General features: G+C 41.0%; 2 protein-coding genes and 1 pseudogene across 3 annotated transcripts; 2 read left to right on the top strand and 1 right to left on the bottom strand.

The window, feature by feature from the left end:
* Positions 1 to 55,547: 55,547 nt before the first annotated feature.
* On the bottom strand, positions 55,548 to 95,817 carry COX16 (cytochrome c oxidase assembly factor COX16). 2 transcript variants are annotated; one of them, XM_005212044.5, is made up of 5 exons: positions 95,734 to 95,817; positions 77,997 to 78,171; positions 63,608 to 63,679; positions 59,039 to 59,101; positions 55,548 to 55,931 (listed from the first exon to the last, which is right to left on the bottom strand). In XM_005212044.5, the coding sequence occupies exons 2-5, from the start codon at positions 78,102 to 78,104 to the stop codon at positions 55,812 to 55,814; spliced, it is 363 nt and encodes a 120-aa protein (XP_005212101.1). In that variant the 5' UTR covers positions 78,105 to 78,171; positions 95,734 to 95,817; the 3' UTR covers positions 55,548 to 55,811. The 2 variants fall into 2 exon arrangements, with proteins under 2 accessions (XP_005212101.1, NP_001040033.1); NM_001046568.1 differs by lacking the exons at positions 77,997 to 78,171; positions 95,734 to 95,817 and adding an exon at positions 69,406 to 69,601.
* On the top strand, positions 79,593 to 80,083 carry LOC107132879 (large ribosomal subunit protein eL43-like; annotated as a pseudogene).
* Positions 95,818 to 95,858: 41 nt separating the features above from the next.
* Positions 95,859 to 135,291, top strand: SYNJ2BP (synaptojanin 2 binding protein). Its single transcript, NM_001035355.2, is given in 4 exon segments — positions 95,859 to 96,014; positions 122,404 to 122,540; positions 131,843 to 131,938; positions 134,535 to 135,291. Coding segments are annotated over 4 exon segments (438 nt in total). The 5' UTR covers positions 95,859 to 95,950; the 3' UTR covers positions 134,676 to 135,291.
* Positions 135,292 to 144,179: the final 8,888 nt, after the last annotated feature.

The following is a 144,179-nucleotide window of genomic DNA, read 5'->3' as shown; positions in this document are numbered from 1 at the left end:
CACCTTGTTAGAACTGGTATGCACGTGTTTAGTAGTTTATTAGCGTTTTGCTTAGTTGATTAGGTACTAGGTTTTTGTTACCAGTTCATGTTTTTGCTAGCGTTAAATAAACCTAACTTGACGATAGCATAAAAGATACCTTAACTGATGCTGTAGGAAGATAAAAAATTCCGTGTTACAGGCATGTGAATATCAACAGCAGTTCAATACTCTGCTACGTATGATCTTGCTCAAAGTCATAGGCTTTAAGAGGATCAAGGTTATATATGACCTTTTACACTGAAAGATGAAATGTACCTTTCTGGAGTTTTGTGATGGTCCAAAGAAGGGACCTAAGAGGGGCCTGGAACATGTTATGCACTTAATACATGCTGTGCCTATCATTCTCATTGTTCTCTTGGGTTGTGCTAAAACAGAAGCATTCAAAGTACAAGGACTTTGGCATGTGCTATCTTTAATTTAAAACCAATACACAAGGAGCCATTGATCACTGCTCTATCACTACTGTGGCCCCCAGGTATTAATGTCGTAGCATCTCATACTAAAATCATAGGAATTGCCTAAGCACAACCTGTTTATAAAGTACAGGTGTAACTGAGTGCCTTTTGTATGTACAGATACAAAATTTACACAAAACGAGACAGGAAGCAATTGCTCATAAGAGATTCTTAGAAGCGGGTCTCATAAGTGATATATGTTATATTCATGGTATTTAAATGTCTCAGTCCTCGGGGCAAATCCGTTTCTATAAATATAAAGTTCAGATGAGGGTAACTACCTAAGGGAAGAGGATGGATGTAGCAGTAGAGAATCAACAAGATAGTCACCCTGTGACATTTTCATTTGTCCAAATTTTTCTCCTTGTTTTCTTTTTATTGAAGGATAACTTTTTCATGCTGTGTTGATTACTCCTCTATGTGGAACGCGATAGGTTCCACAGGCGTGGAGCCCTGCGCCATGGGCATCGGGACGTGACCGAGCCACATAGCAAGCTTTGCGAGAGCTCCCCTGATGTAAACCGGCCAGCTCCCTAACCCCAGAATAGACAAAAATATCCATCCTAAGCAATTATCTAATGCTACCCTTCTGGCAGGAATTTTCCGTGTCTTGAGACTATAACAATTGGCTACTAACCCACGAAAAGCGTTAACTTTCCCTGGTCTGTCAGGAGGTCACCCCGTGTGCTTGCAGCACCCTCATTTTCTCTGCTCTTTTTCTTAATGAACTCATTCCTTTCTAAAATACTCTGTATTTGGAAATTCTTTTCCAACCCAGGCACAGATCACAGCATTGAGTGGCCCATATGGGGATTCTCAGGGGGGTTTTCCCCTGCTCTCCTTTCTTCTCTCATTTCTTTTTCTTCAAACCCCTTGTGAACAGGCCAGTGTCTGTGGAAGCAATTGAGGAACTCTGGCCAGGGGTACTCTCTGGCATGTTCCAAAGGCCCCAAAGTCCACTATGCCCCAGTAACTGCCACCCAAAAGGGTGAGGGCCCTCCTTTCCTCCTTTCCCCATTCTCCCCTAAGCTGAGGACCAGGCCAATTAAAATTGCAAGCACAGGTCAGGCAGTTAAAAGCCATTAGTGCACCTGCCACTGAATACTCCCATCACAGGATAGGGGGTCACAGAATGGACAAGGCTACTAGCACATCTGCCCCCACCAAGACAGTTTCTGTGCAATGTCAGGCACACATGGGTTCAAGCAAAGCACTGAGCCCATTCACCCCTGACTGCTGCCTTCCCGGCAGAGCCACAAAGCAGATCCCTCAGCCTGTCTTCCCTGTTACTTTCACTTTTCCTCCCTTGGTCTGGATTGATTCACAGGAGTCTGGGAGTTGCCTCTGAGTCATTCTAAAAAGTGCCTCCATGTTTCAGGGAATTGCCAAAGGGTGAGTCCCCAGGTTGGTTCCGGTAGTCCCTTTCTCTCCTATCTTTTCCTGCCCGAGTCACATGGTGTCTAGCCTCACACTTTGTGCCCTAGCTGCATGCTCAGGCGCTACCTCTCACTGTCTGACCCGATTGTTGGGGTGATCGGCCATTTGTGCCATTAGTCACATGGTGTCTCAGTTTCAGGGAGGGCTCCCTGGGACAAAAGGGATTCCTTTCTATGGCTGGTGACTCTCAGCACCCCCATTCTATGGCATATAGGCTAAGAATGGGTTTTGGAGAGGGAGGGAGAGTCCCTCAGACTCACCTCTCAGCTACATTCTAGGGAACTGGAAAAAAATTTGATGCTGAAAACCTCAAAAAGAAAAGGCTCGTTTTCTTTTCCTAGCCCCAACACAAATTGAGGGACCAGAGAAAAATGGCCTCTTAATGGCACACTAAACTCCTTCATGGCGGGAAGTCAGAATCCAAATCTGAAAGACTCATGTTGTATGTGTCTTTCTGTGGCTGCCTTATCTCCCCATCCCCTACTCTGTCTGTAATCAGAAGCCTGAAAGAACTCTGTGAACGTTCTAAAAAAGTCTCCTTCTAACTTCTCCTACCTCTCAGGGCGTGTGGTGAGGAAGGAAGGGAAACCAAGCTTCCCCCACTCCTGCAAGTTTTCTTACTCCTTCCGATTCTTCTGATCAAACAAAGACCCCACCTCCCCAGAAGGTCAACCTCTCCGGGGACAACATTTTATCAGTCAGTCTGCACCTGTCATCAGAACCAATCTGAGCACTTTCTGATTTAAATTTTAGCTATGAGGCTATGACGCAGAAAGACTGGTCATGATATTCTTCAGACTCTGGAGAAAACTGGTCAAAATGAAACCTTTTTGAAATTACAAAACCGGTTCTTTTTGCATGTGCAATTGGAGAAGGCTAGCTTGTTACAATACTTCTTTCAGACTCCTGACCTTGAGAAACATGCCTAGGAAAAAACCTGAAGTTAACTGTTATCACATCCTTGACATACACGGCCCACACTGCCTGAGACTTCAGTCTTGGACAAATTAGTAGAACTTCAAGCCAAGGAAGAAAATACAAGGGCAAAGAGACATTTTAAATCTCAAGTGGAAAACTATGAGCTCTCTTTCCGTGTGGAGTAATCTATGTCTCAGTGTGCGTCTTTGTCTTTGAATCCTATTGCTGAGGTTATTTTGTAAATGAGTTCTAATTTAACGGGCCTAAAGAAAAGTGCTTACAAATCAAACAATTCTAAATACAGAGAAATTAAGCTGAATGAATTTTAGGTTCACATGAACTGGGAAATATTCAATATTAAATTAATACCTGGTATTAATGTTTGCTAATCTAATTAATATGGACAGGTCTTAAGAATCATCAACAATAAGTATAACATTCTTCTTACATCTATTGCAAATTTGTCAACAGGGAAAGTCACTTTACGTGAAGAAACTTTTAAGGAAAGAAAATGAAAAGAAAATGAAGAGCTCTGGGTGATTTCTGTTTACCAACCTACAGAGTGCTAATATAAAGAACAGTTCATGGTTGTTTAAGAAAAAAGTAGGGTGCATGGTAAAGTTTTCTTAAGATGTTGACTGCCTTTGAAATCTTTTGTTACTTTGACTAAGTGAATAACTACTGTACCACAGTGAATATAACCGGTATCAGACTGGAATTTGGTTTTCTCTCTCCTAAGAGAACAAAGCTTTCTTGGAATGTGGCTTTTGATAACAGACTATGTGAATTTCCTTACCTTTAAGTGATTTATATTTGTTTTACAATCTTTTGTTACTTTGGTAAAGTAAATAAGCATTATTTCACAATGGTCTGTGAAGACTATGGCACATGTGGATAAAGTTCATTCTGCTTCTACAAAAATTAAGACTTTGGCCGTATTGATGTCTTTAAAACATGGCAACAGTCTACTCCTAAGTCAGGAAATTTAAAATGGGTAAATCAAAGAGTCGGGGCTAAGACAGCTGCTCGGCTTTTCCCCGCTCCCTGACGAACCTCATTGTTGTTGTTGTTTCTTTTTTTTTGCCTGCACAGGGTTAATGCCCTCACGGTGCAGAAAAAACGGTTAACAATGTGTCTTCCACTTGGGATATGCTTTCTATAATCGCCAGTGAGCAAGGCCCCTACTTCTCTGGACCATCACACAAGCCTTAACAAAAACTTTACAAACTTCTTTAAACTCTCATCCTCAATTATCAGGCAAGGGCAACAGCTGCTGCTGCTGCTAAGTCGCTTCAGTCGTGTCCGACTCTGTGGGACCCCATAGACAGAACAAAGATTAATTACAGAGGATTCAATGAACTGCTAAATATGGTTGCAACTTTCATGACTTTTTGTCTGACATTTTACTGGCTTCTAATCTTTGTGGGGGTTTTTTTGTTTTTGTTTTTGTTTTTTTTCCAGATATAAAGAAGCTCTTATCCTCAAGTTACTTATGGTTTAAAACATTTGGCATTTTACACCTGTGGGTAAAATTAAAACATTTTCCTTTACTCTCTGCCTTGTCCCTCCAGAAACTAGAGACACTTGGGTTCTGAAAAACCTCATCAAATAAATAAAAAGACTGTCTCCTAAAAAATACAGATATCTCAAAATATTTGGGGGACCGATACAAGAGGAAAATCTGATGGCAGGCCTTTGGCATGACCTTCTTGGCATTGAGAGGCCTTTGGGAATTTAGTCTGAGACTCCTGAAAAATTATGCCAGAGTCAATACAAAAAAAGCCTATATGGTCAGTGGACCAAATTTATTTTTAGAACAAACTAGTCGGCTATGTTTAATAAAAGAGAATAATTTTAGAAAAAATTATGTTTCACTAAATATTAAATTCTAGTTTTATTAATTAAGGTCTGTGCTACTAAGACTCACTTCCCAGGCAGTCCTTTGCTGTTATGTTATACTGTTAACAAGATTTAACTACATTATTAAAGGGATACTCTAAGTCGTGGTTTTTTTTTTTTTTTCCCCTAATGCCTAACCTCATCATCAACCTTCGGGTAAAAGCAGATGCTTCACGATTTACAACCAGGAGATTAACACCAGGCTATAGTGACTTAAGCCGAAGAATTGATGCTTTTGAACTGTGGTATGGAGAAGACTCTTGAGAGTCCTTTGGACTGCAAAGAGATCCAAGCAGTCAATTCTAAAGGAGATTAGCCCTGGGTGTTCTTTGGAAGGACTGATGCTAAAGCCGAAACTCCAGTACTTTGGCCACCTCATGCGAAGAGTTGACTCATTGGCAAAGACTCTGATATTGGGAGGGATTTGGGGCAGGAGGAAAAGGGGACAACAGACAATGAGATGGCTGGATGGCATCACCGACTCGATGGACATGGGTTTGAGTGAACTCTGGGAGGTGGTGATGGACAGGGAGGTCTGGCATGCTGCGATTCATGGGGTCGCAAGAGTCGGACACAACTGAGCGACTGAACTGAACTGAACTGAATAGTTACTTAACAGACTAAGTTAGATGACCTAGGGTATCCTGGACTATACCTAATAAAATTCTTAAATTCTTGCTTCTGACACTACTACTGCTAGCTCCTTTCTTTTCACTGCCTGTTTTACAAAATTGTTGCTTGCACTACCAAGTGTGTGTGACTGAGCCTCTGATAAAACGATGATGTATATATATATACAGTTCGATACGAAATCAATAGCCTCCCTGGTGGCTCCGTGGTAAAGAATCTGCCTGCCAGTGCAAGAGACGAGGGTTCGATTCTCGGTTGGGAAGTTCCCTGAGAAGGAAATATCAATCCATTCCAGTATTCCCACCTGGGAAATGCCATAGACAGAGGAGCCTCTGCTGGGCTACAGTCTATAGGGTCACAAAAGAGTGGGCACAACACAGGGATTAAACAACACACATGAGATCGCTGATTGTAATAATGTGAGTGTAGACATGGGAAGAAGCAACAGAGGGAATATTTTCCTGGACCATAAGAGATTACTAGTAAGACAGGTATGGTCCAGAACTTTTGCTACTTTCATGGCCTAATCCAGTAACAGCACACTGACTTGCCTATCAGCTGAATCTTTGCCAAACCAGCAAATGAGCATTCCTAGCACCATAGGACAAATGGTCATAAAATGCTCCCAACCATGGTCAAATTTTTGGCCATGAAGGGGTCCTGCCAACTGGAATCTGGCACGTGCTGGCTGCCTCTAAAAAATTTAAATCATAGCCACTGCAGCTGCTAACCTTCAGCACCTCCTGAAAGGAGCTCAAAGTGGAAATCAGAAATAAGGCAGTGTGCTCTGGGGAAAACAAAAACAAAAACAAAAACGGGCTAGCAGGCCTTCAGATGATTAGACATTTTCAGGTAAAGATTTTCATGCATGTAACCCAGGGAACATTTTCCTTTCCACTGTGGGGGCAGGCGCATGTATGCTGAGCTCACACACATGCAAAAGAGGCCTTGAGATGGGGGTAAGCTGGCTCCATATGAGTCGGCGTGGAGTGTAATTGGGGGGGTGGTGTTACTGGCTACTGGGACTCCCAGCCGACCTCCACATGGATCAGAGGGTCCCAATTTGCCCCTGTGGATGCTGGAAACAGCATAGACTTTTAAAAAGTGGGTTTTTTTTTTTTTTTTTTTGTCCCCAGACCAGTAATTGTGCAAAAAGAGAGGGGTGACTGGAGATGTTTAGTGAGACCCATCCTGTAGAAATGAAAGTACTGTCGGTATCTATGATTAAAGAGGGGTTTGTCTGGCATCTGTATTTTGAAAACCAAAAAGCTGAGATATTTCGGAGGGCTAGTTTTTTTGTGTTTAACTGCTGCTTGGATAGTTTGGTTGGTGCTGTTCCAATGTTGTTTACTCCCTGGGGGAAAAGTCAGGATGAAAGTATGGTTGCACGGTGTGGAGATGTTACCAACAGAATACCCCCACGGGTGACCGCCCTGAAAATAGAGGGGGTATATGGGAGCCTCGGTTAGGTTCGTTAGGATGCTTCCGGGTTGTGGGGTTGACAGAATGACAGGAATAAAATTTAGGCATTCTCGTAGGACCTGAAGAAAGATAGACTCCACATGATCTAACTTAAAGCTTGTGGTCCTAGGATCAAATTATGCATCTGGGTAAGATGAGACACTAGACTGAGTTTCTACTGGCCAGAGTAATACTGTCTGAAGGCTAGTTCCAGAGATGCATAGCCAGTAGAAGGATGGGTTGTGGGCAGTAGCTAAGGTCTATAAATACTCCTCTGGGTCTAAGGAATGTTGGGAGGGTTTAGCTTGTGTGATGGAACAGAGGAAGGGTAAGGTGAGAGTGAGAGTGAGTTTGTTGTTGTTCAGCCGCTCAGTCGTGTCCAACTCTTTGGGACCCCATGGACTGCAGCACACCAGGCTTCCCTGTCCTTCACTATCTCCCAGAGTTTGCTCAAACTCATCTCACATCCATTGAGTCAACGATGCCATCCAACCGTCTCATCTCATCCTCTGTCACCCCTTTCTCCTCCTACCCTCAATCTTCCCCAGTATCAGGGTCTTTTCCAGCGAGTCGGCTCTTCATGTCAGGTGGCCAAAGTACTGGAGCTTCAGCTTCAGCACCCTTCCAGTGAATATTCAGGGTTGATTTCCTTTAGAACTGACTGGTCTGAACATGGGACTCTCAAGAGTCTTCTCCAGCACCACAGTTCAGAAGCATCAGGCGTTCGGCACTCAGCCTTCTTTATGTTTCATCTCTCACGTCTGTACCTGACTAATGGAGTAACCATAGCTTTGACTATACAAACTTTTGTTGGCAAAGTGATGTCTCTGCTTTTTAATACACTGTCTAGGTTTGTCATAGCTTTTCTTCCAATAAGCAAGTGTCTTTTATTTCATGGCTTCAGTCACGGTCCTCAGTGATTCTGGAGCCCAAGGGTGAGTTTGAGGGGCATTTAGTCAAGAATGATGCTGGGTGTAGGCCTCAGAAAGACCAGACAACCAAGGTTAGGTACCACAGGTGTGAGACAGGATCATCCACAGGAGGGCACAAGATTGGAAGAAAGAAAGGACAATCACGATATCAGCAGCACAACATGGGCAGTTGATCATGTATTTATTTAAAGAGTTCGATTGTTACTTATCTTTGGTCCTTTTGAAGAGGAATTTAAGGTCTTCAAGTGGTTCAGAGGTGTAGGATGTTGGAGTGCCTGAGTCTTCAGAGGGCAGTTTCCAAGGCTCCCCCCTCAAAGTGGTGAATCCAGCTGGAGATTCCTGAAACCTTGATGGCTGTAGGTGAGGAAAGGAAGACTGGAAGAAGTCCCTTTCAAATAGGAACCAGCTGGGACTTGGGAGAACTGTCCTTCCAAGTTCTGTTAAGGACTCTATCCCCAAGTTGATATAGTATGGCTGAATGAGGGCTGGGAGGATTAGCTTCTGGGCCAAATTCCCTAATGGCCTGTTAGAACACTGAGAGTTTGGTTACATAATACTATAGCCCTAGGGCTTCCCTGTCCATAAGGAGGTCTGATGTTAGAAAGAATGTATATGGACTCAATCCGAGGGATACTTTGGAGTTATTCTACTGCTAAGGAGGGCAATAGGTAACAGGGTTACCCAAACTTGTGGTTTCCCGGATTAGTTTTTCGAGAATGTTTTTGAGGAAATGATTGGCTCTTTCTCCCTTTCCTGAGGATTGAGGCCTCCAGGAGTAATGCAGAGCAAAACTTTTGTCAAGGGCTTTGGCAATGGGCTTCCCTGACAGCTCAGTTGGTAGAGAATCCGCCTACAATGCGGGAGACCTGGGTTCGATCCCTGGGTTGGGAAGATCCCCTGGAGAAGGGAAAGGCTACGCACTCCAGTATTCTTGCCTGGAGAATTCCATGGACTGTATAGTCCACGGGGTCGCAAAGAGTCATACATGACTGAGCAACTTTTCTGTCTGTACAGCAAATAAGAGCATTTCCTCACCCCATATACAAAAATAAACTCAAAATGGACTAAAGACCTATTAGGTAGGTAGAATAGGGGAAATGAGTCCAAAATGGCGGTGGCTAAAAGACAAAGAAGGGAAAAGCTTGTGAAAATAGAACAAAAGAAGGTCCGAGGACCAGAGTGAGGACGTCAGGTAAAACAAACAACACTCCAGGCTGGCCCAATTTACATGGGACAGGCCCAGGGAGACATAAACATATAAAAAGAGGAGCCAAAGCTAGCTCGCTCTCTCTCCCGCGTGCTGGGGCGTTCTTCTCTTCCCGTCTTTGGATCGACGTGCCCTCACGCCTCGAAGATGGATTTTCCTGCTATCTTCTAAATAAAATACAGCTGTAACCCTGAGCTGTAGCACTGGTTTGTCTAAGAGCCATAACACGGTCGTTTCGCGACCTGAGACCTATAACACGGTCTATCCAAGACCGGAGAGCTGGGACCTTCCGAGGGGGCTTTCATGTCCGTCATTCCAATCTTTGTTGTGACGAGACAAAGAACCGAGGAACATACATGACCTCTATGGTGCCGTGACTCGGGTTTAACCTGGCTGAAACAAACTCCACGCGGAAGGGGCCAAGCACAGCAGGAGCCCAACTCAGCGACGCTCCCGCAGTAGAAGCCGAACGGGAAGAAAACCCAGCGCAGGGGAAGGCCCATTGTGCTGGAAACCAGGACAGTGAAAAACGAATTCAGCAGAAAGCTCACGCAGCCCAGTCTCAGATTCCAGAAGACCTCCGGTTAAGGTAGGAGGTCCTTGCTCCTATGGCTTGAGGGACATACCTAACGAAATCTTAATTCCTTTACAATCTCTCATTTCTTGTTTCCTCAAACCTCCCAAGAACAGGCAGGGGGCACAACTGAGGGACTCTGGAGAGGCTACTCCTCAGCATGTCCCAAAGGCGCTATCTGCTGAGCCCCAGTAGCTGTTACACAAGCCGATGGGGGTTCTTCTGTCCTTTCTCTTCTCTGTGCCAAGGATCAGACCAATAAAACTGTGAGCATCAGTCAGATATTTAGCAAAATTTCCGGCAGGCTATGAAGGGGATTCCCTGGCACGTTTTTCCTACTGCTTTTTCCTCCTGTCCTTCAGCTCTCTCCCGGGACTTGAGCCCAACCAAAACCCAGAATGGCTTCGGGTACCTAATAAAGCTCAGGCTCTGAGGTCTCATTGCAAAAATTCATTGAGAGTCAAAGCGATAAGTAAGAGGTAGACTTGTTAAGATTCAGAGAGAGGCGCCCACTCTACAGGGTACAGGCCAAGAAATGCGGCCTGGGTAGGCCGCATTTTGCGAGTGGGGTGAATTCATATGCTAATGAGTGAGAGGATCATCCCAGCCTTCGGGGAACCATCCACTCCTCCATCTTTTGACAGTGCCTTGGAGATGTCCTGCCCCCTCTGGGTGTGTCTGTTGGCTTATAGATTGGGGATTAAGGTTTACTTGAATTTGACTTGTCATCTTGGACCTAACTGATTTTAATTGGTTTACATTATACCCTTGTGCTATGTCATTCTTTCAAAGGTTGTGCTCTGCCCCCTTCCCTCCTGTTTCATGCTCTTTTCCTGAGCCCCATCCAGACCCACAAGGTTGCCTCTACAATCTTCTGGAGAGACAACCAGAAAATAGCTGGCCTTGGGAGGGAAATACTCTATTATGTCCAAGCCCCTAATCCTACCCAGTACTGGTCACATTGGAGATCTTGGGGATGCCCAACTCCAGTCCGGGGGTCCCAGGAGGTCATCACACCTTGACCTGCCTAGGGATCTGGTCCTCAAAAAGTTGTCACGCCTCAACCTGCTCGGCGATCCGCCAGTCCCAGGGGTCCCAGAAGGTCGTCACGCCTCGACTTGCCCAGGGACCCAATTCTCGGGAGGCTGTCATGCCTCCACCTGCCCGGGGATTCGATCTCTAGAAGGCTGTCATGCCTCAGCCTGCCTGGGGATCTGCACCCCGACCCAGGGACACCTGGCTCTCAGGCTGCAACAGTACTAGGTAGGATGAGCTTACATCACATCTATTCCCGTCCATGGTGGGCAAACTAGCAATGAGTTACAAACCCCTTAATTTTACCCAGCACTGGTCATGCTGGAGACCTTGGGGATGCTCAAACTCCAGTCCGGGGGTCCCAGGAGGTCGTCATGCCTTGACCTGTCCAGGGACCCAATTCTCGGGAGGTCGTCACGCCTCGACCTGCCCGGGGATTCGACCTCCAGGAGGCTGTCACACCTCAGCCTGCCTGGGGATCTGCATCCCGACCCGGGGACACCTGGCTCTCAGGCTGCAACAGTTCTGGGTAGGATAAGCTTCAGACTCACCCCTAAGGAAGTCCACCCATGAAAAATCAAAGGAGGTCTTTTCCTTTTCTCCTGTCATTACTGTCTTTCAGATGGGAAATAACCAATCCACTTCCCGGCAGACGCCCTTGAGATGCATCCTTGATAACTGGAAGCTGTTCAACCCTCTAGCTCTAAAAAGTCGCTTGAAATTCTTTTGTGCCACTGCGTGGCCACAGTATCCACTGGGGGATGAGGAACACTGGCCTGAGGATGGGACTTTAAATTACAATACCATCTTGCAATTAGAATTATTCTGCAAAAGACAAGGGAATTTGGACAGAGATCTCCTATGTCCAAATTTTATTCCGACTAAGAGATATGAAGGAACTCTGTCTTAAGTATGGGATTGTTGTACGCCCTCAAAGTGAGCCCACTAGGCAAATGGTGTTAGGCACAGGCAACCAAGAAAAGGAACCCCCCCCCCCAACCACCCCGTGAAGGCTCACCTCCCACAGCTCCCGAGTTGCCTGGTGCTCCTTCCTTGTATCCAAACGTGCCCCCATATCTGGGAGCACCCCCTCCACAAAAGCCAGCTCGAGTATGTCCCTTAGTTGAAACTGGAGGAGAATTCGGACCAACCCAGGTCCATAAACCCTTCTCCCTCTTAGAACTAAGACAGATCAAACAAGACCTGGGAAGCTATACAGATGACCCAGGCAAATATATAGATATATTCCAACATATTACCTTGGCCTTTGACTTGACGTGGAAAGACATCATGGTAAGATTTAGTCAAATATTATCTGGCCCTGAACATACTAGGGTCTTAAAGGAAGCCTGGAGGTATGCAACAGGGCTTCACATGTCTGGTGATAGACACCCAGTAGGGGAAACTGCAGTCCCCTCCTCCGATCCTAATTGGAATTATAATGACCCTGAGCACATCTGGGAAAGGGATCATTTTCTAATCTGTGTGAAGGCAGGACTGAAAGCAGCCCAATAAAAAGTAATTAGCTATGCCCGGGTCTCAGCAATAACTCGGGAGCCCAATGAGAACCCCATTGCCTTTCGGGAAAGGCTAAAAGAGCACTCCAAAAGTTTACCAATCTGGACTTAGACTCTTACGAGGGGTAGGTGATTTTAAAGGACAGATTCCTGTCCCAATGTGCATCAGATATCAGAATTAAGTTACAACAGCTACAACAGCAGGACTCTGCTGCCTATTTAGATGAGATGGTCCAGACAGCCACCAATACCTTTTATAACAGAGAACAGGAGAAGGAGGCCAAGGCCTAGGAGAGGGAGAGAAAGAAAGAGACAAGACATGCCCAGATGCTGGCCGCCTTCCAGGGAAGCCCTATGGCAAACCCCGAGTCCTTGAAGGACAAGGCACTAGGCAAATGCTTAATCTGTAGACAGGCGGGGCATTGGGCCAAAGAGTGTCCAAACTGTAACAAGTCTCCTAGAATGGCTTGCCACAAATGCCATCAAATGGGACATTGGGTGAAACTCTGCCCTTGGGACCCAAGAGCCTCAAGGTCAAGCGCCAAGCCTACCCTCACAATGGTTCAAGAGGACTGAAGCGGTCCGCTCCAGCCACCCCGCCTGTCACAGATAACCATCACAGGGCTGCAGCCAAGGGTGCAACTTGATGTGGCAGGCAGGTCCAAGAATTTCTCGGTTGACACAGGGGCTACCTACTCTGTCTTGATCTCCTACTCCGGAGCCTTCTCCTCCCAAACCTGTACCATTTTGGGTGCCACAGGAAAAACAACTACTAACAGATTCACCCGAGCACTTCTTTGTTGCTGGGATGGACACATATTTTCCCACCAGTTTCTGGTGGTCCCTGAGTGTCCTACTCCTTAAGAAAGGCAATGCCAAAGAATGCTCAAACTACCGCACAACTCCACTCATCTCACACCCTAGTAAAGTAATGCTCAAAATTCTCCAAGCCAGGCTTCAGCAATATGTGAACCGTGAACTTCCTGATGTTCAAGCTGGTTTTAGAAAAGGCAGAGGAACCAGAGATCAAATTGCCAACATCCGCTGGATCATCGAAAAAGCAAGAGAGTTCCAGGAAAACATCTATTTCTGCTTTATTGACTATGCCAAAGCCTTTGACTGTGTGGATCACAATAAACTGTGGAAAATTCTGAAAGAGATGGGAATACCAGACCACCTGACCTGCCTCTTGAGAAATCTGTATGCAGGTCAGGAAGCAACAGTTAGAACTGGACATGGAACAACAGACTGGTTCCAAATAGGAAAAGGAATACGTCAAGGCTGTATATTGTCACCCTGTTTATTTAACTTATATGCAGAGTACATCATGAGAAATGCTGGACTGGAAAAAAAAAAGCTAGAATCAAGATTGCCAGGAGAAATATCAATAATCTCAGATAGTCAGATGACACCACCCTTATGGCAGAAAGTGAAGAGGAACTCAAAAGCCTCTTGATGAAAGTGAAAGTGGAGAGTGAAAAAGTTGGCTTAAAGCTCAACATTCAGAAAACGAAGATCATGGCATCCGGTCCCACCACTTCATGGGAAATAGATGGGGAAACAGTGGAAACAGTGTCAGACTTTATTTTTCTGGGTTCCAAAATCACTGCAGATGGTGACTGCAGCCATGAAATTAAAAGATGCTTACTCCTTGGAAGGAAAGTTATGACCAACCTAGATAGCATATTCAAAAGCAGAGACATTACTTTGCCAACAAAGGTTCGTCTAGTCAAGGCTATGGTTTTTCTTGTGGTCATGTATGGATGTGAGAGTTGGACTGTGAAGAAGGCTGAGCGCCGAAGAATTGATGCCTTTGAACTGTGGTGTTGGAGAAGACTCTTGAGAGTCCCTTGGACTGCAAGGAGATCCAACCAGTCCATTCTGAAGGAGATCAGCCCTGGGATTTCTTTGGAAGGAATGATGCTAAAGCTGAAACTCCAGTACGTTGGCCACCTCATGCGAAGAGCTGACTCATTGGAAAAGACTCTGATGCTGGGAGGGATTGGGGGCAGGAGGAGAAGGGGATGACAGAGGATGAGATGGCTGGATGGCATCACTGACTCAATGGACGTGAGTCTCAGTGAACTCCGGGAGTTGTTGACGGATCTGGTGTGCTGTGATTCATGGTGTCGTAAAGAGTCGGACATGACTGAGCAACTGATTTGATCTGATACTCACTAAACTGGGGACCACCCTTGTGATGGGAAGTTTTTCAGCCCCTAGAGCTCTACAGCTCCTGGTTACTACTGAAGAACCCATTACACCTTCAATAGAGAGGGACCAAAAACTATGGGAAGACTAAATTAACCCCCAGGTGTGGGACCAGGGGATTCCTGGATGAGCCCACCAAGTTGAACCCGTCATCATTGTCCTCTGAGATCCCACTCGGTTTCCTAACTGGAAACAATATCCTCTCAAAAGAGAGGCTGGGGAGGGACTACAGCCTTTAATAAACAAATTCCTTGCTTGGGGGCTATTGGTCCCAACCAGTTCGCCATGTAACACCCCAATCCTCTCAGTAAAGAAAAAAGACAGAACCTGGCGAATGGTTCAAGATCTCCAGATCATAAATGAAGCTGTAGTCCCCCTCCATCCCACAGTACCCAATCCCTATGTAATCTTGGGAGAAATCCCAATCCAGTGCCAAGTGGTTTACAGTTTTGGATCTCAAAGATGCATTTTTTTGCATACCACTGGCTAAAGAATCCCAATACCTTTTTGCCTTTGAGTGGGAGGCCCCAGGAGAAAAACACCAACAGATGACTTGGACAGTATTACCTCAGGGGTTCAGAGATAGCCCCCACCTGTTTGGACAGGCCCTTAGCCGGGATCTCCTAGATCTGGACCTGGGACCTAATCGGAAAATATTACAATACGTAGATGACCTACTAATCTGCTCTCCAGATGAGAAAAGTGCCCAACAACATACAATTCAGGTTCTAAACTTCTTGGCAGAAAGGGGATATAAAGTCTCCCGTGCTAAGGCACAGATGGTCGAGACAAAGGTCACTTACCTGGGAGTTCAGATTACACACGGGCCCAGGAGGCTGTCCTCTGATCGGGTACAAGGAATCCTCCAGTTGTCCTCCCCCATGACTCAAAAACAATTGCGAGCTTTCCAGGGGCTAACTGGGTATTGTAGAATCTGGATACCCAACTATGGTCTAATTGCCCAGCCCTTATATGAAAGCTTAAAGGGACGAGATGATTCAATCCCACTGATGTGGGTAACTCCTCATAAGAAGGCAGAGGCTACACTAAAACAGGCCTTAACTCAGGCACCTGCCTTGAGGTTGCCAGACCCAAAAAAAGCATTCCAACTTTATGTCCATGAAAGAAAGGAAATAGCCTTGGGAGTGTTAACTCAGAGGTTGGGATCTGAGCCCCAGCCTGTAGCTTACTTATCCAAGAGGCTCGGTCCAACCACCCGAGGCTGGCCCCGCTGCCTTTGAAATCTTGCAGCTATTGCAATCATGATAGAAGATGCTTTAAAACTCTCCTTTGGGGGCAAACTAACTATTTTTATCAGCCACCAAGTAAAACAACTCCTAAACGGGAGAGGCCATTTATGGATGTCTGATCAAAGAATCCTCAGATATCAAGTAATGCTGATGGAAAATCCAGGCCTCGCTATATGCCCTTGTGAGGTTCTTAACCCAGCCACCCTCCTGCCTATCCCCGAGGGCTCTCTCCCCTTTCACTCTTGTCTAGAAACCTTGGACCACTAGACAAAACCCCGAGAGGGACTGTCAGAAGATCCTCTGACTAATCCTGAGGAAATCTGGTACACTGATGGAAGCAGCTTTGTCTTGGATGGAAAAAGAAGAGCCAGGTATGCAGTAGTCTCCAATTTTGAGACCATAGAGGCTAAGCCTCTGCCACCAGGTACTTCAGCCCAATTAGCTGAGCTCATAGCCCTGCCTCGAGCTTTAGAGCTGGGAAAAGGAAAAAGAATAGCCATTTACACTGACTCCAAGTATGCCTTTCTGGTGCTACATACACATGTGGCTATTTGGAAAGAAAGGGGCCACTTTACCACCCGAGGGTCCCCAATCAAATATGGTGATCAGATTCTTCAACTCTTGGAGGCAGTCCATCTGCCCACTGAGGTTTCAGTCTCCCACTGTAAAGGACACCAAAAAGGGAACACAGAAGTGGCACGAGGGAACCAAGCAGCTGATCAGGCAGCTAGGAGAGCAGCATTACAGAACCATTACCTAATAGGGGTTGCCACCTTAGTTCCACAGACTAATTTGCCCGAAACTCCTTCATATACTGAAGGTGAGACTCTTAAAGCTAAGAGCGAGGGCTTTCAAGAAGATCATATGGGGTGGTTCCAAAAGGAGGGACTCCTTTTTCTGCCTGGGAACCTCCAATGGAAGTTGGTTAACTCCTTACATGGCACCACTCATTTGGGGGAAAAGTCCCTCCAAAGATTACTAGAAAGGTCCTTCAGAAGAACAGGCTTCCAAACAACTATAAGACAGGTGGTCTCCTCTTGTCCCACTTGCCAATTAAACAACCCCCAAGGAGCCTGAAGACCCCAGCTGGCCCAGCCCATCCAACGACGTGGGGCCTACCCAGGAGAGGACTGGCAGATGGACTTCACCCAGATGCCAGTTTCTCAAGGGTATAAATACCTATTATTCATGATAGATACATTCACAAGATGGATTGAAGGCTTTCCCACCTGGACTGAGAAGGCTGAGGAGGTGGTAAAAAAACTGCTCCATGAAATCATTCCAAGATTTGGTCTGCCCAGGTCATTACAAAGTGACAATGGGACATCATTTACTTCTAAGGTCACCCAAGGGGTCTCGAGAGCATTGGGCATTACTTATTATCTCCATTGTGCCTGGAGGCCGCAATTTTCAGAAACACTAGAAAGAGCCAATCAATTCTTAAAATCAGCGATAAAAAAGATAACCCAGGAGACCTCTCTGGGATGGAAGGAGGCTTTACCAATAGCTCTCCTCCACACCCGTATTGCCCCTAAGGAACAGGTTGGTCTTGGTCCTTATGAGATGCTATATGGGAGACCTTTTGTTTATGTCAATGACCTCTTCCTAGATCCAGAGGTTCAGACCCTCCAGTCTTATACCATGGCCATTGGGCAATTCCAACGGGATATGTGCTTGTGGGGTATGAACCAGGACCCAAAAGATTCTAAGGAGTCACCACTATATGCTCCAGGGACTCAAGTCCTAATTAAAGTCTGGAAGATGGGTCCCCAAAGGCTCAACTCCAGCCCACATGGAAGGGCCCCTACCCTGTAATACTTTCTACCTCCACAACACTCAAGGTACCAGGACATGACTCCTGGATTCACTACTCACGAGTCAAGCCATGGAAGAAAACAGAAGAGGACACTCCATACACCTGTGAGCCCCTGGGAAATCTCAGATACGTATTCAGAACTACAAATGAGTGCCATTCCAATGAATACACCCAAAATCTGGTTTCTGGGGACAAGATTTCTCAGGATAACTCTAAGGAGCCAACACAGCTTGACAGAGATTGTACTCCAAAACAGACAGGAGATAGATCTTCTGATCCCTGAACAAGGAGGGACTTGAGCCATTCTGGCCATGTGAGTTTAAAATTGACTGATGTCTCTACTAGTGCTTGTTATGCTATATTGATGATGCTTATGATTATTACATGTACTCTCAATTGTCTTACCTGTTTTGTCTCTGCCCAGGTCAACCAGCTACAACATGCAGTGCCAGTTCAACAAAGATATAAAACTACAGCCGACCACGGAAAATATCACTCACCCTTAGATGGACAGGAGGCCCAATACCCCTCGCCGTCCCAGTACAGCAGGAAATAGCCAAAAAGACCTCGACACGCCTATTCACAAAGAATTGGGCCTCCCATCTCCTGAGGGGGACATGTTAGGTAGGTAGAATAGGGGAAAGGAGTCCAAAATGGCAGTGGCTAAAAGACAAAGAAGAGAAAAGCCCATGAAAATAGAACAAAAGAAGGTCCGAGGACCAGAGTGAGGACCTCAGGTAAAACAAATAACACTCCTGGCTGGTCCAATTTACATGGGACAGGCCTAGGGAGACATAAACATATAAAAAGAGGAGCCAAAGCTAGCTCGCTCTCTCTCCCGCACACTGGGGAGCTCTTCTCTTCCTGTCTTTGGATCGACATGCCCTCACGCCTCGAAGATAGATTTTCCTGCTATCTTCTAAATAAAATTGAGCTGTAACACTGATTTGTCTAAGAGCTATAACACGGTCCTTTCACGACCTGAGAGCTATAACATGGTCTATCCAAGACCTGAGAGCTGTGACACTCCGTCATTGCAAATCTTTGTTGTGACGAGACAAGGAACCGAGGATCATACGCTCGCGTGACAGACCTAAACCAGAAACCATAAAACACTTAGAAGAGAACATGGGCATAACACTCCTTGAAAAATATCACAGCAGTATTCTTTTGGATCTGTCTCCTAAGGCAAAAGAAACAAAAGCACAAATAAATAAATGGGGCCTAATTAAACTTAAAAGCTTTTGCATAGCACAGTAAACTATTCACAAAACTAAAAGACAATCTACTGAATGGGAAAAATTATTTGGAGATGCCACATGGTCAACACCGAAATCAGACTGATTATATTCTTTGCGGCCAAAGATGGAGAAGCTCTATACAGTCAGTAAAAGTAAGACCGGGAGCTGACTGTGGCTCAGATCATGAACTTCTTATTGCCAAAATCAGACTTAAACTGAAGAAAGTAGGGAAAACCACTAGACCATTCGGGTATGACCTAAATCAAATCCCTTATGATTATACAGTGGAAGTGAGAAATAGATTTAAGGGATTAGATCTGATAGACAGACTGCCTGAGGAACTATGGACGGAGGTTCATGACATTGTACAGGAGACAGGGATCAAGACCATCCCCATGGAAAAGAAATGCAAAAAAGCAAAATGGCTGCCTGAGGAGGCCTTACAAATAGCTGTGAAAAGAAGAGAACAGAAAAGCAAAGGAGAAAAGGAAAGATACAAGCATCTGAATGCAGTGTTCCAAAGAATAGCAAGGAGAGATAAGAAAGCCTTCCTCAGCAATCAATGCAAAGAAATAGAGGAAAACAACAGAACGGGAAAGACTACAGATCTCTTCAAGAAAATCAGAGATATCAAGGGGACATTTCATGCAAAGATGGGCTTGATAAAGGATAAAAAAGGTATGGACCTAACAGAAGCACAAGATATTAAGAAGAGATGTCAAGAATACACAGAAGAACTGTACAAAAAAGATCTTCATGACCCAGATAATCACGATGGTGTGATCACTGACCTAGAGCCAGACATCCTGGAATGTGAAGTCAAGTGGGCCTTAGGAAGCATCACTACGAACAAAGGTAGTGGAGGTGATGGAATTCCAGTGGAGCTATTCCAAATCCTGAAAGATGATGCTGTGAAAGTGCTGCACTCAATATACCAGCAAATTTGGAAAACTCAGCAGTGGCCACAGGACTGGAAAAGGTCAGTTTTCATTCCAATCCCAAAGAAAGCCAATGCCAAAGAATGCTCAAACTACTGCATAATGGCACTCATCTCACACGCTAGTAAAATAATGCTCAAAATTCTCCAAGCCAGGCTTCAGCAATACGTGAACCGTGAACTTCCTGATGTTCAAGCTGGTTTTAGAAAAGGCAGAGGAACCAGAGATCAAATTGCCACTGGATCATGGAAAAATCAAGAGAGTTCCAGAAAAACATATATTTCTGCTTTATTGACTATGCCAAAGCCTTTGACTGTGTGGATCACAATAAACTGTGGAAAATTCTGAAAGAGATGGGAATACCAGACCACCTGACTGGCCTCTTGAGAAACCTATATGCAGGTCAGGAAGCAACAGTTAGAACTGGACATGGAACAATAGATGGGTTCCAAATAGGAAAAAGAGTACGTCAAGGCTGTATATTGTCACCCTGCTTATTTAACTTATATGCACAGTACATCATGAGACATGCTTGGCTAGAAGAAGCACAAGCCAGAATCAAGATTGCTGGGAGAAATATCAATAATCTCAGATATGCAGATGACACCACCCTTATGGCAGAAGGAGAAGAGGAACTCAAAAGCCTCTTGATGAAAGTGAAAGAGGAGAGTGAAAAAGTTGGCTTAAAGCTCAACATTCAGAAAACGAAGATCATGGCATCTAGTCTTATCAATTCATGGGAAGTGGATGGGGAAACAGTGGAAACAGTGTCAGACTTTATTTGTGGGGGCTCCAAAATCACTGCAGATGGTGATTGCAGCCATGAAATTAAAAGACGCTTACTCCTTGGAAGGAAAGGTATGACCAACCTAGATAGCATATTCAAAAGCAGCGACATTACTTTGCCAACAAAGGTCCGTCTAGTCAAGGCTATGGTTTTTCCAGTAGTCGTGTATGGATGTGAGAGTTGGACTGTGAAGAAAGCTGAGCAGCAAAGAATTGATGCTTTTGAACTGTGGTGTTGGAGAAGACTCTTGAGAGTCCCTTGGACTGCAAGGATATCCAACCAGTCCGTTCTAAAGGAGATCAGTCCTGGGTGTTCTTTGGAAGGAATGATGCTAAAGCTGAAACTCCAGTACTTTGGCTTCCTCATGAGAAGAGTTGACTTATTGGAAAAGACTCTGATGCTGGGAGGGATTGGGGACAGGAGGAGAAGGGGATGACAGAGGATGAGATGGCTGGATGGCATCACTGACTCGATGGACATGGGTTTGGATGAACTCCGGGAGTTGGTGATGGACAGGGAGGCCTGGCATGCTGCAATTCATGGGGTCCAAAAGAGTTGGACACGACTGAGTGATTGAACTGAACTGAACTCAAAGACAATCTACTGAATGGGAAAAATTATTTGGAGATGCAATGATGGATAAGGGATTATTATGCAAAGTATATAATAACTCAATATCATATAGAAAACCAAACGACCCATTAGAAAATGGGCAGAAGACCTGAATAGACATTTCTCCAAGAAAGACACACACATGGCCAATATGCATATGAAAAGGTGTTGAACATCGCTAATCATTAAGGAAATTTAAATCAAAACTACAATGAGATATGACTTCATGAACCTCTCAGAAGAGCTATCATCAAAAAGACAAGGAACAAGTGTTAGTGAGGGTACAGAGGAAAGGGAACAGTTGTGCACTGTTGTTAGGAATGTAAATCGGTACACTAAGGAAAACAGCAGGGAGGATTACCAGAAAATTAAAAGTAAATTCACCACATGATCCAGCAACTCCACACCTGGGTATATAGAAGAAGAAAAGGAAAACACTAAATCAAAAGGCCATCAGCTGACTTTTCTGTGGAAACTTTGGAGGCAGAAGGGAGTGGCATCTGGCATCAGATATTTAAAGGATAGCAACTTTCAATGAATATAATCCATAAAAATATTGAATCACTATGCTGTATACCTGAAAACAATACAATAACTCAATTACACTTCAATTAAAAAATAGGAAATCACCGATTCTTTTCATGGTGAATTGACTTCAAGCTGAGTTCAAGCATACTTGTATTTTTTTGAATATTCCTGAGTACACTAATTTTTTAAAAATCCTTCAGTGTTGCATACATCACATTTATGCAATAGGACAGTCTTCTCTTCTAAATGTTAATGTCCTTATTACTGGTTCCAACGTCAAGATATGATCCACAAAAAGAGAAATCAGGCGACATAAATTGCTCATGGTAACTTCCTTAGTTTGAGTTGAGTTCATTTACAGGCAATTCAATGCAGAAATGATTTTTGAAAGCAGAAAGATGTATGAAACAGTGATGATCAGATTATAATTCATTATTCTGTAAGGAACTAAAAAAAAGCTCAAGTCAGAACTTTTTAAGTAAATCAACTTTTCGAGGTATGCTCAGCATATACAATAAAATACTCAGATTTAATGATGCAGCTTGTTGAGGTTTGACAGGATGGTAAGTACCATCCTGTCTTGGTGTGTTGAGAATACTATAATAAAATACCTTAGTCTGGGTGGGTAATAAACAAAAATATTTCTCATAGTTCTGGAGGCTAGTGAGACCAAGATCAAGACGCCAGCAAATTTAGTGTCTGGAGAACCCTTTCCTGGTTCACAGATGCACCTTCTCACTGTAAACACACAGGGCAGAAGGGCTGAAGTATCTCTCTGAGGCCTCTTTGTAAAAGCACCAATCACCTCCCGAAGACCCCAGCTGCTAATACCATCACCTGGGGCGGGGGGGTCGGATTTCAACATGTGGACCCTGGAGGGAAACCTTCATCTTGAACACACCCCAGTCAAGGTTCAGAAGTTTCCCATCACTCCAGAAAGTTCCCTCCATCCGTCCATTCCCTCACATCAGGAAAGCACTGATTAAAATTCGATTCCCCGTACATTATTTTGGACTATTCCAGAACGTCGTACAAAGGAAGTCCTATGTAAAGCTTCTTTGCTCTGCTTTCTTTCTGTTCTCATATTATCTGTGAGATACATCCACGATCGTACACATACCAGAAACTCATTCAGATTTACTGAGGATTTTCCCACTGAACGAATAGCCCCGTGTGTCTGCCATTCATCTGTCCAGTACTGTTTGCTTGTTTCCAGTCTGTGGAATAAATTCAAACATGATGCTGTTATGAATATGTATATAGAACCACTGTGGTAACTTCCTATGGCTAGAATCACCAAGACACAGGGCCGGCATAATTTTAACTTTATAAGGAACTATTATCCACCCTAACATTTCTACTCATGACACTATTGTTTTGTTCCACTCATCACCCCCAACACATCCCACGTTTGTAAAGTATGAAAGAATTTGATTCTCTCCTCAAAAGTCTGACTGAAAGAAGCTTCCACTCTCTTCTCCATTTCGTATTTTCATTACAAATTGAAGCCTTGTCTCATTTTGGTTTGAGGGCAAAAAGTCAACCAGTGTCTCAAATTTGCACCAAACCCCCTGATCCTCCCCCTGTGACTTTTCCAAAGGACCATGGAACCACTCAGCCCAGATATGCGCTCTGTTTTCCTCATTTCTGCCATGTTTTGTCTTCCCTAACACCCCTGTGTTAGGACCCCTAGGACCACTTGGCACAGCCCCTCCCCCTCATGAGGACACATTGTTATGTAAGAGCTTCCCCTCCCTCCCCCACCTCTGGGGCTGCCCAGCCTCCAGTCTGTCTCTGCTCTCCTCAGGACTAGCCTGCTGTCTAAAAGTTGCTGCTCCAGGGATAGTCTTGCCTGCCTCCCACCACAGTGCATTTTCTTTGGTCACACACTTCCTCATTCATGGGGCGTGCCTGCACCCAGGCCCACCTGAGAGGTGATCTCTGGCTGCCTCTGCTCTGGGTATTCCTGTTTCCAAACTGCTGTTCCCATGACCCCCCAGGATGGCGCTTCACTTCTTCTGAAATTGTGATTCCCAGGAAGGTGTCCCACAGAGTGAGTGGAATTGAGAGACAAGGCCAGCTCTCCTACAAGATTCGCTTCAGCGGCCAAAGACACGTGGTTCACTTGAGAGTCAAGAAGAACTTGCTGCCCAGACATTTTCCTGTTATCACCGATAACGACCAAGGTGCCATGCAGGAGAACTACCCTTATATCCCCCGAGACTGCTACTACTTTAGCTACCTCGAAGGGGTTCCTGGGTCCATGGGCACCCTGGACACCTGCTATGGGGGTCTGCGTGGCATGCTGCAGCTGGACGACTTCACTTACGAAATCAAACCATTGGAGGCTTCTTCCAAATTTGAGCATCTGATTTCTCAGCTTGTGACACAGAAAACAGCAGCAGAGGATGAGAAATGTGAGGCTGAAGAGAAAGATACAAATCAAGAGTATGAGGAGGCAATGATTTCTGAAATGCCTAGAGCAGGCATTGTGTACTTGTGGTGGCCACACAGGAAAGCCTTAAAAGTTCACTACACAGTTTCTCACTCATTAGTTGTTCAGAACAGTAATGAGGCACGTATAATAGAGAATATAGTGACTATAAACAACATATTGCACACCATTTATTACCAGGGTCAACTTCAGGTTTTCATACATGCTTTGTGCATATGGAGTCATAGAGATCAGATGAATCTCCAAAGGTTTAGAAGCCCTGCAGAGGCAAAGGCTCAGTTTGGTTTATGGAAATCTCAGAATTTTTATGCAAATATACCACATGATACTTTGTTGCTTTTAACAGGACATAAAATCACTGGGACCTCCTATTATAGCAGCCATAATGGAATATGCAACCACAATCGGGGAGCATCATATGTTTATGTCGTAAGATATCACATCTTTTTAGCTGCTACTGTTGGAGCACATGGAATAGGTCTTATGGGTGCATTTCACGATGTTCCAGGTTGTCGGTGTTTTCGAAGATATCAGTGCCTTGTGGCCCCTAATCCTGGTCTTCTAGATATGATGAGCAATTGTACTTTTGAGGCTATTCATCAATGGTTGCATGTGTGGGATCCTTGTTTGAGTTCACTAAATATAGCATATAATAATTTTCCTTATGTAGCTAGACGGTGTGGTGACAAGATAACAGATAATTTTGAAGAATGTGACTGTGGCACCTTAAAAGACTGTAGTAAAGTCTCACGTTGCGAAACCAGTTGTATCCTCAGCCTTGGCAGTGACTGTGATGATGGAGATTGCTGCATGAAGTATAAATATGCTCAACCTGGATATATGTACAGAGATACTCTTGGTATTTGTGATCTACCAGAATACTGTAACAGGGAGACACATGATTGTCCAGCTGACACTTATATCCAGGGTGGAACCCCATGTTCAGCATCAGCTGTTTGTGTGAGGGCAAACTGTAGTGACTGCGATTTACACTGTCAAGCCCTCCTTTGGCTATGACATAAAAAAGGCTGTCCCAGCATGCTATGACGTATTGAATGTCAGGGGTGACCAATTTGGAAACTGTGGTGTGATGGTGATTTGAGGAGGAGGAAAAGCTGTACAATGTGAACAAGATGATGTTCTGTGTGGAATGCTACATGTAGCAACGTGAAGGAAATTCCTGGTGGTGGGGAGCACACTACTTTTCATCAAATGAAGACATAGAAAGACAAGGTCTTTTTCTACGGAAAAAGCAGAAGCAGCAGCAAGGTGAAAGTTATATAATAGAGGCCACAGAATATTAGAATCTACTCAAAATCTTTCATTTCTTGGCTTCTTTTCACCAGCTTGATTTTGGAGACAGAGCAGGGAGTGGTCTTAAGAGATCTTAGTTCCCTGCCCAGGAACTGAAACTGGGTAACCTGAGTGAAAAAACAGAAATCCTCACCACTGGACCACCAGTGACTAGAGGCTGGAAGCAATGACCCCCTGGCCCTAGCCCCCATTTGAAAGCAAGAATGCTTCAAGAATACAAAAACACGTACAAAGTTTATTCTTAGAGACACAGCATAAGTGGGAGAGCACACAGAGAAACACTTTATTTTTTTACACACCGGGAGAAAAAAGAGAGAAATCGTGAGGTGCTCCTCTCTAACGAGGAAGCCCGCAGTACGAGGTGATTTAAATCACTTAAGTGAGACAGTCCTTCTGGGTCCTTGTTTACCTTTGGCCAGTTATCTTTTTTCACACCTGACCTGCCCTAGGACCCTCCCCAGCATGCCTCTGCAAGTTTTTGCAAAGATGGATCCCACTCCTGAGGCCTGTGGAGGTATGTCCACACTTATTACAGGGTGGCACCTCCACCCTTTTTGACCCCTAAGGAGCCTTCCTGCACATGTGCAGACAGGGAGGTTTTCCTTGACTTCAGGAGTGGTCCCCTTTTCTCTTTACTTAGCAGAGTTCAGCTTCTGCCACTAGCTTTGTCCTTGGGTTGGCTCAGAGAAAACAAAGCTTTGGTTTTGTTGGACAAATTTGACAAATACCAGCTGTCCATACCAGGGGCCCATCGATCTCCTACCTCAAACTCAGGTAGATTGCCCATGGTGTGATGGCTATTCCAATGCCCTTTCTTCTTAAGGGCCACACTCACAACTCTGACATCCCCAAGAAGCCAGAGAGGGCCACTACAATTCCAGATCTTACTCAATAAGACTATACTACTTTGAGAAGAAATTAAAAGACTAAGGGTCTTTCTGGCACATCATATATCTAGAGTAAATCTGACGAACAGTTTGAATAAAATAGGAGTTTCTCTGGTAAAAAAAAGTCTGAAGTAAAAGGAGGCACATGATCTACCTTAGGAAAGATGCCTAATTTTCTGCTTGTCCAAAGATCTTCAGAAAGCAAAAGAAAAATACTGACCTCCATGTGAAAAAAGGTTGACCTTCAAGAGATTTCAGTTCAGTTCAGTTCAGTTCAGTCACTCAGTCATGTCCGACTCTTTGCGATACCATGAATCGCAGCATGCCAGGCCTCCCTGTCCATCACCAATTCCCGGAGTTCACCCAAACTCATGTCCATCGAGTCGGTGATGCCATCCAGCCATCTCATCCTGCTTCTCCTCCTGCCCCCACTCCCTCCCAGCATCAGAGTCTTTTCCAATGAGTCAACTCTTCTCATGAGGAAGCCAAAGTACTGGAGTTTCAGCTTTAGCGTCAGTCCTTCCAAAGAAAACCCAGGACTGATCTCCTTTAGAATGAACTGGTTGGATCTCCTTGCAGTCCAAGGGACTCTCAAGAGTCTTCTCCAACACCACAGTTCAAAAGCATCAATTCTTTGCTGCTCAGCTTTCTTCACAGTCCAACTCTCATATCCATACATGACCACTGGAAAAACCACAGCCTTGACTAGATGGACCTTTGTTGGCCAAGTAATATCTCTGCTTTTCAATATGCTATCTAGGTTGGTCATAACTTTCCTTCCAAGGAGTAAGCATCATTTAATTTCATGGTTGCAGTCACCATCTGCAGTGATCTGAAAGAGATGGGAATACCAGCCCACCTGACCTGCCTCTTGAGAAACCTATATGCAGGTCAGGAAGCAACAGTTAGAACTGGACATGGGACAACAGACTGGCTCCAAATAGGAAAAGGAGTACGTCAAGGCTGTATATTGTCACCCTGCTTATTCAACTTCTATGCAGAGTACATCATGAGAAACGCTGGGCTGGAGGAAGCACAAGCTGGAATCAAGGTTGCCGGGAGAAATATCAATAACCTCAGATATGCAGATGACACCACCCTTATGGCAGAAAGTGAAGAGGAACTAAAAAGCCTCTTGATGAAAGTGAAACAGGAGAGTGAAAAATTTGGCTTAAAGCTCAACATTCAGAAGACTAAGATCGTGGCCTCTGGTCCCATCACTTCATGGGAAATAGATGGGGAAACAGTGGAAACAGTGTCAAACTTTATTTTTGGGGGCTCCAAAAAATCAAGAGATTTACAGCCCCCCAACTCCAAATTATAAACAAACAAACACACCAAAAAAGAAACAAGCAAAAAAATGAGAACAGGAGGAGGACTTACCTCCACACCAAAAAGAAAAAAATAGGGGGTTTTGACCAGTTCTGTTTTTTTAATTTAACTTTTTAAATTGAAGGATAATTGCTTTACAGAATTTTGTGGTTTTCTGTCATACATCAATAAGAACCAGCCATAGATACACCAATGTCCCCTACCTCCCGAACCTCCCTCCCATCTCCCTCCTCATCCCACCCTGCTAGATTGTCACAGAGTCCCTGTTTGAGTTCCCTGAGTCATACAGTGAGTTCTCCCTGGCTCTCTATTTTACATATGGTATTGTAAATTTCTGTGGTAGTCTCTCCATACATCTCGTCCTCTCCCTCTTCCCCTCCCTCCGTATCCATTGGTCTGTTCTCTATGTCTATTTCCCCATTGCTGCCCTGAAAATAAATTCATCAGTACTATCTTTTATGGTATATAAAAGATTCCATATATATTCCACCATTCTATATATATATGTGTGTGTCAGTATACGATATCTACATTTCTCTTTCTGACTTACTTCACTTTGTATAATAGGCTCTAGGTTCTTCCACCTCACTTGAACTGACTCAAATGCCTTCCTTTTTATGGCTAAGTAGTATTCCATTGTACATATTTATCACAGCTTCTTTATCCATTATCTGTCAATGGACATCTAGGTTGCTTCCATGTTCTAGCTATACTAAATAGTGCTGCAACGAACATTGGAGTACATGGGTCTTTTTCAATTTTGGCTTCCTCAGGGTATATGTCTAGGAGTGGAACTGCTGGATCATACGGTGGTTTTATTCCTAGCTTTTAAAGGAATCTCTACAGTGGCTGTATCAGTTTACATTCCCACCAGCAATGCAAGAGAGTTCCCTTTTCTCCACACCCTCTCTGGCATTTATTGTTTGTAGACTATTTTTTTTTTAATAGACTTTTTGATGATGACCATTCTGACTGGTGTGAGGTGGTATCTCACTGTAGTTTTGATTTGCATTTCTCTAATAATGAATGATGTTGAGCATCTTTTTCATGTGTTTGTTACCCATCTGTATGTCTTCTTTGGAGAAATGTCTTTTTAGGTCTTTTTCCCACTTTTGATTGGGTTATTTGTTTTTCTGGTGTTGAGTTGTATGATCTGCTTCTATATTTTGGAAATTAATTCTTCGTCAGTTGTTTCATTTGCTATTATTTTCTCCCATTCTGAGGGTTGTTTTTTCATCTTATTTGTAGTTTCTTTTGCTGTGCAAAAGCTTTTAAGTTTAATTAGGTCCCACTTCTTTATTTTTGTTTTTATTACCATTACTCTATGAGGTGGGTTATAGAAGATCTTGCTTTGATTTACGTCATTAAGTGTTCTGCCTATGCTTTCCTCTAAGAGTTTTATAGTTTCTGCTCTTTCATTTAGGCCTTTAATCCATTTTGAGTTTATCTTTGTGTATGGCATTGAGAAGTGTTCTAATTTCATTCTTTTGCACGTGGCTGTCCAGTTTTACCAGCACCACTTACTGAAAAGGCAATCTATGCCCCATTGTATATTCTTCCCTCCTTTGTCAAAAGTAAGGTACGCACAGGTGTGTGGGTTTATCTCAGGATTCTCTATCTTGTTCCATTGGTCTATGTTCCTGTTTTTGTGCCAGTACCATACTGTCTTGATGACTGTAGCTTTGTAGTTTAATCTGAAGTCAGGAAGATTGATTCCTCCAGCTCCATTCTTCTTTCTCAAGAAGGCTTTGGCTATTCAGGGTCTTTTGTGTTTCCACATGAATTGTGAAAATTTTTGTTCTAGTTCTGTGAAAAATGGTAGTTTTATAGGGATTTGATTGAATCTGTAGATGGCATTTGATAGTATAGTCATTTCACAATATTAATTCTTCCTACCCAGGAACATGGACTATTTCTCCATCTGTTTGTGTCATCTTTGATTTCATTCACCGGTGTCTTATAATTTTCCATATACAGGTCTTTTGTACTGGTTCTGTTTTTAACCCCACTAGGCAGTGTTGGAAATTTTTCCACTTCTCCCAAACAATGGAATCAAATTTTTTTTAAAGATTTCTGTGACTCCAATAGATGGTAAAGACTTCATTGTGTTGAGGTGTATCAGAGAACATCTGCAGACCAGGTCACTTTCCAGATGAAAGAGGGTCAGGGTTTTTGGAAGAGGAAGAATTGGAATAGCAGTTCTATGTTTAAACTTTAGCCACAGTTTCTCTTTTAACAAAAACAAATGCATGAGGCTGTTTCCTATTATCCCATACCTTGGAGGAGTCCTGATAAGCAACAGAACACTACTGCTGAGAACTGTTTCTGCCAACCTTATAGTAGTTTTAGATACCCATGGGGTATAAGAGAGGAGAAAGTAGACGGAGCAGAGTAGAATATATGGTGAAAAAATAGGACTTTCCATATTGTTTGTTTAAAAATTTTGCATCTTTATCCTCAGGATTCTGAGACCCCTCAGGTGAAGATTGCTGCACAAGTCCAGTCACACCATTGCCCAAGCAAGGGAGCTTCAGGAGTCTGGCAAATGTATTACCTAGGTTCTACAGGTAATCTTCCAAGCCTCTACTGAGGATTAGTAGCCCTAACTCCCCTGCTACTCAGGGTCAATGACTCCATCCAAAATGGTGACTCCTCCTCCCACAGACTAGTCTTTGGACGTGTTAATACTTGGGGGGCTTTTACGGCAGCTGTACCTTGCAGTTCCATGGCACTCATGCTGTGTCTCTGGCAAGAGTACATTTTCTGTGGCCCCCGGCTTCCTAAAGCCCTGGAGAACACCCAGTTGCTGGGAGGACAAGTAGAAAAACAACCAGTGGCTCACTAAGAGTCATGTTAAGGAGGGCCACCCAACTTCTATTCCTTGCTTTCTGATCCCATATATTCCTCATAATGGATATACAGTACCATATGGCAGTCTCTGATTTAGTATAGACACTGTACCCTGAAGGATGGCACTCATCCTTCCAGGATATTGTTTCTGAGCTGGTTTTTCTGCTGTGTCTTCTGTAGGTTGTTGCACCACACTGTGCATGTGGTTGCTAGTGAATATTTGATAAGTGATGCAAACAATGGATACTATTGGGATGGACCTATTTCTGTGCCTCAGTCATGGAAGGCTGAAATATCTGTTCACATGCTAAGCCATGTGGGATTCCATGGTTAAAGATCATACATTTCTAAGCAAGCCCTCAGCACAGATGTTGACTGTGACTCTGCAGGCACAAAAAGCCACTTATCACAACTAGAATGAATATCTATTCTTGCGAGGACCAAATGCTGGCCCTTTCAGATTAAAGGGCCCCATAGTAGTTGACTTCCCACTGATCAGTTGCCAGGTCTTCTTGAGAAACAGTGACTTCTCAGGATCTCAGCAATGATCTCTGTTGTTGGCAAGTTGGACATTTAGAGACTGGACTTTCTTGGCAAATAAGAGTTCATGCTATCGAGCCCAGTGTAACCACTACTTCTGCCAGCATGGCCACTCTGTTCTTGTACCCACTGTACCAGTTCCATGATGGTCACTGGTAAAGTTTGCCTAATATTGACTGGCCAAATCATTTTGCTTACTTGGTTGTTCACGCCTTTTCCAGGATGGATGCTTTTTGACAAGCATGAACCTCTGCTGCAAAAATCCAACAAAAAAATGGGCAGAATACCTATATGAACATTTATTCAAATAAGACATACAGATGGCCAACAGGCCCGTGAAGAGATGCTCAATGTCACTAAGTACTGGGGTAATGGAAATCAAAACTGCAAAAAGGTTTCACTTCACAACTGTCAGAATGGCTATCATCAGATTGTCCACAAATGATAAATGCTAGAGAAGAGGCAGGGAAAAGGGAGCCCCTGTACACTGTAAGTGGTTGCACCCACCATGGAATATACTATGAAGGTTCCTTTAAAAACTGAAATTAGAACTACCACATGATTCATTAATTCCACTATTGGGTATATATATTTGGAAAAGAAAACAAACATTAATTTGAAAACATACATGCACCCCAATGTTCATAGCAATACTATTTTCAGTAGCCAAGACATGGGAACAACCCATGTGCTCATCAACAGATGATTGGTTTAATAAAATGTGGTAGGAGATTAGCTCAAGATGGTAGGGTAGAAGGATGCAGGATAATCCCCTTCTTATGAAAACACCAAATCACAACTAATAGCTGAACAACCATCAACAAAAAAACACTGGAACATACTAATACGGGATACCCTATATCCAAAGACAAAGAGCGACAGTAAGAAGGGCTCAATTGTGATAAACTGAAATTCCAGGACCCACAAACTGGAAAACAATTATACCACAGAAGTTTTCCCACAGGAGTGAAATTTCTAAGCCCCATATCTGGTTTCCCAGGCTGGCAGCAGGAGGAGGAGTCCCCAGAGAATCTACTTTTGAAGCCCAGTGGGTTTTGATCACAGGACACTCCCAGGACTGGGGTAAATAGAGACTCCATTCTTGGAGGGGGAGGACACACAAACTCTCATGTGTGCTAGATCCCAGGGGGAAAAAGGAGTGACCCCCATAAGAGACTCGGCCAGACCTACATGCTAGTATTGAAGGATCTCCTGTAGAAGTGGGGATGACTAGGGCTCAATGTGTGGTCAAGGACACTCACTGGCAGCAGCAGTTCTGGGAAGTATCCATTGGCATGAGCCCTCCTAAGAGCCTGCCATTAACCCCACAAAACAGCCTTTGGCTCCAGTGCTGAGTTGCTTCAAGTCAACCAACTAATAGGGTGGGAACACAGCCCCACCTATTAGCAGACAAGCAGATTAAAGTTTTACTGAGCACAGCCCTGTCCACTAGAGGGACAAGACCCATCTCCACTCAACACTAGTCCCTCCCATTAGAAAGCCTTCACAAGCCTCTTAGATAGCCTCATTCCACCAGAATGCAGGTAGCAGAAGCAAGAAAAACTACAATCCTGTAGCCTGCAGGATGGAATCCACAATCAAAGAAAGTCAGACAGAATGAAATGGCAGGAGTATATGTCCCAGAAGAAGGAACAAGATAAAACCCCAGAAAACAAACAAAACAAAACACTATGTTAAATGGAGGTAAGCAATCTTCTGGAAAAAGATTTCAAAATAATGACAGTGAAGATGATCCAGGATCTTGGAAAAAGAATGGAGGCAAGGACTGAGAAGATGCAAGAAATGTTTAACAAAGACCTAGAATAACTAAAGAACAAAAAGAGATGAGCAATACAAGAACTGAAAAGAAAAAATACACTGAAAGGAATCAGTAGGTCAATAACTGAGGCAGAAGATCTGATGAGTAACCAGGAAGACAGAATGGTAGAAATCATTGCCACAGAACAGAATGAAGAAAAAGAGTGAGAAGATGAGAAGACAGTCTAAGAGACCTTTGGAACAACATTATATGCACCAACATTTCCACTATAAGGGTTCCAGAAGGAAAAGAAAGAGAGAAAGGACCTGAGGAAATATTTGGAGAGATAATTGCTGGAAACTTCTATAACATGGGACAGGAAACAATCACCCAATTCCAGGAAATACAGAGTCCCAGGTAGGATAAATCTGTGCTGAGACAAACAGAAATCAAATTAACAAAAATTAAAGACAAAGAAAAAATATTAAAAGCAACAAGGGAAAAATAACAAAGAACATACAAGGGACCTCCCATAAGGTTATCAGCTGATTTTTCAGCAGAAACTCTGCACATCAGAAGAAAGTGGCATGATATATTTAAAGTGAAGAAAGGGAAGAATCTCCAACCAAAAATACTCTTCCCAGCAATGCTGTCATTCACATTTAATGGAGAAATCAAAAGCTTTCCAAACAAGCAAAATGTAAGAGAATTCAGCACCACCAAATCAGCTTTAGATAACAAATGCTAAAAGGATTTCCCTACACAGAGAACACAAGAGAAGGAAAAGACCTACAAAACAAACCCAAAACAATTAAGAAAATGCCACTAGGGACATATACCAATTATTACTCTAAATGCAAATGGATTAAATAGTCCAAGCAAAAGACACAGACTGGATACAAAAATAAGACCACCTGTGTATATGCTGTCTACAAGAGACCCACTTCAGACCTAGAGACACATACAGACTGAAAGAGAGGGGATGGAAAATGATATTCCATGAAAATGGGAATCAAAAGAAAGCTGAAGGAACAATACTCATATCAGGCAAAATAGAATTTAAAATAAAGTCTTTCACAAGAGACAAGATAAAAAAAGGACACTGCATAAAATGATCAAGGGATCTATTGAAGAAGAAGGTAAAACAATTGTAAATATATATGCACCCAATGCTGGAGCACAACAATATACAAGGCAAATACTAATAGCCATAAAGGGAAAAACCAACAGTAAAACAGTAAGAGTAGGGGACTTTAACACTGCACTTATATCAATGGACAGATCATCCAGAAAGAAAATCAGTAAGGAAACACAGGCCTTAAATGACACATCAGACCAGATGGACTTAATTGATATTTATAGAGCATTCCATCCAAAAGGAGCAGAATACACACTCTCCTCATGTATACATGGAACATTCTTCAGGATTGACCACATGCTGGTCCACAAAGCAAGTTTCAGCACATTTAAAAAAACTGAAATCACATCAGGTATCTTTTCTAACCAAAATGCTATGAGATTAGAAACCAACTACAAGAAAAAAACTATAAAAAACACAAAAACATGAAGAAAAAACAGTATGTTTCTAAACAACCAATGGATCAATGAAGAAAACAAAGGAACTGAAAAATACCTAGAGACAAATGAAAACAAAAGCACAATGATCCAAGACAGTACATTAAAAGGATCAGACACCATGATCAAGTAAGATTTATCCCAGGAATGCAAGGGTTTTTCAATATTCACAAATTAATCAGTGTGATATACCACATCAACAAAATAAAGAATAGAAACCATATGATCATCTCAATAGAGAAAAAACTTGGAATTAATCAATACTTATTTATGATAAAAACTCTGCAGACAGTGGGCACAGAGGCAACATACCTCAGCATAGTAAAGTCCATATATAACAAACCTACAGCTAATACCACACTCAATGGTAAAAACCTGAAGACATTTCCTCTAAGATCTGGAACAAGATAGAAGGAGTCCACTGTTGCCACTTTAATTCAATGTAATTTTGGAAATCTTAGCTATGGTAATCAGGGAAGAAAAATAAATAAAAGGAATCCAAGTTTGAAAATAAAAAATTAAACTGTCACTATTTGCAGATGACTTGATACCATTCATAGAAAATTCTAAACACAGATAGAATTCTCTTTGACATAAATCACAGCAAAATCCTCTTTGACCACCTCCTAGAGTATGGAAACAAAAATAAACAAATGGGCCTAATTAAACTTAAAAGCTTTTGCACAGCAAAGGAAACTACAAATATGAAAAGACAATCCTAAGAATGGAAGAAAATACTTGCAAATGAAGCAAGTGACAAAGGATTAATCTCGAAGGATATAAGCAGTTCATGCAGCTCAGTATCAAAAAAACCAAGAAGCCATTAAAAAAATGAGCAGAAGACCTAAACAGATATTTCTCCAAAGAAGACATACAAATGGCTAAGAAACACATGAAAAGATGCTCGACATCACTCATTATTAAAGAAATGCAAATCAAAAGTACAATGAGGTATCACATCCCACCAGTCAAAATGGCCACCATCAAAAAAATCTACAAACAATAAATGCTGCAGAAGATGTGGAGAAAAGCAAACCCTCTTGCATTGTTGGTGGGAATGTAAATTGATATAGCCACTATGGAGAACAGTATGGAGAATCCTTAAAAAACTAGGAATAAAACTATAATATGACTTAGCAATCCCACTTCTGGGCTTATACCCTGAGAAAACCATAATTCAAAAATACATATATCCTAATGTTAATAGCAGAACTATAACCAGGACATGGAAGCAGCATAGATATCCAGCGACAGATGAATGGATAAAGAAGTTGTGTACATACATACAATTAAATATTACTCAGCCATAAACTGCAATGAATTTGAGTCAGTTGTAATGAGGTGGATGAACCTAGAGCCTATTATACAGAGTGAAGTAAGTCAGAAAGAGAAAATCAAATATCGTTTATTAACACACACACATGGAATCTAGAAAATAGTACTGATGAACCTGCAGGGCAAGAATAGAGACACATACATAGAGAAGGGACTTGTGGACACAGTGGGGGAAGGAGAGGGTGGGACCAACTGACAGAGTAGCACTGACATATATACACTACCATGTGTAAAACAGACAGCTAGCAGGAGGCAGCTGTGTAGCACAGGAAACTCAGCTCATTGCTCTGTTCAAAAGGGAGGGGATACATGTACACTATAGCAGATTCATGTTGTACGGCAGAACTAACACAACATTGTAAAGGAATTATCCTGCAACTAAAAATAAATTTAAAAATTACATCACAGCACTGTTATTTTTCAATCCATCTCTTTGTTTAATGGAAATAAAAATAAGCAAGTGGAACCTAATTAAACGCAGAGGTTTTTGTACAACAAAGGAAACCATAAATAAAACAAAAAGACAACCCACAGATGGGGAGAAAATATTTGCTAATTGTGTGATGGACCAGGGGATTAGTCTCCAAGATTTACAAACAAAGCTGAATGCAACTTAGTATCTTCAAAAAAAAAAAAATCCAATGAAAAGACAGGCAGAAAAGCTAACTGACATTTCTCCAAAGAAGACATACAGATGGCCAAGAGGCACATGAAAAAATGTTTAACATTGCTAATTATTAGAGAGATGCAAATCAAAACTACAATGAGATATCTCCTCATACCAGTCAGCATGACTATCATAAAAGGAAAAAATCCACAAATAATAAATGCTGGAGTGGTTGTGGAGGGAAGGGAACCCTCCTACACTGTTGATGAAGATGTAAATTGGTATAGCCACTATGGAGAACAGTATGGAGGCTCCTTAAAAAACTGAAGATAGAGCTATCATATGATCCTAAAATCCCACTCTGGGCAATTACCTGGAGAAAAACATGGTACAAAAGGATACATGCACTTGAATGTTCATTGCAGCACTGTTTATTATAGTCATGACATGGAAGCGACAGAAATGTCCATCAACAGAAGAACAGATGAAGAAGAGATGGTAAGTGTATACAATAGAATTTTACTCAGCCTTTGAAAAGAAGAAGTAATGCCACTTTCAGCTACATGGATGGATCTGGAGATTGTCATACTGAGTGAAGTAAGTCAGACAGAGAAAGAGAAAGATCGTATGATATCACTTATATGCAGAATCTTTAAAACATGATAGACATGAGCTTATTTACAAAATAGAAACAGACCCACAGACTTAGAGAATGCACTTATAGTTAGCAGGGGTGAATGGTAGGGAGAAAGAGATAGTTAGGGAATGTGGGATTGACAAGTACACAGGACCTACTGCATGGCACAGGGAACTCTGCTTAATATTCCATTAACAACCTAATGGAGAAAAGAATTTGAAAAAGAATAGATATATGTATATGTATAACTGAATGACTTTGCTGTATACCTAAAACTAACACAATATTGTTAATCAATTATACTCCAATATAAAATAAAAAGCTTTAAAACAAAGATGTGGTATATATACATACACTAGCATAGTACTCAGTCATAAAAGAGGAAATGTTGCCATTTGCAACAACATGGATGGAAATAAAGAATATCATGCTAAATGATATTATGTAATATCTTGGCCACCTGAAGTAGTCTAATTAGGGACTTTCCACATAGGGTAGACAATCAACATTACTAGCCATAAAACTGCCCAAGAATATGATTTTTTGTTATTTCTCTCCTTTTAGAATCATCTCTGAAGAGGAATATTATGCAGTAATCTTGATGTTTGGTTTGAACTCAGATACCAAGCCTACCCATTCATATACCAAAGTCAGGCATTTTATTCCTCCTTTAGCAACTGAGCATACCTGACACGTGGGCATATATGGAAGCTGAGCGAAGCACACTGGTGTAGCAATGATGAGTGGTATGATTTCAAATACCTGCTCATACAATTTACAGATGTCTTCTTTTGTATGAGGTTGACACTAGATGTTCTATTTTGAGCTTTCTGTGAATTGCTGCAAGATCCTTTTGATTTTGTAAGTTAACAGACCCAAAGAAACCTAGCTGATACTCAATGATTCAGTATATGTGCTCATATGGAGCCACATGGACAAAACTCTCATTTTGCCTGGGATCCACTAACACACTAAGAGCTATTTCTTCATAGGCAGAGGACATGGCCTTGTTTCCAAACCCCAGGGCCTATATAGTGATTCTTTTGGGGGATTCTTGTCATAGATTTCACATCATATCTACCACTACCACCAGTTTCCAACAGGGTCAAAGACATCAGCTGTGCCATACTTGACAGCTCTAATTATGGCTTTGGGTTCTCAATGGGCAAGCAAGAACCAAGACCTTTTCTTGCCTTGCATTCTTACTCAAAACTGGCCACTTTTATTATCATCCAGCATCATATTCACAGGTATGAAATGTTTGCTTCAATAACCCAAAGAAACATATATCAGGCATCACCTTCTCTGTGGTAGGGAAGGCATCATGAAGCAATTTGCCTTTATTCTTCGGCTATTTCCCAACATGAGCTACATCCTGTAATCTGAAATACTCCAATAATATGAATTGCCCCTGAATCTTTGTAAGGTTTGTCTCCTAACCTTGGAATGTATATCTCCTTATAAGACCTCCAAAGAACTAACCAACTCATGTTTGCCTGGGCTCATCCTCATGATGCTGTAGATATAATGAGTCAGTTCAATGTCTTCTGCAATGTTCAGACAGTCTAAACCTGTTCAGATAATATGCCAGGTGCAAGAAGGTGAACACGACTCTGGAGGCAAATATACAAAATATACATGGTTATCCATGACATATGAATGCTACACTTTTTTTGGATGCTCTTTTCTGATCAAAATAGAAATTAACAAGTTTAGCAAATCAATGACTGATGCACCTGATGCCACCATCACCTGATGCCATTTAACATCCTCTAGCAATGGTAGATATATGTGACCCACTATCAGCAACAAGACATTCTCTTTGGAGAGTTGGTTGTCTACAATCACTCACTAGGATCAATATAGTTTCTGTAATGGCTGGATTGGTGATTTCTATGCAGATGTGAGAAATACAACTGCTGCTGTTTCTTTTAGGCTTGAATAGTGCACTTGTGTCTACCTTCTCACCATGAACACAGTATTGACTTTGATTCATCATCCTGGCCAGAGGCAGACGCATGTTTAAGAGGCATCCACCTGCAGAGCAATGATGATAGCTCTTATTCCACATGCCAACTTCATATGGACATTATTCCCACTACTTAAGATACCAATCCCAATTACATACCTGAGGACTCAGACATGCGACCACTAGGTTGGACTGCAGGGCACAGAACCCATTGTAAAACGTATGCCAGCTAGAACTCCACTTTTTTCCTGATGTCATAAGCTCCCACTATTTCAGGGTCCACAATGATGCTTTGGAATCTGAGCATCAATATCAATGCAGGTACTGTGTCCAATAATCTTCTCAATTCTAGTCATTTCTCTATCCCTACCAGTGTCTCCTAAGGAAATGGTTTTAGGTTTCTTGGGTAAAGGACTGAGAGAATCACTATCTTATATATTTGTCATAATGTTGATATATCCTTCCTCCTAGGGACCCAGCAATCTCTTTATTCAACAGATTGCGTATTTGAGAATCTGCTTTGCTCTAAGAACTGAACATGCATCATGATTTTTTTTTTGAGTGCAACCATTCTCAGTTTCCTGCTCCTCCAGGTTTGCCTTCTTCTGATTGTAGATGCTAAGCAGCACTCTCTTTGGATACTCATCTGCTCTCCTTAGAGATACCATTATCTGTTAACACCTCAAAATCCTTAGGTAAAAGGTAAATCCCTTCAGTCATCTTTCCAGCCTTGGCAATTCTGATGCTAATTCTGATGGAAGATCCCCTGGAGAAGGAAACAGCAACCCACTCCAATATTCTGACCTGGAAAATCCCATGGACTGAGGAGCCTGGTAGGCTACATTCCATGGGGTCGCAAAGAGTTGGACACGACTTCACTTTCACTTTCACTTTCTGATCCCCTAGATTCTGATTCTTACATTCAGCCCCTGACCTCTGTTACTTGAGAGAACTCATTATCCTCATAGCTCTTAACAAACACTAGTCTGTAACAATGTGTCATCAAGCTGCTCTATAGATGAGAGACACAACTGAACTTAGAGATGATATTGCCCCTTGTACCAGCAGCACATTTTAAATAATTTTTATTGATGCATAATTGACATATAATAGTCTATTAGTTTCAGGTGTATAACATCATTAATCATTAGGGATATTCAAATCAAACTCACAATGAGGTATCACCTCACATTTGTCAGAATGGCTGTCATCAAAAAGACAACAAATAACAAGTGTTGGCAAGATGCGGAGAAAAGGGAACCCTTGTGCATTGTTGGGAATGTATTAATAAATTGGTGCATCCATAAGGAAAACAGTATGAAAGTCCTTCAAAAAATTAAAAATAAAACTACCAAACAATTCAGCAGTTCCTTTCCTGAGTACTTATCCAAAGAAAGAAAATGAAAATACTAATTTGAAAAGATATATGCACCTCAGTGTTCATTGCAGCATTATTTACAACAGCCAAGATATGGGTGCAACCTGAGTCCATCCACAGATGAATAGTTAAAGAAGATGTGGTATGTATATATGGTGTTATATATATATATACACCACCTATATGTATGTTTTACATATATTGTATCCATATATACATAATACAATATAGCTATAAACTATTACTCAGCCATAAAAAAAGAAGGACATCTTGTCATTTGTGGCAACATAAATGGGCCTAGAGGGTATTATGCTAAGTGAAATAAGTCAGATAGGGAAATATAAATACTATATGATTTCACTTTTATGTGAAATCTAAAAATCAAGACAAATGAACAAACATAACAAAACAGAAACATAGTCATGCATACAGAGAACAAACAGATGGTTGCCAGAAGGGAGGTGAGAAAGAAGTGATTGAGAAGTGGAAACTTCCAGTTACAAAATAAATGAGTCATGGGTATGACACGTGTGGAGTATCTAGTCAACAATCATGTAATGTCTTTGTATGGTGACAGATGGTAAGTAGACTTAACAGGTTGATCATATAGAACAGTATAGACATTCAGAATCACTGTGCTGTACACCAGGAACTAATATTGTGTTGGTCAACTATACCTCAAAACAAACTCATAGAAAAAAATAGATCAAATTTGTGGTTAACAGAAGCACGGTTCAGGGGAGGGATGAAGGTAATTAAAAGGTACAAATTTCCAGTTTTACAGTAAATAAATACAGGGATGCAACGTACAACAGGATAAATATAATTAGCATTGCTGTGTGGTTTATACGGAAGTTGTTAGATAAATCCTAAGAGTTCCTATGACAAGCAAAATATATTTTTTTCTGATTGTCTAATTTTGTATCTTTACGCTATGGATGTTTACTAAACCTATTGTGGTAATCATTTCTTGATGTGTATATGTTACATCATTATGCTATACATTTACACAGTGCTGTAAGTCAAATATATCTCTTTAAAACTATAAGAAAATTTTTCATTGAAAAATATAAAATCAGATTTCCCTGGTGGTCCAGTGGTTAAGACCCTTATCAAGAGGCTCTTTAGTTCCTCTTCACTTTCTGCCACTAGAATGGTATCATCTGCATACCTGAGGTTGTTGATATATTTTTCCTAGCAATCTTGATTCCAGCTTGTGAGTCATCCAGCCCCACATTTCTCAAAATGTACTCTGAATATAAGTTAAATAAGTAGGATGACAGTATATGACCCTTTACAGGAGCCCTATCTGCCCTCTTAAAAACATCCCATCTAATTATATGATTCCACTTCAACTCGACTTCAGCCGTCGTACTGCTTTTCAACTTTTGAATCAGTCAGTTGTTTCATATCCAGTTCTGATTGTTGCTTTTTAACCAGCATACAGGTTTCTCAGGAGACAGGAACGCTGATCTGGTATTTCCATCTAAGAATTTTCCACATTTAATTGTGATCCATCCAGTCAAAGATTTTAACATAGTCAATGAAGCAGAAATACACGTTTTTCTGGAATTCCCTTGATCCAATGAATGTTGGCAATTTGATCACTGGTTCTTCTGTCTTTTCTAAACCTAATGTTTTTGCTGCCAATAAAGCGTTTTGTGCCTTTCCTTAACTCATAGGTGATACACACAAAAACTGATCAGTGACAAACCATTAGCCAGACTCATCAAAAAACAAAGGGAGAAGAATCAAATCAACAAAATTAGAAATAAAAATGGAGAAATCACAACAGACAACACAGAAATACAAAGGATCATAAGAGACTACTATCAGCAACTAAATGCCAACAAAATGGACAACTTGGAAGAAATGGACAAATTCTTAGAAAAGTATAACTTTCCAAAACTGAACCAGGAAGAAATAGAAGATCTTAACAGACCCATCACAAGCATGGAAATCGAAAGTGTAATCAGAAATCTTCCAGCAAACAAAAGGCCAGGACCAGACGGCCTCATAGCTGAATTCTACCAAAACTTTAGAGAAGAGCTAACATCTATCTTATTCAAACTCTTCCAGAAAATTGCAGAAGAAGGTAAACCTCCAAACTCATTCTATGAGGCCAACATCACCCTAACACCAAAACCAGACAAAGATGCCACAAAAAAAGAAAACTACAGGCCAATATCACTGATGAACATAGATGCAAAAATCCTTAACAAAATTCTAGCAAACAGTATTCAACAACATATTAAAAAGATCATATATCATGACCAAGTGGGCTTTATCCCAGGAATTCAAGGATTCTTTAATATCCACAAATCAATCAATGTAATACACCACATTAACAAATTGAAAGGTAAAAACCATATGATTATTTCAATAGATGCAGAGAAAGCCTTTGACAAAATTCAACATCCATTTATGATAAAAACCCTCCAGATAGCAGGAATAGAAGGAACATACCTCAACATAATAAAAGCTATATATGACAAACCCATAGCAAACATTATCCTCAATGGTGAAAAATTGAAAGCATTTTCCCTAAAGTCAGGAACAAGGCAAGGGTGCCCAATCTCACCACTACTATTCAATATAGTGTTGGAAATTTTGGCCACAGCAATCAGAGCAGAAAAAGAAATAAAAGGAATCCAGATTGGAAAAGAAAAAGTAAAACTCTGTTTCCAGATGACATAATCCTCTACATAGAAAACCCTAAAGACTCTACCAGAAAATTACTAGAGCTAATCAATGAATATAGTAAAGTTGCAGGATATAAAATTAACACACAGAAATCCCTTGCATTCCTATACACTAACAATGAGAAAACAGGAAGAGAAATTAAGGAAACAATTCCATTTGCCATTGCAATGAAAAGAATAAAATACTTAGGAATATATCTACCTAAAGAAATAAAGGACCTATATATAGAAAACTATAAAACACTGATGAAAGAAATCAAAGAGGAAACAAATGGATGGAGAAATATACCATGTTCATGGATTGGAAAAATCAATAAAGTGAAAATGAGTATACTACCCAAAGCAGTCTATAGATTCAATGCAATCCCTATCAAGCTACCAATGGTATTTTTCACAGAGCTAGAACAAATAATTTCACAATTAGTATGGAAATACAAAAAACCTCAAATAGCCAAAGAAATCTTGAGAAAGAAGAATGGAACAGGAGGAATCAACCTGCCTGACTTCAGGCTCTACTACAAAGCTACAGTCATCAAGACAGTATGGTACTGGCACAAAGACAGAAATAGAGATCAATGGAACAAAATAGAAAGCCCAGAGACAAATCCATGCACCTATGGACACCTTATCTTTGACAAAGGAGGCAAGAATATACAATGGAGAAAAGACAATCTCTTTAACCGGTGGTGCTGGGAAAACTGGTCAATCACTTGTAAAATAATGAAACTAGAACACTTTCTAACACCATACACAAAAATAAACTCAAAATGGATTAAAGATCTAAACGTAAGATCAGAAACTATAAAACTCCTAAAGGAAAACATAGGCAAAACACTCTCCGACATAAATCGCAGGAGGATCCTCTATGATCCACCTCCCAGAGTAATGGAAATAAAAGCAAAAATAAACAAATGGGACCTAATTAAACTTAAAAGCTTTTGCACAACAAAGGAAAATATAAGTAAAGTGAAAAGACACCCTTCATAATGGGAGAAAATAATAGCAAATGAAGCAACTGACAAAGAATTAATCTCAAAAATATACAAGCAACTCCTGCAGCTCAATTCCAGAAAAAATAAATGACCCAATCAAAAAATGGGCCAAAGAACTAAATAGACATTTCTCCAAAGAAAACATACAGATGGCTAACAAACACATGAAAAGATGCTCAACATCACTCATTATCAGAGAAATGCAAATCAAAACCACTATGAGGTACCATTTCACGCCAGTCAGAATGGCTGCGATCCAAAAGTCTACAAGCAATAAATGCTGGAGAGGGTGTGGAGAAAAGGGAACCCTCTTACACTTGGTGGGAATGTAAACTAGTACATCCACTATGGAGAACAGTGTGGAGACTCCTTAAAAAACTGGAAACACAACTGCCATATGACCCAGCAATCCCACCACTGGGCATACACACCAAGGAAACCAGAATTGAAAGAGACACGTGTACCCCAATGATCATTGCAGTACTGCTTATAATAGCCCCAACATGGAAGCAACCTAGATGTCTATCAGCAGACGAATGGATAAGAAAGCTGTGGTACATATATACAATGGAGTATTACTCAGCCATTAAAAAGAATACATTTGTATCAGTTCTAATGAGGTGGATGAAACTGGAGCCTATTATACAGAGTGACAGAGAAGGCCATGGCACCCCACTCCAACACTCTTGCCTGGAAAATCCTATGGATGGAGGAGCCTGGTAGGCTGCAGTCCATGGGGTCTCTGAGGGTCAGACACGACTGAGCGACTTCACTTTCACTTTTCACTTTCATGCATTGGAGAAGAAAATGGCAACCCACTCCAGTGTTCTTGCCTGGAGAATCCCAGGGACGGGGGAGCCTGGTGGGCTGCCATCTATGGGGCTGCACAGAGTCGGACACGACTGAAGTGACTTAGCAGCAGCATACAGAGTGAAGTAAGTCAGAAAGAAAAACACCAATACAGTATACTAACACATATATATGGAATTTAGAAAGATGGTAATGATAACCTTTTGTGCGAGAGAGCAAAAGAGACACAGATGTATAGAACAGTCTTTTGGACTCTGTGGGAGGTGAGGGAGGGATGATCTGAGAGAATAGCATTGAAACATGTATATTATCATATATGAAACACATTGCCAGTCCAGGTTCAGTGCATGAGACAGGGTGCTTGGGGCTGGTGCACTGGGATGACCCAGAGGGATGGGATAGGGAGGGAGGTGGGAGGGGGTTTCAGGATGGGGAACACATGTAAACCCATAGCTGATTCATATCAATGTATGGCAAAACCACTACAATATTGTAAAGTAATTAGCCTCCAACTAAAATAAATAAATTAAAAAAAAAAAAACTGAAGACAGCCTTCAGAATGGGAGAAAATAATAGCAAATGAAGCAACTGACAAACAACTAATCTCAAAAATATACAAGCAACTCCTACAGCTCAACTCCAGAAAAATAAATGACCCAATCAAAAAATGGGCCAAAGAACTAAATAGACATTTCTCCAAAGAAGACATACAGAGGGCTAACAAACACACGAAAAGATGCTCAACATCACTCATTATCAGAGAAATGCAAATCAAAACCACTATGAGGTACCATCTCACACCAGTCAGAATGGCTGCGATCCAAAAGTCTATGAATAATAAATGCCGGAGAGGGTGTGGAGAAAAGGGAACCCTCTTACACTGTTGGTGGGAATGCAAACTAGTACAGCCACTATGGAGAACAGTGTGGAGATTCCTTAAAAAAACTGGAAATAGAACTGCCTTATGATCCAGCAATCCCACTGCTGGGCATACACACTGAGAAAACCAGAAGGGAAAGAGACACGTGTACCCCAATGTTCATCGCAGCACTGTTTATAATAGCCAGGATATGGAAGCAACCTAGATGTCCATCAGCAGATGAATGGATAAGAACGCTATGGTACATATACACAATGGAGTATTACTCAGCCATTAAAAAGAATACATTTGAATCAGTTCTAATGAGGTGGATGAAACTGGAGCCTATTATACAGAGTGAAGTAAGCCAGAAAGAAAAACACCAATACAGTATACTAACGCATATATATGGAATTTAGAAAGATGGTAATAATAACCCTGTGTACGAGACAGCAAAAGAGTCACTGATGTATAGAACAGTCTTATGGACTCTGTGGGAGAGGGAGAGGGTGGGAAGATTTGGGAGAATGGCATTGAAACATGTAAAATATCATGTATGAAACGAGTTGCCAGTCCAGGTTCGATGCACGATACTGGATGCTTGGGGCTAGTGCACTGGGACAACCCAGAGGGATGGTATGGGGAGGGAGGAGGGAGGAGGGTTCAGGATGGGGAACACATGTATACCTGTGGCGGATTCATTTTGATATTTGGCAAAACTAATACAATTATGTAAAGTTTAAAAATAAAATAAAATTAAAAAAAAAAAACAAAACTGATCAGTGATTGTTTTGCAAATTTCCCAAAGCTGGGGACTGTATTTCAGTCCACCTCGTCCTGACCAGCGTCAGACAGAATGTTTCCATTGCTAGCACCTTTTTCTTCACAGAACTTACATTCCCGCTGTAACCTTGTGCCTATCAGGAGGCTGGTCCCCAGCACCGGGTGTGATTCTGTGCCCTGCAATGCACCACAGAGCCAAGCTGAGCAGAAGGGCTGGAATCTGAATTTAAATCTCACGTCCATTAGTTGTGGGTGTCCCTGGTGGCTCAGTGGTAAAGAATCCACCTATCAACGCAGGAGATGGGTTTGATCCTTGGATTGGGAAGACCCCCTGGAGAAGGAAATGGCAACCCACTCCAATATTTTTGCCTGGAGAATCCCATAGACAGAGGAGCCTGGCGGGCTACAGTCCATGGGGTCGCAAGGAATAGGACAAGACTGAGCAACTACACAACAACAATCCATTAGTTGATGAGATCAAGATGAACTTAAATGAGCCTATTCCCTACAAGAATGTCAGTGAAAGTCATGGGGAGTCAGGGTGTATAACCTTTTAATTAATCTGATTTTTATTTTCTACAGATAGGAATTAAGCTCAGGTTAATTCTCATTTCTTGGAAAACAAATTGTAATTTAACTCAGCACCAAGGATGCCCTCCAGTCATGTTATTATAGTTCCTTGTGCTAGGGATCACAGACCCAGCTAGAGCAGCTAAGCCTGCTCTCAGATGTTGGAGGCAGGTAGCAGAATTTGCCCAGCAAACCTTTAGTCAGTTACTCTCCTTAACTGACTTGTCAAGTGCCAGAAAGTAGTTTCCAAAAGAGATGAACTGTTCTCCACTGGTATTCTTTTTCCACTCCCCTCCCCTGTGCCTTGTTGTCTACCTGACACAGCAGCACAGAAGCTTTGGTGCAGATCTAGTCCTGAGTAGTGGCAGGTGGCCTCAGAATGGCAGTGTGAAATGTAATCAAAGAAATCAGCTCCATCTGGGGGAGGGGGCCACTTTTCATGACAGTTGAGAGAATAAATAGTCACAGGACTTTGATTTCACTAGGTATGGATTGGGATATGAAATGAAATAAATGGCCAGCTAGGTGCTAAAAATTTAAACAGCCCACAGGTTATTTCAAGATTGTTTCATCAGCTACAAGCAGTTCAAAATCGAAACTTCCAGCTTTTTTCCAAGTTCTCATTTCTCATGAACAGAGGAGGGAGAAACGGGCCTTGGGATTTGGGAGTGGAGCCAGATGCATTGGATGTTAAGAGGTAGGAATGCTCCTTTTCTACGCAATACAATTTTCAGCAAAAGACTCCCCCCGCCCCTCCACACACACAAAAGGGCACAGTGTCACAAGGCCACGAGACATGTCCGTGAAATGAAGTCCATTCCCTCTTTGAGGTCTGTGATATGACATAGATCTGAGATAATCCTTAGAGATCTAATTTAGTAGTCATTTAATGTTCAGGAAGATAATGAAATGAAGCCCCAGGAGGGTAAGGCTAATCCTGGGATCACAGACTGGACTCCCCGCACACCTGGTGCTTACAGATGTCACTTACCCACAGATACGCTCTCCCTCACCCAGGCTTTGTACTCGGGGGACAAACATACTCCCTAACATTAATGTGTCCCTGGCTTGTCTGTTTTTGTTGAGTCATAGATAATATCGTACATATGGCCGCTCCCCTTCTCCTTGTTCACACACGTCCATCTATTCATTTGATAAGCATTCTAAGCACATATTCACCTTGCATTGTTACAAATGTCAAAAACACTGAACCAGCTCTCAGAGGCTTGTTTCCTCATCTACATTCATAAATAGACACATGCAGAGTTTATCACTCTTAGGAAAAACTAATGGTTCCCATTCACCCTTTAAACTGAAAGTAAACAGAACTGTCTTTAACTGGAAGGGTAACTGGATTTCAGTCCAGAATCTTCCACTAACCAGCTGTGTGACCTTGGGCATGTCACCTTTCTACTCTGGCCTCATCTATCCTTTTTGTAAAACGAGGATCTTAGTCAAAGATGGGTGGTCTTAAGCTTGTTAGCTTCACATTTTCTAACTCTCTGCGTGCCTGCTTGCTCAGTCGCTTCAGTCGTGTCCGACTCTTTGCGAACACATGGACTGTATCCTGCCAGACTCCTCTGTACCTGGAATTTTCCTAGCAAGAATACTGGAGTGGGTTGCCATGCCCATCTTCAGAGGATATTCCTGACCCAGGAGTTGAATTCACGTCTCCTGTCTCTGCATTGTAGGTGGATTCTTTTTACCGCTGAGCCACCAGGGAAGCTGACATTTTAGTAAATGTGGGCCCTGTATCAGTTGTCAGAAAAGCGAAAGTTATTAGCTGTGCAAATTGATGAAGAGCTTGAATTTTTTTTTTCTTCTAGTATATGATAGGAGATATTTTCTGGAGCTGCATCAGAAACAGCGGCTGAAGACTGTGGGATGGTATTGTTTGGCTATCTGTAAAGGCCTCTCTGGCCTTCACATTCTAGAACTTCAGAGAAAGTTCATGGTAAAAAGCAATTAACAGAGCACAGCAAAGGAAAAGGGGGAAAAGTGTGACAACTGTGGTAGCTTCTTGCCCTTCTTTGATGGGGAAGGATGGGGGAGGCAGCAGAAAGGGAGCAAAAGCTGCCCTTGGAGCCTTCTCAGAGTTGTAAAATCCAAAGGACTGGTTAAGAGTAAACACCTGTACAAGGATTTTGTCAAGACTTTTTTCTGTGTGTTTGGAAGTGTCACGCTCCAATATAATTATTCTGCTCACTCAGGCCTCCTTCCATTAAGAAAAAAAAAAAAAAAAATCAGCAAATAAGCCTTAATGAACCTCACTGCTGAACCTTTGCTGGTGAAGTGCTGGAATTTCTCCAAGTCGAGTGTCTTTTCTCAGTGTTCAGTGACACAGTTCAGTTCAGTTGCTCAGTCGTGTCCAATTCTTTGCAACTCCATGAACCACAGCACACCAGGCCTCCTGTCCATCACCAACTCCGGAGTTTACCCAAACACATGTCCATTGAGTTGGTGATGCCATCCAACCATCTCATCCTCTGTCGTCTCCTTCTTCTCCTGCCCTCAATCTTTCCCAGCACCAGGGTCTTTTCAAATGAGTCAGCTCTTCGCATCAGGTGGCCAAAGGATTGGAGTTTCAGCTTCATTAAGGCTTATTTGATGATTTTTTTTTAATGGGAAGAGGCCTGAGTGGCAAGGAAAAAGAAGATGAGAAAGGATAGGAGAAAGGTGAGCACAAGGTGTGAAGGCAAAAGGATATAATGAAGAGAGAAAGTAAAGTCCAGTTCAGAAAGAGGTGGTGGGCAGCTCCTAGAAGCACCGGATGTGGAAGTTGTTGTCCTCATAGTTTCTTTGATCTCTTCTTTGCGGAGTCCAGAATTTATGTGGCTCTCCTGGGCTGCAGGCATCAGCTCTGCACAAGGAGGATGTAGTAGCTAAAGTAGCCAGGGCAATTTCACCCAGTCTGGTATCTCCTGGTCTCACAGTATGTAAAGGGAGAATGCAGAGAGAACAAACCAGAACTGAAGACTAGGGGCCCTGTAGAGAGTACGCCTGCACCAGAGCTGAACTTTACTTAAGAGTGTGTGTGCTGTGCTAAGTCTCTTTAGTCATGTCCGATTCTGTGACTCTATGGACTGCAGGTCAGGCTCTTCTGTTCATGGCATTTTCCAGTCAAGAATACTGCAGTGGGTTGCCATGCTCTCTTCCAGTGGATCTTCCCAACCTAGGGATCGAACCCATGTCTGTTTCCTGCATTGGTGGGTGACTTCTTTGCCACTAGCGCCATCTAGGAAGCACCCTTAATTAAGAGGTGAACCCCCAAATTCAGTGTTGTGTGGTCTTAGCACACCCTCCACTGGTAATAGGCAGTGACTCCAAGGCTTTCCCACACCAGGATGATTCCTGTTGGAAATACCACAGACCAGTTATGCCTCAGGACTTTTTTGTCCTTAAAGTCTCGTCTCCACTCTCCCAATCTAGAGGAAATCGAAAATCCCATTTCAGAAAACTTCTGTCCATTTGCCTTCTATCATTTGGTGACGCTTCCAGCCAGTTAAATACTACTTAAGGGTCAAAAGGCAGAAAACAAACTGGAGAAATTTTTTAAAAAGAGAATTACTGGAAGCAGTAATTTAGGACAGAATATCTGTCATCTGTAAAGACTATTTTTTTAATCTCCTAGTCAATAGTAGTAGCCACTCTTTTTAATCACCTGTGTTTCCTTGCCTGAGTTCCATACATATTTCACTTAGGTTAACTGACATAAACAACTTCAATTCACAGACAAAGCAGTGGAGTCTCAAGGGGGTTATATAATTTGTATAAGATTACATAGTTTGTAATCTGACAAACTGAGAGAGCCAAGATTCCAAGGTCTATCCGTTTGCACTCTTTCCCACTGAACTTTGCTGTCTACAGAGGAGACAAGATTATTTAGATATAATCTTTTCATTAAAATAATTTCCTTCTAAACTTTTATTTCAACAACCAATTTTAATATAAAATACATATTACACAAAACAAGATTTCAGGAAAAAAACAACAAAGAAACATAAGCTTAATTGCTATTAACAGACTGCTGAGCAATGCTATTAAAATACTATCTATGCTGTGACTTTATTTTTAATTGAAGGATAATTACAGTTTTGTGTTTATTTCTGCCATCCATTAACATGGATCAGCCATAGATATACATATGTCCCCTCCCTCTTGAGTCTCTTTCCCACCTCTCACCCCATCCCACCCCTCTAGGTTGTCAGAGAGCCCTGGTTTGATTTCCCTGAGTCATACAGCAAATTCCCACTGGCTCTCTATTTTATATATGTTAGTGTATATGTTTCCATGCTATTCTCTCCATTCGTCCCACCCCGCATGTCCATAAGTCTGTTCTGTATGTATGTTTTTCCACTGCTGGAAACCAGGTTGATCAGTATCATCTTTTTAGATTCCACATATATGCATTAATATATGATATTTGTTTCTCTGTTTCTGACTTACTTCACTCTATAATAGGTTCTAGTTTCATCCACTTCATTAGCACTGACTCAAAAGCATTTCTTTTTATGGCTGAGTAATATTCCATTGTATATATGTATCATAGCTTCTTTTCCCATTCATCTCTTGAAGGACATCTAGGTTGCTTCCACATCCTAGCTGTTGTAAATAGTACTGCAGTGAACACTGGGGTACATATGGCTTTTTCAATTATGATTTTTGCAGGGTATATGCCCAGTAGTGGGATTGTTAGGTCACTTGGTAGTTTCATTCCTAGTTTTTTATGGAATCTCCATACTGTCTTCAATAGTGGCTGTATCAATTTACATTCCCACCAACAGTGCAAGAGGGTTCCCTTTTCTCCACACCCTCTCCAGCATTTATTGCTTGTAGACTTTTTGATGATGGCCATTCTGACCGGTGTGAGGTGATATCTCATTGTAGTTTTGATTTGTATTTCTCTAATAATGAGCAAAGTTGAGCCTTGTATAGAGCCTTTGTATACCAGTCCAGATATACCTGGGATAAATCCCACTTGGTTGTGGTATATAATTGTTTTTCTACATTGTTGGATCTGTCTTCCTAATATTTTCTTGAGGACTTTTGCACCTATCTTCATGAGGGATGTTGGTCTATGGTTTTTCTTTCTGTTTTGTCTTTCTTTGCCTTTGGTATTACGATAATGTACCTCAAAGAAAGAGTTAGGAAGTATTTCCTCTGCTTCTGTTTCCTAGAAGTTGCAGAGAACTGGTATAAGTTCTCCCTTAAATATTTGGTAGCATTCACCACTGAATGCATCTGTGTTTGGTGTCTTCTGTGTTAGAACATTAATGATTGATTCAATTTCTTTAAAAGATATGGCCTTATTCAGAATACCTATTTCTTCTTGTGTTTTAGCAGACTGCGTCTTTCAAGGAAATGAAATGTCAAGGAATTGAAAGGAAATGTAATTGATTCATCTAGATTATCAAATTTTGGGGCATAAAGTTGTTCATAATATTCCTTTATTATTCTTTAATATCTATAGGGCCAATACTGATGGCCTCTTTTTTCATTTCTAGTATTAGTAATTTGTGTCTTCTCTTTTTTTTCCTCTTTGGCTAGAGGTTTATCAATTGTATTGATCTTTCTAAAGAACCAGGTATTGGTTTTGTTGATTTTCTCAATAGATTTCTGCTCTAATTTATTATTTCTTTTCTTCTGCTTGCTTTGAATTTAATTTGCTCTTCTTTTTCATTAGATTAATAGATTTTTTAATACACACATTCAATGATACTAATTCCCCTCAAAACTCTGCTTTTGCTATACCCAACTAATTTTGGTTAAGTTGTATTTCAGCTTCATTTACTTCAAAATATTTTAAGTTTCTCTTTAGACTTCTGTGACATGTGTTATTTAGAAGTGATAGCTCATGGTGAACGATATCAGTTTCGTGATCTCTGAAGAAGATTTAGCTTCGGGTCCAGGGACCAGGCTTGATCACTCAAGAACTTTTGTGTAGCAGAGTTTTATTAAAGTAAGAAAAGGGACAGAAAAATCTTCTGACATAGACATCAGAAGGGGGACACAGAATGCCCCCCTAGCTAGTCTTATCAAGGCCTTATATATATTTTTTTAGACCCACTCCCACAACATACATCTTACATTCACAAGATTAGAATGAACAATAGAAAGATCTTACCAGACCCACTCCCATAATATACACTTTAAGATGACAGGATTAGTCAGAAGGTTCTTGTTAAGGAGAAACATGTCCTCAGGATACACTGTTATATTGACTAAGACAAAGCAACATAGAAAAGAATGTCTTTTTCCTCTTTGAGAGCCCCAGATCCCTTTTTCCTTCTCGAGGGCTCTGAACTGCTTTCTCCTCCTTGGGAACTCTGGACTTCTTATCAGCCTACCTAGGAACTGACTCTCTTAGAAGTGTATTAATTCATCTCCAAGTATTTGGTGATTTTCCAAGTAGCTTTCTGTTACTGATTTCTTATTTAATTTCACTGTGGTTTAAGAGCATGCTTTGTATAATTTCCTATCGTTTAAATTTTTTAACATGTGGCTTATGACCAAGAATGTTGTCTTGATAAATGTCGTGTGTGAGTTTGAGAAGAGTGTATTCCACTGTTGGAAGTATTCTAGAGATTTCAATTAGACCAATTGACTGATGGTACTGTTGAGCTTATGTAGGTTCTTACTGATTTCCTGACTGCTGGATGTGTCCATTTCTGACAGAAGGCAGTTGAAGTCTCCAACAATAATAGTGGAATTCATCTATTATTCTTTGCAATTCTGCCACTTTTTGCTCCATGTATTTTGTTGCTCTGTCATTAGGTACAAACACAACACATTAAAGACTGTGGTCTTTTTGTCCGACTCATTTATTACTATGTAGTGCTCCCTGACTTCACTTTCACTTTTCACTTTGATGCGTTGGACAAGGAAATGGCAACCCACTCCAGTGTTCTTGCCTGGAGAACCCCAGGGACAGGGGAGCCTGGTGGGCTGCCGTCTATGGGGTCGCATAGAGTCGGACACAACTGAAGCGACTTAGCAGCAGCAGCAGCAGCAGCAGCAGTGCTCCGATTCTATCCCTGATAATATTCCTTGCTTTAAAGTCTACTTGCCTGAATTAAATAGCTACTCCAGCTTTGTCCTGATTAGTGTTAATATGGTACATGTATCCTAACCCTCCTTTTTACTCCTTCCCTCCTCTATCCTGTCTACTCTATTGATGACTCCATCCAAGTGTTCATTTGTTAATAGCATTTTTGATTTCTAGAATTTCCTTTTGATTTCCTAGAACGTCCATCTCTCTGCTTATTATCCAACTGCATGTTGTATACTTTTTTCATTAGCACTCTAAACATACGAACCATAGTCATTTTAAATTCTCCAATCCTTGCCATATATGTATATGAATCTCATGCTTGGTTTGTCTTTTAGAACTGTGCCTTTTGTCATTTAGTATGCTGTGTAGTTTTTGTTGTTGCTGTTTAAAGTTGGTCATGATATCCAGTTGGACTGGGTAAAAGAAAGTCCATTGAGTAGGCCTCTGGTGATGTGGCAGTAATGTGGAAAGTGATGGCAACAGTCTAGTCTTTTGATTAGGTCTTAATCTATTACCAATCATGGGATCCTGGTATGTAACCTTCACAACTGCTTCTCAGTCTTACTCCCTGCTCCCCTCCCCCCATTTAGGTGAGAAAGGCTGGTAGGGGCTAGAGTTGGGTATTTCCCTTATGCCAGTTGGTTATGCTCTGGGAAAATCCAGTGTAATTAGGCTCTACCAAAAGAGTTAGTTCCCTTTGAGACCAGGATTTTGTTAAGAGAATTTGGGGGGCATATTTCAAAATGGTTACTTTCCTTCCCCTTGTTAGAAGAACAAGATTTTTCTCCAACATTCACTGTGAGAAGCTGGTGGGGCTTCTGGAAGTCAAAGTTTGTTCCTGTCCTGATTTCCAGGAGTTTTTAACTCTCAGGTTAGTCCATGCTCAGTCTCTAGTAGTCAATCAATTTCCCTTTAGGTATTTTTATCTGATGCTGGGCCCAGCAGGGGTTTCCAGGTAGTTTCTCATCCAGGAAAACTGGAGGAGATTCTCTATATTTGTCTGTGTCTCAAGTTTTCAGATGATGGTTTTATCCTGTACCTCCGTTCTCACAGATCAAAGAATATAAATTTTCAGTTTTCCAATTTTTTTTGTATATTAGGCTGGAAGTTAAGACCTCATTATTTTTCCTTTAACTGGGGACAATATGTTTCTTAACACATTTTAATGGTATCAATACAATCATCAGGTGATTCCTCGGAGACTGATAAGCATGTCATGTGAGGTATTAAAATTAAAACCAAGAATCTCACCAGACTGACCATTTTCCACACAGGTCTGATATAAAATTCTGTTTGACATTACCGTTAAAATTTAGATCTAGACCAACTATTGTCAAGTAGGAATCCTACTTGCTGGTGGAAAAGAAATCCGGGGGGGGGGGGGGGGGGGGGGGCGGGGCGGTAGTCTTCCCAGATGGCACTAGTGGTAAAGAACCTGCCTGCCAATGCAGAGACATAAGAGATGTGGGTTCGATCCCTGAGTTGAGAAGATCCTCTGGAGGAGGGAATGGCAACCCACTCCAGTGTTCTTGCCTGGAGAATCCCATGGGCAGAGGACCCTGGTGGGCTATGGTCTATAGGCTTGCAAAGAGTCAGACATGACTGAAGCGACTTAGCATGCATGCACGTTGGGAGTAGAATAAAGGACACTGTTTTAAGTAGCAGTATTCACATGTTTATTGAGCAGTAAAAAATATATATGGTCAACATTGTTACTTTCATTTGCAAATGGAAGAGTTGGACCTTATACAAACCTGTACTTGACTTTTTATCAAGAGTACTTGTCATCAAATTACTCATATCTAGGCTTCTGCAGGTCTGGAGTTTTCTCTCCATTGGATAGGAGTATATGGTTGGAATTCCAGTTGATAACATTTTTATTTAAAATTTAAAAAGTAAAAACAGAATCAACATGGTCAAGTTGTCTTATTAGTCTTAAGGATTTCTGGATTTCGTCCTTGGAGGAGATCAGGATCTTCCCAAGGCCTGGGTCCTCGAATATTTTTCCAGTCATCAAAGGTGGAATCCTTTATTTTCTACAGAGCCACAAAAATTAGAGCATAAATATTAGTATAGGAGCCCTGTGAGTTTGGCTAGGACCTAACTGAATAAATGAGTAGAAAGAATTCAATAGGCCCCCACTTATAATTCTAGTAAACAAATCAACTGCATGTCAAGCTTACTTTTCTTGCTATTGACATTACTGCCTATCTTTCCCCTCATCAGAATAAAACTATTAAAAAAGGAACAGAGTCTACATGTTTTTTAAAAAATTTATTTTGTTGAATTACAGTTGATTTACAATATTGTGTTAATTTTTGCTATGGCAAAAGTTCTGCAGTTATACATATATACGTATACATACACACACATACATTCTTTTTCATATTCTTTTCCATGATGGATTATGGATTATCACAGAATATGGAATATACATTCCTGTGCTATACATACAGCAGGATCTTCTTGTTTACACATTCTGTATATAATACTTTGTATCTGCTAATCTCAAACTCTCAATCCTTCCCTCCCCCACCTGCCCCTACCTGGGCAAGCCAAAAGTCTGTTCTCTATATCAGAGTCTGTTTCTGTTTTGTCGATATGTTCATTTGTGTCTTATGTTAGCTTCCACATATAAGTGGTATCATATGGCATCTGTCTTTCTCTTTCTGACTTACTTCCCGTAGTATGATGATCTCCAGATCCATCCATGCTGCAGCAAATGGTGTCATTCTTTTTTTATTTTCATTGTACATATGCACCACATTGTCTTTACCCATTCATTTGTCAACAGTCATTTAAGTTACTTCCATGTCTTGCCTATTGTGAATAGTGCAACTATGAACATAGGGGTACATATATTTTTCTGAATTATAGTTTTCTCCAGATATATGTTCAGGAGTGGGATTGCTGGATCATATGGCAACTCTTTTTTTAGTTTTTTGAGGAACCTCCATATTGTTTTCCATAGTAGCTGCACCAATTTACAATCCCACCAACAGTGCGAGAGGGTTATCTTTTCTCTAAACCGGATTCAGCATTTATCTGTAGATTTTTTTTAATGATCGCCATTCTGATCTATGTGAGGTGGTTCCTCTTTGTTCCAAGTCATTCTGACTTGTATTTCTTGAATAATTTACATGTTTTATTTCTGAGAGCATAAAGAGAAGAATCCGAGAAAACGAAATTTCACCTCAACACTGATCCAGCAGAGTAATGATTAGCACAGGTGCTGGCAGTAAATGAAAGGAAGAGACCAAAGGTGGAGACTGTATAGAGTCTGCTAGAAGGAAGAGATAGCACAATGATTTGTTCCGCACCTGAGAAATGAGTCTGGCCTGAAGAATGAAAAGCAATTCCCTATAGAGGCTGTGAGCAAAGCCCTTCTGGGGCAATAAAGACTAGTTTCACGTAGAGTTTGGATCACTGTATCTTTAGTTAGCCGTACCTCTGAAGCACAGGAATGAAAATAGGAAAAAAGGGAAGAACATAAATACTTCTTTATCCTCTCACACCACTCTGACAGTAACTTTCATATATGTGCTTTGGTTATTCTGGAATAATTAACTGAACAAGATAGAAAAAGAAACACAGAGAACACAGGACAGCTTACATCCAGTGACAGAGGAAATGATATAAATTGACCTTGACATTTGGATATTAAACATTACCCTTTTACCAATAAGCTATATAACCCTGTGCAAGTGATTTGAGTTATCTGGGCACTAATTTTCTCATAAGTAATAATGAAAAGACAAGACCAAATGGTCTGCATGATTTCTTCAGCTCTCATATTCTATGGTTTCTAAAAGAACTATAAGGAACATCTACTTCCAGACAAACCCTTCATAGCTCATATACTGTTTAAGAGAAAATAATGGGGAAATAGTGAATAATGATTCTCTAAATTTCTCTTAGAGCTTTACCAAGAGTTTAAATCTACAGAGGTGAACAAATTTCTACTAATTCAAGAACAGAGTAAATTATCTTCAAGTATAGTTATGAAATGCTCCAAAGTTAAAAAAAGGTTTTAAGAGAGAACAATGGCCTTCACTCAGATAATGTAAGACATATGTGCTCTAAAGAATTTAAGAATAACTGTTAGATGGGATGCAAGGCTGACTGAATTACTTTACGCAAAAGCGGTCCAGTTTCAAACTAAACTAAAACAAAAATAGCAAACAACACAGTGGTCCAGTCTTTAGCTCTGACAAGATCCTCTCGGGAAAACAATTCAGAGAAGGAGTCCCACAAAGTTCAGGGGATTTAGGAAACCTCAAAGCCTTTCCACAGATCCTCCCTTACAGATTGTAAAATCAAGCTCCAAATGACCAGCCAATAACTGAACTGCTAAAATGAGAATCAATCACTCTTCACAAGTCTCTTCAATATTTACTATTCACAATGCCTACATTTCAATAAAAAAGAACCACACATAAAAAGAAAAGGGAAAATATGATAAGAGATGGAGAATGTCCTCCTTCCCAACATCCTGTAATTAAACATTCTATTAACTCCTTGATTTTGTTAATCAGATAGCTGGAAAAATGACACTTCATTATAATGTGAATTAACATTTCTATTATAAGTTGAACATCTCTTTATATGTTTTAAAAATGCTATTTATTTCCTTGTCTCTGAACTCATTACATGTTTTGCTCATGTTTCCACTGCCAACTGAGTTGTTGAAATTGTATACTGATTTGCTCTTTATATTTAATCAATTCATCATGATAAGGATAAACAATATTTTTAGGATTTCTTATCTAACTACTGACTTTATATTACACAAATTTTTTTTAGGTGGTATCTTTGAATATTTACTTTTAAAACATCTCTATTTCTCATCACATTTAAATAGGCTTTTCTGACTCAAGAACACAAAAAAGAAATTTCATTTTTTACTCCTAGTACTTTTAGCCTTTTGGGTTTTTTTATTTTTAAATTCTTGATCCATCCAGAATTTACTCATAGTATATGAAAAACAGATCCATGTTTACTGTCTTCTCAAACAACCACATAGTTGTTCCAATAACGTATATTTAAGGTAATTTTTTTTCTGGACTGGTAATAATTTGAATTTACCTTAAGGCAGATAGAACCATTCACAGACTAGGAATATTGCTACATTAGCATACTATACCTCATATTCTGATTCCAATGACACTTTATTCATTTTCAGCTTTTTTTCTAACTCAGGATCAATCTGTAGAAAAATAAAAGCAGCCATAAGTTACTTAAGTCTGTTAGATTCCATCTGCAATTTAAAAAGTTAATATAAGCATGGCTCAGAGGGCATGGCAGATTACAAAACTGTTGGAGAATCTCCACAATCTATCAAATTGTATGACAACTAATATCTCAGTAGTACTATGACCACTACTACAACTAATGGCAGCCAAAAATTTACCAAGCACCTGCTGTATGCCACGTATTTTGACATTTATTATTTCCTATAACCCACAAAAAAGTGTATGACATAAGTATTATTATTTGAACAAAGCAAGGATAATGGAACACAGCGAGTCTGAATGACTTGTCAAAGAGGCACAACTTGGCTTTGAAGCTTGGCCTTCTGCCTCCAGTTGCTGTTGTTCAGTCACCAAGTCATGTCTGACTCTTTGCAACCCCATGGACTACAGCACGCCAGGTTTCCTTGTCCTTCACTATCTCCTGGAGTTTGCTCAAACTGATGTCCATTGATTCAGTGATGCCATCCAACCACCTCATCCACTGTTGCCCCCTTCTCCTCCTGCCCTCAGTCTTTCCCACCATCAGGGTCTTTTCCAGTGAGTCAGCTCTTTGTATAAGGTGGCCAAACTACTAGAGCTTCGTTTTCGGCATCAGTCCTTCTATGAATATTCAAAGTTAATTTCCTTTATGACTGACTGGTTTGATCTCCTTTCTGTCCAAGGGACTCTCAAGAGTCCTCCCCAGCACCACAGTTTAAAATCATCTATTCTTAACAGCTCAGCCTTTTTTATGATCCAACTCTCACATCTGTACATGACTACTGGATGAACCACAGCTTTGACTATATGGACCTTTGTTGGCAAAGTAATGTCTCTACTTTTTAATATGCTATCCAGGTTTGTCACAGTTTTTCTTCCAAGGAGCAAGCATCTTTTAGTTTCATTGCTGCAGTCACCATCTGCGGTGATTTTGGAGCCCCAAAAAATAAAATCTGCCACTGCTTCCATTTTTTCCCCATCTATTTGCCATGAAGTGACAGGACCAGATGCCATGATCTTAGTTTTTTGAATGTTGAGTTTTAAGCCAGTTTTTTCACTTTGCTCTTTCACCTTCACCAAGGTCTTTAGTTCCCCTTCACTTTCTGCTATTAGGGTGGTATCACCTGCATAATCGAGGTTATCGATATTTCTCCCGGCAATCTTGATTCCAGCTTGTGCTGGAATCCAGCCTAGGATTTCACATGATATACTCTGCATTTAAGTTAAATAAGCAGGGTGACAACATACAGTTTTGATGTACTCCTTTCCCAATTTTGAACCAGTCCATTGTTTCATGTCAGTTCTAACTGATGCTTCTTGAGCTGCACACAGGTTTTTCAGGAGGCAGGTAAGGTGGTCTGGTATTCCCATCTCTTTAAGAATTTTCCCTCTTGACTCTCCCTTAATCTCAGCCTCTCAACCCTTGTAATTCCTGTCAACCTCAACCAATCTTCTCAGTTCCTCTCAAAGTTAGTCCACCCTACCCTCTCAAACTTGTTTGAACTCAGCCTTACCTAAACACTGAGACTTGACTTCACCAGAGTCTGACTTCTCAGTATCAACCAACCTGGACCTCTCACTCTCAGTAGGTCTTGTCCTCTGATCCTGCTCAGCTAAACTTTGTCCTCTCAGCCTCCTTCCACAGACCTCAACCAATCTCATCCTCTCAACTTCAATCAACCTCATTTCTCTCAACTTTGTTCTCTTTACTCTGACCCCATCCTCTAGACCTCTTCTGTTATTGCAATCTCCCTCATTCTCCCTTGCTGTGAAAATTTACCTAGTCCTTAAAACCAAAGTCTTCCCATATTTATTTAGATTTTAATATTGCATATATCACTATCAACTTGCTGCTACAAATTCTTTTAGAATCCATTCATTTCTATTGTCACTGCCAATGTTTTACTTCAGATTCCAGTATTGTTCATCTATATTACTGCCAAAGTATCTTAACAGGTCTCTCTATCTCCAGCTGAAACACTCTCTTCCCTCCTATCTTGCTCCCCTAATCTCCATCCATCCTGTACTCTTGCCAGAGAGTTCTAAACTGAAAATCTGACCATATGCCCAACAGCCCCTCTATGTTATATAATACTAATCATTTTCATCATTTAGCTATCATTTAACTCTTATAATTTTTAAAGCCTTAATTCAAAGGTTGATACCTCTAGCAGACCTCTGGTATCCGTTTCCCAAATCTAAACTATATATTTCTCCTTGAAGTTCTAGCAATGTATTATGTAAAATTCTAATCTAGCATTTCACTAGGCATTGTTATATTGTATGTTTGGATACATTTTTATATTAGAAGTCTCCCAACCTTGATTATGGGGCTTTCTGGATAGCTCAGCTGGTAAAGAATCTGCCTGCAATGCAGAAGACCCCAGTTTGATTCCCTGGGTCAAAAGTTCCCCTAGAGAAAGGATAGCCTACCCACTCCAGTATTCTTGCTGAGAGAATCCCCATGGACAGAGGAGCCTGGTGGGCTGCAGTCCATGGGGTCGCAAAGAGTCGGACATGACTGGGTGACTAAGTATAGCACAGCACAGCCTTGATTATGCTATAAGCTTTATAAGAACCAGTTTCTTGAATCTTTATCTGTAGGATCTAAGACATGATAAACTCATGACAAATATGCAATTATTTTTCAAATATGTATATGACATCCCATTTCCAAAAGTCAGATTACTATAACTTTCATCTTAGAGCAAAAGGGCAAAAAGTCCCTAATAAAATAATTGGGATGCTAACAGAAACTTTAAAACTCAGTTGATAACTGGTCTATTCCCTCACAGAAACCATATATTCCTTTTTAATTTAACATTTATTCTAATACTTACTGTCTTTAACACTAGCTTGAGTTGGTATTTCTCTTAAACCATAAGGTTAACTGAAAAAACTGAATAAGCTTTCAATACTCTACTTTCCCACCAACATTACTGAGGTCTGCTAATGAAATACAGCTGACTCTTGAACAACACAAGTTTGTTGAGAGTCCACTTATATAAGGATTTTCCTCAATAAATATACATTTGGCCCGCCATATCTGTGGGTTCCACATGCATGGATTCAGCCAGCTGCAGATTGTAAAGTACTGTAGTATTTACTGAAAAAAAGTCCACGGTACCAGTGGAGCAGCACAGTCTAAACCTCTGTTGTTTCAGAGTTAACTGTACTTGGGAAAAAAACAAGTATCAGATGTGTGCCACAAACAAAAGCTACATACTTTTGAATGAATTAACCAGAATTCTTCTGTAACAACAGACCTGAATTTGGTAGTAATTACACAAACTAGTAAATGTAACAAAAAAGAAGCAGACTCACAAATACAGCAAACAAACTAGTCCTATGATAAAAGCAAACTATAAAAAAGACCCCTGTAAATCCATTATCTACGTCTCTTTCTCCACATATTCATACAAATACCATGCATTCGTGGAATCTAAAAAAATACAACAAACTAGTAAATATAACGAAAAGGAAAAGTGAAAGAAAGTGAAGTCGCTCAGTTGTGTCCGACTCTTTGCGACCCCATGGACTGTAGCCCACCAGGCTCCTCCGTCCATGGAATTTTTCAGGCAAGAGTACTGGAGTGGGTTGCCATTTCCTTCTCCAGGGGATCTTCCCCACCCGGGGATCGAACCTGGGTCTCCCACATTGCAGGCAGATGCTTTACCATCTAAGCCACCAGGAAAGCCCAACAAAAAAGATGCAGACTCACAAATACAGAAAGAAACTAGTGGTTACCAGTAGGGGGAGGCGACAGGCAATACAGGGGTAAAGTGATGGAAAGTATAAACTACTGGGTGTACGACAAGCTCAAGGATATACTGCACATCATGGGGAACATAGCTAATATTCTGTAATAACTCTAAATGGAAAGTAATCTTTAAAAATTGTATAGGACTTCCCTGGTGGTCCAGTGGTTAAGAATCTGCCTGTCAAAGCAGAGGACACAGGTTCAATCCCTGGTCCAGGAAGATTCCACGTGCTGTGGAGCAACTAAGGCCATGTGCCACACATGCTCTAGAACCTGTGCTCAACAGAAGCCGTGCACCACAACTGAGAGCAGCGCCTGCTCACTGCAGCTAGTGAAAGTCCTTGCACAGCAACAAAGACACAGCACAATCAAAATTAATAAATACATAAAAAGTTTAAATATATATACATATAATTTTTAAAGAAATGTTTTATAAAAGAGCCCAAAGATCATTCATCAGACTTAAAAAGCAAGATAAGGACATCTCTGGTGGTCCAGTGGCTAAGACTCCACACTCCCAATGCAGGGGCCCTGGGTTCAATCCCTGCTCAGGGAAATAGATCCCACATACTGCAACTAAGACTCGGTGCAGTCAAATAAATAAATAAATATTTTTAAAAAAAAGCGAGATAAAATTCAGACAGCTTAGTATTTTAAGTATCCATGTCTCATAAACCAAAATATACATATATACATGTCAAACTCCAAAGAGAGTTCTTACTTTAATCTTCACAGCATCATAACGAATTTGAGAAAACTCACGAAGACCAAAAGAACCTCCAACAATCAGCAACTGAAACAAAACAGAGAAACAATTAAAATAGAAGGGCAGAATTCAGCATATCTATATATTACTTATCTAAATGCCAAGGGTGGCAGATTATACAAAATCCTATAGATTATTCTTCCTGGTGAGTTACCATTCATCTTTTCAGAGCAGATGTAGTATATACTATCACTGGGAAACATTTTAGCATATCAGAAAATACCAAAATCACTAATTTATACCTGTACTTGATCCTATGGTTTATATACCACATCACAATCACTGTATCAGTTAATTCTTATAAAAGACCTATGAACCAAGGAAAGATTATACACTTAGTATACGAGAAAGTAAAAGCACACCAACTAAATGGTAATCTTGATTCCAGCCTGTGCTTCATCCAACTCAGCATTTCACACAATGTACTCTGCATATAAGTTAAATAAGCAGGGTGACAATATATAGCGTCGATGCACTCCTTTACCAATTTGGAACCACTCTGCTGTTCCATGTCTGGTTCTGACTGTTCCTTCTTGACCTCCATACAGATTTCTCAGGGGGCAGGTAAGGTGATCTGGTACTCCCACCTCTTGAAGAATTTTCCACAGTTTGTTGTGATCCACATAGTCAAAGGCTTTGGTGTAGTCAATAAAGCAGAAATAAATGCTTTTCTGGAACCCTCCTGCTTTTTCAACGATCCTACAAATGTTGGCAATTTGATCTCTGGTTCCTCTGCCTTTTCTAAATCCAGCTTGAACACCTGTTAGTTCTCAGTTCACGTACTGTTGAAGCCTCACTTACAGAATTTTGAGCATTACTTAGCTAGCCTGTGAGATGAGTGCAATGGTGCGACAGTTTGAACATTCTTTGGCATTGCCTTTCTTTGGGACTGGAATGAAAACTGACCTTTTCCAGTCCTGTGGCCACTGCTGAGTTTTCCATATTTGCTGGCATACAGAATGCAGCACTATAACAGTATCATCTTTTAGGACCTGAAATAGTTCACCCATGTTGCTGGCATCCAAAATAAAGCAACCTTTCCTTTCCACTAACTACTTTTTTTTATTGGCTTTTGAGCTGCAAGCAGCCAGATCCTACTTTAGGTTACACATACATATGAACAGAATGGTCCACGTGCCAATAGCTGTGTGTAAGTACAGGAGATTTCTGAGAAGATCCTACACACTCAACAATGGCTAACTTTGAGGCTCTGAGCAAATAAGTAAAACTTTAAGGCAGAGTTGTAACCTGCCTGAGTATTGAAGGAATGCCCAATCTAGCACACAGAGCCCCTTGACAAAGACTGGGAAACTTACTGAATCCAGGTGTTTAAGGAAACCTCTGCCCAATATAAAGAAAAACACATTCTCTTAAAAATGGGCAAAAAACTTGGACAGTTCCTCAAAGAAGATATACAGATAACCAATAATCAATTGTAAGAAAGGATCATTAGTCATTGTGCTGTGCTTTGTTGCTCAGTTGTGTCTGACTCTTTATGACCCCATGGATTATAGCCTGCCAGGCTCCTCTGTCCATGAGGATTCTCCAGGCAAGAATACTGGAGTGGGTTCCCATGCCCTCCTCCAGGGGATCTTCCCAAACCAGGGATCGAACCCAGGTCTCCCACATTGCAGGTGGATTCTTTACTGTCTGAGCCACCAGGGAAGCCCAAGAATATTGGAGAGGGTAGCCCATCCCTTCTTCAGGGGATCTTCCCAATCCAGGAATCAAACCAGGGTCTCCTGCAATGCAGGCAGATTCTTTACCAGCTGAGCTACCAGGAGAGAAATGAAAATCAAAACCACTTCACATCTCCTTGTAAGGGTTTATTTTTAAAGAGTGGACAATGACAACTGTTGATAAGAACGTGGAAAAATCAGAAGCCTCATATGTTGCTGGGGGGAATGTAAAATGATGCACTTTTTGAGAAACAGTTTGATAGTTCCTCAAAATGTTAAACATGGAGCTATCATATGATGCAGCAATTCTACTAGTAGGCATTTATCCAAGAGAAATGAAAACACATCTATACAAAAATCTGTACATGAATGTTCATAGCACCGTTATTCATAATAGCCAAGAAATGAAAAAAAAAAACCCAACTAATGCTTATCAATGGACAATAAATATTCCAACTGATCGAATACTATCTAGTCACTAAAAGGGTATGACACTTTGATACATGTTAGATGAATAAACCTTCAAAACATTATGCTAAGTGAACAAAGTCACTCACAAAAGACCACAAATTGTATTATTCTATTACATCTATATAGAGATGATTAGTGGTTACCTAAGACGGAACAGTAGAGGAGAACAGGAAGCGGCTACAAGTGAGTTTGGTGATTCCTTTAGGGTGATGAAAATGTTTTAAAATTAGACTGTGATGATAGTTTCCAAACAATGAATATACTAAAACCATCTTCAGACATTAAATGGTCTGCATTTTAGTATGCAGAAACCAGTAATGACTGGTCAGATTAGAAAGGTAAATTCTGGGGACTAAATGGGCAGTGCACAAATTGAAACAACAAATATATTCTCTTTTCCAAGTGGTTTGGGGAAGAAGGGAAGGAGAGTACTGTTAGCCTATACCTGGGACTCTAAGTCCTCTTCTGTTTGTTGTTCTTGTGAAGCAAGCACTAACATTTATGTAAGAGATTAAAAAAAAAGAAAAAAAGAGTAAAACAGCTGGCTTAAAATTCAACATTAAAAAAACTAAGATAATGGCATCCGGTCCCATCACTGCATGGCAAATAGATGGGGAGAAAATGGAAACAGTGACAGACTTTATTTTCTTGGGCTCCAAAATCACTGTGGACACTGCAGTTATGAAATTAAAAGATGCTTGCTCCTCGGGAGAAAAGCAATGACAAACCCAGATAACATATTAAGAAGCAAAGAAATCACTTTGCTGACAAAGGTCCACCTAGTCAAAACTATGGTTTTTCCAGCAGTCATGTATGGATGTGAGAGTTGGACCACAAAGAAGGCTGAGCATTAAAGAATTAATGTTTTCAAACTGTGGTGCTAGAGAAGACTCCTGAGAGTCCCTTCGACAGCAAGGAGACCAAACCAGTCAGTCCTAAAAGAAATCAACCCTGAAATATTCATTGGAAGGACTGATGCTGAAGCTGAATCTCCAATACTGTGGCCACTCAATGTGAAGACCCGACTCTGGAAAAGACCCTGCTGCTGGGAAAGACTGAAGGCAGAAAAAGGGAGAGACAGAAGATAAGATAGTTGGATGGCATCAGCAACTCAACTGACATGAATTTGAGCAAGCTCCAAGAGATGGAGAAGGACAGGGAAGCCTGGCACTCTGCAGTCCATGGGGTCACAAAGAGTCAGACACGACTGAGCAAATGAACGACGACAACAAAGAGACAAAATAATTTCAACTTTAAGTATAGTAGTATGCTATAATAATTATGGCATGGTAATATAGTAAATATGGAATATCCAACTGATACATGATGAAGACCATGCATCATTTGAGCTCTTTCTAGTACTGCTGGGTTTTAGAGAACTGAGTTAAATATTTTCCCCTACAGAATTAGTTACTTGTCTAGGACCCTTTGTGTGGATCACAACAAACTGTGGAAAATTCTTCAAGAGCTGGGAATACCAGACCACCTTACCTGCCCCCTGAGAAATCTGTATGCAGATCAAGAAGCAACAGTTAGAACTGGACATGGAACAGACTGGTTCCAAATTGGGAAATGAGTACGTCAAGACTGTATCTTGTCACCCTGCTTATTCAACTTATATGCAGAGTACATCATGCAAAATGCCAGGCTGGAAGAAGCACAAGCTGGAATTAAGATATTCCAATGAGACTTTTCCATCAAGGTTATTCCAATATCAATAACCTCAGATATGCAGTTGACACCACCCTTATAGCAGAAAGCGAAGGAGAACTAAAGAGCCTCTTGATGAAGGTGAAAAAGGAGAGTTAATAAGCTGGCTCAAAACACAACGTTCAAAAATCAAAGATCATGGCATCTGGTCCCATCCTTTCATGGCAAATAGATGGGGAAACAATGGAAACAGTGACAGACTTTTTCTTGGGCTCTAAAAATTACTATGGATGGTAACTGCAGCCATGAAATTAAAAAATGCTTGCTCCTTGGGAGACAAGCTATGACAAACCTAGACAGTGTACTAAAAAGCAGAGAGACCACTTTGTGGACAAAGGTCCATATAGTTAACAGAGGACCCACATTTTGAAACAGTATAGACCTAGGTCCAGTGTAGCACAGATCCAGTATAGACACAGAGACCAGTATAGAGAAATACACTTAGGAAGAAGTCTACTGTGGTAGTCTTGTCTAAGAAATAAAACAAATGAGGGAGTTCCTAGAAGGTACTTTAATACTAGTGGTTTTAAGAGCTTAGCGTTGATGATTTTGAAAGATAACAAACAAAACTAAACTATCTTCCAGTGGGACATGCAGGTGACCTCAACTTGCACTGACAATCACATGTTTCTGAATGGACCTCTATTTTGTGGCAGGGGAATCCACAGGGAGGATAGTTTTTACACAGTCCCTGTTGGCTACACAAATATAATTCTGCATTGTCTCATAAATGATTTTCTTTAAACTTTTAAAAAGATAAAAAGGAGTTTTTAAAGATTAAAAAGAATCCACATTCATCAAAGATGAACTAAAAAACACATTACTTTTCTAAGGTCACTACTTTGCTTTATAGTCCTGGTTAAATGCAAAATCTGGTAACTTTTCCTGTACCAAATTCTTATCAAAGTAATAAACTATTTAAAAACTGTTCACCTGCTTTATTTATATTATTTCATTTACTATGACATCAAGGCTTGTTGAAACAAAATACCTTGCCAAGGTCAAACAGAAAAGAAAGAGTGTGGTTTCACTGGATTCCAACTCCGGTTGGTGTTAAGTATTAAGCATTAACTTGAATCTTCAAGACGAACAGGATCTTCTGAGAACTCCATGTAGGAGTGGATACAAACAAAGAAATGCCAAAACTACTTGCAATGTGCTTTAAAAATACCAACCATAATGCAGCGACTATCTTTGCAGGGCTGCTACACTGTGCTACATTTAACTCACAAGGATTTTTTTTTTTAACTCATAACAACCCTGGAAGAATTAAGCCAATTCACAAACTAGTAAACTGAAATCTGAGGATGCCCAAAACTGTAGTTAAATTAAGTGAATATAACTAGTTTCGATGACCAGAGTTATCTTCAAGCTGTAGCGTGGCAGACGGGAGGTTGGGGCCGGGGAATGGGAGTTTAGTAATCATCCAGGCTCTAGCTAAAGCCTGGTTCGGGTTAAAATCTGGTTCAGAAGCACATCCAGGTTAACTACCAAAGGTCAGACAAGGACCTGAGGTCGAACTACCAGCGCGGGGAGTGACTAGGAAACTACCCTGATGCTGGGAAATATTGAAGGCAGGAGAAGGGGACGACAGAGGATGAGATGGCTGGATGGCATCACTGACTCGATGGACGTCTCAGTGAACTCCAGGAGTTGGTGATGGACAGAGAGGCCTGGCGTGCTGCGATTCATGGGGTCGCAAAGAGTCGGACACGACTGAGCGACTGAACTGAACTGAAAGGCCGGCCACATTCTAGCGCAGGTTGCGGTTCCTCCCCTCACACATTACAAGTTCACCTCACTGACGTCCCAGCCAATCTTGAGGTCCCACCCTTTCGGAATCCCTCATCCCCACCCGCCTCTAACACACACTTTACCCTCCACTGCGCTCACCAACATGGGAACTCCGTAGCGAAGGGTCTTACTCTTGCGCAGGGCGCGCCTCACCGCGTAGCCGAACATGACTGAACTGTCCGAGTCGTTTGGACGCCAAACAAGCCCAGCGTGGCCTCCCGAATCTCAGTAGCTCCACTACGAAGACGTCCTTGACTCACCTCTTTTCCTTAGCCTCCCAGTGCTGGGTCTTTCTAAGATCGATCTCCGGCAGGCAAAAGCAATAGATCCGTAGTAACACACTCAAGCTTCCCCCCGGAAATTCGAGTGCGAGCCATTTAGTTCCGGCAAGCTGGTGTCCCCTTGGGACTTGAGACTGGTTGTGTGTGCGTGCTTTGTCGCTCAGGCTCAGTCGTGTCCGACTCTTTGGACGCCATGGACTGTAGCCAGCCAGGTTCCTCTGTCCATGGGGATTCTCCATGCAAGAATACTGGAGTGGGTTACCATGCCCTCCTTTAGGGGATCTTCCCAACCCAGGGATGAACCCAGGTCTCCTACGTTGCAGGCGGATTCTTTACCGTCTGAGCCACCTGGGAAGCCCAGTCATGTTTGTACTAATTGTCAAAGGATGTGGAACCTGTATTTATCTCCCGTGTTCTGGCTCTTTTCTTAGAACACTTTCTGGCACATAAAATCAGCTCAATAAAATTAGGTTTAAAAAACCTACTTTGAAGTCAGTACTCTAACCTCTGCAGTAATTTGCGGAGTTGTTCACTTGATCAGTCATGTCCCGATTTTGCAACCCCATGAACTGCAGCACGCCAGGTTTCCCTGTCTTTCACCATCTCCTGGAGCTTGCTCAAAGTCATGTCCATTGGGTCGGTGATGCCATCCAACCATCTCCTCCTCTATCATCCCCTTCTCCTCCTGCCTTCAATCTTTCCCAGCATCAGGGTCTTTTTCCAGTGAGTCAGTTCTTTATATCAGGTTGGCCAAAGTATTGGGAGTTTCTGCTTCAGCATCAGTCCTTCCAATGAATATTCAGGACTGATTTCCTTTAGGATTGGCTGGTTTGATCTCCTTGCTGTCCAAGGGACTCTCAAGAGTCTTCTCCAACACTGCAGTTTGAAAGCATTTGGCAAAGAACATTTGGCACTCAGCCTTTTTTATAGTCCAACTCTCACATCTGTACATTACTGGAAAAACCATTGCTTTGACTATATGGACTTTTGTCAACAGAGTAATGTCTCTGCTTTTTAATCCACAGCCTAGGTTTGTCATAGCTTTTCTTCCAAGGAGCAAGTGTCTTTTAATTACATGGTTGCAGTGATGGGTATTGTCACCCTGTTTATTTAACTTATATGCAGAGTGCATCATGAGAAACGCTGGGCTGGAAGAAGCACATGCTGGAATCAAGATTGCCAGGAGAAATATCAATAACCTCAAATATGCAGATGACACCACCCTTATGGAAGAAGGTGAAGAGGAATTAAAAAGCCTCTTGATGAAAGTGAAAGAGTAGAGTGAAAAAGTTGGTTTAAAGCTCAACATTTAGAAAACTAAGATCATGGAATCTGGTCCCATCACTTCATGGGAAATAGATGGGGAAACAGTGTCAGACTTTATTTTGGGGGGCTCCAAAATCACTGCAGATGCTGACTGCAGCCATGAAATTAAAAGACGCTTACTCCTTGGAAGGAAAGTTATGTCCAACCTAGATAGCATATTAAAAAGCAGAGATATTACTTTGCCAACAAAGGTCCGTCTAGTAAAGGCTATGGTTTTTCCAGTGGTCATGTATGGATGTGAGTTGGACTGCGAAGAAAGCTGAGAGCCGAAGAATTGATGCTTTTGAACTGTGGTGCTGGAGAAGACTCTTGAGAGTCCCTTCGACTGCAAGGAGTTCCAACCAGTCCATCCTAAAGGAGACCAGTCCTGGGTGTTTATTGGAAGGACTGCAAGGAGTTCCAACCAGTCCATCCTAAAGGAGACCAGTCCTGGGTGTTTATTGGAAGGACTGATGCTGAGGCTGAAACTCCAATACTTTGGCCACCTCAAGAGAAGAGCTGCTGCTGCTATTGCTGCTAAGTCACTTCAGTCATGTCCAACTCTGTGCGACCCCAGAGATGGCAGCCCACCAGGCTCCCCCATCCCTGGGATTCTCCAGGCAAGAACACTGGAGTGGGCTGCCATTTCCTTCTCCAATGCATGAAAGTGAAAAGTGAAAGTGAAGTCGCTCAGTCATGTCCGACCCTCAGTGACCCCATGGACTGCAGCCTACCAGGCTCCTCCGTCCATGGGATTTGCCAGGCAAGAGTACTGGAGTGGGTGCCATTGCCTTCTCTGCAAGCGAAGAGCTGACTCATTGGAAAAGACCTTGGTGCTGGGAGGGATTGGGGGCAGGAGGAGAAGGGGACCACAGAGGATGAGATGGCTGATGGCATCACTGACTCGATGCACATGAGTTTTGGTCAACTCTGGGAGTTGGTGATGGACAGGGAGGCCTAGCGTGCTGCGATTCATGGGGTCGCAAAGAGTCGGACACGACTGAGCAACTGAACTGAACTGAACTGAGTGATGGGTAGCTTAATAAAAATGGGGATAAAAAGTGCCATGAAAATTCAGGTTGAATGGTAATTGGTGTTGTGTCTTGCTATCTGTGAATCTTTAATGCTCGTGCTTTTACTACCAGATATCGTGCAATCATCAGTTGTTTATGAATGTCTGGTTTTCACTCATTCTACAACCATCCAGTATACCTTTTGGGGAATCATTAGAAGGCTCGAAAAACACAGAGATGAAAAGATATGATCCCTGCCTTTAAGAGGCTGGCATACTAGTAGGCACACATGAACCATCTAGCTTGGGAAACAGCCCCTCACGTGTGCTGTTTGTACAGATGAGTCAGAGAAAGCCTCACCTATTTTCACCTCAAACTGCACTTGACCAGTGAGACTTTTCTAGGTGACCTATAGAGGTCAGCAGGGACTTGGTTCCCTGGTGGCTCAGACAGTAAAGAATCTGCTTGCAATGTGGGAGACTCGGGTTCTGTCCCTAGGTCAGGAAGATCCCCTGGAAGAGGGCATGGCAACCCACTCCAGTATTCTTGCCTGGAGAATCCCATGGACAGAGGAGCCTGGTGGGTCCCAAAGAGTTGGACACGACTGAAGCAACTAGGCCACACAGAGAGTTAGAGAATGTAAAACTGGGAAAAAAGCTTCAGATCACCCATGTTTGACTGAGATCCTCCTTTTATGAAAAGGATAGATAAGGCCAGAGTAGAAAGGCGACATGCCCAAGGTCACACAGCTGGTTAGTGGAAGATTCTGGACTGAAATCCAGTTACTCTGACCACCAGTTAAGACAGTCCTTCTGTTTACTTTCAGTTTTAAGGGTGAGTGGGAACCATTATTTTTTCCCAAGGGTGATAAACTCTGCATGTCTCTATGAGTGTAGGTGAGGAAACAAGCCTCTGAGAGTTTGTAACATTTGTAACAAATGTTTAAAACAGTTTTTGGCATTTGTAACAATGCAAGGTGAATACCTACTAAGAATGCTTATCTAATGAACAGATGGATGTGTCTGAACAAGGAGAAGGGGAGCCGCCATATGTACAATATTATCTGACTCAACACAAACAGACAAACCAGGGACACATTAATGTTGCTGCTGCTGTTGCTGCTGCTGTCGCTTCAGTCGTGTCCGACTCTGTGCGACCCCATAGACGGCAGCCAATCAGGCTCCTCCATCCCTGGGATTCTCCAGGCAAGAACACTGGAGTGGGTTGCCATTTCCTTCGCCAATGCAGGAAAGTGAAAAGTGAAAGTGAAAGCGCTCAGTCGTGTCCAACTCTTCGAGACCCCATGGACTGCAGCCCACCAGGCTCCTCCATCCATGGGATTTTCCAGGCAAGAGTGCTGGAGTGGGGTGACATTAATGTTAGCACACATTAATGTTTGTCCCCTGAGTACAAAGCCTGGGTGAGGGAGAACATATCTGTGGGTGACGTCTGTAAGCACCAGGTGTGCAGGGAGTCCAGTCTGTGATCCCAGGATTAGCCTTACCCTCCTGGGGCTTCATTTCATTATCTTCCTGAACATTAAATAACTAGATCTCTAAGGATTATCTCAGATCTATGTCATATCACAGACCTCAAGGAGGGAATGGACTTCATTTCACGGACATGTCTCGTGGTCTTGTGACACTGTACCCTTTTGTGTATGGGGGGGGGCGGGGGGGGGGTCTCTTGCTGAAAATTGTATTGCGTAGAAAAGGAGCATCCCTACCTCTTAATATCCAATGCGTCTGGCTCCACTCCCAAATCCCAAGGCCCATTTCTCTCCTCTGTTCATGAGAAATGAGAACTTGGAAAAAAGCTAAAGGGTTTGGTTTTGAACTGCCCATAGCTGATGAAATAGCTTTGGGCTGTTTAAATTTTTAGCACCTAGCTGGCCATTTATTTCATTTCATATCCCAATCCATACCTAGTGAAATCAAAGTCCTGTGACTATTTATTCTCTCAACTGTCATGAAAAGTGGCCCCCTCCCCCAGATGGAGCTGATTTCTTTGATTACATTTCACACTGCCATTCTGAGGCCACCTGCCACTACTCAGGACTAGATCTGCACCAAAGCTTCTGTGCTGCTGTGTCAGGCAGACAACGAGGCACAGGGGAGGGGAGTGGAAAAAGAATACCAGTGGAGAACAGTTCATCTCTTTTGGAAACTACTTTCTGGCACTTGACAAGTCAGTTAAGGAGAGTAACTGACTAAAGGTTTGCTGGGCAAATTCTGCTACCTGCCTCCAACATCTGAGAGCAGGCTTAGCTGCTCTAGCTGGGTCTGTGATCCCTAGCACAAGGAACTATAATAACATGACTGGAGGGCATCCTTGGTGCTGAGTTAAATTACAATTTGTTTTCCAAGAAATGAGAATTAACCTGAGCTTAATTCCTATCTGTAGAAAATAAAAATCAGATTAATTAAAAGGTTATACACCCTGACTCCCCATGACTTTCACTGACATTCTTGTAGGGAATAGGCTCATTTAAGTTCATCTTGATCTCATCAACTAATGGATTGTTGTTGTGTAGTTGCTCAGTCGTGTCCTATTCCTTGCAACCCCATGGACTGTAGCCCGCCAGGCTCCTCTGTCTATGGGATTCTGCAGGCAAAAATATTGGAGTGGGTTGCCATTTCCTTCTCCAGGGGGTCTTCCCAATCCAAGGATCAAACCCATCTCCTGCGTTGATAGGTGGATTCTTTACCACTGAGCCACCAGGGACACCCACAACTAATGGATGTGAGATTTAAATTCAGATTCCAGCCCTTCTGCTCAGCTTGGCTCTGTGGTGCATTGCAGGGCACAGAATCACACCCGGTGCTGGGGACCAGCCTCCTGATAGGCACAAGGTTACAGCGGGAATGTAAGTTTTGTGAAGAAAAAGGTGCTAGCAATGGAAACATTCAGTCTGACGCTGGTCAGGATGAGGTGGACTGAAATACAGTCCCCAGCTTTGGGAAATTTGCAAAGTAATCACTGATCAGTTTTGGTGTGTTTCACCTATGAGTTAAGGAAAGGTACAAAACGCACTTTATTGGCAGCAGAAACATTAGAGAGCCTGGACTGATAAAATGTTAGGAAGTCACCAGTCAGGCAGACCAGCGGGTTTCTTCTTTGGACAAATTCCAGCAGAAAAGGAAATGGAAAGGATTAATTCATGTGCCGATTCACTGAGTGATTGTAAAGAACAATATTGCATAGGAATCTGGAATGTCAGGTCCATGAATCAGGGTAAATTGGAAGTGGTTAAACAGGAGATGGCAAGAGTGAACATTGACATCTTAGGAATCAGTGAACTAAAATGAATGGAAATGGGCAAATTTAATTCAGATGACCATTATGTCTACTACTGTGGGCAAGAATCCCTTAGAAGAAATGTAGTAGCCCTCATAGTCAACAGAAGAGTCTGAAATGCAGTACTTGAGTGCAGTCTCAAAAAGGACAGAATGATGTCGGCTGATTACCATTCAAGCTCACTCTAACAGAAGTCTATGCCCCAAGCAATAATGCCAAAGAAAGCTTAAATTGATGAGTTCTATGAAGACCTACAGGACCTTCTAGAGCTAACACCAAAGAAGGTGTCCTTTTCATCATGGGGGGATTGGAATGTAAAAGTAGGAAAGCAACAGTTACCTGGAATAACAGGCAAGTTTGGCCTTGGACTACAAAATGAAGCAGGGAAAAGGCTAACAGAGTTTTGCCAAGAGAACACACTGGTCATAGCAAACACCCTCTTTCAACAACACAAGAGGTGACTCTACACATAGACATCATCAGATGGTCAACACCAAAATCAGATTAATTATATTCTTTGCAGCCAAAGATGGAGAAGCTCTATACAGTTAGCAAAAACAAGACAAAGAGCTGACTGTGGCTCAGATCATGAACTCCTTATTGCAAAACTTAGGCTTAAATTGAAGAAATACAGAAAACCAGTTGGCCATTCAGGTATGACCTAAATCAAATCCCTTGTGAGTATACAGTGGAAGTGACAAACAGATGCTCTTCCATATGATCTGCTCTGTTTCCAGTGATTACTAATGCATTCTTCATTTTATATACTGGGTTTTTCAGCTGCCAAATTTATGTTTGGTTCTTTTTTAGAGTTTCAATATCCTTATTAAAGTATTCTGTTCATTAATTTTATTGCTAAGCCGATTGAACTGGGTTTCTGAGTTTTCTTGTACCTCGTTGAGTTTCTTTGTGACAGCTATTTTGAATTCTTTATCAATTAGATTGGTGGTTCATTATTAAAGAATCCACCTTCCAATGCAGGAGACAGGTTTAATCCCTGGATTGTGAAGATCCTCTGGAGAAGGAAATAGTAACACTCTCCAGTATTCTTACTTAGGAAATCCCATGCAGAAAGGAGCCTGTTGGGCTACAGTCCATGGCATCACAAAAGAGTTGGCCATGACTTAGCAACCAAAAACAACAATCAGTTAGATTGCAGTATTCCATGATTTTAAGTTTGGTTTCTGGAAAACTATCATTTTCTTTCTGTGGAAGTGTTACTGTGGGTATTTATAGTGTTTGGTAAGTTGTTCATCTACTGATGCATTTCAAGTAACAAATACCCTTCTACTTGATTCTAATGATTCATTAGAAATTAAAGGCTTTTATTCTGCTTTCCCGTTGCTGCTGCTGTTGTTCATCCCTCAGTCCTGTCTGACTCTTTGCAACCCCATGGACTTGGGAAGATCCCCTGGAAGACGAAATGGCAAACCACTCCAGTATTCTTGCCTGGAGAATCCCATGGACAGAGGAGCCTGGTGGGCCACAGTCCATAGGGTTGCAAAGAGTTGGACATGACTGAAGTGACTTAGCACACACACACACGTATGCAAAAAGAGCCCCTCAATTTTTAGGGCAAGATTTCCTCTAGCACCAGTTCAGTCACTCGGCCACGTCCAACTCTCTGTGACCCCATGGACTGCAACACGCCAGGCTTCACTGTCCTTCACCATCTCTCAAAGCTTGCTCAAACTCATGTCCATCAAGTCAGTGATGCCATCCAACCATCTCATCCTCTGTCATCCCCTTCTCCTCCTGCCTTCAATCTTTCCCAGCATCAGGGTCTTCCAATGAGTCAGTTCTTCACATCAGGTGGCCAAAGTATTGGAGTTTTAGCATCAGTCCATCCAATGAATATTCAGGACTGATTTCATTTAGGATTGACTGGTCTGATCTCTTCACAGTGTAAGGGACTCTGAAGAGTCTTCTTCAACACTATAGTTTAAGGCATCAATTCTTTGGCACTCAGCTTTTTTTATGGTCCAACTCTCACATCCATACATGACTACTGGAAAAAACCATAGCTTTGACTATATGGACCTTTGTTGGCAAATTAATGTCTCTGCTTTTTAATATGCTGTCTAGGTTGGTCATAGCTTTTCTTCCAAGGAGCAAACGTCTTTTAATTTCATGGCTTCAGTCACCATCTGCAGTGATTTTGGAGCCCAAGAAAATAAAGTCTGTTTTCTAGTAGGTGGCACTATATAGCACAAGGTTTTGGTTTCTCTTGCTTGAGCTGCCTCTGGCTAGAATTGAGTGTTGCCAATTTATACCCTTCACTTCCTCTGTCAGAGGTGTCACCCTGAGGCCTTGTTATGGCTTCTTGTGCCTCTAGAGTCAGTGGTGCCTTGGTATTGCCAGTATCACTGGAGTTTCTGCCTGGGGCACCAGGATGGTGGGCTCTTCTGCCATGTGTAGGATCTCCTGAGTGTTGGGTTCTGCTGCTGCTGGGAGAGAGGGAGGCTGGAGGCCTGGAGAGATGAGAGCCAGGATGCATGGGAGCCTCTGCTGTGTTCAGTGTTTTAAGCTTCATAGGCTCTGCTGCTGTGGGATTGGAGGAAAGGCTCTGGCATCACGCGTACCTCAGTGGCTGGATGGTCAGTGTCCCAGGCCCCACTGCCACTGCTGCCCAGTTACCTGTGGCCACAGGTGCACATGTAACTGCAGCCTGGAGGCTAGAGTTGAACACACCATCTGCCCTGCTATTGCTGCATTCTCTGGAGAGCCGGGGTTGTGGGTACCAGCTCCACTATTCCCCTGGCCCCACCTCCTCTGTCTGTTCCAGTCCACCCACCTTTAGATGTACGGGTATGTGGAGTTCGTTGGCATCCTCGTATGTTTGGTAGAAGCACCTCTGTCGAGTTGTGGATGTTCTACTGGGTGTATAACGAAGGGGAGACATTGTGTCATTCTGCCATGCTGCTGTTGTCACAAGACTCCATCTCTTAATGGCAAAATGGCAAGATCACCTAGCATAAGAAAATGTGGGTTGGGAGATGTCATTGGAAAATATTATGTCAGATATATATGTGTGTGTGTGTGTGTGTGTGTGTGTGTGTGTTTATGTATATACACAAAGAGAAATAGTTTTTTCCCCCAAACAACAACATTAGTAAATTAGTCTCAACTTTTTTTCTGTTCTTTCTCAAGAATCAACGTTTTCCCCCTGTGAGTGTCACTTCCTTCTCCTCTCCTCAGTATTTTGTAATAGCACACATGACTGCTATACACAAAAACATATTCTTAGATCAGGTAACTACTGAAGGCAAAATGGCAGGTCTACACAGTTCCTCACCTTAGTACGTGGACTTCTATAAAGAGGAGAATGGTTTGGCTTCTCAGGTTTTATTGCTAATCAAAAAATAGAGAATGAGGTATTGTCCCTAAAATTTAGATGCTACATGGATCTTGGTTTACTGGGTTTTTCCTAGAATTCTGAAGCAGATTTGCCAGTACTCTAGTGCCCTTTTTCCTGAATGTCAACTAATAACTTTTACTGTTTATTTTTTATTGCTATCTTCATGTTGTCTTCTGCTATTGAAGGAACATTCGTACTGCATGCTTGAACTTATATTAGTAGGTAACCAAGTGCAATTTTGAATGTAACACAAAGACTTTGGAATTAATGGGGTGGGTGTTCTCTTAATGTAGCCCAGGGCCAGAGAAAGAAGGTGCCTCATACTCTAGTTAACTTCAGTTTGCTATAATGTAGTTGGATTACTAGACGCTTTCAGTCAAAGAGTGCCGCTCCTAATTCTGTCCACCTCCAAGGTAACCCTGCTTTCCACAGGTAATTACATATAACTCTAGACACACGTGGATCCCTCAGCATCTTGCAGCATATAGTGCTTCCCAAACCCTGTGTCCCATTTCTATACCTTTTGGTAATATCTGTGCACTACTTTACCATCGACATTGGTTTTCTATTGTTGGGGTAACAAATTACCACAAACTTAGTGGCTTAATTTTTTTTTTTTTATTTCACAGTTCTGGAGGTCTGAGTCTGATGTGGGTCTCACTGGGCTAAAATCAGGGTGTTGTCAGGGTTGTATTCCTTTCTGCAGGCCCTAAGAGAGACTCTCTCTCCTTGCCTTCCCTGGCTTCTGGAGGCCATTCACTTTCATAGGCTTTTGGCCACTTCCTCTACCTGCAAAGCCAACCATGAAAGTTAAGCCCTTCTCACATCTTGTTGCATCACTCTGACCTTTTCTTCTGCCTCCCCTTTCCACTTTTAAAGACCCAAGTGACTACACTAGGGCCACTAGATCATCAAGGATAATTTTCCTATTTGAAGAATAGCTGTTTACTACCTAAATTCCATCTCTTAATTCCTTTTTGCTGCATAATATAACATATTCACAGTTTGCAGTGATTAAAATGTGGACATCTCTGGGCGGGGGGTGGGGGGGTGGGAAGTGGGTGAGAAGAGGAATTATTTTTCCACAAAAATATTTTTATTATTTTGGAGAAGTCTGAGCATACCACCAATTCTGAGCACACCACCAATAGGATAGGGAAAAGGTAGAAATATCTCACAAATAATGATCATCATCATTATAATCTTCCATTAAGAAGCAAGGCCTCTCAGCTCTTGGGCTCAGATCTAGGTTGCATTAACATGGCAAAACGCACCAAGGTCGGAATTGTGGGCAAATACAGGACCCGTTAAGGTGCCTCCCTCAGGAAAATGGTGAAGAAAATTGAAATCAGCCAGCATGCCAAGTATACCTACCCCTTCTGTGGCAACACCAAGATGAAGAGATGAGCTGTGGGCATTTGGAACTGTGGTTCCTGCATGAAAACTGTAGCTGGTGGGGCCTGGACATGCACACCACTTCTGGTGCCATAGTAAAGTCTGCCATCAGAAGACGGACGAACTGAAGGACCAGCTGAAGCACCACCATTTGATAATGTTGCTATGCTATGCTAAGTCACTTCAGTCGTGTCCGACTCTGTGTGACCCCATAGACAGCAGCCCACCAAGCTCCCCCGTCCCTGGGATTCTCCAGGCAAGAACACTGGAATGGGCTGCCATTTCTTTCTCCAATGCATGAAAGTGAAAAGAGAAAGTGAAGTCGCTCAGTCGTGTCCGACTCTTAGAGACCCCATGGACTGCAGCCTACCAGGCTCCTCCATCTATGGGATTTTCCAGGCAAGAGTACTGGAGTGGGGTGCCATTGCCTTCTCCGGATAATGTTGCTAGCCTATAATAAATGGGCTAATTTATGTAACAACAACAACAACAAAAACAAGGCCTCTTAAATATGTTTGAACGGTAAATGACACACAATTGATATTCATCAATTCACTGAAATACTTACTGATATTAAGTATTTAATATCATACTTATAGAACCATCTATAGTTCAGTCGTGTCCAACTCTTTGCGACCCCATGAACCACAGCACGCCAGGCCTCCCTGTCCATCACCAACTCCTGGAGTTCACTCAAACCTATGTCATTGTGTCAGTGATGCCATCCATCCATCTCATCCTCTGTCATCCCCTTCTCCTCCTGCCCTCAATCTTTCCCAGCATCAGGGTCTTTTCAAATGAGTCAGCTCTTCACATCAGGTGGCCAAAGTATTGAAGTATCAGCTTAAGCATCAGTCCCTCCAGTGAACACCCAGGACTGATCTCCTTTACGACGGACTGGTTGGACCTCCTTGCAGTCCAAGGGACTCTCAAGAGTCTTCTCCAACACCACAGTTCAAAAGCATCAATTCTTCGATGCTCAGCTTTCTTTATAGTCCAACTCTCACATCCATACATGACTACTGGAAAAACCATAGCCTTGACTAGACAGACCTTTGTTGGCAAAGTAATGTCTCTGCTTTTGAATATGCTGTCTAGGTTGGTCATAACTTTCCTTCCAAGGAACAAGCGTCTTTTAATTTCATGGCTGCAATCACCATCCGCAGTGATTTTGGAGCCCAGAAAAGTAGTCAGCCACTGTTTCCACTGTTTCCCCATCTCTTTGCCATGCAGTGATGGGACCGGATGCCATGATCTTAGTTTTCTGAATGTTGAGCATTAAGCCAACTTTTTCTCTCTCCTCTTTCACTTTCATCTAGAGGCTCTTTAGTTCTTCTTCATTTTCTGCTCTAAGGGTGTTGTCATCTGCATATCTGAGGTTGTTGATATTTCTCCCAGCAATCTTGATTCCAGCTTGTGCTTCATGCAGCCTGGCATTTCACATGATGTACTCTGCATATAAGTTAAATAAGCAGGGTGACAATATACACCCTTGACGTACTCCTTTTCCTATTTGGAACCAGTCTGTTGTTCCATGTCCAGTTCTAACTGTTGCTTCCTGACCTGCATACAAATTTCTCAAGAAGCAGGTCAGCTGGTCTGGTATTCCCATCTCTTTCAGAATTTTCCACAGTTTTTTGTGATCCACACAGTCAAAGACTTTTACATAGTCAATAAAGCAGAAATAGATGTTTTTCTGGAACTCTCTTGCTTTTTCAATGATCCATCGGATGTTGGTAATTTGATCTCTGGTTTCTCTGCCTTTTCTAAAAGCAGCTTAAACATCAGGAAGTTCACGGTTCATGTATTGCTGAAGCCTGGCTTGGAGAATTTTGAGCATTACTTTAGTAGTGTGTGAGATGAGTGCAATTGTGCGGTAGTTTGAGCATTCTTTGGCATTGCCTTTCTTTGGGATTGGAATGAAAACTGACCTTTTCTAGTCCTGTGGCCACTGCTGAGTTTTTCAAATTTGCTGACAACTGCAAGTTACCACTTAACATTAAAATTTTTTTCAACCTTAATAGCATCCAAAGAAACATGAATCAGTGAGATCTCTCCTTTTTTTTTTTTTTTTTTGCTGTGCCAGGTCTTTAGTGTGGCATGCAAATTCTTAGTTGTGGCATCTGGGATCTAGTTCCTAGACCAGGGATCAAGCCCCAGCCCCCTGCATTGAGAATGTGGAGTCTTCACCACTGGATCAACAGGGAAGTCACTTCCACTGTATAATCGTAGGGATTTGATTTAAACCAAACCTTAATGGTCTGGTGGCAGACAGAGTGCCTGAAGAACTATGGATGGAGGTTCGTAACACTGTACAGGAGGCAGTGATCAAAACCATCCTCCAGAAAAAGAAATGCATAAAGGTAAAATGGTTGTCTGAGGAGGCCTTACAAATAGCTGAGAAAAGAAGAGAAGTGAAAGGCAAAGGAGAACAGGAAAGATATACCCATCTGAATGCAGAGTTCCAAAGAATATCAGGGAGAGGTAAGAAAGCCTTCCTCAGTGATCAATGCCAAGAGATAGAGGAAAATAATACAATGGGAAAAACTAGAGATCTCTTCAAGAAAATTAGATACCAAGGGAACATTTCATGCAAAGATAGGCACAATAAAGGACAGAAACAGTATGGACCTAACAGAAGCAGAAGATATTAAGAAGAGGTGGCAAGATTACACAGAAGAACTATACAAAAAAGATCTTAATAACCCAGATAACCACGATGGTGTGATCACTGACCTAGAGCCAGACATCCTGAAGTGCAAAGTCACATGGGCCTTAGGAAGGATCACTACAAACAAAGCTAGTGGAGGCGATAGAATGCCAGCTGAGTTATTTCAAATCCTAAAAGATGATGCTATGAAAGTGCTGCACTCAATATGTCAGCAAATTTGGAAAACTCAGCAGTGGCCACAGGACTGGAAAAGATCAGTTTTCATTCCAATCCCAAAGAAAGGCAATGCCAAAGAATGTTCAAACTATCACACAATTTCAGTCATCTCACATGCTACCAAACTAATGCTCAAAATTCTCCAAGCTAGGCTTCAAAAGTACATGAACCGAGAATGTCCAGATGTTCAAGCTGGATTTAGAAACGGCAGAGGAACCAGAGATCAAAATGCCAACATCCGCTGGATCATAGAAAAAGCAAAAGAATTCCAGAAAAACATCTACTTCTGCTTTCTTGACTATGCTAAAGCCTTTGACTGTGTAGATCACAACAAACTATGGAAAATTCTTCAAGAGATGGGAATACCATACCACCATACCTGCCTCCTGAGAAATCTGTATGCAGGTCAAGAGGCAACAGGTAGAACTGGACATGGAACAACAGACTGGTTCCAAATTGAAAAAGAAGTACTTCAAGGCTGTATATTGTCACCCTGCTTATTTAACTTATATGCAGAGTACATCATGTGAAATGCCAGGCTGCATGAAGCACAAGCTGGAATCAAGATTGCAGGGAGAAATATCAACAACCTCAGATATGCAGATGACACCACCTTCAGAGCAGAAGGTGAAGAGGAACTCAGGAGCCTCTAGATGAAAGTGAAAGAGGTGAGTGAAAAGCTGGCTTAAAACGCAACATTCAGGAAACTAAGATCATGGGATCAGGTCCTATCACTTCATGGCAAATAGATGGGGAAAGAATGGAAACAGTGACAGACTATATTTTCTTGGGCTCCAAAATCACTGCAGATGGTGACTGCAGCTGTGAAATTAAAAGATGCTTGCTCCTTGGAAGAAAAGCTATGACTGACCTAGAGAGCATATTAAAAAGCAGAGACATTACTTTGCCAACAAAGGTTGGTATAGTCAAAGCTATGGTTTTTCCAGTAGTCATGTATGGATATGAGAGTTGGACCATAAATAAAGCTGAGCACTGAAGCACTGAAGCTTTTAAACTGTGGTGTTGGAGAAGACTCTTGGGAGTAGCTTGGACTGCAAGGAGATCAAAACGAGTCAATCCTAAAGGAAATCAATCCTGAGTAATCATTGTAAGAACTGATGATGATGCTGAAGCTTCAGTACTTTGGTCACCTGATGCGAAGAGCTGAGTCACTGGAAAAGACCCTGATGCTGGGAAAGATTTAAGGCAAGAGAAGAAGAGGATGAGATGGTTGGATGGTATCACTGACTCAACGGACATGAGTTTGAGCAAGCTCCAGCAGTTGGTGTTGGACAGGGAAGCCTGACGTGCTGCAGTTCATGTGATCGCAAAGAGTTGGAAAAAACTGAGCAACTGAACTGAACTGAAGAGAACGAAGTTAGTGAAAATGTACAAAAACAGATGCTCATTCACATAATTAAGTTATGAATTAACTTAATGGGAATTCAATAAACTTATCAAAATTTATATGAATATCCCTTTTGACCTAACATTTGGACCTCTGCAAAGTAATAGATGTTCTTTATGATATTATCTGTAATTTTGAAGAAAAGAAAAAGAGATAACCTGTATGTAAAAAAAAAGCACTGATGTTTATAACTTATGATATATCTACATATTAGGCTAATACCCATCCCTTTAAAAATGTATGGGTAGAGGACTTCTAGTTCTGGCCAATATGGAGTACCTTCATCCCATCCAAGTACTTACTCTTATCACATAGAGGAAGACTTTAAAGTGGAAAGATAAGAGACTGCTTAGTGAAGTGAACTCGCTCAGTCGTGTCCGACTCTTTGCGACCTGGTGGACTGTAGCCCACCAGGCTCCTCTGTCCATGGGATTCTCCAGGCAAGAATACTGGAGTGGGTTGCCATTTCCTTCTAGGGACCCTATATATAAGAAATGAGATGAAGCAGTCACTTGGATTCTGGATAGTTCTTCATTTCCTGTTGCATAGAAATCTTTTGGTATATATTAATAGCAAAGTATATTTAAAAACAAAGTCTTTTGTGGCACAGACAGATTATCCCAGTCCTCTACAGAGTTATTCCTTGGTTTTGGATCTGATATACTTGTGGACAAGATGACTGAGAACCAGATGATATTCCTGGAGGAGTACCATGCTTCTTCAGAAGCATTCTTACTATAAAAAATTTTATCTATGTAAGTGGATGAGAAATATAATCCTTTTTATTAACAAGTTTCTTGTTCTACTTGAAAGTCATTTACATAGAAGCTGTTGGGACATGTGGACCACATAGCAGCTACTGAAGAAATCCTTTTGAACAGCAGTGGAATTTAAATGGCTTGGAGGATGATGACATTTTTGAGAGTGGAAAAAGACTAAATTTCCTTATCAATTCTTTCACAAGATCAGGTTTCTCCAGAATTTACCATGTCCATTACTGCACTCTCTTCCTCAGCTTTCCCTGCTCTTCCCTACTGCCATTCCTTTTCCTGTTGGTCTTCCTGTTTAGCAGTAGCAATAGCTCTACTTCCCCAGGAGCGGCTCTAGAATGTAGCTTTATTGCTATCAGTAATACAAGTGCAGTGCATGGGCCCGTCAGCAACAATGGCCTGGTCTGCCTTAGACCATTTGTGGACCTAAGTTTGCTCTAGCTTCATTGTTACTGTGGTTGGCTCTCTGGCTGTCCCAGATTTTGTGAGCAGCTTTAATTACTCAGCCTCCATTCCATACTTGAAAGCAAGAACTTAAGACTTGCATAACATTTATAAAATATGTACTAGGTGATAGGATCTGGTACTGCAGAAATGAACAAGACACAGAGCCCTTTTTGTCAAAGAATTCACAGTAGAGTTGGGAAGAACTGACAACTAGAGAAATAACTAAAGGACTTCTACTACCAATAGTGATAGACTAGGTAATTCAGATCAAACTCTGAGAAAACTAGACCATCTAGATAGAATATATAGTAAGAAATCTACCTTAAGGCATAAAATATGTAACAAGATAGAGAATAATTATCAGGTTGAGAACAGAGAGAAGAAAGGAATTCAGAGTTGAGCATGGCATTTAGAGTTGTTTTTCCTTGAGAATATTTCTGCCATGAGCTCAATGTTTGTAACTCCTCCAAATTCATCTTGAAACCTAATCCCTATTGAGATGGATTTTGGAGGTGGTTTTGGGAGTTGATTAGTCATGAAAGTGAAGCCCTCATGAATGGAATTACTGCCTTTGTACGGGAAGCTCAAGAGAGCCCTCTTGTTCCTTCTTGCCACATGAGGTTATAGCTAGAAAACTCTGTGAGCCAGGAACTGGGCTCTTACCAGACACTGAATCTGTCGGCACTATGGTCTTGGACTTCTCAGCTCAGAACTGTAAGAAATAAATTACTGTTGTAAATAAGCCACCCAGTGTATGGTATTTGGTTATAGCAGCCAAATACAAATGGACTAAATCAATTTCTGCTTTTAAAAGTGCAGCTGACTGACACTTATAGGAACTTCAGCCCAGAATCCATTCACTTCGTAAATCAGTTGCAAATTCCTTAAAATATTAAACATAGAGTTGCCATGTGACTCAGCAATTCATATACCCAAAAGAAATTAAAACATCCACACAAAACCTAGTACATACATATGCACAGCAGCAATATTTATAATAACCAAAGTGGAAATAGTCCAAACGCCATTAACTGATAAATAAATAAACAAAAATGGTATATCCATTTGATGGAATACTATTAACAATAAAAAAGAATAAAGTATTGACACATGCTACCACACAATGAAGCTTGAAAATATGCTAACTGAAGGAATCTAGTCACAAAAGACCACATACTGTGCTATTCTTTTTATGAAAAGTCTAGAAAAAGCAAAGCCTGGAAACCAAAAGTAGATTAGCAGTTCTCTAGAGTTGGGAAGGGAGTGAGGAGTGAGTACTACTTGGAACAGGATTTCTTTATGGCATAAAGTTGTTTGGATAAAACTGTTCTATGATTAGATTATGGTGAAAGTTGCAGAACTCTACAAGTGTACTAAAACTCTTGAACTGTAAGTATGCTTTAAACAGGTGAATTTTATGGCATGTAATTATATCTCACTGTTTTTAAAAAATCTAATTATTTCAATCCCTGAATTTGGATCAAAATATTTTGGATTGCTATTGCCTCTGGGCACTGGCAGAAGGAAAAGAAGCGAAATGCTCTCTGGATAATGAAAATGTCATCTTGGGCCAGAAATTAATTCTGATTCTGCAAATACAGTATTCAATAAAAATTTTTAAATAGCTAGGAATACAAAGAGATAAGGTAACATAAACAAGAAGCAGCAGAAAGAACAAATATTAGATCTGTGGGGACTCCAGCTATTAGAGCTAGCTAATTATTATAGTAGGCACAGACTTAGAAAACTATGCTTAATAGATTTAAGATAAAAGACAAGATTTTAAGTTTTGGCAAAGAACTGGAAGCTATAAAGACATAGTAAGTTTGAAAAAGAACCAAACAGAATTCTAATATGAAAAATATAATGACAAGTGTTTAAGACTGAGAAGGCAATGGCACCCCACTCCAGTACTCTTGCCTGGAAAATCCCATGGATGGAGGAGCCTGGTGGGCTGCTGTCCATGGGGTCGCACAGAGTCGGACATGACTCACGTGACTTTGCAGTAGCAGTTTAAGATTCAGTAGATAAAAACAGTAAGAAATGAAACACAACTGAATAGAGAATTACTAAACTGAAAGAAAGTTCTGAAAAAAAAAATCCAGAATAAAACATGGAGACATGAAAGGATTAAGACAGTGATGAGAGGGTTAAATAAAGAGACAGTGATGAGAGGGTTAAATATAAAGAGGTGGTGGTTTAGTTGCTAAGCTGTGTCTGACTCTTGCGATCCCATGGACTGTAGCTTGCCAGACTCTTCTGACCGTGGGATTCTCCAGACGAGAATATTGGAGTGGGTTGCCATTTCCTCCTCCAGAGGATCTTCCTGACCCAGGAATCGAACCTGCATTGCAGGCAGATTCTTTACCCACTGAGCCATGAGGGAAGCCCAGATAAAAAGAGGATGATGTGAGAAAATCTAACTTACATACAACTGAAGTTCTAGAACACAAATAAAAAATGTATGGAACAAAAGCAACATTTGAACAAAACAATGGTGAGAATTTGCCAAATCTCATGAAAGATAAGCTGCAAACTCAAAAAATGCTACAAGCTACACACAGAATAGACGTAGCTGTGGTGGTAGTAGTAATGATAGTAATAATAACAACAATAACATAAATACACATCATGGAAAATTTGCCAAAAGCAGTGAAAAGGAAAATAACCATGAAAGCAATCGGGAAATTTTTTAGGTCACCTCACATACTAATAGTGTTAGGGGAAGCACACTGATTGAAACCGCCCACCCTGGCCAGGCACCATAGTAACAATTTGCATGAGTTATTTTATGACAGGAGATCCTGATAAGGAATACAGAACTAATAAGCCACCACCAACCGGAAGAGTTCGGGAAAGGTCGAAAGGACACACCGCGTGTCCGTCCACTTCCCAGAATCCCTCTTGCCAGCATCCATCTTGGCTGAGCGATGTGTGTGCCACCAGGGAAGACTCTGAATTAGAATGATTGGCCAAAGACCACCCGGAAACTAATCCCATCACCATAAAACCCGAGACTGCGAGCCACGCAACAGAGCAGTTCTCCTGGGTTCCCTTACCCTACTGCTCTCCACCCGGGTGCCCTTTCCCAATAAAATCTCTTGGCTTTATCAGCACATGTGTCTCCTCGGACAATTCATTTCTGAGTGTTAGACAAGAGCCCAGTTTCGGGCCCCGGAAGGAGTCCCCCTTCCTGCAACGATAACACTAAAAATGGAGGGGAAATTTTTTATTTTGATTCAAGATTATAGAAATCCTACCCCAAAAATGTCAGGCTTAATGGTGAAATGTTGAAATCATTCCCTGTAAGATCAGATCAAGGATTTCCACAGAATTCTTAACTCTTATCATTTCTATTCAACAACGTTACCAGAAGTCCTAGCCAATCCAGTAAGGCAAGAAAATGAAAACAATTGGTGAAAGATTGGAAAGAAAAATTTAAATGTCATTATTTGAATGTGATCGTTTGTATGAAAAATCCAAAAGCCTTCACAAATGAGTTATTAGAATTGACAAATTAGTTTAACAAGTTTGTAAGATGTAAGGTCAACAAAGATCAATTATATTTCTATATACCAGGATAAAAAACTGGAAAGTTTCAGAAACAATTCATAATAGCTTAAAAGTATCCAATTTTTACATTGAATAAAGGTATTCAAGACTATTTCACAGAAAAAAAATATTTTCTGAGGTTAAAGTGACTGAAAATAAATGTAATGATAATCCATGTCATGGGTTAGAGGATTCAGAATCATAAAGATATAACCTTGCTCCATCTTGGTGTAAAAATCTGATGCAACCCAATCAAAGTTTCAACAGCCATTTTGTAAAACCTGAGATGATTCTCAAGTTTATGTTGGAAGTTTAAAGGGCCAAGATTTACCCAAGATCCTAATTAAGGTATGTTTGCAAGGACAGGGCTTCCCAGGTGGCTTGAGCCGTAAAGAACCTGTCTGCCAATGGAGGACACAGAAGAGATGTGGGTTTGATCCCTGGGTTGAGAAGATCTCCTATTGTTGCCTGGAGAATGCCATGGACAGAGGAGCCTGTTGGGCTACAGTCCATAGGGTCGAAAAGAGTTGGACACGACTGAAGTGACTTAGCATGCACACAAGCATGTGTAAGGATAACAGACAAAATTTTAAATAATAGTCCAGAAAAAAAACATACAGAGGTCAACAGCAAATTTGCCCAATAAATAAATGAGTAAATAAATTTTTTAAAAAGGTACAAAGTAAAGGAATATCTTATAAATATGTAGTGCTGGGACAAAGAAATAATAACATAGCAAAAAAGTAAAATCTTGACTGCTATTCTACACATGTAAAATCAACATTCCATTAGCTGTACATCTACATGTAAAATGTGTTTAGCTTTAGATAACACGTTAATTCAGAGCAGAAAAATAATTCTTAGGTGGGACATATTGTTTGGCCTCACAGTGTATTAGGCGCACGGACTTGCATTCGGAAACAACATGACTCCCCTGATTCCACAGATTTTCTTAATTGTTTTCTCTTAGTGGAAACTCCCATTTCCTCTATTTTCTGCCTTCCTACATATTAAAGTTTCCTCATCCTTCTTCTTTTTTTTTTTAGACAGCATGGCTCTTTTCAGTTTATTGAGTGAAAGAATTACACTGACATACCTCTGAATACATGTGAAGCCCCAGCGCAATTACACAATCCATGAGCACTCCTGTTCTTCCTCCCCATTTCACTGTGAGTTGTGTTTCTTTCTTTCCCCCAACTGAACTGGGTCTTCATTCCGGCACTCAGGCTTTCTCTAGTTGCGGTGCATGGGCTCTAGACAGAGCACATGTGCTCAGTAGTCTAAGCAGAGAATTAGATGTAGTTTCACATGGGTGGCCCCACTGCCTAAGAGTAATTGGGGCAGCAGCTTTATTAGCACCTGAAGCTTTAAAAATAATTAATGGACGAAACCTTACTGTACTGACTTCTCATGATGTGAGTGGAATCTTAAATTCTAAGGTTAATATTTGGATGACAGACAGTAGGCTTCTTAAGTATCAGTCATTGTTGTTAGAAGGACCAGTAACTAAGCTTAAAGTTTGTGGAAATTTAAATCCTGCCACTTTCCTTCCTGAGAAGGAAAATGAAACACCTGATCACGATTGTTCTCAATTCCTAACTTTAAACTATGCAGCTCGGGAGGATCTAAAGGATATCCCATTAGACAATCCGGACATGGAAATATTTACAGATGGCAGTTCTTTTGTTCGGGATGGAAAGCGTAAAGCAGGTTATGCCGTGGTGACTGCTGAACAGGTTTTAGAAGCAAAATCTCTCCCCCAGGGAACCAGTGCTCAGTTAGTGGAGCTTGTGGCCCTGACCCGAGCTCTCGAGCTAAGCACAGGGCAGCGGATGGGCCTGACAACCTATGTGAGCTTACTTCTGCTGACTCCAAATATCCTGAGTCTGCCGTTGGATCCTCAAGACAATGTCTTCCTGTCCTGGGCTCACTCCTATGCTGCATTCCACAATCGGTCTAACTGCTGGGTCTGCGGAGCGCTCCCCTCTTCGTCAGTGGAAGGCTTCCCGTGGTGGACATCCCCACTTCAAGGAAAAGACTTTCTCCAAGTCTGTGAATACCTTCGACAACAATCACATGCGATGCCTCTTCTTCATCTGATGACATTTACCAACCCTCAAAGGGACTGGTGCAACACTTTGTACTTTAACTATGGACATAATGTGACTTTTAATTTTGATTCTGATTGTTTTGTTTTTGCTGTTTGCTCCCTACATCTGTAATTGTATAACTAGAATCGTTTCTAGCCTCATGAAAGCTTTTAAGTTACAAATGGTTGCTCAAACTCCTGCTACTACTGTAGCTTCCTCCAGCTACTATTTGGGGCCCCTGGATCAGATATCCTCAATATGAGGATTAGGAGAATATGTTGCCTCACCAATTTAGGGACAACGCCCCTTGTTAGCTCGGAAGTAGTTATGGAATGAGAACGACGCCCCTTTTCCCTAGGCAACATAATTCTCCTAAAAGAAAAGGGGGGAATGAGAGGGTAACAGGCAGGAAGGCCAGGGGTCTCCAAATAGAGGAAATAGCCTGCAAGTGTCAGACATTTTTATCTCTTAAGCGGCAGGAGGAAACAAACTAGCAATATTTTTTCCTTCTCTATACAAATTTAAAGGGAGGTTTCTCTTAAAATACTGTGTTGCCATAATGACACCTGGTTTCGCCTGAAGTTAGCTATTCTCGAGTCTAGAGATAACCAATGCCTTTTTCTTATGGAAATGTTTGTCTTAAGCTATGCTAATGTACTATGCCTTTACCCCAAACTCTGTCTCCAAGTCGGTTCCACCTCTTGGCCCAGAACCTACTTGACAAACCAGTATGGATATTGTTCCCCTAATCTATGTAAATGAAACTATTTGTATGGTGGTCTGCCCTTCTTCAAGATTCAAGTTAATCATTTTATGGCCCATCTGAATTTTAAGACATTCCTGTCTTTCATTAACAGACTGCTAGTGACTATATAACATCCAGCTAAAGACTAGCAGGGGGGTACTCTTTCTGCCCCCTTCTGATGCCTATGTCAGAAGCTTTCTCTATCTCCTTTATACTTCAATAAAACTTTATTACACAAAAGCTCTGAGCGATCAAGCCTCGTCTCTGGCCCCGGATTGAATTCTTCTCCTCCGGGGGCCAAGAATCCTGGTGTATTCGCGTGATTCAACAACAACCTTTCAGTAGTTCCAGTGCATGGGCCGAGTTGCTTCTCGGCCTGTGGGATCCTAGTTCCCCAACCAGGGATCATACACTGATGCCACCTGATTTGAAAAGCGGATTCCCAACCATGGGACAACCAGGGAAATACCACAGTGAGCTCTTTGAAGGCTACGCATGTGTGTGTGCTAAGTCGCTTCAGTTGTGCAAAGCTGTCTGAAGCTCTCTGGCTCCTCTGTCCATGCAATTTTCCAGGCAAGAATACTGGAGTGGGTTGCCATTTCCCACTCCAAAATTAAACTAGTCCAAGTTAAAAGTAGACCCCAAATGGTTATATTAATACAAGTTGTGAGGTTTTGAAACTGTGACAAGGGACAGAAAAGAAATTCTACTCATTGCAAGGAAATTCTCACTTTAGCTTCAGTGATCCAAAAGCACTTAAAATCCATGAATCTTCAGCTGGTCGTCCTTAGCCAGTCCAACCCCTATGAAGAACTAGCATATGTTCTTGCATTGGTCACTCTGTAGCTGAATTATAAAGTTTCCTCATTCTTAAAAACTATATTTACATTAATGTATAAAGGGAATTTAAATGCTTTATCTTTCTCTCCACTTATTGCCAACGAAATGAAGTGACAGTCTCAGTCGTGTCCAACTCTTTGGGACCCCAAGGACTGTAGCCCACCTGGCTTCTCTTTCCATGGAATTCTCAAGCAAGAATACCAGAGTGCTTTGCCATTCCCTTCTCCAGGGGATCTTCCCAACCCAGGGATCAAACCCGGGTCTCCTGCATCGCAGGCAGATTCTTTACCATCAATACTTATTCAATTTATTTGGTGACCCTTTTTATTGTATGGTTCCTTGTATTTCGTTTGAAGCTGAGTGCTCAGGTGAAAAGAGCAATCTTCCCAAGTACAGAATAGTGATTCCCCCTACCACCATGCAGTGTATAAGAAATTTTCCTCAAAATTTCTTCATTGATGACTTTCTTGATTTTCTTTTCCAATTTCAATTTGATCTCTTCTCTCTTGGCATTCCAATGTCATCTACTTAACTTTTTTTTTTTTTCACTTATCATACTTTTTTTTAATTATGATCACTTTACTCATTCAACTAACATGTGTTAAGCAGGGCCACAAGTTGAGGATGGCATGAATCTGAGTTTGAAGTTGAGAAGTCATTTTTAAAAATTTTCATCTCATTTACTCTTTTCAAAAACATTTTAAAGATCTGTTATCTTGCCCTTTTTAAGACAGGGAAAACATAACTGGGAGATATTAAGTTATCTGATCAAAGCCAGACAACTGGAAGAAGATGGAGCTGAAACTTGAGACCAGGTCTTCTAACATCACCTCCTGTGTTCTTTCCACTACTCCATATTAACTTTTCTCAAGATTGGCAAATAAAAGGCCTTTCTGCTGAATCTGCCTCTTTCTTGTTTTGTTTGATAAACAAAGTAGCTTCTACTTTGAGAAACAACCTGGAGTTAAGCCACTGGGATTGGTAAAAGAATGAAAAGTTCAATTCCAATTAATGCATTCCAATTCACATTAATAATCAAACCTGAAACTACTCTGTTTACTGGTCTTATTGTAGTGACTTAAAAGAAAAAAAAAGACTGAATTTTCCCTCTTACCAACAGGGAGAGACCTTTACCCCTCTCCCCTTCCACAGAGAATTTTCTTGAACAAACTTGTAATTAAAATCTTTCTTCTGTCTCTCTTACATGTATGCAAGTCTTTAAAAGGCTAAATGAGCCTCTTATCAGGCAGAATGGGCAAGACTAGAGATCTCTTCAAGAATATTAGAAATACCAAGGGAACATTTCATGGAAAGATGGGCATAATAAAGGACAGAAACAGTATGAACCTAAACTAAGATGAGGTGGCAAAAATACACAGAAGAACTATACAAAAAAAGATCTCAATGACCCAGATAATCACGATGGTGTGATCACTCACCTAGAGCCAGACATCCTGGACTGCAAGGTCAAGTGGGCCTTAGGAAGCATCACTATAAACAAAGCTAATGGAGGTGATGAAATTCCAGCTGAGCTATTTCAAATCCTAAAAGATGAGGCTGTGAAAGTGCTGCACTCAATATGCCAGCAAATTTGGAAAACTCAGCAGTGGCCACAGGACTGGAAAAGGTCAGTTTTCATTCCAATCCCAAAGAAAGGCAATGCCAAAGAATTCTCAAACTACTGCACAACTGCACTCATCTCACATCCTAGCAAAGTAATGCTCAAAATTCTGCAAGCCAGGCTTCAACAGTACTTGAAGCATGAACTTCCAGATGTTCAAGCTGGATTTAGAAAAGGCAGAAGAACCAGAGATCAAGTTATTAACATTCATTGGATCATAGAAAAAGCAAGAGAATTCCAGAAAAACATCTACTTCTGCTTTATTGACTACGCCAAAGCCTTTGATTGTGTGGATCACAACAAACTGTGGAAAATTCTTCAAGAGATGGAAACACCAGACCACCTTACCTGCCTCCTGAGAAATCTGTATGCAGGTCAAGAAGCAACAGTTAGAACCAGACATGGAACAACAGACTGGTTCCAAATTGGGTAAGGGGTAGGTCAAGGCTGTATATTGTCACCCTGCTTATTTAACTTATATGTAGAGTACATCATGCAAAATGCCAGGCTGGAAGAAGCACAAGCTGGAATCAAGATTGCCGGGAGAAATGTCAATAACCTCAGACACGCAGATGACACCACCTTTACGGCAGAAAGCGAAGAGGAACTAAAGAGCCTCTTGATGAAAGTGAAAGAGGAGAATGAAAAAGCTGGCTTAAAATTCATCATTCAAAAACCAAGATCATGGTGTCTGGTCTCATCACTTCGTGGCAAATAGATGGGGAAACAATGGAAACTGTGAGAGGCTTTATTTTCTCAGGCTCCAAAATCACTGCAGCTGTGAAATTAAAAGATGCTTGCTCCTTGGAAGAAAAGTTATGACCAACCTAGACAGCATATTAAAAAGCAGAGATATTACTTTGCCAACAAAGGTCCGTCTAGTCAAAGCTATGGTCATGTATGGATTTGAGAGTTGGACTATAAGGAAGGCTGAGCGCTGAAGAACTGATGCTTTTGAACTGTGGTGTTGGAGATGACTCGAGAGTCCCTTGGACTGCAGAGAGATGAAGCCAGTCAATCCTAAAAGAAATCAGTCCTGAATATTCATTGGAAGGACTGATTTTGCAGCTGAAACTCCAATACTTTGGCCACCTGATTCAAAGAGCTAACTCATTTGAAAAGACTCTGATGCTGGGAAAGATTGAAGGCGGGAGCAGAAGGAGACGACAGAGGATGAGATGATTGGATGGCATCACCAACTCGATGGACACGAATCTGAGTAAACTCCCGGGAGTCGGTGATGGACAGGGAGGCCTGGCGGGCTGCGGTCCGTAGGGTCGCAAAGAGTCGGACCCGACTGAGCGACTGAACTGAACTGAGCAACTATTATATGTCTCTTAACCTTTCCTATCCGGCCCGCCCCGCCCCGAATCCGTCTGGAATGGTAAAATCAGGACAGAAACGCGTTCCTTGCTCACCTCACAGTTTGATTTGAGGACTGTGTGAGAGTTCGTGCCGGGCGGCAGCCAGAACCACTACTCCCGGCATTCCTGGCGCTCGCCCCTCGCCCGGCTTCCTTTTCCGGTTCGCGGCTGCTGAAACCGAAAGTGCGGTGTTGTGGCGCTGCCGGCAGGGCTTCTCAACCTTCACCTGCGCCGATCCTCGCTGACCCCGGTCGGGAAGCCAGAGTAAAATATGAACGGAAGAGTGGATTACTTGGTTACCGAGGAAGAGATCAATCTCACCAGAGGACCGTCAGGTATGTGCAGAAGTAATCGTCGCTTGAGAGTAGAGTTCTTGAGGCTGTAAATTGCAGAGCGAACACCTCTTCAGCGGAGCCGGATTCTTTTGGCCCCGGAGAAGACGGCCCCCAACCAAGAGGTTTCCTGAAGCATTTGTGAGCAAATGGATGACTTGTCTTGGCATCCGGCGTTAGCCTGAGAGGATCTGAGGCGTCCACCTAATTTTGCAGTCGGTTGTTGGTTGAGTCGCTCAGTCGTGTCCGACTCTTTGCGACCCCGTGGACTGCAGCACGCCAGGCTTCCCTGTCGTGACCACCTGTTTTTATAGTCAGGAGGGGTTTCTTTCTGCTAATGGTACTGGAAAATCCTGGGGGGTGGGGGGGGGGTGGGGAAGCCTACTTTTTTAGCCAGCACTGGTGAACACCACACCCCTCATTTGTCAGCTCTGTCCCTATTTCTGAGAGACCGTTTAGTGAAAATAGGAGCATAAATGGTGTGGACTGTAATTGCACATCCGTTTTCTCGGTGCTGGTATTCCTCCCTCCCGCCTTTCATTTCTGGAAAATTCATTCACAGGGTTAACTGGAATGCTGAAGCAGAAAGAGACCTTAGAGATCCACTACAAATGTTCCCAAAGCTGGTTTCGCCTCAAAATTATCCAACTTTGTTTGGTTTTTCCTTTTTTAAAAAAAAAGTTAATTCCTAGAACCCATCTCTCTGAATTTGGATTCAGTGCAATTGTTTGGGCTTTTTCCTCTTTTCCTCCCAACAAACCTGTCATGTGATTCTGATACTACCAAATCTTCATTTTCACCCATAGTCCTCTCATCTCCTGATGCTCTTCACTCTACTAGGCTCTAACATTGCTGCCCACGTTGGCTTTTGTTGCCTTTCCTTTATAGCTGTCTAGTGCTTTAAGAGCTGAAGCTTTGGGTTTATTTAACCTCTTACTAGTTCTTTGATACTCATTAGCTAACTTTACTGATATAAGCTTTAATTTGTCATTTATAAAGTGTGCATAATAGAGTACATTTCTAAGGGGTATAAGGATGAAATCAGTTAATCTGTAAAATATTTAGAACGTTGCGTGGTAAACACTATGTGTTCATACTCTTGTTTTTATTGTTAGGAAATAAATGAATAGATTAACACAGTAAGTCTTGCTAAATACTGTTATTTCAAGTCTCCAACAGCTCATCAAGTACCAGGCACTCTACCTGAGATGTTTTTGTAAGCCATGCACACCTGTCTGTTGCCATCACTACTACCTAAATCAGTCCGTCTTCTCTCATCTGAAATTTTTTAGTAGCTTGACTACAACTTATAGATTATTTTTCATAAAATATGGCCCAGAATCATCTTTGTTATAAAAAATTAGAAATCAGCTTAATGAGAGTGTAATTTATTGCCAATCTGCATGGTTAAATGCCATGCTTCATAGGAGCTCCTAAACTTTTGTCAAAGGCTCATTCAGTATGCCCAAATCTCTTAGGTATACTTCTCTTACTTAAATTTCTCCTTCTCTTCCTGTTAATGGTTATTGACTTTTGAGACTAACATAGAAAATTGTTGTTAAACCAAAATCTGTTTTTCAGTACTTTTCATCCATTGGTACTTGTTCTCCTAGGGCCAATTGAAACAATGGTAGTTGCAAGTATTTAAAGGCAGCTGGTTGTATTCCTGTTTTGTCTCTTCCTTCTTAGCCTAAATATCCCTAGTTGTTACATTAGTTCTCTTGTGTTTTGATTTGAGGTTTGATTCTTGTTTCCTGCTTAAGAATTTAACCTGTTTTAACATAGTTTCATCAATGTAGTATCTGCAATATTATCAGAATGACCTGACTGGAGCAGAGCAGCACTCTGATATTCTCTTGCTTATTTCAGTCACTAAATATTTTTTAGTGTAATATCACTTCACCTTTTTTGGTAGTTACATAACAGTGTTGCTGATGTTCAGCTGACCATTCACTGAAATTTTTCTGATCCTATTGATCTTACAGACCTGAAATTCCTAGTATAACCATTTTTCTGAATTATTGGAATTAGGAAAAGCATCAAAGGAATAATTAATAATAATTTTTTAGCTAATATATCTCACCTCAGAGTTGTTTAATTTCTGTTTTGTTTGTGCATTTATTCAAAATGAATGCATTTATTCACCTAGAGACTTTTAATTTTTTCTAAGCATTTTCATGTTTTACCCATAAAAGTTTATAAACTTTAAGAAATTTAGATGAGTAGAGCCACAGACTTTTGAAGTTTGGTTGGTTCATTTAACAAGGTTTCAACTTGCCATAGCTAGTTACCTGCTATGTGGTGTTCCCAAGAAGTCTCACAGTCTGACTCCACTTTTCCTCACTGTGTCATCATTAAGATATATAGGGAATAAGTCAGTTATCACTCCTAGAAGCTTCCAGTAATTTGGGTAGTCCCAAAGTAGCGGTCTTTTCTCTTTTTGGGTAGTCCCAAAATAGCAAACTAGGAAAAGCCTCTAGTTCCAAATTCACATTTCTGTGTGTAGGCGGTATCCTCACTCTTTGTTGCAGTACAGCTTCCTTTGCAGGGACCTGGTAATTTAATCAAGTAATTGCAAGAATGTATATACTTTTGTTTTTGTGTGTGAGTGTTCTGTCAGGGACAAGGGTCTTGGATAATTCCAGTGTTTGGGCCCATTTTGCAAGGCAAATGAACCTGTTCTGTCTGGTCTTGCTTACTACACAGGAAATAAAATCTTGGAAAAATTATGACAATGAAGTGAGTATCTGGTGAGGCAAAAAGAAGCTTGATACGTAGCTTGGCACCTATCCTATGCCTTCTTCCTGAGCCTTGTAAGGAGAGCCTCAGGTTGGATGACTGGAAGTTTCGTCCTCCTCCAAGAGGTCATGATTCTTTGGCCCATCCCATGTGTTGTTTCATGAGTCCTGCCATTTTTAACCAACAGTAAGTGGTCTAAAGAACCAGTTGAAATTTCAAATGCCTTTAAAGATTTGAAGAGTTCACTTTTTGTCCTTTACCGAACACTCTTTTCTTTCTGTAGAAATCCAGCTTGATTATAGTCTCAAAGCCTCCCGCTTTTTCCTTTATCAAATTGAGTTCTTAATGTTGGAAAGACTCAGTTACTCTAAGAAGTATGACAATGAATTTAATCTAGATTTTTTTACTTCATGTTGGGTATTAGTTTCTCTTGTTCAGGACTGAGCTCTCAATAAGTTTCAACAAGTTGCTTCTGATTACCATCTTTAAAAAGGGAACAGAATTTCTGTTTTTCTATTTTCTTTAAGGGAGTTGCAGAGGATAATGCGATGGAACAGTATTAATCCGTATCATCTTTCTGGCAGTATGCTAGTTATTTCATACACACACACATACGTATATACCTTTTTTTTCTTCAAAACCACCATGAGTGTGATTATTAAATGAGAAAATTGTCTCTCAGAGAGGTTAAGCATTTGCCCAAGTTCTAAAGTCAGTAAGTTTCAAAAGCCCAGAATTTAACCCAGATCTGTTGATCCCAGTGTTCTATATACTACCTCCTAGTATAGTAGCTGCATTTACTAGGCTGCTGTGCTGCCTAGTCACATGGCTTTACAAAATGTTTCTATAGTTGAGCATCTATCAACTTTTTTTTCCTACATCTGTCTTTAAAAAATTCTTATTAAAGTTGATCCTTGAAGCAATCTTTAGAGATACAGTTTTTATAGCATATATTTTTCTCACTCTATGTGTTTTTTCCACATATTCCATCTCCTTGTTTCTGGAATCTTAAGTCAGTTTCCTACCCATTACATTGTATTATGACCAAATTCATTCTTCTCTCTTAAATTGTGTTTAGTGGAGAACCTTGTTTATGACTTTTTGAAAGCTGAAATAGACCATGTTACTAGTTATCTTTATGTAACAATATTCTTATATTTTTTGATATTCATCAATTTGCCTAGTCATTTCATGAACATTTGCTGACTACTCTGTGGCATGTGCCAGGCAAGGCATTAGGAAAACAGGAAATGAAATGTATATCCTTTGAATCAGAAGAACTCAGACTGAAGTTGAAGGAGGAGAGATAAGTAAGGAAGCAAATATAGAAATAAACACTATTTTTTTTTCTCCCTATGCTCTCACAGGACTCTGTGATCTTTCTAGAGTGGTTCAGAGCCTGGATTCTTAAGTCACACAGCGTGCTTCAATTGTGCTTAAGTCACACAGTCGCTTCAGTTGTATCTGACTGTGCGAACCTGTGGACTGTAGCCTGCCAGGCTCCTCTGTCCATGGGATTCTTCAAGGCAAGAATACTGGAGTGGGTTGCCATGCTCTCCTCCAGGGGACCTTCCCGACCCAGGGATCGAACCCATGGCATCTCCTGCATCTTCTGCATCACAGGTGGATTATTTACAGTCACACAGACCTACATCCAGTTCTTAACTGTGCCACTTAAGTAAGAGACATGATCTAGTAGAGACCAGGCATATGCATTCAGTTCTTGCACAAGGGCTTATCATGGAGTGAGAGAATAAAGATGCTGGTGACTGAAAAAAAATGCATTATCTAAACATTGAGGATTATGTTTTATCTGGCAGTCTTCCTGGGGACTTCAGGCCCACAAGACAGCTACTCAAAGAGCTCTGAGGGAGTGCTCCAAAGAGGTAAAGGAGGAGCCAGAATATTATAGGGGTTTTTGCAACAAAGGCCAGGTAGTCAGAACATCCAAAGATTACTGTTAATGAAAGAAAAGTAGGTATCTCAAGTTAGGAAATTTAAGGCTTTTCTGTGTATGGGAAGATGTGAGTCAGGGTTCATTGAAATCATTCCTTTGATACACACCTCAGGTATGTAGGGCCAGTATCTTGTTCTTTCCCATTCTGAGTCCTCTTGGGGTGCACCGTTGAGGGTGGCTGCAGTGGCTGATGGCTTGCCAGTGGGTCAGCCTGTTTGTCTCCGTCCTGAGTTCCCTCAGGGCTCACTGTCGAGCAGCTGTAATATGATGGCTGCAACATCCTTTGTGTACCAAAGTGGCAGGCACCTTTTTCATCCACAATCTTGGTCATAAATTTGACCAACATTTGGAAGAAACATTTCATGACTAATTTTTGTCCCATGAACCTCCCTAGGAAGGCTCATTCCTAGATCAGGCAAAGATTCTGTTGCTGTGCCACTCAAGGTGCTAATTTCTGGATTAGGCCCTGTTGATACTTTAAAATTCTCTGGATCCCCTGTCTTACTAATTTATTATGATCCAAGAAATGTTTTTCCTTGTTGCTTCTTCCCATACCTAGAGTTGCACTATTATAATTATTCTATGTAGAGTTATATACGTTTAACTCTCAAGACATCATTAGTTTTGTTGGAGGCCTGGAGTAACTACAGGAGACAACAATCTTACAAAATAGTCAGGATGTAAATAACACAACCAGTAACATTAACAGAGTCAAGTGTAGCAGACAGACTTAAAGCACAAACAATTAGGAAACAAAGAGAACAAATTAAACCAAGATCAGTATAATTAGTTGTAATCTGGTTGCAGTAAACCATCAAGTCCACAGGCGAGCCAGCTTGGAGAAGCCAAATTATGGAAGGATCTGGAATAGGTAGATCAAATGCTTACCTATATATTGGAAAGAGAAGTGTAGGAGCAGTGAAAAGAGGCCCTGATGTACATCCTGACAGGTACTGCCTAAAACATCTTTGGTAGGTATTGACTAAAAAAACAAAAGCACAACCTAGACGTTGAAAGTTATGTTTTATTTGGCAGATAGAACTGAGAACTTAAGGCCAGGGCAAAGCCTCTCAGGTAGCTCTCAGTCTGCTCCAAAGAGGTAAGGGAGGAGCCAGGATATACAGGAGTTTTTGCAACAAAGACCAGGTAGTCAGAACATCAAAAGATTACTGTTAAGTAAAGAAAACCAGACATCTCAAATTAATGAATTTAGAGCTTTTCTTTGTGGCTTGAACCCAGGTCTTCTTTGCGGGCGGGGTCCGCACCCCCCGCCCTCAACCCGCCACCCGTCTGAGCCACCAGGTCTTTCCTTCTGTACATGGGAAGACGGGAAAGTCTGGGCTCATCGAAGTCATTCCTTTGATACACGCCTGAGCTGTAAGGCCAGCATCCTGTATCTTGCTCTGAATCTCCTCAGGATACCTCATTGGAGATGGCCAAGCAGTGGCTGACTGCTTGATGACAGGCATCCTGTTTCAGTCCTGAGTTTGCTCAAGGTTCACCGTTGGGGGCGGCTATAACGTGATGGCTTGATGGCTGCAGCAGCCTTTGTTTACTGATGTTGTAAGGCAGTATTTTTTTTCATTCACATAGGCCATATTCTTTGTTGCTTCCATCAGACGGGGCACCAGGATGGAGAGGGACTGAGTTGAGCACAGTACATTTTTTTGTTGCTATACCATCTTTCTGTTCCTTTGAGATGTAAGATTTTCCCTTATTCTCTCCTTGTTTGTCATGCACACTTGTTCCTCTGTTTTGGGAGAAGTAACAAATAAAAAGTCACATATTTCATCTTTGGACCAGAGTTTCTCCAGAGAATATAATAGTTTTAAGTGAAAAGATGCCTCATTACTAATCTCTTGAGTCACTTATTTGAATCTTTCTTTCAGTCTACACATATATTGAGCAGTGACCATAGGGCAGGTTTCTGTGCACAACACTGTGGATACAAAAGAGAATTGAATTTTAATATAATTGCAGTGGGTAGCTGAGCATAGTGATTAAGAGCATTTTTGCCTGCATTGCTAGCTACGTGCGCTTGGGCAAGTTACCTCACTTCGCTATACCTTGATTTCTTGAAAATGAGGGTATTAATAGTACCCACTCAGAATCTTTGTGAGAATTAAATGGGGATTTTGTTTTGTTTTACAAATGATGTTGATTCTGTATCAGGTACTTATCTAAGCAGTTTGCCAAAAATAATTAATTTAATTAATTTAATGGTGCCTGTCATTGCTGCTGCTGTGTAGAAAATAGACTTTACTAGGGTAGGAGCTCGGAGAAGGTGATGGCACCCCACTCCAGTACTCTTGCATGGAAAATCCCATGGACGGAGGAGCCTGGTAGGCTGCAGTCCATGGGGTCGTGAAGAGTCAGCCATGACTGAGCGACTTCACTTTCACTTTTCACTTTCATGCATTGGAGAAGGAAATGGCAACCCACTCCAGTGTTCTTGCCTGGAGAATCCCAGGGATGGGGGAGCCTGTTGGGCTGCCGTCTATGGGGTCACACAGAGTTGGATATGACTGACGAGACTTAGCAGCAGCAGCAGCAGCAGGGTAAGAGCTGAGTCATCTAGGAAAGGCACGGTAACCTATCTCACAGGCATTTTAGGGACATTGGGCTTTCCCTCCTGTATTTCTCTTCTTTTGTGCCTTTTTTTTTCCCCCCAGGTTTTGACAAAGCCTGCTAGAGGCTCACAGAGACATTTTTAACCTTGCTGCATTTCCCCAGAATTAGAAATGTTAGGAATTCCTGGCTGGAGTGTTATTTCCAATGGTTTAACAGAAACTTAACACCAACTGAGGTCCATAGGTGTACTGGGTACTGTATGGGACAGGACATAGAAAAATAAACAAAAGCCAGTCCCCTGCACATGGATGTTTATAGCAACTTTATTCATCATTGGAACTAATTATTGCAGTAAAGAGTTAATTAAACCAGTCATTTCAGTGAAGTATGTTTCTAGGCAAAAGGAAGGTGGTGGTTTAGTCGCTAATTGGTGTCCAGCTCTTGCAGCCTTGTGGATTGTAGCCTGCCAGCCTCCTCTGACCATGGGATTCTCCGGCAAGACTACTGGAATGGGTTGCCATTTCCTTCTCCAGAGGCAAAAGGAAGAGGACATTGAGAATCATGGAGACATGGAACACTTAGGTGTAGAAGGGTGAGAAGCAGGGAGGTGGTAATTATTATTTTTTTAAATTAAGACTTTATTTATTTAGAGCAATTTTTGTTTCATAGCAAAATTGAGAAGAAGGTCAAGAGATGTTCCATATCCCCCATTCCCACATATGCATGGTGGTTTAGTCACTAAGTCGTGTCCAACTCTTAGGACCCCATGGACTATATAGCCTGCCAGGCTCCTCTGTCCATGGGATTCTCCAGGCAAGAATACTGGAGTGGGTGGCCATTTCCTTCTCCAGGGGATCTTCCCCACCCAGGAATTGAACCCAGGTCTCCTGCATTGGCAAGCAGATTCTTTACTGACTGAGCTACAAGGGAAGTCACATATGCATAGCCTTCCCCATTATTGACATCCCCCCTGGAGTGTTTGTTACAATTGGTGAACCTACATTGACACATTGTAAATACCCAAAGTCCAGTGGTTCACTTTAGAGTTCACTCTTTGTGTTGTACCTTCTACAGAAGTAGAGAAGTGTAGAATGACTTATGTCCATCTTACAGTATCATAGAGGGTTTCACTGCATTAAATCTGTGCTACATCTCTACAGTCCTCCCTTCCCCCAACCCTAGTAACCACTCATCTTTTTTCTGTCTTCGTAGTTTTGCCTTTCCAGAGTTTCATACAGTGAAAATCATACAGTATGTAGCCTTTCCAGACTGGCGCCTTTCACTGAGTAACATGCATTTAAGGTTCCCCATGTTTTTTCATGGCTTGATAGTCCATTTCTTTTTAGTGCTAAGTAATAGTCTGTTCTGTGGAGAAGTGTGAGAAGTAGGGGAATGTAATCACATTTTTTGCTCAGTTGTTACCAAGTAATTGATGCTTTGAGGAACTTTGGGCTATCTTTTATTATTGATTAATTGTGAGTCAGTAATAGAGGATTACAAAGAGTCGGACACAACTTAGCAACTGAACAAGAAAAGACTTCCCTGGGGGTCCAGTGGTTAAGAATTCACCTTGCAGTTCAGGGACACAGACAGGTTCAATCCCTGGTTGGGGAACCAAGATCCCACATGCCGCAGAGCAACTAAGCTAGCACACTGCAACCTCCTGAGCCCATGTGTTAAAACTGTTGAGCCCGCGTGCCACAACTGAAGAGTCTCTGCTCCAACAAAAGATTCTGCATGACGCAACAAAGATCCCACGTGCTGCAACTAAGACCCAACACAGCCGAATAAATATATTTTAAAAATATTAGATGCTTAGAATACTTGCATTTTTGCACTTGAGAATTATCAGATTTCATTTTAAAATCAATTTTATTGCAGTATCATTGACATGTAGTAAAGTACATCCATTTTAAGTATAAAGTTCTGAGAAGTTTGTCAAATAATACGCATATGTATAATCACGACTCATCACTTGAGAAAATTCTCTGTGTGTTCCTGCAGTGGGCCCTCTCACTGCACGCTCTAGGCAACCACTAGTCTGATTTCTATCACTGTAGATCAGTTTTGCCTAATGTAGAATGTCACAGAAATAGGATCATATAGTGTGTATTTCGGAGAAGGCAGTGGAACCCCACTCCAGTACTCTTGCCTGGAAAATCCCATGGACGGAGGAGCCTGGTGGGCTGCAGTCCATGGGGTTGCTGGGAGTCGGACACAACTGAGCGACTTCACTTTGACTTTTCACTTTCATGCATTGGAGAAGGAAATGGCAACCCACTCCAGTGTTCTTGCCTGGAGAATCCCAGGGACGGGGGAGCCTGGTGGGCTGCCGTCTATGGGGTCGCACAGAGTCGGACACGACTGAATCGACTTAGCAGCAGCAGCAGTGTGTATTTAGGCTTCTTTCACTCATTTACACATTTATTTGGTATTACTGTCAGTATTTCATTGTATGGGGCTTCCCAGGTGGCTTAGTGGTAAAGAATCTGCCTGCCAATGCAGGAGATACAAGAGACACGGGTTTGATCCCTGGGTCAGGAAGATGCCCTGGAGGAGGAAATGGCAACTCACTCCAGTATTCTTGCCTGGAAAATCCCATGGACGGAGGAGCCTGGTAGGCTGCAGTCCATGGGGTCGCAGAGTTGGACACCACTGAGCAACTGAGCACAGCACACACATTTCATTGTGTAAGTATGCCACGATATACCATAGTATGATTATCCATTCACTTATTAATTCACATTTATGTTGTTTCTGGGGTTTTGGTTATTAAAAATAAATCTGCTATGAGTATTCACATGTGACTCTTTGTGTAAACATGTATTTTAATTTGTCTTGATTAAATACCTAATAATTGAGAATGGGTTTGCTGGTTTTAAGGGTGTGTGTTTAGCTTTAAAAGAAATTGCCAAAATGCGTTTCAAAATATGTGTGTTATTTTATACTTCTACCAGGTATGTATGACAGTTCCAGTTTTCTCACATCCTTGCCAATATTTGATATTATCTTTCCTTTTTATCTTAGTCATTACAGGGGCTGTGGAATGGTTTTTATTTGCATCTCCTGGATGCAAATGATGATGGAGCATATTTTGATATATTTATTGCCCTTTCATATATATTCTGGAAAGTACTCAAGTCATTTACCCATTTGTATTGTATTGTTTGTCTTCTTCTCATCAGACTGTAAGAGTTCTTTATATATTCTGGACAGAAGTCCTTTGTCATGTTTATGTGCTGCAGATATTTTCTTTTGGTTTGACTTGCCTTTTCGCTTTGGGAAGTGGGGTTTGTGTTCTGAAGAGTGGAAGGCTTTAAGTTTTAAGAACAGTTTGTTGGGTTTTTTTTCTTTTTTCCCCTATGGTTGGTACTATTTGTATAATGTCTAAGAAATCTTAACTACCCCAAGGTAAAGAACATTTTCTTCTATGTTTTCTAATAAAACGTTACAGATTAGCTTTTATGTTTAGTTCTGTGATTCATTTCAAATTAATTTATTTTGCATGTATTTGGGGTTAAGCATGCAAGTTCCTTTTTATGTCTGTCTCATACACAGTTGTCCCAACACTTATTGAAAATATTATCCTTTCACCATTGAAATACATTAATGTATCAGATAAATTGAGCATTTATATGTGGGCCCAGCATTGGGTTCAAATTGATTCCATTATCCTGTTTTTGTCTATACAAATATGTTGACAAATGTAGCTTTTTAGTAAGCCTTGAAATAAAGTGTGCCTTCCAATTTTGTTTGTTCCTTTTCAAAAATGTTTTGACCATTATAAAATAGAAGTTTAACAATGTAAATTAAAAAAAAAAAACCCAGAGTATAAATTTCCATGTAAATTTTAGAACCAGCTTGCCAATTTCTATAAAAATATCTGGTGGGATTTTGATTGGGATTACATGAGAATGTTGCTGTTTTATGAAATGACGTTATCTGCAGCAACATAGATGGACCTGGACATTTTCGTACTCGGTGAGGTCAGAAGGGGACGGACCGATGCCATATGGTATCACTTTATATGTGGAAACTAAAGTGTAACACAAATAAAGTGTTCTGTGAAACGGAAACAAGCTCCCAGACATGGAGAACAGACTTGCGGTTGCCAAGGGGGAGGTCGGGTGGTGGAGGGGTAGATTATGAGTTGGGATTAGCAGATGCAAACTATTAACTATAGAATTGATAAACAGTAAAGTATTACTCTGTAGCACGGGGAACTGTATTCAATATCCTGTGATAAACCTTAATGGAAAAGAATATGAAAGTATATATATATATATGTATCACGGAGTCACTTTATAGCAGAAATTAGCACAATATTGTAAATCAACTGTACTTCAATAAAAAAGTAAATTAGAATCTATTTTGATTTATGGAGAATTGCATCTTATAAGTACTAAGACTTCTGGTCCAAGACATGGTAGAGCTTCATTTATTTAGTTTTTATTAATAATTTTGTGTACCACAATGTAAAATTTTTTTAATGTGTCATTCAGCTAAGATGTTTTCTATTTTTCCTTATAATTTCATCTTTAACTCATAGGTTATTTGCTTTCCAAACATTTAGGGATTTTTTTTTTTTTTAAGATATCTTTATTGTTGAGGACAATGTTTGTGTCCCTCCAAAATTCATATACTGAAACCCTAAGCTCTAATGTGACTGTATTTGGAGACAGACCCTTTTATTGAAGTAATTAAGATTAAATGAAGTTATAATAATGGGGCCCTGATCTTATAGAATCAGTGTCCTTAGAGAAAGTGACCCAGAGAGCTCACTCTGTCCTTGTGCATACACAAAGACGTCATAGGAGCGAGAGCAAGGTGGTGGCCACCTACAAGTTAAGAGAAGAGGCCTTAGAATGAAATCTGTCTTGCTGGTACCTTGATCTTAGACTTCCTAAGCTTCCAGAATAGAATTTCTTTTAAGTCACTCGGTCTGTGGTATTTAGTTATGTCAGCCCAAGAAGACTAATATAGTTATTTTTATTGATTTCAGTTCTATCTTTTGAAATTTATTGGAATTACTTTATTGACCTACCATCAGTCTTTGTGAACATTTCCTGTGTGCTACAAAAGGATGTTTATTTTACAGTTGCTGAGTATGTTGTTCTGTAAATGTAAATTAGGTTAAGTTCGTTCTTAGTGTTATTCAAAGATGCCATATTTTTACTGACTTTTCTGTTTATTTGTTCTGTCAATTACTGAGGGAGAAATGTTGAAATCCACATGTCCTTTTTGAAAAAGTTTTATTTGTTTATGGCTGCACCAGGTCTCCGTTGCTGTGCATGGGCTTTCTCTAGTTGCAGTGAGTAGGGGCTGCTCTTCAGTTGTGGTGCCTTTATTCCTCATTGCAGTGGCTTCTCCTGTTGCAGAGTACAGGCTCTACACATTTGGGCTTCAGTACTTCCAGCACGTGGGGTCAGTAGTTGCCTCAGTAGCAGCGGCTCCCCTGGGCTCTGGATCGTGGGCTTAGTCGTCGTGGTGCATGGGCTTAGTTGCTCCATGGCATGTGAATCTTCCCAGACCAGGGACTGATCTGGTCTGACCAGAACTTCCTGACCAGAATCTTCCCTGACCAGACACTGGCAGGCGGTTTCTTATCCTCTGTACCACCAGGAAAATCCTGCAAGTCTTTTTTGACTTGCCTTTTTCTCATTTCAGTTTTTGTTTCATTGATATTCAAGTTCTGTTATTGGTGCATCCATATCTAGTGTTTTAATGTCTTCTCATGAATTGACTCCTTTTTTTAAAATCAGGAAATGTCCCTTAATTATCCCTTGTAATTTTCCTTATTCTAAAGTTTACTTTTTATTACATTCAGGGGACCAGTCCAGCTGCTTAGTATATCTGTGTTCATCCTTTTAATTTTAAGGTGCATTTACCCATATATTTATGATTTCCAGTGGTGTTCATTCCTTCATATCCGAGCTTCTGTTCCGTATTTATGTTTTTGCCTGACAGACTTCTTTAATATTTATCGTAGTATAAATCTGCTTATGTCACGTTCTGACAGCTTTTGTTTTTCTGAAAAAGTGTTTATTTTGCCTTACTTTTGAAGGCTGTATTCACTAGACATAGAATTATAAGTTAATTTGTATTTTTCTTTTAGCATTTTAAGATGATGCTTCATTGACTTGTGGCTTGCATTGTTTCTAAGGAGAAGTCTATTGTCGTTCTTATCTTTACTCCTCTGTACTTTGTTGTTGCTCAGTCATGTCCTCCTCTTTACGAACCCGTGGACTGCAGCACGCCAGGCTCCCTGTCCATCATCTCCCGGAGCTTGCTCAAACTCGTCTGTTGAGTCTATGATGTCTTTATACTTACTATGTCCTTTTTCCCTCTGACCGCTTTTAAAATTTTCTCTTTATACCTGGTTTTGAGCAATGTGACTATGATATGTATTAGTGTTTGTGTGTTTGTTTTCTTTTGTATTTATCCTGATTGGAGTTTGAACTTCTCAGATTCATTTATATTTTCATCAAATTTGAGCCAGTTGTTTTCTTCAGACATTTTTTTCTATCTCCCTTTTTTCTTCTCCTTCTGGAACTGTAGTTACATATGTATTAAACCATGTACCATTATCCCACGTGTTACTGTGGTTCCCCTACACTTTTCTCCTGTTGTATCGAATCTGTTGTCATTCACATCTAGTGTATTTTTCCTTTCAGACATGCAGTTTTTAAACTTACTAGTTTCATTTTCCTAAAAGAGCTTCCATTTTAACACACAGATCAATAGAACAAGATAGAGTCCAGAAAGTAAACCCATATGCATATGATCGATTAATCTGTGATGGAGGAGCTAAGACTATACAGTGGAAGAATGATAAATGTATCATTTATATCTTCAGTAATGATATTGGAAAAAACTGAATGCTAAAGAATGGAACTGGACTACTGTTTTATGCCACACAAAAAAATCAGCTCAAAATGAAGGCAACTTCAATATTTGAGAAAAAAAACTTCCGTTTTCTCATTATGTTTGACTTCCTTTATTTTCACATAGTTGTAATAGCCTTTTAAACATCGTTGTCTGCTAGTTTCATATTTCTGATTCTCTTTCTCTTGACCAATTTTTTTCTTGATTCTAGGTCATGTTTTCTTCTTTCCTTGTTGTTCAGTCACTCAGTCAAGTCTGACTCTTTGCAACCCCATGGACTGCAGCACTCCAGGCTTCCCTGTCCTTCACTATCTTCCGGAGTTTGCTCAGACTAATGTCCATTGAGTTGATGAAGCCATTCAACCATCTCATCCTCTGTTGCCCACTTCTTCTCCTGCCCTCAGTCTTTCCCAGCATCAGGGTCTTTTCCAGGGAGTCAGCTCTTTGCATCAAGTGGCCAAAAGTATCAGAGTTTCAGCTTCCACATCAGTACTTCCAGTGAGTATTCAGGGTTGATTTCCTTGTATTGACTGATTTGATCTCCTTGCTGTCCAAAGGACTCTCAAGACTCTTCTCTAGCACCATGGTTCAAAAGCATCAGTTCTTCAGCACTCAGCGTTCTTTATGGTCCAACTCTCACATCCATATATGACTACTGGAAAAACCATAGCTTTGACTATATGGACCCTTGTTTTCTTCTCAGCATGTTAAAAGTTTTTAATTAGATTTTGGATGTTGTGACTGGTTACATTGCTCAGTGTCTGCATTTTGTTTTGTTGTATTAACATTTCTAGTATTACATTGTTGAATTTGTTTTGGTAAGCAGTTAAGTAACTTGCAGATCAGTTTTACCTCTTTAGGACTGTTTATAAACTTTTCTAGGGTGAATCTAAAGTAGCATTCACTTCAGGAATAGTTGAACCCTCCAAATGTTCTAAGTGGGTTGCCACTGAATTATCACTGAGGATTTTGATTCTGGTTGGTTAAAGGTCTCTTTACCTTGTGTTAACTTTTGAGAATTGCTTAGCCTGTTACTAGTTTTTATTTGTCTACCCTCGTGGAGTTTCACTTAATGTATACATGGCCTCTCAGTAGACTCATGCGAATACCTGGCAGTCTGTCTTGTACTCTCTTTTTTTTGGTCTAGCTTCCTCCTTTCCAGAACTTTGCCCTTCCAGAACTAACTTCCAGCAGCCTCACCCTCCCCAAACTCTGATCCCCGTTTGATCCAGCCAGTGAAGCTGCTAGATTCTGTTTGGGCCTTACACCTTGTGGTAGTAACTCAGAATTTTCCTTTAGAAAGCTATGGTGATTACAGAGCTGCAAGGTTTTAATTCAGCAGCCTTTTAAGAGGATTATGTACCATGACAACAGAGAAGGCAATGGCACCCCACTCCAGTACTCTTGCCTGGAAAATCCCATGGACGGAGGAGCCTGGTAGGCTGCAGTCCATGGGGTTGCTAAGAGTCGGACACGACTGAGTGACTTCACTTTCACTTTTCACTTTCATGCATTGGAGAAGGAAATGGCAACCCACTCCAGTGTGCTTGCCTGGAGAATCCCAGGGACGGGGGAACCTGGTGGGCTGCCGTCTATGGGGTCGCACAGAGTCGGACAAAAACTGAAGTGACTTAGCATAGCATAGCATACCATGACAAAGTGCAGTTTATTCCAAGAATGCAAAGATGGTTCAATATAAGAAAATCAGTTGATATGCTACAACATATTAATAGAATGAACAAAAAAGAGCCCACATTATCATCCCAACACATAGAAAAAGCATTTGAGAAAATTTCCTTTCCATGTTAAACACCTTTCCATGTTAAAACCACTCAGCAAAGTAGGAATAGAAAGAAATTTCCTCAACATGATAAAGGTCATATATGAAGAATCCATATATGACGTATATGGATACGTCATACTTGGTATAAGAAACTTTTCTTCTAAGATCCAGAACAAGACAATATGCTTCGGTTCACCACTTCTGTTCAAGATGGTGTGGAAATTCTATCAAGAACAGTTAGGCAAGAAAAAGGAAGGCATATAAATTGGAAGGGAAGAAGTAAATTGTCTCTGTTCACAAATGGTACAGTCTTATGTGTAAAAAATTCTAAAGATTCCACCAAAAAAACCCCAGAATTAATAGCAAACTTGGCAAAGTTGCAAGATACAAAATCAACACAAAATTAGTTGAGTTTCCTTACATGAGCAATTTGAAAGGGATATTAAGTAAACATTTCCATTTATAATAGCATTAAAAATAATAAAATACTTAGAAATAACTAATGAGACAATAACTTGTACATTGAAAACTACAAAATTTGACTGAAAGAAATTAAAGGCATAAATAAGTGGAAAGATAATCCATGTTCATGGATTAGAAGAGTTAATATTGTTAAAGTGACAATGCTATCCAAAGTGATCTGCAAACTCAGTATTTATCAAAATCTCATCTGCCTTTTTACAGAAATACAAAAATCCAATCCTAACACTCATATAAAATCTCAGAGGACCCCCTAGTAGCCAAAGCAATCTTGAGAACAAGAACGGTGTTAAGGGACTCACAACTTCCTGATTTCAAAACTTACTGAAAATTACGATATTCAGAACATTGTGGTGCTAACATAAGAGCAGATGTATAGAGCTGTGGGGAAGAACAGAGAACCCAGAAATGAGCCTTCTCATATATGGTCAAATGATTTTTGAAAGGACACCACCACTATTCAGTGAGGGGAAAGACAGTTTTTTCAACAAATTATGTTGGGAAAACTGGATATCTACATGAAAAAGAATGAATTTAGATCCTTGCCTTCCATTTTATACAAAAATTAACTAAAAATGCATCAACTACTTGAATATGAGAGCTAAGACTAAACTCTAAGCTAAGCTAAGCTAAGAAGAAAAGATAGGGAAATTTTTTTATGACATTGGATTCACTGATGATATTGTTAATGTGACACCAGATACACAGGCAGAGAAGAAAAAAATTAGGTTTTACCAAAATTAATAATTTTACGACTCAAAAGAGACTATAAAGAGAGTAAAAGATAACCCACAGAATGGGAGAAGATATTTGCAAAGCATGTATCTGATACTGAATTAATACCAGTGTACATAAAGACTGCTTAAAACAACCTCATTCAAAAATAAGGCCTTGAGACAGTTCTTTAACGAAGATACATAAATGGGCAATAAACTCGTGAAAAGATGTTTAACATCACTAGCCTTTGGAAAATCAAAATCAAAATCACAGTGAGATACCACTTCACATTAATGAGAATAACTAATTGTCCTAAACCCCCCCAAAATGAAGATGATAAGCATTAATGAAGATGTGGATAAATTGGAACCCATAGGCAATGCGTTTTGGAATGTAAAATGTGGTACATCTGTGATAGAAAACAGTTGGGCAGTTCCTCAAATTGTTGAACATAGAATTACCATGTGATCCAGCAATTCAGTTCCAGATATATACCCCAAAGAATTGAAAGCAGAAACTCAGACACTTGTATACCAGTGTTCATAGTAGTATTATTCACAGTAGCAAAAATATGGAAACAACCAAGTGTCCATTGACAGTTGACTAAACCAAGTGTCCATTGACAGTTGACTAAACAAAGCGTGGTATGTACATGCAGTGGAATGTTAGTCATCCTTTAAAAGGAATGAAATTCTGATACATCATACAACATGAATGAATTTGGAAGACATATTTTGTGGAATACGCAAGACACAATGAACAAATTTGTCTAGTTCCACTTATATGGGGTATATAGAATAGGGAAACTCACAGTGAGAGAATGCATAATAAAGGTTACCAGGGGAAGGGGAGAGTGAGACATTATTTTTAATGGATGGAGACTTCTCTTTGATATGATGAAAAAGTTGCAGACATGGACAATGGTGATGGTTTCACAACATTGTGAATGTACTTAATGTCGCTGAATCGTACTCTTTAAAATGGTTAAAGTGTTAAATATTGTATTGCATATATTTTACCTTTAAACAAACAGTAAGTTGTTTTTCCGTTAGAGCTTGATTTTATGCTACATATATTTTGCCATGAAATGATTAAATGAATAATGGTTTGTGTGACCAATAGAGCTTGACTGGTATCTAGGGAAAATTATTGAGATTATCTTGGGATAGAAAAACTTTCAGGTAGATAGGGGGAAGGACTGTTCTACAGTCATTATCCCAACATTGCTTATTCAAGCCAGCCCCCAAAACAAGTTGATTTATGCAAACTTTTTTTCTAATGCAGTTGTTCATATTTTCTACAAAGATACAGCATAGCAAAATGGTTTAAAACTTATACTTAGCAATCAAACACCCTAACTTAGTGTCAGAGCTTTACAAAGAATTAGCTGTGTTACCTTTTAAAAAGTTACTTAATCTCTTCATGCCTTACACTTACCAAGTTCATCTGTAAAGTGTGATAACCTCTTCATGTGTTTATTGGGGAGATTAAATGGGATAATGTATGTTGAGTGCATGGCATTATACCTGGTAAACAGTTAATAACTATTAGTTGCTGGTCTTATTTGTAAACAAGCACAAGATCCAAGCCTGTAGACAGGAAGAGGCCCCAGGAAGGCATTTCTTGTTTCATTTTACAAAGCTCTTAAACTAGACACACTTTCTTTCTCTCCCAGTCATATGATGGTGTCATTCTTATGCCATCTGTACATTTTTGTGCTTAAACTTCTCCTCCAAATTAGAGACCAAGCAATCCATTTTAATCTTGATGACATTTTAAAAATTTATTGGCTCATTATAATCAGGGTTCACTATGGAGTATGTCTTCATTTATTCACTTTTTAAAAAGTCTATTGAGTCCCTGCCTTTTTCTTTCTCCCTCTCCCTTCAACTGCTTTTGGATAGTAGATGCCAGTACTGAATTAATTAATACCCTTGAGCTCCGTGGGAAAGACTAGAGATCTCTTCAAGAAAATTAGACATACCAAGGGAACATTTCATGCAGAGATGGGCACAATAAAGGACAGAAGTGGTATGGACCTAACAGAAGCAGAAGATATTAAGAAGAGGTGGCAAGAATACACAGAAGAACTATACAAAAAAAGATCTTCAAAACCCAGATAACCATGATGGTGTGATCACTCACCTAGAGCCAGACATCCTGGACTGCAAAGTCAAGTTGGCCTTAGGAACGATCATTAGAAACAAAGCTAGTGGAGGTCATGGAATTCCAGTTGAGCTATTTCAAATCCTAAAAGATGATGCTGTGAAAGTGCTGTACTCAACATGCCAGCAAATTTGGAAAACTCAGCAGTGGCAACAGGACTCGAAAAGGTCAATTTTTATTCCAATCCTAAAGAAAGGCAATGCCAAAGAATGCTCAAACTACCACACAATTACACTTAATCTCACGTGCTAGCAAAGTAATGCTCAAAATTCTGCAAGCCAGGCTTCAACAGTACATGAACCGAGAACTTCCAGATGTTTAAGCTGGATTTAAAAAAGGCAGAGGAACCAGAGATCAAATTGTCAACATCCGTTGGGTCATAGAAAAAGCAAGGGAATTCCAGAGAAACATCTATTTCTGCTTCATTGACTAAACCAAAGCCTTTGTGTGGATCACAAACTGTGGGAAATTCTTCAAGACATGGGAATACCAGGCCCATCTTACCTGCCTCCTGGGAAATCTGTATGCAGGTCAAGAAGCAACAGTTAGAACCAGACATGGAACAACAGACTGGTTCCAAATTGGGAATGGAGTATGTCAGGGCTATATATATTGTCACCCTGCTTATTTAACTTATATGCAGAGTACATCATGCGAAATGCAGGGCTGGATGAAGCACAAGCTGGAATTAAGATTGCAGGGAGAAATTTCAGTAAACTCAGATACGCAAATGACCCCACCCTTATGGCAGAAAGTGAAGAGGAACTGAGGATCCTCTAGATTGAAAGAGGAGAGTAAAAAAGCTGGCCTACAGCTCAACATTCAGAAAACTAAGCTCATGGCATCTGGTGCCATCACTTCAAGGCAAAATAGATGGGGAAACAATCTTATTTGTTGTTTTTATTAATTTTATTTTATTTTTATTTTCTTGGGCTCCCAAATCACTGCAGATGGTGACTGCAGCCATGAAATTAAAAGACGCTTGCTCCTTGGAAGAAAAGCTTGACAACCTAGAGAGCAGATTAAAAACCAGAGACATTTGCCAACAAAGGTCTGTATAGTCAAAGCTGTGGTTTTTCCATTAGTCACGTATGGGTGTGAGAGTTGGACCATAAAGAAGGCTGAGCACCGAAGAATTGATGCTTTTGAAGTGTGGTGTTGGAGAAGACTCTTGAGAGTCCCTTGGACTGCAGAGAGATGAAGCCAGTCAATCCTAAAGGAAATCGGTCCTGAATATTCATTGGAAGGACTGATGCTGAAGCTGAAGCTCCAGTATTTTGGCTACCTGATGTGAAGAGACAAGTCATTAGAAAAGACCCTGAACATGATGATTGGATGGCATCACCGACTCAATGGACATGAGTTTGAGCAAGCTCAAGGAGATGGTAAAGGACAGGGAAGCCTGGCGTGCTTCCCTGGGTTTGCAAAGAGCCAGACACGACTAAGCAACTGAACGACAGCAACTTCAGCTCCATAATAAATTGTCCTCATCAGTAGGTTCAAAGTCCCTTTTGGTTTTCATTCCTAAGCTTTATCTTCTATCCCTCCCTCACAGATAATGTGTCTTAAATATGTATACATTTTTGTAAATAGGTGACACTGTTCCACATAGACATGTTTTTAAGAAGATTTTATACTATTGGAGAGGGAAATGGCACCCCACTCCAGTATTCTTGCCTGGGAAATCCCATGGATGGAGGAGCCTGGCGGGCTGCAGTCCATGGGGTCACAAGAGAGTTGGACGTGACTGAGCATGCATATACACATTCTAGTAATATCAACATTATATTTTAAAATGGTTACTTTGTGTATGATTATTCATTGCATCTGTGTTTTAATTTTTTTTAGTTACCTGTTCCCCAAAGGATGAACACCTAAATTGCCGTCAGGTCCTCACTACCACAAAACATGCAGCAATTAATATATTCTAACATTACCCTTGACAAAATGATCACATTGGTCCAAACTGACATGCTTTTGAAATTGAAAGGGACTATTTTAATTGCACTGGGGACAGTATGTGTTTATCAAGATTCCCTGGCAAACCAAGATATGTGGTCCACTTGATGGAAGATTTTCCCTAGACGCCAATAATCATCGGTTGTATACTAGGATAGGCCTTCCCATTCTGATTGTTTCCAGCTGACATCTGAATTGATGCATGTACTGGCTTGATTATTGAATATTTTCAGTACTGCCATTGCTAGAAATTACTCAATGAGGGAGATGTCTGGGTCACAGGTAATAGACAGCCTTAATTTCCATAAGGATGAAAGTTAATAGTCTTATCCTATTAATAGACGGATGGAAATTTTAATCTGTCTTCCTTTATTTCAGGATTTTTCACATTTGTACTTTATGTTCATTCATCCTTTCTCCATCAGATTGTCTAGTTTGGGGGTGTAGCAGGCACTACTGTTTTCCTGGCAACTGCTGTTAAAGGAGCTACTCTATGTAGCAACCACTATACAGTTTATACAGGATTTTTTCAGACTTTATGTTATTGGACCCTACTTTTTGAGTTAGAGAGGACAGAATTGATAATCCTTAGGTTATAGAAGAAGCAGCTGAGGATCAAAGGTACACTGACTTGTTTTAGTACACATATTGGGTAAGTTATGGAGTTGAATTTGTGGCCAGGTCATCTGACTTTAATATACTTTTGCAGACTCTAAGAGGGACAGGAAAAAGGATATATTTCTATTTGTTGTTCAAGCAGAGACTGTCCAGCTTTATGTCTTCCTCAGAATATAATGCAATGCCTAACATATAGTAAATGATCAATAATGAATAAGTTGATTGAGGATTATGTAGATATCCATGGGGCCTGGGCTTGAATTGGTAATATTGCTCCTCAGTGCTTAAGAGACTCCTGTTTATTGCAGCGACGCTTCAAGTTAAAGGTAAGTTCAGTTTGTAAGGACCTCCCTGGTGGCTCAGATGGTAAAGCATCTGCCTACAGTGCGGGAGACCTGGGTTTGATCCCTGGGTCAGGAAGATCCTCTGGAGAAGGAAATGGCAACCCACTCCAGTACTCTTGCCTGGAAAATCCCATGGACAGAGGAGCGTAGTAGGCTACAGTCCATGGGGTCGCAAAGAGTCGGACACAACTGAGTGACTTCACTTCACTTCAGTTTGTAAATGTTGTAGCTGAAGAAGGAGACTTCTTGTTAGTCTAGAAGTTGTCATATTAAGTGGTGTGGTTCATTTACAGTTGATGTAGCAATAAGTGTAGCATTATAAATATGCTTATATATTGTGGTGGGGGAAGGAGTAGACTATACTTGTTTGTATATAGAAAATTTGGGGAAGATTTTTTTTCCCACTCTTCTTTTTTAATCACTATTCTGTAGTTTTAAATACCCAGCAGCAGTGTCCTTTTTCTTTCTAATTACTATGTTGCATTCAGCTACATAACATATACTTCCTATTCCCAAGATTCCCAGAGGCAACTCTATTGTTTGGTGAGGATATTGGATTTCATTGAAAAATTTTCTCCAAATTGTTTCTCCCAGTACTGAGAGAGACTGATTGGCCTCAGCGCACCTTGCTGAAACCTGTCACGGTCTTAAGGGTATTTCTTTTTTTTTTTTTTTTCATTTTATTTTATTTTTAAACTTTACAATATTGTATTAGTTTTGCCAAATATCGAAATGAATCCGCCACAGGTGTACCTGTGTTCCCTATCCTGAACCCTCCTCCCTCCTCCCTCCCCATACCCTCCCTCTGGGTCGTCCCAGTGCACCAGCCCCAAGCATCCAGTATCGTGCATCGAACCTGGACTGGCGACTCGTTTCATACATGATATGATACATGTTTCAATGCCATTCTCCCAAATCGCCCCACCTTCTCCCTCTCCCACAGAGTCCATAAGACTGATCTATACATCAGTGTCTCTTTTGCTGTCTCGTACACAGGGTTATTGTTACCATCTTTCTAAATTCCATATATATGCGTTAGTATACTGTATTGGTGCTTTTCTTTCTGGCTTACTTCACTCTGTATAATAGGTTCCAGTTTCATCCACCTCATTAGAACTGATTCAAATGTATTCTTTTTAATGGCTGAGTAATACTCCATTGTGTATATGTACTACAGCTTTCTTATCCATTCATCTGCTGATGGGCATCTAGGTTGCTTTCATGTCCTGGCTATTATAAACAGTGCTTCAATGAACATTGGGGTACACGTGTCTCTTTCCCTTCTGGTTTTCTCAGTGTGTATGCCCAGCAGTGGGATTGCTGGATCATAAGGCAGTTCTATTTCCAGTTTTTTAAGGAATCTCCACGCTGTTCTCTATAGTGGCTGTACTAGTTTGCATTCCCACCAAGTGTAAGAGGGTTCCCTTTTCTCCACACCCTCTCCAGCATTTATTGCTTGTAGACTTTTGGATCGCAGCCATTCTGACTGGCGTGAAATGGTACCTCATAGTGGTTTTGATTTGCATTTCTCTGATAATGAGTGATGTTGAGCATCTTTTCATGTGTTTGTTAGCCCTCTGTATGTCTTCTTTGGAGAAATGTCTGTTTAGTTCTTTGGCCCATTTTTTGATTGGGTCATTTATTTTTCTGGAGTTGAGCTGTAGGCGTTGCTTGTATATTTTTGAGATTAGTTGTTTGTCAGTTGCTTCATTTGCTATTATTTTCTCCCATTCTGAAGGCTGTCTTTTCACCTTGCTAATAGTTTCCTTTGTTGTGCAGAAGCTTGTAAGTTTAATTAGGTCCCATTTGTTTATTTTTGCTTTTATTTCCAATTCAAAGCCTTTTGTAATCAAGCTCCACCTACCTTTCCATCTGATCTGAACTGCCTCCCATCCCGTTTCCAGTACCATCTACCCACTATGATAAAAATTAAGAGTTTTCTGAGAGAAACCAATTAGTAACTTAAAATTTTTATAATCTACCCTTTAAAGAAGTTGAAGTAGTCATCTTCCAGCAGAAGTTCTTTGTATTATGTATCCTTTTCATTCTCTAGCTGCAGATACTCTGTACAGGAGGTAGGCTATTTCAATTAGACATCTCCTACTGCTTCTATCTTTGGCCATGTGTTTCCTTAAATCATAGATTGATTTGCAAGTGCGTATGTTAATACGATGAGGTTCACTTAGGCTTTCATCTCATCCCTTCAAGTATCTGTGTTCTGTTGAAACCAGTAGTAGACTAGTGATTATGGCTGTATTTTTCCAGTTGTGCTGCCAGATAATGTTTTTCATATCTGTTTTATGTGTTTCCTGATATATGTGTTTCCTGTCTCTTTTCTCTTTGCACCGTGTCTTTTGACTTCTACAGCACCAGATGTAAAGAAGGCCCTATTTTCTTTCTTTTCTTTTTATTGCATAGATAAAAAGTGGCTTTTCTCTATTGCATAGATAGAAACCATATAACAGTAGTTTTGTAAATGAAGCCCTTTCCACAACTTATTGATTGGTCCTTGGAAATAGTACCTTGGTAGCCATTTTTTTTAAATTCAATTTTATTTTATTGTGGTAAGAACACTTAAATGAGGTCTACTCTCCACAGTTTCTTAAATATCTAATACGGCTGTTGTTAGCTGTAGGCACAATGTTGTACATCAGATTTCCAGAACTTCCATCTTGCAAAACTGAAACCTTATACCTGTTTAAAATAATCACTCACTGACGTGAAGAGTAGAATGGTGGTTGCCAGGGGCTAAGAAGAGCAGGAAATGGGTAGTTGCTAATCAATAGGTTATTAGTTATCTATAGTAAATAAGACCCAGGTTCTGGGACGATCCTCTGGAGGAGGGCACGGCAACCAACTCCAGTATTCTTGCCTGGAGAATCCCATGGACAGAGGAGCCTGGGGGGCTACAGTCCATAGGGTCGTGAAGAGTCAGACACGACTGAAGCAACTTAACACACACACACACACACACACACACACACACAGTGAATAAAGACTAACACACAGTAATAGTCACTATACCCAAGGGTGTAGTTGTTTGCACTTGAGACATAAAAGGAAAGAAGAATGAATTTGGTGGTTTAGTCCTGTCATGAGCTGTTATCAGTTACCTTTCCCTGCCACCACCTCAATTCAAAATAGAAAAAAATAAACTCCCAAGGCCATTTCTTCCAAAGCACCACCATACACAAACTCTTCTGAAGGCTGAGAGAAATATACAGGGGAAGGTTTGTTTAAGAATCTCCCTCTCAATAAGGAACAGTTCATTTGCCAACTAGTTAAAAGCATTGCTTCTTCTAAGCAGGAAAGTCAGTATTTTGGATCCTCCAAATGCTACGAGCAGAATCTAAATCAAATATGAGCAGCACATCTTAGAATGGCCTTAGTTGCCTGTGGTCCGCAAAGCTGACCACTAAGTGCTGAAGAATCCAAATGTGAAATATTTAGTCTTGGGAGCTTGGGAGAATGGCTCCTAATTCTTTTGTTTATTGGTTGAGAGAAGTGCTTTGCGGGTAGAGAGATATCATAAAGGCAAGAAAGAGCTTAGAGCTCAGAGCCAAGAGGCCTGGGTTCCTGCCCTGATTCTGCTCTCAGGGTGGGGGTCGGGGGGCTGAGGTTGTCATGGCTTTCAGGAAGTAGTGTAAACTGATGAAGACAAATACATTCTGTGCGATGATGCATCTTGCGAGCTCCACGGTGGCTCTGCAGGCAGCTAGGCGGGGGAGAGGCTGAGCTCAAGTTGAGCAGGGTGCTTTCCTGCAGGGCTTCTCAGAGCCTTTCCTGTCATTATAATGACAGGTGATATTTATTAACCACTTACTGTGAGCCATCACAGTGCTAATGACTTTGAAAAAAATTTTTGTTTTCTTTTTTGTATTCAACTAACCATGTTGATCGCTGTGTTTGTGTTTTTAGCCCTGCCTGCTCTGATTGAGTAACTCTGGGTACTCTTGATCTCTGTTAGTGATACTAATCACTGACCTTGCCCATTACTAGCCACCAGCTACATCACAGTCTGGACTTCCCCACCCCGCTTACCCCCTACCACCGCCACTCCCTAACCCCTACCCCTGCCACAAGGCCTTTCCTTTCTCTTTCTCCTGATCTTCTTTAACCTCTTTCCGCCTCTTCACCCCTGTCTCCTTTACAACTCCTCCATGATTTTCTTAGGGCTGGGCTTCAACATCGTCGGTGGGACAGATCAGCAGTATGTCTCCAACGACAGTGGCATCTTCGTCAGCCGCATCAAAGAGAACGGGGCTGCGGCCCTGGATGGGCGGCTCCAGGAGGGTGATAAGATCCTCTCGGTGAGAACTGGCTTCCGCCTCCTTCACTGTCCCTGGCTCCTTAGGCACTAGTGCCTAACCCCAACCCCTTCCTTAGGAAGATTCCTGCCTGCCTTTTTGGATCTGGAAATACAGTAATTCCCTCACAGACAAACGTGTTCCAGTCTGAGAGCGAGTTCATAAGGCTGATTTGTTCGTAAGTCCAACAAAGTGAGCTTCGGTACCCAGCTAACACAATTGGCTACATAGTACTGTACTATAATAGGTTTATAATACTTTTCACACAAGTAATGCATTAAAAACAGAAAATGAAACATTTTAAATCTTATAGTCCAGTACCTTGAAAAGTAGAGGAGTACAGCAGCTGGCATACAGGGGCTGACAGTGAGTGAACAGGGAAGCAGAGTTATTGGAGGAGGAGAAGAGGTGGGAGATGATAGAGCTGAAGGATGCTCAGCTATCGGAGATGGAGGGCAAGCTGCAGTTTCATCAGGCCTTTCGTGACTGGACATTCGAACACATGCTTGCATCTTTAAACGTTCATATGTAGGGGACTTACTGTATCCAGATTGCAGAGTTTGGTAAGAGGGACCTCGATCAGTTATCTTTAACAGCCCTGCCATAGAGCATGGAGGATAGTACCTCACGCAATGGAGAAGGCAAATTAAATCCAGAATGTGAGGGATTGGTGTGTGGGAAAGGGACTTAAAACTCACATTTTTTGTTGTTCTCTACTTCCTTTTGTTGATTAAACACACTAAAGTGAGTCTTGCTTTACTCCAAAATTGGAGATAAAAGAGGAAGGTAGAAATTGGGTCCCTTTAGACTCAAAGACCCTTTCTAAACTCATTATTTAGAGGAAATTTGGAATGCAGTCTGATTTGGTTATCTGTCCACCGTGCTCTGACTTCACCCTGCTGATGTCTCTAAGAGGGCATTGACTACATGGTAACCATTGATTTTATTATTTTCTGAAAGTTCGTCAGGGGCTCAGACTACATCTTTTTTTAACCATTTATATTCTAGCACAGTGTTTAACATATATATTTAACAAATTAACAAGTTAAGAAATTTAAGAACACCCGGAAAGGTTGGCTGATCTAGAATATAAATAATAGCATCATGGATGGTAATACGCCATTTTAATCCTTCTCACTGATTGTTTTGCCTCTTTACTGTCTCCTAGGCCCTGTTTATTCATCTGTGAGGTAAAGATAATAATAATCTACCTAAGTTTAGAAGCAGGTTATTTCTTATTGCTCCTAGGAAAAAGACAGTCTAAAAACATGAAGTCAACTCGAGTGATGTGTTAAGGAAAACTTGAGAATAGGTTGTTAAGATTAAAGTGTAGCATGTGGTTGGAGACTATGCAGTGTAATGTTTTGATACATAACTGCATTCTCTTCAAAATACTGGGAACTAGACTTCATGGTGAAGAGGGACTTGAAAAAAGTAGGGTTAAGAAGAGAGTCATTATTCAAAAGGCTTTGGTTAAAGATAAATCATTGAAAAATGAGAATAGTTTAAAGGTTTTGAGCATTCTATGCCAAGCAGTATACTGAGAACTTTAAACTTATTTAATATTATAGCAACCCTACGAGGTGGGTATAATTGTTATGCGTATTTTGCAGCTAAGGAAGCTTAGTGAGGTCAAACAGCTTGCCCAAGGTCATATAACTAGTAGATGGCAGAGGACTTGGTCTGCAAATTTGGAACCTCTACTCTTAACCCATACACTATATTGTCTCCTAAAAGATAAATGAGGAGCTGGGGTTCTTTATCCTAAAGAGAAAGTTGCATGGTGAATTAGTAGAGTTTATGTATGGTTTTACATAAAAACTGAAATTAGTCTTTTCTATTAAGGGTAAAATGACAGAACAAAAGGACATACACCTCAACGTGAGAGAATTTATTAGACCTGAGCCAAGATAAAGGAGCCTTTCGTACGTGAACCATCACCTCAGAGAGAAAAGAAATTACTGGAAGGTCACTCAAGTGTTTTTAAAAGATATGGTAGGAGATAAATGTCAATGAAGAGAAAAGTAGATGTCTAAAAACCTCAGCTCAATTGTCTTTAAAATTTATAGCAGAGAACTTGACTTTATCAAAATATAAAAAATTTATTATAAAGATCTCTTGTAAGATATAAAACATTGCAACTATATATAAGACATATTCCAAAGAATGATTTAAGTTTATGTTCTGGCCAGATAAGGAAGAGGTATATAAAAGAAGGGAATAGAAAATGCCAGGCAAACAAAAGGCAAAAATATAAGACAATATTCTTACCTGGAAAATTCCACGGATAGAGGAGCCTGGTGGGCTATAATGCATGGGGTCACAAAGAGTTGGGACATGACTTAGCAACTGAGCACCCATGGTATCTCACTATTGTTTGGGCTTCCCTGGTGGCTCAGTGGTAAAGAATCTGCCTGCCAATGCAGGAGATGTGGGTTCAGTCCCTGAGTCGAGAAGATCCCCTGGAGAAGAAAATGTCAACCCACTCCAGTATTCTTGCCTGGGAAATCCCATGGACAGAGGAGCCTGGTGGGCTACAGTCCATGGGGTCACAAAAGAGTCAGACACGACTCAGCGACTAACCACAGCAACAACCCTCTTCCCTTCTTCACCATACCTCAAGGAATACAGTCACCCTCACCACAGGGTCTCTCTTATTCTTTGCCTTCATCATAAGACAGATACTGAGAGAAATAGAGAAGACCGAAGAAAAGACAGAGCTTATACAAGAAGAAAAGGCCAGCGTGTTCTCTGTTCTGTCTAGGGCCACATTCTTTGTCTCCAGTTCCCCTTCTAAGAGTGTGCTGCAAAACTTAAATTCTAGATCCCGTTTCTTAAGAAACATTGCCTCACCATCCTGTTCCCTCTGTATCCTTAAGTGTACTTGTTAGGTGTTAACCATTAACTGGTTCCACCTGTTCTTGAGCTTGCTTTATCTCTTTGATGTACTTAAGTGCTCATTTATAATTAACTTTGGAGTCTCTCTAAAATGATGCTAAATTATTTATTGGCCTGTATTCCCATTTGTTCTTTAAGGACTTCCATATTTTCCTCACATGGTTATTTGCCCATGTTGTAAAATTTGCCCCGACTATATCTGGTGCTAGGTAATCAGACTAAGAATATGTCCTTTCTTTAGTATATATTCGTTTTTGGTAACTAATAGAAGTATCGTTAAATGACCTAGATTTCATGTGAGTAATTATTGACTATTAGTTTAAAGCTTCCCTGGTGGCTCAGATGGTAAAAGAATCTGCCTGCAATGCAGGAGACGAGTTTGATCCCTGAGTCAGGAAGATCCCCTGGAGAAGGGAATGGCTACCCACTCCAGTATTCTTGCCTGGAAAATTCCATGGACAGAGGAGCCTGGCAGGCTACTGCCATGTGGTCACAAAGAGTCAGACATGACTGGGCAACTAACACTTTCACTTTTCACTTAGGAGATCAGTTGGAAACTAGAAACTCTCATCCAGTCAGTTACAGAGACATTGAAATATGCAGGATCCTTTAGACAGAGTACCTCTAAGGAAAAGTCCTTGTTTTCTCATCTCTGTTAGCACCATGTACACCTGTAGCTGGCACAGAGGAAGTATCTAGTAAGCTAGCTGCTCTGTGAATGAAGCTCCGTCACCTAGGAGCTTATTGCAAATGCAGAATATTAGAAATGAATTATAACATAACTGACTTTTTTGGTTTGACTTTATTAATTGGAACTACATAGTTTTTTTTTCCTTTACTGAAAAAAGAGGATCCCTCCCCCCAAAATGTAATTCATTTCAAGATTTGGGGGAAGAATTAAATTATCCAGAGTATAATCTGAGATCAGTGCTTACTAAATTGAATCCATTCTTTCTCTATATCTTACACATCTGCATTTATATTATCCTATAGTTAGCACTCCAGTAACTCTTACATTATCCTAAATGTTAGATTATCTTAATGCCGTCCAAAATTATTAATCATCCAAGAAGACTTATTTTAACTCAGTTTACTCCTTTTCTAAGGCAGGAAATGGGAAACTCATTTTTAAATACTGATAATCAGATCAGATCAGTCGCTCAGTCATGTCCGACTCTTTGCGACCCCATGAATCGCAGCACACCAGGCCTCCCTGTCCATCACCAACTCCCGGAGTTCACTCAGACTCACGTCTATCGAGTCAGTGATGCCATCTCATCCTCTGTCGTGCCCTTCTCCTCCTGCCCCCAATCCCTCCCAGCATCAGAGTCTTTTCCAGTGAGTCAACTCTTCGCATGAGGTGGCCAAAGTACTGGAGTTTCAGCTTCAGCATCATTCCTTCCAAAGAAATCCCAGGGCTGATCTCCTTCAGAATGGACTGGTTGGATCTCCTTGCAGTCAGCCATAGTCAAAGCAAAAAATCATATGACTCCCCATCGGTTAACTAGAATACCACAGTCTTAACACTGATCATTCAGTTAAAATTTTCTAGCATGTTGCAAATCTATCATATCTCAAGTTTAATACAACTTACAATACCATGAGTTAAGGAAACTGAAGTAACAAGTTTAGCAGTATTCTAAGATTTCTCAGTTGAATAGCTCTTGGTAGTAAAATTGAGGTCCAAGGACCATCTGCCCATCACCTGGCAGTTTATTACAAATGCAGAGTCTCAGGAAACAGCCTGTGGATAAATTTTGAGAAGCACAGCTATAGGCAAGTGTTTTTCAAACATTTCAGATTATGACCTGTAATGGGAAATGCATGCACACACACATAAGCAAAGTTAAACAAAATAATACCTGTCTCTTCTGTATGTGGTGCATTTTGATATGTTGTGTTTTCTAATTTATTTAAAATTATTTCTCGTATTTAAAATTAAATTCTAATCTTGACCCACTGGATTGACTTCACTATCTTTTGTAATGGGTCAACAAACCTGTCTTTGGAAAATCACTACTCTAGTAAATGGAAAATCATTGATGGAGTCTGGATGCATAGACTGTGGATTAAGTAGGGTAAGTAGACTGGATGTGAAGAAAGCTTCAAGCAATTTAGGTTAAAGCTAACTCAAACTTCAGAATCACCAGATTACTAGAATAGGGCCTAATAAATTGCACTTTTAACAAATTCCCAAGTTAGTGCTTCTGGTCCTGAGACCATACTTTGCGAACCTTTGATTTATATTATTAGGTTGGTACAAAAGTAACTGCAGTTTCAAACCATGAATTTTAAATCATTATAACTAGGATCAAACACACCTTTATTAATCAAAAAGGAACTATTACAATCAACACATTTTTGCCAATGAGAAGTTTTTTTATTCCTGTAGGGTAAAGATCTATACTTTGGGATTCGATGAACTCTTGGAAAGCATTTTCTGCCTCTCTGGTTGTGGAAGCGTTTTGCCTGCAAAAAATTGTTGAGATACTTGAAGGGTAGTCAGTTGGCGAGAGGTTAGATGAATATGGTCCATGAGGCAAAACTTCATAGTCCAGTTCGTTCAACTTTTACAGCATTGGTTATGCGATGAGCAGTTGGACATTGTCATGGAGAAGAATTGGGCCTATTCTGTTGACCGATGCCAGAGGCAGGCATTGCAGTTTTCAGTGCATCTCATCAATTTGCTGAACATACTTCTCAGATGTAATGGTTTCACCAGGATCAGACCGGCCTCAAACCACCAAACAGTGACCATGACCTTTTTTTCGTGCAAGTTTGGCTTTGGGAAGTACTTTGGAGCTTCTTCTCAGTTCAGCCACTGAGCTGGTCATTGCCAGTTGTCATATAAAATCCACTTTTCGTCACATGTCACAGTCCGAGAAATGGTTGGTTTTGTTGTGTACAATAAGAGAAGACAACACTTCAAAAATGACAGTTTTTTTGTTTTTTGGTCAGCTCATGAGGCTCCCACTTATCAAGCCTGTTCATCTTTCCAACATGCTTCAAATGCTGAATGACCTTGAATGGTTGACGTTGAGTTCTAGGACAACTTCTTGTGTCGTTGTAAGAGGATCAGCTTCTATGATTGCTTTCAGCTGGTTGTTGTCAACTTCCAACGGCCAGCCACTGCACTTCTCATCTTCAAGGCTCTCGTCTCCTTTGCAAAACTTCTTGAACCACCACTGCACTGTACGTTCATCAGCAGTTCCTGGGCCAAATGTGTTGCTGATGTTGCAAGTTGTATCCAGTGCTTTATGACCCATTTTGAACTCAAATAAAAAAATTTTTTGAATTTGCTGTTTGTCTAACATCAATCATTTCTATAGTCTAAAATAAATATAAAACAGTAAGTAATAAGTCACTATTAAAAGAACATAAAGCAGGAAATGCACTTTAAATGGTGTAGAGCATAGCCACATTTCTTTAAGAATGTATCCCAATATCAAATGGCAAATTTCCACAGTGTAGAACCACAATTACTTTTGCACCAACCTAATAGGATGGCAATAGAGTGGATTCCACATATATTTGGGAGTAAAATCTACAGCACTTGGAAGTTAGTCTGTATGAGCTGGAATCTGTAAAAACACTTAGAGGAGGTAAATATTAGAAAGTAAATTCAGCTTTAGAGAGATGCATACTTTTCAAGAGAGAAAAAATCAGTTTTATGGAGCTATTTTACCTCCCACATACTTAGGCAAAGGATGAGAAATGATTCTTTAAAAATGAAATTACCTTTGCATTTCTAAAAGGCTTTTTTTTAAGTGATTAGAATAACTGACCTCTTAGAATACCTTTAGAAAACTAAGAGGGTTGAAAGGTAATATTGGCCTGTGCCCTTCTTTTGTCTGATGTCACCCAGTGTCTTTCTTCCCTGTTGGCAAAAGGAAGCTCACATGAGGACCAAGATTACACTTGCCTTCCCAGCAACAAATGCTAAAGGAACTTCTCGAAGCAGGGAAGATACCAGAAACTTAAAACAACCTTTTATATATATAGTTTTGATACAGAATTGTATCAAAACTTCATGGGAACAGCAAACTCTAAAACTACAATAGATACAGACACACACACGCTCTCTCACACACAAGAGAAAAAAAGAAAAAGCAATCCAAGCACAACACTAAAGATGGTCATCAAACCACAGGAGGAAAGAACAAGAGAGGAATGTAGGAAGAAGGACCTAGAAAAACAAACCGAGAACAGGGCCTCCTTTGTGTCTCAGTGGTATTTAATCCACCTGCCAGTGCTGGAGACATGGGTTCGATCCCTGGTCCAGGAAGATCCCACATGTGTTGGAACAACTAACCCCATGCGTCACAACTATTGACCCTGTGCTCTGGAGCCCAGGAGCCAAAACTACTGATTCCGTGCTCTGCTGCTCAGTAGCTCCAGTTGTGTCCGACTCTCTGCAACCCCAGGCATTGTAGCCAGCCAGCCTCTTCTGTGCATGAGCTTTTTCAGGCAAAAATACTGGAGTGGGTTGCCATTTCCTCCTCTGGGGGATCTTCCTGACCCAGGGATTGAATCTGCATCTTATGCGTCTCCTGTACTGCAGGCGGATTCTTTACTGCTGAGCCACTGGGGAAGCCCATGCACCACAACCCCTGAAGGCCTCACACCCTAGAGCCTGTGCTCCACGACAAGAGAAGCCACTGCCGTGAGAAGCCCTCACACTGCAACTAGAGAGTAGCCCACGCAGCAGTGAAGACCCAGCACAGCCAAAAATAAATAAATTCTTTAAAAAAAAAAAAAGGAGAAAGCAGCACTAAGAGGATATTAAGAAACCTTAAGGGGAAAGGAAGGAAAATGGAGAGAATGTTTGTTGTAAGTTCTCAGTATTCTCAAGAAAGATAAGACAGGGATCTGCTGAGAAAAGAGATGGAATTGGAGTTTGATGGTAGGAAAGGTCTTGGGAACAGCTACCCGCTACATGTGTATTAGGGAGTTCACCCGATGAGAAGGGTTGTAAAGGTACAGCAGAAGCCAGCTCGCATGGGTCTGTGGTGGAAAATGTGACTGTGTATCTTTCTCTCGGAATATTGAGCTCACTGATGACAAGGAAAAGAAATGCAGTGTGTTGCCCAGGACTGGAAGGATGGTAGAAGATCATGGTGATAAGGGATTCCAGTAGTTTTCCAAATGCCTTTTTGAAATAGTAGGAACTCCTAGATGTGTAAAAGGCATTGATGAAAATGCAGAGGAGATTTTCAGAGGTATAGGAAATATGGAGAAAGTAGATTTTTTTATCTTTTTTTTTTTTTTTTAAGTTTGAGATATTGGAGCTGAAGCATCCCTAATGTTGAAGTGGAAGGCTTATGCCAGTTGGTGACTAGAATGGAATAGAGCTGGAATCCTTCAGTTTGGAAAGGTAGATGTTAATAAGGCCAGAGTGATGATGGAGTTATTCAGTAAGAATATTGACGGGGAAAAGACTGGAGGGATAGTTATGAACCTCTTGGAGAATAGAAACCGTGACAAGGAGGATGAGAAGGTTGAATAAGTAAATGACTTGAGCTTCAGCAGAGGAAAGAAGAGTTGGTGGGTCAGGGCAGAGGGGTAATAGTGCAGAACGAGCAGTAAGAGGCAAGAGCACCTTAGTGTTCTTCCAGGATATAAAACCCCTTAGCCCTGGCTTCTACAGTTACTATGACTTTGGGTAAATTACCTAACCTTGCTAAGCTTCAGTTTTTTTTTTTTTTTTTATCGATAAAAATAACGTCTACCTCATAGGATTGTGATTACTCAATGAGATAATGTATGAAAGCATGTAGAACAGAACCTACCAAATAGATGTTCTTGCTGCCATTGCCAGGTATAAAAGCTATGGAGATTTTACATAAAGTGGGCTACGCAGTATCCCTTGAGTACAGCATAGACTAGATATCGCTCGTGGCCAGTGTCACTCCTGACACTGAGAAGTGTTGATAGCAGAGTCCTTCGCATCTCTTACCTTTAGGTGGTAGGACTCAGCTTCACCAAAACATTTTTAGAAGTTTGTATCATCACAGAAACATGGTTTTTAGTAAATTTGAGGAGGATAGGAATATCCAAGGAATCAGTGGAAATTGTTCAGAATAGAACAAAAACAATAGAAGAGGCTAGTCGATTTATACCACATGAGACTAAATTGTGGGAGAGCTTCCTAGAGTTACGTTTCTAGAGCTGAAGCTGGCCCGGCCATGCCAGGGATTAAAAATATAAAGGGTATAGAGTGGTAACCTGGAAGACTGGTAGCTTTGAAGATGAAAAAGTTATTCTGAGTTCTAAGTAACTTTACCCCTTCTCCTAGCCCTCGGAATTGTCTCTGTTTTTAAATCTGTGGTCGCATGTAAGTAAATCTTTTGACTTATGAGAGTTCACATTCTGTATCTTTCACTACTTTTCCTTGCTGTTTTTGGCAGGTCAACGGCCAAGACCTAAAGAACCTGCTGCACCAGGACGCTGTGGACCTCTTCCGTAACGCGGGCTATGCTGTGTCCCTGAGAGTGCAGCACAGGGTAGGTGTCATTTGCCATCACCAGGTTTTTGTGACATTGTTATGAATTAATTATGTGGTGTAATCTTCAGTAGTGTGTTTGGCTTTTTTCCTTTCCCTCTCATTCTTTTGAAGGGATTATCTGTACATAGGCAAGGGTCTTCTGAGACTTCTAATCACTAAAGGAAATTCATAACTACATTTGCAACCCGGTAGCTTCAAAGTAATGTGCCCTAAAGATAAAGCTTGACAAGCAAATTAAAATAAATCGGGGAAAATATAACCGGGCCAATTTTATTTCTTAGTAGGAGAGGAAACATATGTCTTCCCTTGAACATTTTTATTTATGACACTCTTAAGTGACAGAGGTGGTAGGTTTTTTGATATATACTATGAGCTTTTCCCTACCATCATCATAAATGCTTTTCTTATCAACTTGGGGATCCTCTTGACCAAAGCCCTAGTGCTCAAAGGGGAGCTCCAGGAGAAAAGAAATGAGATTCAGAATTTGATCAAGACAGCTACCTATCCCTATATCCTCTCCTAAGTTCCTAGTATTTTATCATTTGCATGATAAGAAGAAAAGCCTGAGTGGACATAATCCTGTAGCATGAAGGACTTTGGAATGCACTTATAACACAGGTTCATTGTGTCTTTAAAGTTGCTCCTTCTTAAATTGATGCTGTCTTTGCCTCACCCAACTCCTGAGTGAGGCTTCAGAGACTGAAGAATTCAACAGGAGATAGTGAAAGAAGTGGAAAGGGCCCAAGGCATGAAAGATACCTGAGAAAACAGCCAGGGTTGCAAGCAGAATCTGGGCGTGATGGATTAGAAAACCAGGTCAGTAGGAGACATACTAGTATTCAGCTGCTTCTGCCTTGGCCCTTCTGTGTTTCTAAAGCATGGGAGAAAGTATTGATCTGCAACAGATAAAGGCAAGCAAATATAGGCATACAGTCTAATATGATTAGAGTTAATTTTGAAGGCATGTGAGTTCATTTTTTAAGGAAACATCCATAAATAACTCCAAACAAAACAGATTGTTCTGGTCAAGGAACTGGCCTATAAAAACCGTGTCTTTCTATTGAGTATGTTCTCTCAGGACATCTCATCAGGAAATGAATGAAAGCTATAGAGGGGATAGAAGATAGAAAAGGTAGTTTTTTCAGTCTTGTCTTTCAGATTGAGGGGTCAGAGTTTCATGGACTAATGAGATTAAATCTAACTAAAACAAGACGGCTTCACAGTTACCAAGTTATCTATTACCAGTTAATGTCAATCTAATTCGAAAAGATACATGCCCGCAACATTCATAGCAGTGCTGTTTACGATAGCTAAGACGTAGAAGCAACAGTGACAGATGACTAGATAAAGAAGATACGGGGTGTGTTTGTATGTGGTAGTGGAATATTACTCAGCCATAAAGAATAAAATATTGCCATTTGCAGCAACATGAATAGATGTAGAGATGATCATATTAAGTGAAATAAATCAGAGAAAAACAAATACTGTATCATATCACTCATATGTGAAGTTTAAAAAAAAAATGATGCAAATGAACTTATTTGTGAAACAGAAATAGACTCACAAACATAGGAAAAAATTTAGGGTTACCAAAAGGGATGGTGGAGGCAGGGGAAGAGATAAATTAGGAGTTTCAGATTAACATATATACACTATTATATATAAAATAAATAATAAGAACCTTCTGTATAACCCAGGGAGCTCTATTCAGTATCTTGTAGTAACCTATGATGGAAAAGAATCTGAAAAAGAATATATTTATGTATATACTAAATCACTTGGCTGAAACCAACACAGCATTATAAATTAACTATACTTCAATTTTTTTAAATGGTTTTTTTAAAAAGTTGATGTTAAGAAAGGCTACCTTTTTCAAAATTGACTGAAATGAAGAAAAATTACCAGCCTCAAAAGGGAATGTTTTGGCAATGGAAAATTATAACTGTTAGGATCTGAAATTTTTAAATTTATTTACCTTTGAATCTTTTACCTCCATTCCATATGTTTCACCTTTATCTTTGCCTAGTATTACAGAATTGGGGATGAAGGACAGGACCCCAACTTGAGAAGGAGTAGGTACCTTTCAGGAATTGAAAAATATTTCTAAGTAATGGCATTGCGCCTGTCCCATTGCTCAGATCTGCTGTTATTACATGCTGACTACTGATAAATCTTTCTCGATAAACATTTCTAGAAAGATGGACACCCCTGCCCTTGCCCAGTAATTTCCAGGCTTCCTATAGGATCAGTAGGCTTCATTTCATATCTTCATTTTCCTGGTATGGTATACATATAGTTTAGTGGAGACAGTGCAGAAATAGAAAGAGGTTATCTGACTTACCCTTGGGTCCCTTAGGTCAGTAGCACAGCAAGGTTAAATGCCCTTCCATCAGACTGACTTTGTTTCCAAAGAATCAGTGGCATTGATGTATCAACTCAGGATAGAGAGAGGACACCTTCTGTTTGGTAGTGCTAAGGGCTTACAGCTCTGAGTGATACAGAGACTGCTGATCCAGGTAATGTGTCACCTTGGACATTGCAGTTGTGGTAAACACACATTGTCACTAGAGTTAACATTTTTCTTTCCCTTCCAGTTACAGGTGCAGAATGGGCCCATAGGACCTCAAGGTGAAGGGGAGCCAAGTGGTATTCCCATAGCTATGGTGCTGGTGCCAGTGTTTGCCCTCACCATGGTAGCATCCTGGGCCTTCATGAGATACCGGCAACGACTTTGAAAAACTTGCTTTCTTCCTGTGCTCCCAAAGAAGAAGATACATTTCTCTTTTTCTCTCACCCTCTCCTGCCAGTCTCCCATAACTTTCCCTCTACATAGCCAGCTCATGATTTCAAGAGACTGCTACCCAACCAGAATCTTGCTGTTCGAAATCTCTGAATCCTCATTTTCTCATGGGAGAGTAAAGGCAGTGTCTGAAGGAAACCCAAAAGAAGGACTTGCCTAGAACAAACGAAGAGTTATATATTTTACTAGAACCGCCAATAGAAGTTCAGCTACAACCCAAAAAATGGGAAAGGTCTAGTCTTCCCATCACCCTGCAGTATTCCTTTTTTTCTTACCTGGCATGCATCAAAGGCCAGCTGTAATAAGAGGAAAAAAGGATTTTTCTCTTTAATGATCTTCCTTGGGAAGTTTTTGTGGCCTTTTATTTAATTTCTAACTATTAATACCTACTTGGGCACCTACTTTGTATCAAACAAAGATGAATGAGAAGAACATTTCTACGTTTTAAAACAAATATTATATATACAGACACACACATATATATACATACATATTCATGTATGATGTGATAATAGTGATGCCTTATGGAGAATTAAAGAAGTGGAAAGCAACTCCAGTTTCTAGGTTTCTGCTGTAAGGATTAAGTGATAGTCTTCAATGGAAGAATTCAGGATGTAGCAAGAGTAATAGAGTAAAGAGGATAGCAATCTGAGTCTTTTAAAAAAACGAAAACTAAAGCAACTAATTAAAAATCTTAGAACACTATTTCTTCTTCATAATACCTGTGGTGACAGCTGAGGTAAAATGCCATAATCCAGCTTTGTGCAAACAAGTCTTTAAAAAACTTGGGAGAGGTAAACGTAAATCTTACTAGTCTCTGGACTACTCTAGTGACTCTTTTGGTACCTTATAGTCCTGTTAAAGGATCAACTGGAATGGCTGTAGTCAGAGCTATGAGGCCAAACCAACCCAGTGAAAAAACTCAGGCCATCTACCAGTCTTTCCTGTTTCTGTTAACAGGCAAACTCAGAGAGAGGGACTGCTCCCCAGCGGGACGGCCATGAAATCAGCTCTCCTTCAATTCAGTTAAGTTGAAATGGTTTGGATTGCTGATTTTTCTTTTTTTGAAATTTTCTAAGCACTGGTTATGGCTTTTAATGAATGAACTATTTTGCAAGGAAGAGGAAGAAAGTTTTGTTTGTTTTAGGGGCTCTGGAAGTTTGGTTTATGTTTTGTGAGGAAAACTTATGGATGAATGGATATTAGGGAATATCAAGGGCACTAATGAGGTGGGAACCCTCCTGTTCTTATGGTATTGAAGGTTGATTTTAAAGCACTCATGAGAGCTGAACCAAGGCTAGTTTTCTGGCTTAAAGAAAATCATTTCCATCCTCTACGTATACTTGGCAGGCTATAGGCTTTACATAATCTTGGCAGCAAGAGTATGAAAACTTTCCCTCAGGATTCAAGAAGGCAGTTGTGCCAATTTTTAGCATGGATAATCTGATAAGAATTTTACAAATGTCTGTTGGACATCAGGTTTGTTACGACTTTTACAAAGAAGCAAAATACATAGCCTCCATCCTGAAGGGTTTTTGTTTTTTGTGTTTTTTTTTTGTTCCATTTGGGAAGAGAACACTTTTACACATAAAATAGTATACAATTACCTCCATAGACAGGGCAATGCAAGTTAGGGTCAAATTTATATTGCAAACAACAAAAGGGATGGTTACTGAGAATTGAGGCAATTGAGAAAGTTCTGTGGAGGAAGAGGTCAAGTTAAGTACCCTTGAGTTCACAGTCTAGTTAAGAGAATTCATAAATAGATGAGAAGTTAAAAGTATATCATAAGGTTAAGTAATAGTTGAGAACAATAATAAAAGAAATGGCACTATTCAGAATATGATGCAGCAACAAAGATGTGCACTTTTTTTTTTTTTTAAAGGAATTCAGAAAAAGAAAGCGGTTGATGGCATCAGGCCAGAGTGGAAAGAGAAGGCTTTTAAAACAAAATCTCAGTTAAGACTTTGCCTCTGGGTCACCTATTTGTAGAAGAAGAAACTTTCTGTAAACGATCCTGAGGACTTCTGCCTTCAGACCTGACAGTTGAATACCTCTGAGACTCAACTTAGACAACCGCAGTCATAGATTCCATGGAGAAACCCTCACAGTATTCCACTTCTCACCTCAACCAGCCCCACTGTGGAGGCGCAGCCTCAGGTACCCTTCCTGTGTTGGGAGGAATGTACAGCTGCTTCTGCAGTGGGCCTGCTTTCCTCCCAGGATTCCTCTCACGGTTTAAACATTAACTCCTGAGAGGACCTTGAGACATACAACGGGAAGCAAGTGGCAAGCAGGATGGAAGGCTATTTCATCTTTTGTGTGTTGGTATATGTAAATAAAAACACCTATCACATCATTGGTAGAAGTTTTGCTTTGATAGTAGGGATTCTGATATACTTTAATAATTCAGGTTTTCTCTGGAATTGTATTCAAAAGTCAATAGGGACTTCTCTGGTTGTCCTGGTTAAGAATCCACCTTCCAATGCAGGGGACGCAGGTTTGATCCCTGGTTGGGGGACTGAGGACCCTCCTGCCTCAAGGCAACTAAGCCTGCACCACAACTACTGAGCCCAAAGTACGCTAGAGCCCGAGAGTCACAGCCAAGACCAGATGCAGTCTAATTAATTAAAAAACAAAGATCAATATATTAAAAGGTTTAGGCAGGTATGCTACTTAAATTATACTGATTTCTGACTTTCTAGATAATTATAAGTGAAGGATTGGAGTCCATTGTAGGTCATTAAAACATTCATGCTCTTTGTAGATCAAATCTAACATTTCTATCACTTTATCAGTTGTATCTAATATTCCTCGCACCTAAATTCTATGTTCAAAATGTTCAAAGTTCTAAAGATTGAAAGAAAGTATCTTTTAAGACATTTACTTAAAACACTTCTCTACATTTATCATCCTATGTTACATATACAGTTCTAATGAGACATTGTTTGCTTCAATTCAATTATCTTTTCCTGCCAAATTTTAACCAGTGCTATTAACTTATTCATACCATCTAGCCATGTGTAACAGAAAAAGGAAATGAATGCCTGTTAACTGCATTCTCTGCCAGGTGCTGAATGGTAACACTGTTGATGCCTCACAACTGTGAGATCTGCTGCTGCTGCTGCTAAGTCGCTTCAGTCGTGTCCGACTCTGTGCGACCCCATAGACGGCAGCCCACCAGGCTCTGCCATCCCTGGGATTCTCCAGGCAAGAATACAAGTGGGTTGCCATTTCCTTCTCCAGTGCATGAAAGTGAAAAGTCAAAGTGAAGTCGTAAAGTCGTGTCCGACTCTTAATGACCACATGGACTGCAGCCCACCAGGCTCCTCCATCCATGGGATTTTCCAGGCAAGAGTACTAGAGTGGGATGCCATTGCCTTCTCCGGTTGTTAAAAAGACAGTAAAGTAAAGAGAATAAGTTGCTTCCTAAGATTGCATAGGTGGTAATAATAGAATCAGGATTTAAACTCAGGACTTCAGGTGCCACCACCAGTGATACTTCCTTACTGGCTGCTGCTAAGTCGCTTCAGTCGTGTCCGACTCTGTGCGACCCCATAGACCGCAGCCCACCAGGCTCACCTGTCCCTGGGATTCTCCAGGCAAGAACACTGGAGTGGGTTGCCATTTCCTTCTCCAGTGCATATGAGTGAAAAGTGAAAGTGAAGTCGCTCAGTCGTGTCCAACTCTTCGAGACCCCATGGACTGTAGCCTACCGGGCTCCTCTGCCCTTGGGATTTTCCAGGCAAGAGTACTGGAGTGGGGTGCCATTGCCTTTTTACTGGCAGTGGTTCTCAAAGTGAGGTCTCTGGACAAAAGTATCAGCATTACCTGTGAATTTGTTAGAAAAGCAAATTCTGAGGGAGGTGGGAGGGGGGTTCAGGATTGGGAACACATGTACACCCGTGGCGGATTCATGTTGGTGTATGGCAAAAGCAATACAATATTGTAAAGTAATTAGCCTCTAATTAAATTTAAAAAAATAATAAAGATAATCTTAGAAAAGCAAATTCTTGGGCTCCACCCTAGGAGTCAGAAATTTAGTAGGGCACCCAGAAATAAGTTTTAATAATCCTTCCAGGTAACTTGATTCACACTGAAGTTTGAGAATCACTGCTCTATGCAAATAGTCGCCTTTTTCTCAGGTTAGAATCACCTGGAGAGCTGATAAAAATTCTCACGTCCAGGCTGCACCTAGATCAATTAAGCGGAATCTCTTAAGGGTGGAAACAGGGCAGCAATAAAACAGTTCATCAGGTGATTCCACTGTGCAGTGTCAGGAAAAAAAAAGCTATGGCATTTAAACCTAGACTCTTTAAATTATTACATCCAGGCATTGCTCCAGCCCAAAATAAGAATCTCACTCAGGCCTTTTTGGAGCCCAGCCCTCCATTAGCTTATGCCTCAAGTATAGATATGAAATAAGAAGTGGAGCATTCTTTGGCTGTTGATTTGTTAGGGACTGACCAACTTTCAGCAAAATGTATTAGCATGTTAGTGTGTGGATGTATTGGAACTGAATCATAGAACATTGGAACTAAAAGATTCTAGAATGAATCTGTCTTAAAGATGAGAAAATCAGGGCTCAGAGGTAAACTAACAATCCAGATTAGAGAGTCTTGCAGAAGTGCCCTTTCTGTCTTAAATGTCTTGAATGTATCCACTATATGAACATAGGTAAAACTATCCTTTTTATCTCGCTTCCCTCTTCTTTCTTTGGGCCTTGAATAAAGGTCAGAGAACTGATTGACAGCTGAAGGGTATTATTGCAAGCATCATGCCTGATTGGGAGATTGCACAGAATAATCTGAGAAAGATCTGCCCTCTTAAAAAAGCACAAGGTGAGAGTTGGGAGTTAAAGTTTAATTTGTGGCAAAATGAGGACTATAGTCAAGGAGACAGCATTTAAGATAACTGAGAAACTGCTCCAAAGAGGTAGGGGGGAAGTTCAGACTATGTGATTTTGGTGAAGGGGGAGTACATGCAATCAAACACACTTTTTTTTTTTTGGCAAAAGCTTTCTACTAGTCATGAGGAGCAGCTGTTACCATGAAGGATTAAGTGTTTTTCTAGGTATGAGGAGATACAAGAATTGGGCTCATAAAATCAGCTCCTGAAAATATCTATCTGAAGACCTGTTCTGCTGAGTTTTCCCAGAGCACGGTGCCTCATTGCTATCTCCACCTTGAACTCCTTTCAGGGGTGTTGAAAATCAGTAGAGGAGCCTAAAAAGGATGCTGATCTTCTGCAGCAACTCATAATTTAATCCTTATAGAGGCAGATGGCAAGTGCCAATTTGGAGTTGACAGACCTAGTATCAAATTGAATCAGATGAGCTCTTCTGCAACTAATTTCAATAGTTCAAAACTAGAGAAGTATGGTTTGTTTTTAACATTGGACATCGTTTTTGTTGTGTAAATAAACAATTTTTAAAAATGAAACAACATAAGGTTCTCAACAATGTGGGAGAGTAGAGTTCATGTAATTTCATGTGAAGCTGATAAAGATTTTATTCCAATCTATTTTAGTCAAAATATATCTTTGGACAGATGGGGGGTTTTTCCTTCATTCAACAAACAAGTGCCTACCATGTGCATCAGGATCAACTGTTCTGAGAGGGACAGTGTTTGAAGAAGGGATTGTGGGATGGGCAGATGATGAAAAGGTGTCCATGACAGTGACTCTCTCCAAAGATCCCATGCCAGGCCCTCCGTGAAGCCTTTTTCTCCACTGATCTATCCCACATAGGTCTGGCTGTCTTTCACTTAGAACCTGCATAGGAGGACAGAGGATTCAGTCATTACCATAGCTTTTCTGAGATATATGTAAGCAGCTGGAAGGCAGGAAGTCGGCCTTATGTTTCTGTGTGAGTGGTATGTCAACTTGTTGGGTGACTCGAGGCCCTTTCAGACGTAAGTACAGACACTGATTCTTGGTGACAAGCAAAATTTTAAAAGGTGGGAGTGATTTTCTTGGAGGGTATGGAGTAGCTTATAGAAGGGGTGGAAAAGGTAAACTCCCAGACCTCAAGATAGCACTAGAGATCAAGAAGGAAGGAAGAGACAGACCCCATGGGGCACTGCCACTCAGTGAATCACCTTCAGCCACCTTCCATTCTTTGTTTATTCGGCTGCGCCAGGTCTTAGTCACAGCCTGCAAACTCTCAGTTGTGGCCTTTGGGATCTAGTTCCTGACCAGAGATGGAATCCAGACTCCCTGCATGAGTCATGGCCCCAGAGTCACCAGGGAAGTCCCCCACCCTCTGTTCTTCTAGCCCTCCACCCAAGACTCAAATTCCCAGCTCAACCAACTACTGGCTGTATCATTTGGACAGGTCACTTAACCTCTGTGTTTGGGACTCCTTGTTGACAGAATGGGGCTGACAATTAAGGCCACCTCCTAGAGACACAGGAAAGTGAAAGTGAAGTCGCTCAGTCTGACTGTTAGCGATCCCATGGACTTCAGCCACCAGAGACACAGGAAGGACTAGATAATTCAGTACATGAAGGTTCTTAAGGGGCCTATGTTAGTTGCTTAGTCGTGTCCGACTCTTTGCAACCCCATAGACTGCAGCCCACCAGGCCTCTATGTCCATGGGAGTCTCCAGGCAAGAACACTGGAGTGGGTTGCCATTTCCTTCTCCAACAGGAATGATAGAAAGAAAGTGAAGTCGCTCAGTTGTGTCCGACTCTTTGCTATCCATCCCATGGACTGCAGCCCATCAGGCTCCTCCATCCATGGAATTTTCCAGGCAAGAGTACTGGAGTGGGTTGCCATTTCCTTCTCCACTCAAGGGGCCTGCTGCTGCTGCTGCTAAGTTGCTTCAGTCGTGTCCGACTCTGTGGGACCCCATAGACAGCAGCCCACCAGGCTCCCCCGTCCCTGGGATTCTCCAGGCAAGAACACTGGAGTGGGTTGCCATTTCCTTCTCCAATGCATGAAAGTGAAAAGTCAAAGTGAAGTCGCTCAGTCGTGTCCTACTCTTTGTGACCCCATGGACTGCAGCCTACCAGGCTCCTCCACCCATGGGATTTTCCAGGCAAGAGTACTGGAGTGGGGTGCCATTGCCTTCTCCCTAGCAAATACTGAATAGATGCTAGCTAGTTTAAGGGACCGTTTTTAGTGGTCATTTTGACTTTTCACCTTGTGACCATCGTTTCCTTAAATGATACTATATCACATTAATGAATACTATAAGAGAATATGAAGATTCTTACAAAGAAAGGAAGATTAAAAATAACTTTTAAAACAGCCAGACAATTCAGTGAGTATCATTAAAGCAGAAAAAGTCTCAAGGTGCTGTAATGTTATGTCATGATTCCCAAGACTAAATTGGAAATACAAGTTATAGAAAATGACCTAGGAACCTCTTAAGTCAAGCGGAATCACGCACAGAAATGCATAGCTGTTGAAAATACCATGACATTTTATTATAGTGGTAGATTTTTGCTTGTGTATATCGTTCTCTTTAAATTGCACATAATACTGTAAATCATTTATTACTGAGCCAGTATATAGACCCCCTGGGCTTCCCAGGTGGCTCAGTGGTAAGGAATTTGCCTGCCAATGCAGGAGACACAGGAGACACTAATTTGATCCTTGGGTTGGGAAGATCCCCTGGAGGAGAAAGTGGCAACCTCACTCTAGTATTCTTGCCTGAAAAATCCCATGGACAGAGGAGCCTGGCAGGCCACAATCTACTGGGGGCCATAATCCATGAGGTCACAGTCAGACACAACTGAGCATGCGCTATGTGCTAGGTGCTGAAGGTACAAATATAAATTAAATAGGGTCACTCTAAGCTGAAATACAGAGAAGGCGATGGCACCCCACTCCAGTACTCTTGCCTGGAAAATCCCATGGACAGAGGAGCCTGGTAGGCTGCAGTCCACGGGGTCACGAAGAGTCAGACACGACTGAGCGACTTCACTTTCACTTTTCACTTTCATGCATTGGAGAAGGAAATGGCAACCCACTCCAGTGTTCTTGCCTGGAGAATCCCAGGGATGGGGGGCCTGGTGGGCTGCTGTCTATGGGGTCGTGCAGAGTCGGACACGACTGAAGCGACTTAGCAGCAGCAGCAGCAGCAGCAAGCTGAAATAACTTATCTGAAAGGGAGGGAGTATTTGCTGGTGATTTTTTAAAAAATATTTTTACTTATTTATTTGCCTGTGCCAGGTCTTAGTTGGGGCATATGGGATCAAGTTTCCCAATCAGGGATTGAACCTGGGTCCTCTGCATTTGAAGAGAGCACTCTTAGCCACTAGACCACCAGGGAAGTCCTGTTGGTGATCTTGATGTCAAAGTATTCTGATTTCACCTAGAAGCAGTACATTCGAGTTGTGAAGCTCTTATGGGTGTGTGCTAAGTCACTTCAGTCATGTCCAACTCTTTGTGACCCTATGGACTATAGCCTGCCAGGCCCCTCTGTCCATGGGATTCTTCAGGCAAGAATGCTGGAGTGGGTTGCCATGCTCTCCTCCAGGAGATCATTCTGACTCAGGGATCGAACCTGCATCTCTATGTCTCCTGCATTCTCAGGCAGGTTCTTTACCATTAGTGCCACCTGGGAAGCCCCATAAAGCTCTTTGTTCGTGCATGCTGAGTCTCTTAAGTCATGTCCAATTCTTTGCGACCCTATGGACTGTAGCCCACCAGGTTCCTTTATCCATGGGATTCTCCGGGCAAGAATACTCTTACCTATTATGTAATAGGGTTACAGTTGGTTGCTCTCCTGTGGTAAGCCCGTTTGCTGTTTCTTTTTTATCTGCACATCTTTTTGAGACCAACATTCACATCCCAAAAGGCAATTGTAATCAAAGGAAGACAAAAGGAAGGCAGTATTTTAAGGAATTCTGATCAGAACCAAGTTCTTAACAGCCATATTCTCTTGCCTGATGTAGATACTTGTAGAGAGATTTCAAAGCACTTCATCTGCTTACCTGATACATTTGATGATAGTGTAATAACCTATGGTATAAGCAAGCATTGCTCTATCTAAGGAATCAAATTACTGCGAACATTAGGTCCTGTTTCTAAATGTTTTCCTTTCTTTTGCAGGGTGATAAATGGGAGAGGGAGAGAGCTGACGTGCATTTTTCAAATGCAAGTCAATCATTAGCAGAGTCATTTACAAAAGAACTTTGTATTTCCTGTAATCATTAAATTGATTGACCAGTCAAGAAAATATGATCCTTCTTTCTGTTTTGAGATTTGCAAATGGCATCATCAAATTGAATCCCATTTTTTTTCCTTAATAAATGGAATGTGGTTTTAAAACTTTTACTTAGTTATTTGGCTGCCTTGGGTCTTAGTTGTGTCACTGGGGATCTTCCTTGCAGCATGCCAGGTCTTTCTTGCGGGCTTCCTTCTCTAGTTGTGGTGCTGATGCTCAGTAGTTGCTGTGGGTGGGTTCAGTAGTTGGGGCACTCAGGGTTCA

Source organism: Bos taurus, chromosome 10 (genome assembly GCF_002263795.3).
Source record: "Bos taurus isolate L1 Dominette 01449 registration number 42190680 breed Hereford chromosome 10, ARS-UCD2.0, whole genome shotgun sequence".
Classification (NCBI taxonomy): domain Eukaryota; kingdom Metazoa; phylum Chordata; class Mammalia; order Artiodactyla; family Bovidae; genus Bos; species Bos taurus.
The sequence above is the reverse complement of the archived record's forward strand: the minus strand, read 5'-3'. Positions and strand labels throughout refer to the sequence as shown.

What these genes read in the sequence shown, in the direction of transcription:
- COX16 (XM_005212044.5), bottom strand. Translation starts at nt 78,104, where the DNA reads ATGTCTCCCCTTCGTTATACACCCAGTAGAACATCCACAACTCGACAG. An exon ending in ATGATGCTGTGAAGATTAAA is followed by an intron (nt 59,102 to 63,607) that starts GTAAGAACTCTC and finishes ATTTTTCTACAG; the next exon opens with ATTGATCCTGAGTTAGAAAA. An exon ending in CATTGGAATCAGAATATGAG is followed by an intron (nt 55,932 to 59,038) that starts GTATAGTATGCT and finishes GTGGCTCTGTAG; the next exon opens with AAAATAAAGGATTCCACCTT.